The 140347-nt window shown below is 37.6% G+C and overlaps 3 protein-coding genes across 6 annotated transcripts; 1 reads left to right on the top strand and 2 right to left on the bottom strand.

Annotated features, from left to right (window-relative positions):
- Positions 1-5705: 5705 nt before the first annotated feature.
- LOC140794932 (uncharacterized) lies at positions 5706-34696 on the bottom strand. Of its 2 annotated transcripts, none has more exons than XM_073147217.1 (10): positions 33730-34696; positions 32168-32223; positions 32009-32091; positions 30031-30109; positions 28995-29105; positions 28226-28335; positions 18633-18716; positions 16785-16822; positions 6083-6208; positions 5706-5999 (listed from the first exon to the last, which is right to left on the bottom strand). In XM_073147217.1, the coding sequence occupies exons 1-9, from the start codon at positions 34601-34603 to the stop codon at positions 6138-6140; spliced, it is 1506 nt and encodes a 501-aa protein (XP_073003318.1). In that variant the 5' UTR covers positions 34604-34696; the 3' UTR covers positions 5706-5999; positions 6083-6137. The 2 variants fall into 2 exon arrangements, with proteins under 2 accessions (XP_073003318.1, XP_073003319.1); XM_073147218.1 differs by having other exon boundaries at positions 18535-18716; positions 33730-34676.
- A 19690-nt stretch (positions 34697-54386) lies between these two features.
- Positions 54387-55412, bottom strand: LOC140794634 (uncharacterized). The gene has a single exon (XM_073146738.1). The coding sequence runs from the start codon at positions 55266-55268 to the stop codon at positions 54678-54680; it is 591 nt and encodes a 196-aa protein (XP_073002839.1). The 5' UTR covers positions 55269-55412; the 3' UTR covers positions 54387-54677.
- A 26367-nt stretch (positions 55413-81779) lies between these two features.
- Positions 81780-118418, top strand: LOC140795071 (SAGA-associated factor 29 homolog A-like). 3 transcript variants are annotated; one of them, XM_073147436.1, is made up of 9 exons: positions 81780-82113; positions 84975-85068; positions 94875-94951; positions 97543-97658; positions 102503-102588; positions 105797-105847; positions 110929-111082; positions 117016-117029; positions 118123-118418. In XM_073147436.1, the coding sequence occupies exons 1-9, from the start codon at positions 81996-81998 to the stop codon at positions 118223-118225; spliced, it is 813 nt and encodes a 270-aa protein (XP_073003537.1). In that variant the 5' UTR covers positions 81780-81995; the 3' UTR covers positions 118226-118418. The 3 variants fall into 3 exon arrangements, with proteins under 3 accessions (XP_073003537.1, XP_073003540.1, XP_073003538.1); XM_073147437.1 differs by having other exon boundaries at positions 81846-82113; positions 84981-85068; XM_073147439.1 differs by lacking the exon at positions 105797-105847 and having other exon boundaries at positions 81832-82113.
- The last annotated feature ends 21929 nt before the right edge of the window (positions 118419-140347 follow it).

The following is a 140347-nucleotide window of genomic DNA, read 5'->3' as shown; positions in this document are numbered from 1 at the left end:
ACGTAGTCTTATTTTGCAGCCAAATAAATTGTTTTTAGGACAAGCGATTAATTAATAGCTCTATGGGAAATGAATTTATAAATATGGAAAAGTGATTTGTGAGCCATATAGCCTTATTTTGCAACCAAATAAATCACTTTCGAAAAAAAATGATTAAATGCTCTCCGAGAGAGTGATTTAACTTACACAAAATCCCTCGCCTAGCTACCCACGATATTTAGTCATTTTCTCAACCATTTCTTCCTCTCACACCCAAACGAGCGATGCAACACAACTCTCTTCCTTATAGTGCCCATGGGTTGCTGACCAATTGTCGACGAGCAATGCTGCATTTTCTTCCATCAGTGTAAGCTCTCTCTAGCACTCTCTTAATGAAAGTGGTTTTAGTGCAGAGTTTAAGGTTTCGTCTCATCTTGATTTAGTTTTGTGTTACCTAAGATGAGTTGGTATTGCAAAATTTCTCATGTTCCTTCATAGATCTATTGGATTGCAATTGATCTTGTTTTCCTATTAACAACACACTTGCGTAATACTCTAATGTTTATTGTTATTTGGCGTACGACATGTTTAAGTCTCATTTTCAATTCATTAATTGTGTTCTTTTTTTCTAGTTAACATCTAAGGGAAGTAATACTTTTAGAAGTCTTTCATGCATATTAATTATAAGTTTATAAACACTGTTTAACTGATATATTTTTTGCTCACACCTGTGATGGTGGCACTCACCAATTTCTAGGAAAACAATGAATTATGGCTAAAAGTATTTGTTATCTAACCAATGAAATAGTTTCAACTATCAATATGTTATGCTAAGCCAAATTTCATTTATTAAATAAATTTTGATATTTTAGGAAGTCCTTATATTTCTTTAATTAAATATTTGGTATATTTTTATATTATTTTTCATATAGATTATGGCTTTAAAACCAGTGTTTATTGCTTGTTATTGAAGTTGTTCAATTATGAGGGGACTCAATGCTGTTAAATATGATGTTGGAATAAAAAGACTTGTTAAAATTGATAGGAGGTCAACATATGATGAGTTATTGGATAAAATATTGATACTTAATGGACTAAGTAAAAGCAAATGGAACTTAGAATTGCATTGTAGGATATGCAACCTTGGTCGTGAGTTCAATACTATGCCGATTGTTGATGACGAAAGTGTGAATGCAATGCTTAATTTGCTTGAACAAAGTGGTAGTTTGGTAGAATTATTTATAAATTCTACGCCAAATGATAGAATACATGATGGTTTAATGGAATTCACTGTTTTGCTCACATAATCTAATGAACAAATAATATCCTAACCATTAGTAAACTTGAATTTTCATGAACAATATTATGTAAATCTAAGTCAACCAAGTTTTAACAACGTCAATCTAGTGATATCTAAAACACCAGCTGATCTAAATTATCATGAACAATATTATGTAGGTCTAAGTTAGTCAAGTTTTAATAATGTGAGCCCTAGGATATTTTAATCACCAATACATCTCAAAAGTAATGAAAATTAGTATAATGTAGGCCTAAGTTAACAAAGCGGTAGAGTTGATATTGCAGATATAGTAAATATTATGTGTGGTGTAGAAACAAATAATTATTGTGCTTCCACATCTGATAAGGATATTGATCAATAACTAGAAGCTAATCAAGATCATTTTGTGCCACATTTATTTGAACCTCCACCAAACTAGTATAACACAAATTGGGAACCAAGTACAAGATATATTAGTTGCTTCCCAGAATATTAGTGGTAAGCCACGTATTGGTCTATTGTTTAAAAGAAAAGATGAGTTGCATATGTATTTTAAAAAGCATGCAATTGCCTAACACCACCCATATAAGGTTAAATATTCTAGTCCTACTATTTTATATGTGAAATGTCAACAAGATAATATTTGTCAGTGGAGAGTATGAGCATATATTTGTAATAACTATGGGATGTGGGAAATAGCAAAATACATTGGTCTTCATACTTGTCTCAACCTTTCATTAAATGCGGATCGTCATCAATCACAAACTTACAAATTCTGTGAAAAAGAATAATAAGTATAAAAATAATTAGTCTTCGACAAGATATTATCTATACTTATCATTATCGGATTTCATACTGAAAGGCATGGAGAGGAAAACAAAAGGTTATGGCAAATCTATTTTGTGATTGGACAGAATCCTTTATATATGATGTAAGTGAAACACAAAAAATCCTAATACAATGGTTTAATGGGATAAAGTCAGATTTGATTACCTAAATACGGAGATGTTTAGGCGTATTTTTTGGTCCTTTGGTGCTTCAATTCATTGATTCAAACATTGTACGCCTGTAATAAGTATTGATGGCATATATCTATATGGTAAATATAAAAGTATCTTAATTATTGCTACAGGCACTGATAGAAATTATTAGATATTTTCTCATGCATTTGCTATTGTAGAGAGCAGTTATGCATCGAGTTGGGGTTGGTTTGTTTGTGTCATCTTGTTATAAATCAAATACAAGAAATTTGTTTGATTTCAGATCGGTATGCTAGGATATTAACAACTGTAAATGATTCCGACAATGGTTGGAAGGAGCCAATGGCTTATTTTCGTAATTTTTTTACATCATATAGGTAGCAATTTTAATAAACATTTTCATAATACTACTTTAAAGAATTTTGCTTATCAAACTGCTATGGAAAATCAAGTGCAAAAGTTTGACTTTCGGATGTCACAGATTGAGCGGTTGCATCCAGATGCAAGAAATAACTTGATGACATCCCAATTGAAAAGTAGGCTCTAGGTCACGATGGTGATCGCGTTATGGACTCATGACTACTAATTTATCTGAAGTTGTTAATAGTGTATTGCTTAATGCTCGATTGTTGTCAATAATAGCTTTGGTATAAGTAACATTGTATCGCTTAGTCTACTACTTCTATGAGAGGTGCAAATAAGGAGATGATTATTTAAGAACCAACCAACTATTCACGCCTAACATCACTTCTATTATGAGTGCAAATCTTGAGATAGCAAACTTACACACTATGTGTGGATTTTATCACCGTCGAGGTATTATTGGTATACATCAGATAGTCACATGTGGAGGACTAGAGCTCCCCTCATATGCTTTGATGTTTGATGTGGTAGAGTGGCATTTTTTTTATCGTGTTATGTGACAGTTTGGTCGCATACAGCAGATCCTAGTAGCATATAATACAAAGGATGCACTTCATAAAGTCGATCAGCGTGGAAAGAGCAGTTATCACTGAAGAACGCATCATGCAACACATATTTATATGTGGGAGCAATGGATAGATATAGTAATGAATGAGGCCCCATATGTTAGACTGATGGGATTTACTGACCCCTATATGGAGTGGTATAGAATAATCACCTGATGACATATTTCTCCTTTATGTGATTGACCCCCATGCGATTTTAGTCATCTGGTAGCATCATCAAGATTATGGTATGCATAGTTTTTTACAACTAAATTTATTATTTCTAGTATTATATATATTTTGACTTGCAATTTGCTTATAGGTTTATACTTTGATGGATATTTATACTATAGGTATTAATGCACTACAGATGTGGAGTAGTGATAGGGGGCGTCTTACGATGACAGAGATATGAGAGAAATGTGTGACATCATTAAATAAGATTGATAAGTCATGATGTCTTGCACATCTAGCTCATGAGGATTTTGTAGCTCTAGCTCATGATGATTCTACAGTTCCAACTCATGAGAACGTTGCACCTCTTGAGAATGAGGTCCTCACATCCTAGCTGACGCAAGTCATCTGCACGAGAGAGAGAACGTGGCAAACAAGGGCGAAGACGGGAACGTAGAGGAAAAGGACGACGGGAGTCTTATAGTTTAGTACACGAGGGATTGTAAGTCCCTCCCGAGATTGAGGTACCTCAAGAGATAGAGGCTCCTGAGATAGAGGTCCCCACATCCCAGCTGACGCAAGAGCCATTTATATGAGGAGTTATTGTTTACAAGAGAAAGAAATCATTACACCTTCGTTTTTATGTACTAGGAGGATAGTCGATGATACTTGTTTTTATTTTTAATTTTATTCTATTATTGTAAAAATTTGGGTAGTTATGATGTATTCTAATTTTATTGAACTTTTTTGCTAAATATTATTTTGGTTTTATAGCAAGTTCCATATATTGTTAAGTTCCTAATTTTAATTTTTATTGGTAGGAAAACGATTATTAAGTCGCCTTCAAAGAAAGTGATTATTTAGTCACTTTGCTCAAAAGCAATTTATGGCAGTGTGGCTGCATAATAAAATGATTGATAGTTTAAGTCTTCCCCGAAGTGATTTGTGAATAGCTTTCGCATAGAGCAATTCATTAATTACTTTGGCCACTTAGAATGAGACTTAGATGATTAGAGGAACAATAGTCACAGTCTAAAAAGTGATTTTTCTGTAGTATTAGTTTAGAAAATAGTTTAAACAGTGGTTAGTCTAGTAAATATTTTAAACTCTAAAAAATTTTAAGTATTTGACCAACTCGTCCTCATCACAAATCTATTTACCTAAATGATCCACCTCTTAATATTATTACCTAAAGGGGTAATATTGACTTATATTGTCAGATAAACTAGATAAAGATATTGGATTGAGATATAGAATGAATATATATATAAATTTTCTTGTCCTTCTCACGTATTCTTTATACTCTTTCGGCCTTTGGCCTGCATTAGATCAAGCCATGTTTGATACAGTCAAAAGCTTTACTGAAATCAAGTTTGATGATAAGGTCGGATAAAACTTAGACCTAGCCATCCAATTGATAAAGCTTGTGAGTAGTGACGTAGTTGTCGACCTCGGATGAAAGTCCAACTGAGAGTGAAGGATCAGATCGAGAAGAGGCAAAAGGCAGTTCACAAGAACTTTGGTGATGATCTCGAAGGAACTGTTAATGAGACTTCTCCAGTAAGTTGACTCCCCTCAAATTTGGGAACAAAAGTTGCCTTTGTCCCAGCCCGTATAGGATAATTTTGGATCACGGAAGCTATGGGACGCTCGGAATCGAGCACAGCCTTTATATATCTCAATTTCGCTGAAAGGGGCTGGCTGTAAAGACGAAGCTCCACATTCTGAGGCCCCCATAGAGCCCTATCCTGTCCCAGTCAATGAGTAAATTGGGCCGTCGAGATACAATTTCTTGAAATGGGCTTTGAAATGGCTAAGTAATCTCCGCACCATTAACAGAGACCGACGACATACAATTTCTCCTCCTGCTGCCATTAGCAAGCCTGTGAAAAAACTTCGTGTTAATTTTTTTTTTCTTTTTTCCTTTTTACAAGATCTTGCTTAAATTGTGACGCGAAGGGAAGTGTGAAGGGAGAACTTAACTAATAAAAAATAGGGTATGAAGGGGAACTTTACTTCTCATGTTATCCTAATTGAACTAATGTCACTAAAATTAAAATAACTCATGAATGAGCCTTTTGAACTATCTAAGTCGACGTTGAGTCTTATTAGGCATTTGTCAAGTTATCGCACTGTTAACGTATCTTTTTTCTTCACGAGGTTTGTTAAATCAAGAAAATGTTGGGAAATATAGCAGTTGATACAAATAATATATTGTGATTGTGAAAATTTGGCGATGTACACTTCTGTAATGAGACAATAACAAGATATCTTAACAAATGAGATCTCTTAAATAAGAAAAAAGTAGTAACAGATGAAAAGATAGAACAGAAACTCTGAATGATTTGCATTCTCCTATTAAAGATTTGTTTTGACCACATCTTTGTTTCCCTGTACATTCCCTAACGTAAATAAATATCTAAATCTTAATGAATCTGGATACCCTGCCATCTATAACTTGTCCTCTTAATTTATCTGCAAGGTGTCTGATTTAACTTCTCTTCTAGAAGTACGAATGAATATATATGGGAGAATAAAGTTTAGTAATTCCATTAGGTTGCCACCTAAGGTATATAGAACACTTTCAAATGGCTGACAATTCCTCAGCAGCTGCAATACCTAGTGGCAATGGGAAAGGAAAGTTATCCGATATTGGAAGAGAAGTCATAAACATGAATGAGCTGTAACATTAGGAATATTACCAGCCTCAGTCGGTTACTGCCATAAACTTCCAGAAGGATGTAATTTCTACAATTGTCACATGTATCCCTTTGTGATTTCCTCTTGGAGTTCCTCAAAATTCCATGCATCATTAACCAAGAATTCACCTGTCAGAGGGCATGGCACATGAGGCAAATAAAGCTCGATAAAGTCTAACAAACATAGCATATATAAAGCTCAATACCAAGATTTCATTGAGCAGATGCTAGAATCAAGAATGTTATTGGTAAATTACATAGTTTTATCATAATGAAAATCAATAGCTAAGGAGATGATTCAGGACCATGTTTGGTTGTCTCAAAACTCAATGGGATGAATTGTGTGGATGCGACGAGGCAAGTAGGAGCTGATGCATGTAGAAATGATACACTGGTGTTGGGTTAGACTGAATCATTGATGCTGAATGACGAATCCTAATATTTGATACGATGTGTTTGGAGAATTTAATCAGTAGGATCAGCTGTAATATTGCATTAAATACTACAAAAAAAATCTATATTGAACTATTAATGCATGATAATTAAACCATTGAGAGTATGCCCTCCCTCCATTTTCTTGCCTATTAACATCCAAATCTCCACATCCTTTCCACAATCCATTTTCTACAAAATCATAGATTTAGATGTACAAAATAACACTAGTACTACACTCTTAACCAAATGCCCCTAAGAGACATAGATACTTCCCAAGAACTGTTTGGACTCTTAAAAAAGTCATAAAAAAGGAATACTTCTCTATATGAATCAGGTATATGGAATACTAAAATGACAAGCGTTCAGGTATATGGAATACTAAAATGACAAGCGTCAACAATTCTGCTATTGTGAGAATGAGATTTCCTAACCGCCTACGCCATGCAATGTCATCTCCAAGAGTATTAAAATGCTTCAAGAACTCTGAGAAGTAGAATATCTGTGGTGCGAACACTACTTTCAGACATGTATACTCACATAAACGCAAGAGAGCAGCTCACCAAGTGATATTTTGGCTAGGCAGCGGGTCCTGAGGGAGAGACTTTGATATTGAGGGTATTTTAATCTTTTTCTGTTATAAGTATTTTAGTTTATTTGTCTTTAAAGGTAGGCCAATATAAAGCCTTGTTATCTTTTTATTTGAGATTAATGAATATTTTAAGACTTTGAGATCATCTACTTCTTTTTCATTGGTGGATTCCAACATCCTATTAGTAGATTTCATTAGTTTGTTCTTTTCTTCTACTTCACCTATGTCGTTCTGCATCAAATTTTGGTATCAACCAAAGATACTAGTATATGAACTATCCACCTCTTGAGTTCTGTCAAGTACAACAAGTTATGAATCGCACGAGGAGATTGTTGTCGTCAAAGAATAAGAAGAACCCATCAACACTGTGAAACCACAAAAACTCGATGGTCGCCAAAAGTGAAATGTTTGTACATCATCCACTAGTCCAGCACTACAATGACAAAACAATCTTCTTATTTGCCATAGGTAGTTAAAAAAAATGAGAACAGAGGACATTTGTATTAAAATAAGAAAAAAACTTGAGATAACACGAGACATCTATTTGAAAAAAAATTGAAATTTCAAATGTCAAACTTCTTATCTTTTCCCTCTATCTCAAAATTTTGAATTTCCACATTTCCTAAATTCAAAGTTTGGAGTATCTTTTTTCCTAAATATCTCAACAATCTTTTTTTTTTCTTAATATTCTCATTAAAATCCTACCTTACCAAAACTATCCAAGCTCATCCAAATTTTGAAATGCCGTTTTCCCCCAAATCCACCAAAATTTACCTCCTATTCCAATTGCTTCCCTACATGTCTTGTCTAACCCAATCATTTCTCCACCCAACACACTCAACCCAACCCAAACCAGCTAACTCATTAACCTAGTAATCTTTAGTTTCCCTTTTCCCTCATGCTATGTAATAATCGAAAAAAAACTGACTCACATGCACTGCACATGCAGCCCCTTCTCCTCCCGCCCATTGTGCAAGAGGACGTGGCTGCGAGAGTTTGGACGACATGTCGGAATCGCTGCTTCAATCTGAAACTCTTCCTAAAATAATAAAAACCCTAACTTTAAATTACTTTTCTCCCCATGCGGAAACCACCTCTTTTCTCGTTCTCATCTTCTTTCTTCCTTCCCCATTGGAGTTGTGTCGTTGGAGCATCGCCGGAGCAATTGGATATCACTATGCGACTCACCAGTCAATCCTCTCTCACCCCACTAATTTTGGTATTCGTAGCTTCACCGATGAAATATGCCATCCTACAGCTTTGAGTCACCATTGGCCTCATGCCAAGGGTGCCTATAGTGGAAGCTCTCATGGCTCATAACACTGTGAAAGCAACCTCCATAGCCACCAGCCAAGGAGAGAGGAGATTCATCATCGGCGGCCACCCTCGACAACCTTCCTCCACTCCATGAGGTCACAAGGTCATGGCGGTGGCGACAAGCTTTCCGTTGCAGTCGTTGGATCTCTGACGACGGTGATCGCCGGTCCCCTCAAGGAAGAAGGCAAGATCAGGTTCAGGCTTAACCCGAGCCAACCCATTTTATTTTCAAGTTCGAGTTAAGGATTTCAGATCCAAAGGACTCAACCCGAATTAATAATTTATCCACGGGTATCAAATAAATAATTTGAGGGCTGCGGGTCCTAAAATTAATGCATGAGATTAGTGGGTTTGGGCCTTAAGCCCAAACCATTTTTCTTTTGGGTTTTTTGGCTACGGGCTAATCATAGCCCAACCTGCAAGTTAATGGATTTTAAGCCTAAAACCATCCCATTAGTTGGTTTGAGTGGATTGCAAGCCAGCTACAGCCCAAGCCAAGTCCGTGGGCTAAATTTGGCCCTTTCAATAATTAAATTAGATTTTTATTTCAGAAATCATGTTAATTAGTTAAATTAAAATATGTTATTTATTTAATATTAAAGGTGATAAATATCCTTTGCACAAGGACTACGGATTTCAATTAATTCACCTAGACTCAGGTTTTTATTTGGTCACATATTTTTCTGCGTGCAAATTAAATATGATACTTTTACGTGCAAATTAAATATCATGTTTTGTGCACAAAATATGACTTAGTGAATTGTTATACTTCGTGCAAATAGCAAATTTATTAGCCATGAATTGTAGTGAAAAATATAATTGATATCTAGTATGACATAGAAAAAATCCCGACATAGATCGTTTGCAACTCCATGGTGACTCAAGTCTACTTGAAAGTCCAGAAGAGAAAGGCTTTCTTATGTGACTCTAGCAAGGTTAGATCAAAAGACTTCCTATAGGACTCTAATCTCTCCCAATGGTTAGTAAAAGAGACAAGATAAGTTTATCACATAGTAACACCTCTTAGTGACCCTTAAGGAAAGAGACATAGTGCACTTATTACATAGTGACACTTCCTATTGACCCTAACTGAATCACCTATAAGAAAAAAGACTCAAACGTCATCTCAATGTGATTTCTAGTTAATGTAGATCTATAGGGCATTAACCTAATTGAGACATGACATTATTAAAATTGAGAAAATTCAGTATATTGATACTAAGCATGTTATGAGATATAACTTACATTATTGTTACTTATGTTATTCTTATTACTATTGTTATAAGCATGCTTAGTGAAATTGTTATTTTATATCACTACACTTAAATTTATTTAAAGTTATGTCTATGGATTCAAGTATTGGCCGATCTCGATCCGTATAATATGGATCGGCCGATACGACCAATTTAGTTCATCCCCGCTCTAAATTGTTCGAAACAAAAGACCGATATAGTCGATACGTATTGTTCTTTCAAGCACCCGATCCCGTGTAATAACAAAGTAACCCGCACACCATCGGCTACTTGCAATTGATCCCTTGTGCCCTCTCTAACACACCCAAAATAGTGGAACACCTTCTCAAGGGCAATCTAGTTCTAGTGTAGTGTAGGGTTAAAGCTCGTGACATCCTCTATCAGCCTTGATTGTTGGATCTCCTCCAAATAAGGATGAAAATGGGTTAGACTAACTCCGACCCGACCCGCTATCCGACCAGATTTAGATCAAATTCGGATAAAAAATTTCTATTCGATTAGGATACGGATTCGGATATGGATAGAATTTTTGAAAAAAATTCGGATACAGATTCGAATACGGGTTATTAGGATTCGGATAAGAATATCAGATATCTATTTACCCGTATGTTTTTTTTAATGATTTACCAGTTTTAGTTTGTATATTTAAATAGTGAATATTGATATTATTACTAATGATGTGTTAATTTGTAAGATTAATTTTTCTAATTTTATATGTATTTGACATAAAAAGAATTTATTTTTTGTGAAACTCTTAATATTTTTGTGTTAATTATGTCTAAAGAAAAAATTATAATTCGTTTAAAATTCAACCAATATCCATTTAAGATTCAATCTTCTATCCAAAAATTATTCGTATTCGTTTAGCTAGGATATAATTTTAAATTTTGCAATCCGTCTAATATCCGTATCTATAAGAATTGAAAATAAAATGGAAAGAAGAGGGTGCACATGCGCTGCATGTGCAACGCCCTCCCCTCTCCCTCTTCGGCACGCGAAGAGGCAGCCTCAGAGATCTCGCCGAATCCAGATCTAATTTAGATTTGGATTTTTACCCTATAAATTAAACCCTAACTCTCTCTCTCTCTTCTTTACCCAGCCTCCTTTCCTTCTTCATCTTCTTCTTCTCCTTCGTTTTCTTCTTTCTTGCCGCCAGAGTCACGACGTGGGTTCGGACCGCCGGAGCATCGCCGGAGTAATAAGGGACTGTCACACTCCTCCTCGGTAAGGCCTCTCCCATCCCTTAAGTTTAGTTTTAGTTTAATAGATTAAAATAGAGATACCTAATTTGTGAGATTTTGGCTTCGTCGACGAATCACGCCGGCCGGCAGCTTTGGTCACTACCGCTCCACCACTGAAAGCCTTCTGTCATTGGCCTCGTGTCATGGACGTTCACCTTTGGAGCCCTCATGGCTCCGGTCGCTGTCGGCCATTGAATCGGTCATCTTCTGTGGTTTCTCCTCCACCTCATGAGGACGGCGGCGTCGTGAGGGTGTCAGGGAGCTTAGAGCGCAGCTGATAGACGGTCGCCGACAATGGCCGTCAGCGTCTCTCTCCTCTTTTTCTTTCTCGCCCTCATCAATCCCCTTTCAGGTTGAAGAAGGTAGACTCTTCCCTTAAATGTGGATTCGGGTTGGGTTGGATCCGAATCCAAGGGACCTGACCAGGTTCCATTAACTTAATTAGATTGGGCCTTTGACCCAATCCATTTAAGGGTATAGTTAGGTTGACTACGAGCCAACTGCAGCCTAGCCCAACCGATTGGGCTTGTTTTGGCCCAAATTGATTTTTTTGAGTTAAATTATAGAAAATCTTTATATTATTTAATTTAAAATTTTTATTGTTATTTATTATTAAATGTAGTGATTTTTAGCACGTGAGTTAGAGATTAGAGATTTCAGTTGTCTTACCTAGACTCAGGGTGAGTGGGGTTTACTTGTGAGAACCAAAAAAAGAAAAAATTTGAGAGAAGAGGGTGCACGTGCAACCCCCTCTCTTCTTCCTCTCTGGCACGCGACGAGGCGCAGCGGAGATCTTGCCGAATCCGAATCAAATTAGATTTAAATTTTTAATCTATAAATTAAACCCTAATTCTCTTTCTCTCTCCTTAACCCACCGACCTCTTTTTTCCTTTTCTTCTTCTTCTTCTTTGTTCTCCTTTCCCACCGTCGGAGTCACGTCGTGGAATCAGCCTGCCGGAGTGCCGCCGGAGCCATCGAAAACCATCACGTGACTCCTTGGTAAGCCCTCTCCCACCCCTCAATTTTAATTTCAGTTTAATAGGTTAAAATAGAAATACCTAATTCGTGAGATTTCGGCTTCGTCGGCGAGTCACGCCAGCCGGCGGCTTCGGGTCACTACCGCTCCATCACTGGAAGCCTCTTGCCGTTGGCCTCGTGCCGTGGGTGTTCACCTGTGGAGCCCTCATGGCTCCAACCACTGTCAGCCATGGAGTCGATTGCCGTGTGTGGCTTCTCCACCTCGTGTGGACGACGGTGTCATGAGAACGTCGGGGAACTTGAGGTGGTCGCTGAACCATCGCCGGCGGTGACCGCTGATCTCTCTCTCTCTCTCTCTCTCTCTCTCTCTCTCTCTCTCTCTCTCGCCTTTCGGTTCCCCTTCGAATTGGAGAAGGCTAACTCGGGCCCTTTAAGTTTCGGATTCGGGTCGGGTTGGATCTGAATCCAAGGGACCCGACCTAGTTTTATTAACTTAATTGGATTAGGCCTTGGGCCCAATCCATTTAAGTATTTGGTTGGGTGGGCTGCGGGCCAATTGCAACCCAGCCCAACCAATTGGGCTTGTTTTGGCCCAAATTATTAATTTTTAAGTTAAATTATAAAAAAAATTAATATTATTTAACTTAAAAATGTTATTGTTATTTATTATTAAAGGTGGTGATTTTTAGCACATGAGCTAGAGATTTGAGATTTAGTTGTCTTGCCTAGACTCAGGTGAGTGAGTTCACTCACATATTTATTTTTATTATAGTTCATATCTTTGTCAGACCATGTAAATTGCTATGCATTTAATCATTACACTCAGTGCATCGCCATACCTTGTGCAAATTATAAATTTTGGTGAAAAAAAATTAGTATTTGTACGACTTGGAGAACAGTCTTAATATAGATCGCTTGTGGCTTTCCGTGGTGACTCAAGTCTATCTGGAAGTCCAAGGGAAAGCCTTATATCAGATCATTGTGATGACTTTCTTAGGTGACTCTGGTGAGGTTAAGAAACAGTCTAAGGATGAATGAGAAATTTTCTAGGTGACTAACATCTCTCAACGGTTAGTGAAAAAGACAGGGTGTGTTGATCATATAGTGACACCACTTGATGATCATAACTGGATCAGTTATGAGGAAAAGTCCCGAGCGTCATCTCGAGGTGACTTCTAGTTGATATGGATCCACAGGGTATAGACCCATTGAGACAAATGACAGTATAAACATTGAAAAGATGTTAATATGTTGAAACTGTGCAATGCTACAGGTTATGACTCTCTATTATTATCATTGTCATTATTTAAGAGCATGTCTATTGCAAATTATTATGTATATTATTGAACTTATGTTTTATTTAACACTAGAAAATTTTAGAATTCATTTGGTTTTCGAGTAGATTCGACTCACTGAGTTATAGTTGTTGGCTCATGGATGTCTTTTTTTTTTATTATTATCTTAGGTAATAGTCAGTATGGCGACTGAGCGAGATGCATCCGGACCCCACCTCCACTTAGGACCTACCTATTTACCTTTCTGTTATTTTGGATTTATGCTTTAGAATAATTGTTAATTTTATTTCATTTGGAGACTCAAATAATAACATTATTTTATATTCATTGCAATTAGTTTAAATTTAATAAAGTAGTTCTTCGTTTATTTATTCTTACCATTGTACACTTAGAAAGTATTAGTAAGGCTTCGTGTATCTCAAGCATATTGAGGTGCATGGCCGGTCATGATTCTGATTTCAGGTCGTGACATTACTCACATATTTATTTTTATTATACTTCGTACCTTTGTCAGACCATATAAATTGTTGTGTGCAAATTTATTTATTTCATTCTTACGTGCAAATTTAATTGTTACATTTTTCTGTGTGCATTTAATCATTATACTTAGTGCATCACCATACCTTGTGCAAATTATAAATTATAGTGAAAAGAAAAATAAAACTAGTACTGGTATGACTTAGAGAATAGTCCCAACATAGATTGCTTGCGACTTTCCATGGTGACTCTAGTTTATCTGGAAGTCCAAAAGAAAGTCCTATATCAGATCACTACGGTGACTTTCTTAGGTGACTCTAGTGGGGTTAGGAAACAGTCCCAAGATAAATGAAAAATTTTCTAAGACTCTAACCTCTCTCAACGGTTAGAGGACACCATCTGATGACTCTAACCGGATCAGCTATGAAAAAAAATCCCGAGTGTCATCTTAAGGTGACTTCTAGTTGATGTGGATCCACAGGATATAAAATCATTGAGACAAATGATATTATAAATATTAAAAAGATGTTAATATGTTGAAACTGAGCAAGGCTACAAGTTATAACTCTCTATTATTATCATTGTTATTATTTTAAGAGCATGCTTGTTAGAAAATTGTTATTTATATTGTTGAACTTGGGTTTAGTGGATTCCACTCACTGAGCTATAGTTGTTGGCTTATGGATTTCTTTTTCTCTTTCTTTAATTATCTCAGGTAATGGTCAGCGTGGCGACTGAGCGAGATACATTGGGACCCTACCTCCACTTAGGACTTACCCATTTACCTTTTCGCTCTTTTTGTTTTATGTTTTAGATTAATTGTTAATTGTATTTCGCTTAGAGACAAACAATGGCATTGTTTTATGTTCATTGCAATTAGTTTAAATTTAATAAAGCAGATCCTCTTCGTTTATTTATTGTCATTGTACACTTAGGAAGTATTAGTAAGATTTCGTGTATCTCAAGTGTATTGAGATGCATGGCCGATCATGATTCGGATTTCGGGTCGTAACAGTATCCGTATCCGTATCCGTATCCGAAATAAAAAATATAGATCCGAATGTGAGTTGAGCACTATCTGGTCCGTATCCGATCCATTTTCACCCCTACCTCCATAACTTCTCAGCTCATCAACGAGGAAGCTCTACGATATTGCTTTAATGTTGTTATGTAGTACATTTGGAGAAGCCAGAACGAAGGCATCTTCAATGGGTTGCTTGCTGCATTGGTTGAGGTGGTGAACCATGTGAATGGGTTCTCTTAGCTCCCTTAGTCCCAGCCTAATTCTCAGTTACCGCCACCCTTGCATTCTATGCATAGGCTCTTTTTTAGTGATGTCAACATCAGTATTGGTGACTTTGTGGGTTGGGTGGATGGCTCTTGGCTAGGAGGTTATGTGGATAGAGCAGGATTAATAATTGCTAAATATCCTTTTGACATTTGCCTTGGGAGAGGTGCGGTACGGTGTTAAAACAATGCCAGCATGCTTTGGTTGGTGAAGCTCAGGCATTCTTGTTGATGATTTAAGAAGTGAAGAAGTTAGCCAACGACAACCATTGATGGGACTTCATGGTTGTAAATGATTGTTGTGATGAAGTTGACTAGGTTATTTACGCATTGGTCCAAGAATGTAAGCATTAAATTTCTGTGCTACCCTCCTTACGAGTTTCTTTCACGAACAGGTGTAACAACACTATTGCTCACAACCTTTTTTATTTTGCGGCAGTATACCGCATCTGTAAAGATTGAATTAACCCTTGGTTCCAACTTGAATCTAAGTCTTCAGACAATCTTCAAAAGAAAATCACACTAATAATTCTAATGATAGAATATAGCATCTAATTCTATTCATTAAGGACAACAACGAACATCTATTCTAAATTAAGTTGGCTAAGCCAATTGGCTACTTGAAAAAAAATTCTACATAGTATATTCTCATTAATTCCACAAATATTTTGGTTATTCTGAATTGCATGCTTTTTTTAGATAAGCTATACCTCATTCCATTGTAATGATTGCTTTATTTCCTCTTCTTGTATAGCTAATATCCAGTGGCACAACATCAAAGAAAAATACTACTTAACAATAGTCAAAAGACTACAGACCAAGCAAACACTAATAACTATTGATTTTCTAATTCCAAGAATCATAATAGCCAGTATCCATATCTGATGCAGTCTAAAACTCAAAATGAAAACTTAACCTGATGGCTATGGCATTAATCATCTTTTCCCTGTATCAAAGTTATACTAATAACGCAATGAGATGACCTATGTATTCTTCCAAGGCATGGTCAGCTTGCATAGTATGAAAAGCAACACTAGATTTAGTGGTTGCAATTGGGTAGGAAGCTTGTTGAGTGGACTGGAGGAATGGCTCACTCAGAAGGATCACTAGACATGCTTAACACATGCAAGTCAAACGTTACTACTGGGAAGCTGGGAAGAAGGAAATAAGCCTTCTAGCTAAAGTTGTTTTGCTCTGCTTCAAAACTACAGGGCACACGCTACGGCTTTGACCTAGCGGCCTTCTTTTCTGGAATCAAGTTAGTTGAGAAGAAAGTAGTGAACAGGTGCATAACATTTGGGATTCTGATGAATAATTCAGGCAAAAACTTGAAGAAAGCTCAAAAGGCACTATTTGACGAGCCTGTATAGTCGACAAGATAAATATATATAGTAACAAAATCATCATAATGATCACCTACTAAGATTTAATAACAAGTTGATACCCATATAGGGATTTTTTTTCCCGAGGAAGTATATAGGGTTAACAGTAATGCACAAACACTACTAATTTACCACAATGGTTGTGAGTTGGTATCTCTTACACCTTTCAGGTGCATTAGTAGTTATCACTAAGTATTTCAAGGTCAATTTTGTTGCTTGTGAGTATACAGCATATCTATTGTTTGTTCACGTGCATAAGCATACATCATATATCTAATGTTGACTCATATGATATTTTCTACTTTATGTAATTAGTGAAATACAGATGGAATAACTGCAGATATATGCAATATGAATTCCAATGCTTGTTATGCAAAAGTTGCATTAGTTATACAGAAAAAGAAATCATGATTAGTTAATATTATGAAAACTATGTAATATCACAGCTTACCAATTGAGTCTCTCCGCAAGGCAGTCAAATGAGCACAACTGCAAGCATACATAAATAACTAAAATTAGTCTAACATTTTTGGTGGCTTCTTACACTTTACTAGATGTCAGTAGATCAGATCAACATATCACTTACTAAAAGGAAAATATAAAGGACATTGAATTTGTGATAAGAACCAACTAAACTGCATCACACTTGGTTGATACATATATGTGGAGAAGAAATGGTAGATAACTTTGTATATTCAAGAAACTTTACTGTAAGAAGAACAAGCAAAAACTGTACAGAAACACCAGTAAGAAACAGGGGAAAATCTAGATGCTAGAAACAATGTGTACACAAACAAAAAGACATCAGATATATGAAGTAAATGAATGATAAAGGAAACCTCCTTTGTCCTAACAAAAGAGTAACGAGTATTAGCTACATGATTGAAGAAGCTGATAAGCTCTGATACCAAATTGATAAGTTCTAATACTAAATTGGTGGGTTCTCGTACCAAAGATAGTTTACGCAACGATTCAAATCAGTCTGCGTAATCGTGGGAAAATATTCTCCGGTAGTCAGAAAATTACGAAACCAAGTGGATTAAATTCGCAACTTCCTGATCTACAACTTTCGTATTTACACCTTTCGTAGATTCAAAATGCAACTGGGATGAAAATACGAAATAACGTGGGTGATGGTAGTGGTGATGGGTGGAGTGAATGTTAGAGTTATGGATGGCTATAGAGATGAAGGTGGATGGTGAATGTGATTAAAGGAGATAAACGAAGGGAACGAAGTGGTCGAAATCCCAAAGAAAAGGGGTGCCTCAACAGTCGAGGGAGATTAGAAGTTAAGAGAAACCTTGCTAACGGCAGAGATGGAAAAATGGTGAAGAGGGAGAGAGAGAGTCTAGAGAAAAGATAGGAGGCAAAAAATCAATAATCCAATTCCATAATGAATTTGGCTGCCATCCACATATTTATAGAGGCTAGCCAACAAGTCGTAAAACAATAAGTAACCCTAATTCTAGAGAATTCCCGCCGATCGCGTTCGAACGCACAAAAGACGTTCTCTGTATGTGCGAACGCAGTGCAAGCGTTCGAACGCGCTCGACCGCGTTCAAAAGCGCATTATGCGTTCTCTGTATTTGTGAACCTGATGCAGGCGTTCGCAAGGGCGTTCGAGCGTGACCCCACCTGTGTTCGAACGCTGACTTACAGAAATGTTATTTTAATAAAAATAAACAACTAATGCAATAAGAAAAGATCCTAACTAAGTATATTAAAAGCATAACAATCTGTCATCCCAAAGGAGACCTTGTACTGCACTCCACTGTTAACTATATTGGCAACAGCAAACCACCAAATATGGTGATGTAGTCATAAAGAGTGCTAAATCATCCATGGAAAGGCTCGTCAGGCAGATGACAAGTACAGTTATATACTGCAGCAGTTGTCATATTGGCATATGCAACCAAGAATTTATTTTACCTATTTTAATCTAGGTCATGATATCTAATATTTCCAACTCATGTAGATTTTAGCACAGATTTAACAGAAGACATACTACAACCTCCCGTTCTAAGGCATCTGAGTTACTTGTCCATTTTCAGCTAGATACTGCAGCAGTAGCATAGTCTACTGTCATAGTTGTCATACATGCAACCAAAAAATATTTACCTATTTTAATCTGGACCAAAAATATCTAATCTATCCGACTCACAAAGAATTACCATTGATTTAACAGAAGAAACTTTACATACCTTCCCTTCTTCTCAGTTGACACTCGTTGTTTTGTAAAGGGATGTGCCAGTGGAAATTGAAGGATTAACTCAAAGTCTCACAAATTAAGAATGCATACCTTCCAAGAGCTTTTCCAAAATCTGCACACAGAGAACGAATATATGTTCCTTTCGAGCAAGTGACTCGGAAAATTAAATTCTGTCTGCAAGATATTCAAATGACATAACAGTCAAGCAGAGGAAAACATGTTAGCTTGTACACAAATAAAAACTTAAACCATTTCATCAGAATATTGCAATCATACCCCAAGTGAGCATTACCCTTCTATAAATTGCAAACCGTGAAGACTTTTTATGAGATATCATGGCTTCATGTAAGTATTACTTTTCTTTATTAAGTCATGAATTCAGTGGTGCAAGGACATTAGAGAGAGTTGCAATTCTTCTAGGATAAAAATGCAAAGCTAACAGAATGTTCTACCAGCTATTCATCAATGAAGAAGCCAGAAAGACAGTTTTTTGACAAACATGGGAGAGATGTGATAAATAACATAGTGAGATAATAGAAAACAAAGTACCTTTACAATTTATAATAGCATGCAACTGAGCAATTCAAAAGCATATAAGAGCAGATGGTAGGGAAAAGAAAACTGTTACTCATCAAAAGAACTAACATAATTTTCAATATTTAAAAGGTACACATTAACAAAAAAAAAATGCAGTTTCATGAAACTTAATAAAATACAAAACAATAAGATGTTTTATGCTTTTTGCACTTGGCAAAGTGATAGTAAGAATGTTACAGATGTTTCTCATATAACATGTTCTTTTTTACTTCCCATGTAACATGTTCTTTTTAGCCAAACTTAATTAGTTTTAAGCAAGTCACTATCTCATAATAGGTCACGTCTTTTTGCACTGTTGCATTCTCTTTCCCTAATTCTTCTCTCTGCTGACTGCCTTACCATAGGCGACGGAAGTTTTGCTCTCACATTCTCTTGCTTCTGGGCTCTGGCCCACACATATTTACTGATTGCAACATTTGTAAATTCATAATATTTTCAGCTACTTAAACTACATAAACATTTAGATATTCTGGAGCTCAAGATATACAAGTTACTAATTTGAAGTTATGAAGTTGTTCCAAAGGGTCAAACTGGAACTTACTCTAACAGTAAAACTAAAATAAATTTATTGATCTAGCATTTAATGGGGAGGTGGAATCAAAGACAAGAATGTAAGCTTGAAGAAACCAAGATATCAGTTTAAATGTTCCGATAACTAATATTGCTCATAGTCTAGTCTTCACTGATTTCAATAGGTTCATACTTCAGAAAAGCTTAATAAAAGCTTTGGATGAAGTTTAGGTAATAACAAAAACAATCACTAGAAAATTTATAATATCACTACAAGGTTTAGAATGGTATACGACTCAAGTAGCTTCTTTTCAATTACAGTTATCAATCATAATGAGCAACATTCCATATTACACTAACACATTGATCAATCTCAAGGAATTCCTTATTGTATGCCCCCTTACCAATAACCTATAATTATTGCACTTAACAAACTACATGGCAAAAGAGAAGTATCTATATAGTCCTATATGGGTGTATATATTGAGCATTACTACTGTACTAGCATAAAGCATACTTCCCCTGAACAGATCAACATAGTAGGCACCAGTACTATTATTAATTCCAACCATAAGGGCAGATATTTTTTAAAAATCTCAATTATCCAGTATCTTCCATGGCATTTACTGTTTTCAATGTTATTAGGCATGCCACCTGTGAGAACCAGAAAAAAAAAAAGAAGGAAGGGCTCACATGCAATCGCACTGCACGTGCGATCCCTTCTCCTTCTCTCACCCGTTTTGCGACGAGGAAGAGGAGGCCGCGAAATCCTTGGCCGAATCCAAATTGAAATCACGATTTACCCTATAAAAACAAACCTTAACCCTAAATTGAGGAGGATTCATGCCGAACCCCCCCTCCTCTTCCCCTTTCTCTTATCTTCTTCTTCTATTTCTCGATGGAGTCACATCCTCGGATCGGCGCACCGGAGCATCGCCGAAGCAATCGGAGATCGCAACTCCACTCATCTATGAGTGCTCTCACACCCCTCAAAGTTAATTAAAAATTAAATAAGCTAAAAAAGAATTACCTAATTATTTGGGCGTTTGCGAGTCGGCGAAGCTCACCGACCAACGGCTTTGGGCTACTGCCGCTCCTATTCCGAAAGCTTCATGTCGTCAATCTCGTGCTATGGATGCTTCCTTTGGAGCCCTCGTGGCTAGGATTGCCGTCGGCCATGAAGTTGACTCCGACCGTCAACGATCGATCCGACCTCCTCCCTTTTCGAGCATGTGGCTGTGGTGGTGAGGAGCCATCGGGTACCGTCGATGGACTTCTGGCAACGGTGGGTCTTTCTCTCTCTCTCTCTCTTTCTCCCCCTCTTTGTTTTTCTCTGGTTGTTGATCCCCTCGAGGAAGGAAGCAAAGGGTGTATCTCGGATCTAAAAGACCCGACCCGATTCATTTAAATTAGTGGGTTTGGGCCTTAAGCCCAAACTATTTAGTAGTTTTGGTGGGCTGTGCGGGCCAGTCACAGCCCAACCCAACCATTTGGGCTTAAGCAAGCCCATTAAATAATTTAATTAGTTTTAAATTTTAGAAATTATGATATTAGTTAAATTGAAATATGTTATTAAATGTGATGATTTTTCTTAACCCATGGACTAGAGGTTTCAGTCGTTTCACCTAGACACAGGTAAGTGGGTTTACTTACATACTTATTTTATTTATTCGTCTTGGATTTTATGCTTTTTATTAGATCACGTATAAATTCAGTGTAATACATTATTATATTTTTTTTGTACATTATTATGTTCTATGTGCAAAATATAAGACCTACTATATTGTTGTACTTAGTGCATATAGTCATTTATATAATCGATAATATTAGTGAAAAAACATAAGTAATATGTGATAGGACTTTAAGAACAAACACATGCTAGATATTCTTCGTGCATCTCTCTATAGTGACTCAAGATTACCTTAAAGTCTAGGGGACAGACCTATTCCTGATAAGCATATGATCCGTTTAAGTGACCCTGGTACGATTAGAAATCAGTCTAGGGAACAAACCTATACTTGATCAGCATATAATCTGTTTAGGTGACTCTAGCGTGCTTAGATAACAGTCTCAGGCTAGATTAAAAATCTCCCTATGGTGATTATTTTTTTTCTATGATTAGTGGAAAACACCGTGTGAGTTTATTACATAGTGACATCTCTTGGTGATCCTAACTAAATTAACTATAAGGAAAAGACTGAGTACATATCGATGTGACTTGTAGTTGATATGGATCCTCAGACAAAGTCTCAATTGAAACATATGACATTATTATAATACTAAAAGAAATTCAGCATATTAACACAAACCATGTTATAAGATATGATTTACTTTGTTATTACTTGTACTGTTATTATTATTGTTGTACAATTCTCATTTTATATTATTGGACTCGTAATTATTTAAAGTTATGTTATGGATTCGGATTTATTTGGCTTTTGAATAGATTCCACTCGCTGAGCTATAGTTGTTAGCTCATAAATTCTCTCTTCTAATATTTCAGGTGCTAATCCACGTGACGGGACCCCACCTCCACTTAAGATTTACTACTTTGCCCATCAATTGTAATAGACATTTTATTCTAAACGATCTGTTATTTTAGTTTGATTGGTGACACATTATCGATGACATTGGTATTTCTTTATTATTGGATTATATTTATTGGAGTTAGCTGTTCATAATTAAATTCTTATTATTTTGGGATTCAGAAAAATACTTCGTGTATCTCAAGTGCATTGAGGTACATGGCCGGTCATGATTCCAATTTTGGATTGTGACACTTACATTGAGATATTTAAAAAGTATTAAGATGAATTTAGTTGTATAGTGATATATGATAGGTGGATTATACAGAATAGGAGAAATATAATTAATTTCTTAGTGTACTCGAGCATGAAGATAATATTTTTAAAGTTTGGGATGCTACTGCTTATTTCAAAAGTGCAAATTATATTTTTTTTAGTTGATGAATGTGGTAGTACAAAAAATAAGTAAAGAAGTGATAGTCTAAGTGGTTATTGGTAACAAGACAAATTATAAGATTGCTAGACAATTACTTATGATGAAAAGACAATATTTATATTAGACGTTATGTGCTACACATTGTCTTAATCTCGTATCGAAGGATATTGTCAAAAGTCCTAAAATTGATATATGATTATACATAAAAGTCAGATGTTGACAAACTTTATATATTATCACGATTAGGTTCTTAATTTGCGTAGGCAGATGACTGATAGTAAAAAGATCATTAAATCCAACACCACTAAGTTTGCTACTCATTTTCTAACATTAGAGAGCATTACGCATATAAAAATGAGATTATACGGATGTTTACATCAAAAGAGTAATCTATAAGAATTAAGAATATGAATCCTAAATATCAAAGTTTAGATGGAACTTGAAGAGCATAACTTTTAAAAATACATTTTGGAATAGTATTACAATTGTCATCGCAGTATTTGAAATTATGACTTGTAGACAGTGACAACAAGTTTGATATGAGTTGCTTTTATGATGCTGTGTATATTGTAAATGAGTCAATAAAAAAAGTATAGGCAAAAGTTATAGAAAATGATAGATGTTGACTAACTCTCAATAGAACAAACAATTATGTAGATATATGCATGTTGCTTGTAGGCATGCTTTTAATTTCTACATGATACTTTCTTAATCCAAAATTTTAATTCTCTACAAAAATGACTAATGATGATAAAATCTTGCTGAGTAAAGAAGAGAATCAATAGACTAGAACTTGACATTTATAGACAATTTTTTTTACGATAGAGATGTGAGTTATAATTCAATTAAATAAGTTTATTATTATTTGTTCCAAGTTTCAATCTAATCAGCTTTTTATAAAATATATGCAATATTCAGATTGAGATATAGATTAAGAGTTGAGCATTGTCAAGATCTGGATAAGAAAATTAATCTATCTCTCTCTAATCTGTTCTGTAGTGATTTTTAGTGACGAGAAGGGACAGAGTGGAAGAATTGAAGAATCGAAAAGAGAAAAAAAAAGAAAAAAAATTGCTGCTTATGCTGGGAAGAAAAAGAAGATAAAAAGAGATAAAGTAGAAGGAACAAAAAAACGAAACAATCTGCCACAATGAGAAGAAAAAGAAAACGAAGAGAGAAATAGAGAGTGGAATAACTGAAAAGATAAAAAATCTATTGCAGTAAAAAAAAAAGGAGAAAAGAAGAGAAAGAAATAAAATAAAATCACATAACCGAAATCGTCAGATTTCACTAGAACTAGGTCTCTGCATTAGAGAACCAATGGATATAATAAGGAGAGAGAGAGAGAGAGAGAGAGAGAGGGGAGAAAGACAATAGGTTGGATTCGGATCAGATCCATAAACGATGGGGATTAATGTCCCTAGGTTGGATTCAGGTCAGACCCATTATGGATTTCACCCGATTGACCCAAACCGGTTGATCCCGTTCTGACTCAAGATTGGCCAATCCCACATAATCCCCACCTTGGATTGAGATTGGCTGATTTTTCAATCCAAGGTTAGAAGCCATTTCGAAGCAACCTAAATTGGTTTTTGGTGCCGAATTATCCTCGGCATGGCCATCCCTAGATATAAGTACTCAAGGCAAGTAGATTGTCTTAGCTAAATCCACCATCAAGTTTTTTTCAGTAGTTTGTTTCTTCGTTAACCTAAAAAAAAAAAGATCAAATACATTCTACCCCTTTGAACCGTTATTTTAGTATTGCTAGGTTCCCCAAACTTTTGGTCGGGGTGCAACTGTTAGGTTATCCATCCAAAGTCAAATTGCACATGCCTTTTCATCCTTAAAAGCATTACCAATAATCTGAACAACAATCACTTTACCACCCTAACATTTTTTTTATATCACTAATGTAATAACCTAAGTAGGGTTAAAAAAAAATAATTATGGGCACGACGCGACCGGCCACACTGTGTCATGCAGCTTGCATGGTGGGGCGCCATGCGCCTGCGACTGCCGCCACTACTCCTCCTCCACCGCCTTCTCTCTCTCTCTAACTTTAAATCTCTCTCTCTCTCTCTCTCTCTACTCTCTCTCTATACCGACACCTTCCCTGGAGCCGCCGCCGGTAAGACCTCTCACTCCCCCTCTTTCCTTCTCTCTCTCTCTCTCTCTCTCTCTCTCTCTCTCTTTTTCTTGCCCGAGGTTGGGCTCATCGGAGCCGAGCAGCCGACGAGAGGCCGGCCGCTGGCTGGCCAGCAGCGACCGGTGCCCTCCCCGCCGGCCCAGGTCCGCACCTCCCTCCTCTTCCTTCCCTTCTTCTCTTCTCTTCTTCTTCTTCTTCTTCTTCTTCTTCTTCTTCTTCTTCTTCTTCTTCTTCCTTCTTCCTTTCTTCCTTTCTTCTTCTTCTTCCTCAGCTGCTTCTTCTCTTATTGTTTTCTGCAACAGTGCTGGGCTCGGCCCAGCATTGTACGAGCCCAGCACTGTAGCAGGCCAGTCCTAGGCCAAGCCCAACACTAGTACTAGTGATCCCTCATTTTTTTATTAATTTTTATTATTTATTATTTTATTTAGGTATTTTTGTCTTAATTAATACAAATAGATTTAGACATTATTTATTTTAATAATAATACATATTCATCATTATAATTATTGTTAATTATAATTAATTAATGATTAATTAGGTTATAAACTATTAGACATAAATATAGGTAATACTGATATTTACTTATTTATTTATTTACTTATATGTATATTAGATTAATAGATAGATTTGTAAATTATAATTATTAGATTTATATTCTAATATTCTTATGATATACATTTTAAGTAATTCTATTAATTTATTATATATTGTTATTTTTGTAACAAATAAAATACTAGGCTTATGTATTTATTTATTATTATATAAAGTAATTTCTAATTAATCAAGATATACTTATAGTTAGGTTTTCATTTATATTTTTATTTATATTTTTATCTGTAATTAAAAATCTAGCTAGTTATAAAGATAAGTAGAAATTCTAAAACCTTCTAAATGATCATATATTACATGAACAGATTTTAATCAGATAAACGGCTAACATCATACTATTTAAATAATTTTAGATTCCGACCCCCCTGTTCAAGACCCTGTGGACTTAGCTATCGAGGCTTGATTTCGTAGCAACGTGAACGAGTGGTTGTTTGATATTTGCAGTGGTAGTAAGTAATCTTATCTCCTAGACGCCTTTATCAAAACAGGATATATTATATCTTCTGTACATGTATGTTTTGGCCTCCAGTATGATTATATAACTTTATATAGAGATAATTTCAGTCAAGCATATTTTGTCATGCATTTGATTAGACTGATCTGAGATATGAGTACATTGGTGATATATAGAGATGATTATACTGTTATGATTTTTATGTCGGGATGATCTCTATCATGAGTATGCATGTAATAGACTAGCAAAAATATACATGTGTTAGATACATGGTTAGAGTCGGCATTGTATCATTTTTCTCTTGGCTTCTTTACCACCTAAATTCTTGAGTTGCATGATCTGTTGTCATACTAGATATATATGCATATGATTTATCATGTATAGAAAATCATAAAAGTACATGTGTATGTGATGTGATGTGATATGATGTGATAGTTGGAACGGTATCTGGTCCGGATTAGTATTGGACATACTCTTAGCGTATGGCAGAGTGGTGATAGTTGATGGTGTACTCTTAGCGTATGACAGGGTATAACTTACATTGATATACCCTTAGCGTATGGCAGGGTATAATTTATCTACAGAGATACCCTTAGCGTATAGCAGGGTATGATTTATCTACAGAGATACTCTTAGCGTATGACAGGGTATGCTCTGAGCTTGTGATAGTGATAGTGATAGTGATAGTGAGAGATATGTAGATTATATATGCCTCTAACATATACAATTATCTAGTGATTGACATGCACTATGCATCATCATTGATGTGATTAGTATCATTGGATCATAATTGTTATACACAATATGTTGTTATATTCAGGGATGTTATATGGTAATTTCATCATGTGATATACTTTTAGTTGAGGATATAATGTGCTCATTCATGAGAATTGACTTCGTTTATATATATATATATATATATATATATATATATATGTCATTGAGGATACATATATATACATGCTCATACATGGCATCATGCTGCTTTCTGATTCATATTATCCAATACATGATTTACTCTCTATTTGACATCACTGATTCGGGGTAAGATCTATTCACTAAGCCTTTAGCTCATGACTCTTTTTGTTTTCTCCCTTCTAAAAATCAGGTGAACGAGAGGAGCAGAATACTCCCTAGTGAAGAGTAATGTGTGGTTAGTGTTATCAACTAGATGAGTTATCTTATCTGATGTATTAGTAGACATCCTCCAAAATGTGTCTTTATCCTTGTCTTATATTATAGCAAGTGACTTTGTACTTGTATAATTATGTATATATACCGTTATGTATATGTTGTGGTATAAAGCTCTTGATGATGTGTTATGCCTTGTGTAGGGCCCAAGTAGAGTTATCTGTATGTTGTTGACAGTTAGACTTGAGTTATTCTTAGTTTAGATGTTGTAGATGAAATCATAATGTTGCTACAGGCAACGATGGCCGTGCCATAGGCACGGCCTGTGCCGACCGCCAGCCGTGACGTAAGAAAAGGAGAGAAAAATGTGCCACCTTGGCCGTCGCCATCGTCGCTGGCCTTCGCCGTCGCCGCTCCCGGTCGCCATCGCCGCTCCCGGTCGCCATCGCCAATCCCGGTCGTCGTCGCCGCTAGGGCACCCGACGCGAGCTCGGGTGAGCGACAACCGGTAGTGGTGACGGCGTCGGCGAGCGGCGACGGCGACAGCGAGCTCGACGACGAGGTTGTGGCAAAGCTATTAAGAGGGGTGCCGTGCGGCACCCCTCGTGCCACGTGCCGGTACGCCGCTAGCACGTCAAGTGCCGACCGGCACGCCCCGTGCCGGTCGGCACGGCCATCCTTGGCTACAGGTTTATTTGATTGTCAGTAACTAACCAAATGGTCAGGTACTACGCACGTGCCGTAGACTCGTGCCATGCACGTGTTTAGGGTTCGAGTGTTACAACTAAACCACTCTAAACTTTCTTTACAAATATATATCTATTTAAAACAAAGGGTTATTTAAATCATTTTACTATCTCCATTAATGACAATTGCAATTGAAGCTCAGTTAAAACTTTAAAGGGGCATCCGATAATAAAAATAAAATTAGGTTATGTAATTTCCATCCAAACTAGAAGGGGCTAAAATTTAAGCCAAAAATAATATATTTTGCACCACAAAGCGGTAAAAATATACCTCAAACATCACAGAAGTGATTATGAAGCCATCCTTAGTTGAAAATCAAGAGTCAAAAGTGATGATAAATTTTTAATGAATTGTTTGTGATAGTGAGAGTACTAATCAATAAGTTACAAGTTGTAGAATATGATGTCAATTCAAACTAAAGCAATTAACTCACAAAAATTAAATGTGATTCACAAAATATAGGATATCACAAACAGTAAATGAAATGAACCAGAATATTTTCAAGTATCTCACTAAGGAAACGTAAACCTGTCCTCTAGGCTGCGCTCAATATCAAACTGGTATATTGATATACGTCTCGGTGACAACTCAATCATCTCACCCCTCCTTGCTTTCTCATACATCTTTTCACCGCCAACCTTTAAATAGTCACAATATACCATTAGGAATTACACTATTTGTCATATTCTACTCGTAGAATACTGAAAAACATATATATATATATAATTAAGAATAAATAAAGTTCTTAAGATAATCTATTCTGATATTTTAGTGAGCATTCATGGATTAGATTCTAAAGCATTAATGGATTACTTCTTCACAGTTATATGATGATTTATGCAACTTCTACTGAAGAAGTAATAGTGAATCTATGCTTTATAGTGGACAATCAGAATTAATTAGTAATATGTATCATGTCTTTTCAACACAAGCATCTGTTTGGTGCAGCCTCTTAGTTAATCAAATAAATTATCGGTTTCTAGTATTGTCTTTCCTAATATCTGAAAGTATATGATCATTTACACAACTATTGAAAAAGTAATAGAGGATCTACGCACTATATTGGAGAACTGAAACCTGAGAGAATGTAATCGTTGTTAGCAATTAAAGAATTAATTTGTAATGCATTACATGTCAATTCAACACAAGCATTTGTTTAATCTAACAAGTTATCAGTTTCTAGACTTCTAGTATTATATTTCCTATTCAATGTTGTATGTCCATCATCTGTGCTTATTTAGAATCTTAGATTGTCTTACTCACGGAAATTATCATGCAAATTGCAAAGAGGACTTACCTTAATGGCAGAAAACATTGGTGGAACTTGCCATATCTCACCCAAAAAAGATGCAGCTCTCTTCTTAATATCTTCATCTTTGATGTGTTCCCATGGTTCTCTTTGGATGACCTGGTCAATCATGGAAATATCATTCCACAGTAAAGAAAAAGAAAATACTGTTAATCCAAAAAGATCAGACTATCATGACTAACAATTCAAATCACAGTATAAACCAAAAGGTAGCTAATTCATTAGTCAAAAAAAAATTGCAATCATCAGAATCAACAAGGTAGTGAAAATGATTCATATTTAGTCATTTTTTTCCTGTACAAGAACCATTCACTTGTAAAATAGAGGAAGCTAATTCCATATAATCACATGATTTCCTAAAGTGCGCACTTTTTGTCTTAGTAAGCAAGCTACCATAAGATAAAGACTTCACAGCGTCAGATACTAATGTTATTGCTATTTGGATAAAACAATTCAGTTATGAATCTTAATTATCACTAGCTCAAAGTTTGAAATAACTTCGTGTAAATTATATCTGACCCTGTATCACTTAAACCCCGTGAAAGAAAAAAAAAATAGTTGACAATAACAAACCCTAAACTATTTAAATGCTTCAAAATAACCCTTATGTTAGTATATTGTATGTTTGTCTGTTCGAAGTAGGTATGTGATTTCATGTGCCACACTTTTTTCTCATCTGTACCAAAACTTCCATCATGTTCTTCCTCACATTTTCCTCTCCTTTCTACCAAAATTGCTCTTCCACAGACATTTCCCTCTCCCAATAACAACATCTACCGTGTGTGGCCTCTCTCTCCCCCCCTGCAGTCCAAATGTACTTAAGTACAAAGTACAAACAACAATTTTCTAAAATCAATTTTTCTGTCAACAGTGTATACTGATTACAATAGCTCAACAGGGCTTAATGTTTAAGTTTTTTTTTCTTCAGCCCCCTAAGTGATACAGGGTCATAGTTTAGGGAGTCTAGTTGCAATTTAGCCTAATTTTTGTTATAACATATGCTAGTTATAGCTGACATACAGACCGGTGAATCAGCATCCCAAGTTGATGTGGCTTCCCCTAGCCGAAAAACACCACTATAACCTTTTAGCATGCCTTGATATCTGCAAAAGCAAATCCAACACAGTTAAATTTTCTTCTAATTACAAAACCAATTTTAATATCCATGAAAGAATAAACACAACAATGCACTTCTCTTGGCTTCCTTTTGGTTTTGGTACACAATTAAATGTACAAACATGCATGTTGAGTTCCTATGTTGGTAAAAAAAATTGTTTATTCAAGACAATAGAACCCTTCAATCTGCATTTGCTAAATCACTTAATAATTTCATAGTTGGAGTACTGAGAGGGAAAATCACATCTAGTTGAGTTATGTTTGGTCATTGTTGTCTCTACTGTTCTTAAAGAAAAGTCATAGATTTAAGTGTGGAAGTTTTAAACACTCCCCGCTATGCTATATGCTTTGGCTGCCTTGAATGATGTCCAAGCTCAAATAGTATGCCATACTAACCAAAAATCAGGTATGATTGTAGTGTGTTAATTCTCAAAATAGATATGATTGTAGCCACCCAAAGTTAGATATTTCGGTGGGTCAGCCGAGCTCATCACTTGGAATAAGCTCGAAAAAAAAAATTTGCAGCAAGCTTGATCAGTGGTTGGCTCATTCAAGTAGACTAAGTAAGGCTCAAAATAAATGCTAGTAGTAGCAAACAATAGATACCTACCCAGCTGTGATAAATAAATCGACAATTTCTAGGATTTTCCATCTTAACAAGCGCGTGAGATAGATGGAAAAGAGGTACAATATTACAAACAGAGATAGAGGAGAATGGAACTTTGTTAGCAAAAAATAAGAGGACAACCAAGTTTGCTTGAATTAGCAAGAGTAACAAAAACATGGTTAATCATTTACAATATTACCTAGAATAAAAGACTCTAACATAGGCTTTAATACGTATATTTAAACCACAAACATGTATAAAGATCCTAAATAATATATTAGAGTTGTGTCAGTACCCCATGCCGACTGGGTTTTGGCAAGACACGTGGCTTTAGCACGACCATCTTTGATACCAAGTATTGTCATGATAGTGGCATGCCGAGTGTCGATTAGCCATCAACGTGATACGTACCAATTGACACAGTTGGCACAGAGCGAGACCTCCTCATACCAAATAATGTGCCATTTTGCCACAAGTTTGGTCAAGGTTGACACACGTGAACACGAGTTAGCACATGTGGGCACGAGCAAGTCAATATCTATGGGCAATGATTACTCATCAACCAAACAACCAAAGGAAGCAAGTCTCCTAAATTTTGAAAAACATTTTGATGATGTTATGTTAGATTATTAATTGTTTATGATACTCTTTTGATACATATTACTAAATTTCATTTCTCTTTCATGACACTTTGTTCATTAAATTTTTGTGCTTGATTGGGCCCGGTATGATACATTCCTAATTATATAATTATGAGTAAGTTCCATCTAATACAAAAAATTTCAGGAAATTAAATTAGAAAAATTGCTTGAAACCCGTGCTTTCGATCAATGGTGCTTACTCTAGCGCTCACCACTTGTGGAATACCAAAATCCTCACACCATGCCAAATTATTCTTAGAGCATTACACAATACTACAAAATCTTCCTAAGCCTGAAAGCCAAGTTTATTCAGAAGCAATACATTTCTTGTTTAAAGAATCAAGGATTTGCCCACATGCAGGATAAATCTGATTGCAAGTCAGCTTTGCACAAAGATTTGTATGAGCAGGAAAGAAAATTTTACGAGTTCAGTTTGGGAGTACCAAGATTAAAGAAAAATACAAAACTCAAAAGACCATACAGAGTGAATATCCAAATGTTCATTACATTATTATGTAGATTTATTTTTACAAAAACTTAACTACATTTAGTGACAAAAGAGCATGCAAAGTATAAAACTATTTTAAAGAACAAAGGGAGAACTACCTTCTACTGCTAATTAAAAAGCAGTAGTGTACCTATCGACCAATTTGGTTGCTTTCCCAACACAAACAATTAATAAGCCAGTTGCCATAGGATCTAGAGTACCAGCATGCCCAACCTGTAAACTAAAAGATATAGAATGAGCATTGGCATATTAGTCATACATAGACATACCAATGCAAAAATCAAACTACCTTTTGCACTTTGACTAAGCGCCGCAATTTCCCACAGACAGTAAATGAAGTCCATCCTGTCTTACATAAAAAAGTTGTTAAATCCACTCTACTGACAAGCAGGGTAAAGAAAAGAGAATATAGCTTTTAATAATCTAATACCAATGGCACATGAACACTAGAGAAACTAGGAAACCAATGACTGAGTGAATGAATCATCACAAAAGGCAGAATGAAGGCACATACATTCAGATAAGTGCATAACTAGCTCAAAGACAAAATCTAAAAGGAAATGGCACAATCCCTTTAGATCGTGAAACATTAGAAGAAATAAACACTCCAATGGATAAATGCAGGCACATATTGTTATTGGAAAGTGGAAACAACATCCAGTAGCATCTTACTGCATTGAACCTAGCTTTATCCTGAAGGTCAGTTGTACATAACATCTTGTTCTAGATTAGAAAGCTCAACAGGTTCAGGTCATGCACATTACCCTTGACTCTTGTTAGATTTCTTACTCCTAACTCTAGTTAAAGTTCTTATTTTTTGCTTTGAAGCCAAGCAGGTTATATGGTCCAAGGCAGTCTATTCTAATGTTAATCCAGCTCAGAAAAGTTCTGCAGAAAGTTACAGTTATATAGAATGGCAATAAGTTATTCCAAGGAAAGAAAGATTTTTTTAACATAGTTGCCATTGAAAACTTTCCAAATATCATAATAACCACTACATTTTTTTAAATATCATAGTTGCCATCAAAATCATTGGACTCTTCCAGAAATTCCATTATTGTTATTTTGAAGGAATATTCAGAAATATTCCTAATTGGTGACTATTAAAGTTAACTTATACAAATAAATGAAGATACTACCCTTCTTTATCAAACTTTAGAATGTTGAATATGTAGCACTAATTTCATAAAAAATATCAGACAGTTGGATCCTAATCAACATCCTCTTGTACTATAATACCGCATAATATTAGATAGTTTCCAATCATTTCAAAAAATTTATATGATGGATAAATTGTCTTTTCATAATCCAGGTTAAGTTTTTAACCATGATTAGTTAGATTTAAGTATTTAACAATAGAAAATTATTTTTGAAAGTCAATAGCAATTATGTTATTTTGAAGAATATAGTGACAATTTTGGTATTTGAAAAGTTCTCAGTGGAAATCATGTAAAAAGGGCCCATTAAAAAAACAATACATGCCATTTCCAATAAAATCATGTTATAAATGAACAAAACCCAGAGTCATCTCACATTCCCCTTTAGTTGTGGTTAGGGACAAATTCCAGTATCAATGGAAGTTCTGCCATGCTCTTAAAAGAAAATTGGAAGTTCTGCCATGTTACATTACGGGAGACACTATCCAAACCACATATATATACTTGAATCCTCCAATCACAAGGCATTCCCTATCTGCATTAAGATCACAAGAAACTCTCAACAAAAAAGACTCCCACTTGTATACTCATTCCATGATGTTCCCTAACCATTTCCACAGTTGTCCTCCTCAATGAATCAAGAGATTAAAATGCAACAGGCATGTAAGAGAAAAACACCAACAAGGTTACCTACCTTTAGGTTTGTCCACGAGCACGACAGTACCCGATGGGCCATCCCATCTTGGTGGAAGCCCAGACCTCCTGGTCGCCAGGTACGGCTCCACCACCTCCACCGCAGAAGCCACCACTTCCCTTTCCCCGGCACAGGGGACTTTCTTCAAACACTTGAAGAACTCCTCCACCTTCCTCTCTGTCACATCCCCCAAGGGCCTCTCTTTCTTCCTCTCCGTCGCCCCCTCATCAAAAAATACCAAAGCCTTCTCATCCCTCTCGCCACCCCCACCAACACGATCATCCTCCTCCTTCTTCTTCTTAGTAGCCTTCCTCTTCCCTTCTCTCTGCACCACCTCCGGCTCCGCCGCAGCAGGGTCCACGAAGGCCTTATCAAGCGAATGCTCAGGAAAATACTTTTTCTCGAGCTGGTAGACCATCCGGTAGTGCTTCTCCTTCTCCCATGGGAGCGCGAAAGCGTCGTAGAAGTAGAGCTCCTCCTCGCGGGCGTGGAGGCGGGGAAATTCGACCACCTCCGGCTTCAGCTCGACGAACTCGGCATCGGCGGAAGCCGAGGAGGAGTCCGGGTCGTCGGAGCCGAGCATGCGCTGCCGGCGCTTCCGGTAGTAGCGACGCTTGGAGCGGTCTATCGGTTCTTCGTCGGGAGGAGGGCCATCGGAGGAGGAGGGTAGGGCTTGATCGTCTTTGGAGGAAGGAGAGGGAGGAGGGCGTGGAGGACGGACGGGGCGATGGTGGACGAGCTCATAGTAGAGGGGATAAGGGGTGGCGGTGGTGGAGAAGGGGCGGAGAGGGAGGCGGAGGAGAAAAGGTGGGAGCTTGGAGATTGAGGAGGAGGGGAGGAGGAGGGAGGAGAGGGCTCTAGATGTTAGTAGCATTTTGGGAGGAGGGAGAGGGAGGAGAGGACTCTAGCCTCAAGGGGCAAGTAGCATTTTGGGAGGAGGGAAGTAATGCTAGAAGAAAGATGGATTAGATACAGGAAACGGTGGAGAGTAGATTAGACATTATCATTGGGCGGGCCGGGCCGGGTTCGGGCCAGGCTTTTCGGGCCAACCGGGCTTAAGTATTTATTCACGGTCCGACCCACCAATCACTCGGGCCGGGTTCGGGCCGGGCTAGAATAGTCTAGCCCGTTACCGCCCGACGACCCGTGAGAGATCGGGCTAGTCGGTTGGGCCGGGCCGGCCCAACCAACCAATCACTCAGCCCAACCCATATTTTAGCTATTTTTAGAATTTTTTTAACTATTAGCTTATTTAAAAAAAAAATTTATATTCCTTCGTTTAAAAAATAATAAAAATAAATTAAAAAATTTTAAATGTGTGCTTAAAATAATGCAAAACGGTACAATACTAAAAAAATTTTATTGTAGCAATAAATTACTGTAGCAGACGGGCAAAGTACTGTAACAGAACAGGCGGGCCTAGTTGCGGGCCAAACGGGCGGGCTTTCGGGCAGGGTCGGGCAGGCAAAGGGCTGGCCGTACTGCCCATGGATAGTTCGGGCTCGGGCCGGGACGAGCCTAAACCGGGTCCGGGCAAATCAGGCCGGGCACGGGCGGGCTGGGCCCTTTGATTATGTCTAGAGTAGATTTTCTAACATTTTTTTTCTTTTAACACCAAGTTTGGAAATCCCAAATAGTTTAAGGGGGTCGTGAACCGGGCAAAACATATTTTTTTTCTTTTTTTTTTAGTTAAATATATTTTACTTTTTGTACTTATGCCCGGTCTCTATACAAGTATAACTAAAAAAATGAAACAGTTAATTTTTTGGTTAAACTTAACTGACATCAAAATAACTAAAATACATTTATCGTATTTATTAGAGAAGACAAATTTTAATATAATACAGCAAAATTATCCAAATAGTCATATTATTTAGTTAAATTTAATAAAAAATTTAACAGTCTCACTTTAGTTATAAATATAGGGACTAGTTTGAAACCTTTTAAAATATCGAGGGTAAAGTGATTTTAGACATAGGTGGCTAAAATATATTTAACTATTTTTTTTCTAATCAAATTCATCCACAATAAATAAATAATAATATATAATTATTAGCTCTCTCCTCTATTCCAAAAAAAAAATTAATAACTTTTTACTAGCTAAGAGCTCCTCTTTCACCGTGGTTCACAACAAAAAACACTAGAAAAGAAAAAATATTGGTACACGAGTAAATATATTGAAAAATTATTATTTAATATAATTTCTTGATATGTTTAATCGACAAATGAAGTAGTTATGCTTTTTCGTTTTAACATTTTTTTTAAAAATATATCAACTATGTTAGTTCATAAACATGTGCAAAATAACGTATGCTTCTATGTTTAAAAAAAAATATGCTTCTATCTGGTTCTTGGATGATCTTTTATTATATATTTTACACATCTATAAAATACTTATAAATATGTTGCACAAAAAATACACATTTCAACTCTTTCTATGGAGTAACGAGGAGGAGAATTCTCTCCATTACGTTGATGTGCAATATCTCTAAAATACTGTTAAAACTGAATAATTTTATAGATACGCAAGTTAGCCTTAAAGACATAATATTTTACAATATCACCAATTCTTCTTCTTCTTCTTCTTATATAGATGGATGTTTAAATATTAAGAAATCTTTACTATATTACCATAATATTATTACATAGTAATATTTAATATGAAGCTAACATGTGAAATGATTAGTTTTGTAATTTAATTATGAAGCCAAATGTAATAATAACAAATGTAGTACATGAATTGAGACATCTCTTTAATGGTGTCACATCCACTCCCGAGAGATCCCCACATTTCCTCAAAGTATCTCTGACAGGATTGTCATATCTATTTCATACTTATTTTTATGATATTGATGGGTTCTTGTACCAAAAGATAGGTTACAGAACAATCTTTTAAGATCTAAATTTATTCTAGCAAGTAGTCCGCACAATCGTGGAAAAATATTCTTTAAATATTCTCCTATAGTTAGAAAATTACGAAACTAAGTGGATTAGATTTGTAACTTCTTGATCTACGACTTTTATATACGCCCTTCACAGATTTGAACTACAACTAGGACAAAAACGCAGAATAACATGGGTGATGGTGGTGGTGATGGGTGAAGTAGATGTTAAAGTTATGAATGGGTATGAAGATGAAGGTGGATGGTAGATGTGATTAAGGGATATAGACGAAAGGAACGAAGTGGTCAAGATCCCAAAGGAGAGGGGTGGCTTGAGAGTTAAGGAAGTTTAGAAATTAGGAGAAACATTGCCAATGGTAGAGGTGGAAGAATGATGAAGAGAGAGAAGAGAGAGAGTTTAGAGAAGATAGGAGGCAAAAAAAATCAATAATCCAATAGCACTATGAATTTGGCTGCCATCCACATATTTATAGAGGTTAGCTAACAAGTCCTAAAATAATATGTAACCCTAATTCTAAAATATTCATGTCGATCGCGTTCGAACGTGCCAGATTGCGTTCGAACACACAAAAGACGTTCTTTGTATGTGCGAATGCGATGGAGGCATTCGAACGCACAATATGCGTTCTCTATATTTGTGAACCTGATGCAGGCGTTCGCAAGGGCGTTCGAACCCCACTTGCATTCGAACGCGAATTATAGGAATTTTATTTTAATGAAAATAGACAACTAATGCAGTAAGAAAAGATCCTAACTAAATGTATCAGCCCACCATACTTCCCCCACCTTGCCCTCAAAGTGAAAAGTCGGGGAAACGCTCCAAGTTATTAGTCTCCAACTCTCATGTCGCCTCATCTGATGGCTTGCCAAGCCATTCGACTAGAATCTCCATCTCCAATCTAGTACCATGTTGTCGTCGTCGCTTAGCAAGTACACAAACTAACTCTACGATCTCTATCTCCTCCAATGTCTCCAATAGAACTGATACAACAACCTCATGATCTCCAATCCACTCCCTCAGTAATGAAATATGAAAGACAAGATACACTCTCAACCCCTCCGGCAGCTCCAAACGATACGCAACCGGACTGATACGCTCTAACACCCAAAACGGACCAAAATAGCGATGAGCTAACTTTTGGTTACGCATCGGACATAAGGTCACCTGTCGATACGACTGTACCTTCACAAACACCCAACTATCAATGTCGAACTCCTACTCCCTATGGCTACGATCATAAACTTGCTTCATGCGGTTTTCAGCAAGTTTTAGATTAGCACGCAACCTCCTCAATGTGGCGTCTCTATTCATCAATGCTAAGTCCACCTCTGTCCGATCTGTCGATGCCATTGGATCATAAATACGTAATGTCAAAGTCGTGCGTCCATACACCACCTTAAATGAAGTCATGCCAATGCTGCTATGGTAGGCGGTGTTGTAAGACCACTCCGCCCACGGTAAGAACTCCAACCATCGTCTCGGCATCTCTCCAACAAAGCATCTCAAGTACTACTCAATGCCTCGATTGACCACCTCGGTTTGTGGATGGTAGGTTGAACTAAAGTTCAATCGAGTCCCCTACAATCTGAAAAACTCCGTCCAAAAGTCACTAATAAATACACGATCACGATTTGAGACAATCGTGTGTGGCATGTCATGTAACCGAGCAATATCTCTCACAAAAATTTCAGCCACCGACTTGGCTGAAAACGGATGTGACAATGTCGAAAAGTACGCATATTTGCTCAATCTGTCAACCACCACAAAGATAATGGAATAACCACGTACTAGCGGAAAAATATCTATGAAGTCCATAGAAATGTCTTCCCAAAGAAGAGGGGTGACTCGACAGTCGAGAGAGATTAAAAGTTAGGAGAAACCTTATCAACGGTAGAGGTGGAAGGATGACGAAGAGGGAGGAGAGGCGTTTAGGCTAGATAGATGATAGAGAGGCAAGAAATCAATATTCCAATAGCATTATGAAGTTGGCTGCCATCCACATATTTATAGAGGCTAGCCAACAAGTCCTAAAATAATACGTAACCCTAATTCTAGAAGATTCCTGCTGATTGCATTCGAACGCGCCCAATCGCGTTCGAACGCACAAAAGACATTCTATGTATGTGCGAATGCGATGGAGGCGTTCGAACGCGGGCGTTTGAACTTGCCCGACCACGTTCGAGCGCACAATATGTTCTTTGTATTTGCAAACCTAATGCAGGCATTCGCAAGGGCGTTCGAACGCGACCCCACTTGCGTTCGAACGCGAATTACAGAAATTTTATTTTAATAAAAATAAACACTTAATACAGCAAGAAAAGATCCTAACTAAACGTATCAGCCCACCACGCTTTTCCCACCTTGCTCTCAAGATGAAAAGTCGAGGAAACGCTCTAAGATATTAGTCTCTAACTCCTATGTCACCTCATTGGTGGCTTGCCAAGCCACTCAACAAGAATATCCATCTTCAATCCGGTACCATGTCGTCGTCGACATCTTGCAAGTACACGAACTGGCTCTACGATCTCTGTCTCCTCCAATGGCTTTGATAGAATTGATCCAACGATCGCATGATCTCCAATCCACTCCCTCAGCAATGAAACATGGAAGACAGGATGCTCTCTCGACCCCTCCGGCAGCTCTAAACGATATGCAACCGGACTAATACGCTCTAACACCATAAACAGACCAAAGTAGCGATGAGCTAACTTTTGGTTACGCATCGAACCTAAGGTCACCTGTCGATACGACTGTACCCTCACAAACACCCAACTGTCGATGTCGAACTCCTACTCCCTATGGCTACGATCATAAACTTGCTTCATGCGATTTTGAGCAAGTTTAAGATGAGCACGCAACCTCCTCAATGTGGCGTCTCTATCCATCAACGCTAAGTTCACCTCCGTCCGATCTGCTGATGCCACTGGATCATAAGCGCATAACGTCGGAGCCGTGCGTCTATACACCACCTCAAATAGAGTCATGTCAATGCTGCTATGATAGGCGGTGTTATAAGACCACTCCGCCCACGGTAAGAACTCTAACCGTCGTCTCGGCATCTCTTTAACAAAGCACCTTAAGTACTGCTCAATACGTCAATTAACGACCTCGGTTTGGCCGTCCGTCTATGGATGGTAGGCCGAACTGAAGTTCAATCAAGTACCCTACAATCTGAAAAACTTTGTCCAAAAGTCGCTCATAAATACAAGATCATGATCTGAGACAATCATGCGTGGCATGCCATGTAACCGAACAATATCTCTAACAAAAATTTCAACCACCGACTTAACTGAAAACGGATGTGATAATATCGAAAAATGTGCATACTTGCTCAATTTGTCAACCACCACAAAGATAACGGAGTAACCATGTACCAGCAGAAGACCCTCTATAAAATCCATAGAAATATCTTCTCAAACACGGTCCGATATATGTAAAGGCTAAAGTAATCTGACCGGTTTCAATGTGGTGGCCTTAGCCCTTTAACAGACTTCGCAAGTATGGACAAAACTCTTCACATCCCACCTTAATCCTGACCACGTGCAACTCTGTGATATTCTCCTATAAGTCCTCAAGACACCCTTATGACCAGCCTCTAGAGTTTGGTGGAAGTGTTCCAACAATTTCTGCCGCAATCCATCATTTGCGGGCACTCAAATGCATCAGCAATCTAGCCCCAAAAATCCTCTCAATCCGGTGGTACTAGTAGGAATAGGCCAAGCGATCATGCATGCAACCTTTTTCGGATCCATCGCTACACCATCCACTGAAATGATGTGGCCTAAGTACTCCACTTTTAGAGAAATGTCTAAGGAAGATAAAAGCTATTAAGGTACTGGGTGTTGATACATTTAGAATAAAATATCTTATTTGACAACCGCATGCAGCAGAGGTATATCTAGGAGGGATCATAAGCAATGTATAAGTTTATCCATACATGATGAAGTATTTGAGCAAGTGCTGAAAAATACTAATGCATACACACACAAAATAATTCAAATTGACATGCATAAAAAATTTAGTGTTTCAGTATGTTATTATAAGGCATATCGCGCTAAATGAAAGGCAATAGAAAAGATCCTAATAATTATGTGGAATCTTACAAGTGGTTGCAATGCTACCTCTATCAGCTTAAAAAGAGGGATCCTTATACAATAACAAAACTTCAATGGGCTAATTGTGGACATTATATATTTTGGGCTTTTGGTGCATATTTGCATTCAAGTCATATTTGTGGCCATTGCTCGACATCGATGCTACTTTCTTAACTAGCAAGTATAATGATTGCTTACTTGTTGCGACTAATTTAGATATCAATAATCAAATCCTTCAAATAACATTTTATTTGGCAGAAGCTGAAAACACTAAATCATTGACGTAGTTTTATATCATCTTCAGTTATTAATTGAACCATTTAAGCGGATGACGATATTATTAGATAAGCAAAAATGACTGATTCGTGAAGTGAAAGATACATTTCCTAAAACTTATAATGGATATTGTATAGTGCATCCCTCCTGAAACCTTTCAAATACTCCAAAAGGTTCTTCTCAATATAATAAATTTTGGGCAGCAACACAAGCTTAAATGAAGACAGAGTTCAATTACCTAATAGAGCAGATGAAATAAGAGTATCCTCAACATTATGCTTACATAAGTAAAATTCTTACAAGTTCTTGAGCTAATTATTGATTTCTGGATATAAGATACTTTATACTAACAACCAACATATCTAAAAGCCTAAATAATATTATTCGTAACTCGAAGTATATGTTTGTATAGTGTATGATAGAGATGATAAGGCAAAAGATAGCTAAATTTTATTTTAATCGAAAAATATTTGCCAAAAAATACAGTACTTGTATGGTTAAGAAAATTGAAAATGCTCTAGACATTTCTCATGAAAAAGCTCGATTTGTCAATGTCATTTCCGTACTCTGTTTCTAAATTCTGAATTAACAGCTTTGATAGAAGTTATGTTGTGAACATTGAAAAAAGAACTTATAGTTGCCATGAGTGGGATATCCTTGGAATTTCATGCATACACGGTGTTGCTGCTCTAAACTTTATGCATCTTGATCAAAAATATTTCACATAAGAAATATATATATATATATATATATATATATATATTCAAACTCAATTCCACCTACTGCATCAAGGAAATTTTAGCCACTAGGTCCCTTAAATGAGATTGAAATACCTCCCTTGGTGAGAGTTCAACGTAGTCGAAAAGGAAAGAAAAGGAAACCGTCATAGGGTGAAAACCAAACAAGACAAAAGAAAAGCTGCTCCAACTGTAAAGAACTGGGACACAGCTCTAGGCCTTGCATGAATACCCCTGCAATTTGTAATGGAAGCCTATATTCACTAGCTACAACGTATCAAACTATCTAGCCAATCCAACCCTCAATCCAACCATAGGTTTGCTCCTTACGCTTCATCCTTATCATACTCATAGTAACTACAATTTCCTTTTCTCAATATTCACAACATAACTTCTGTCAAAGCTGTTGATATAAATTTCAAAAATAGAAAACAGAATGGCATTGACAAACAAGTTTTTTCATGATAAATGTCTAAAGCATCTTCAATTTTCTTAACCATACGAGTACTATATTTTTCAGCAAATACTTTTCGATAAAAAATAAAATTTAGCTATATTTTGCCTTGTCATCTCCATTAAATACTGCATAGCCTTCGATTCACGAATAATATTATAACAACCCAAACCCCAAAAAAAAAAAATTGTGCACGACACAACCGACCACACTGTGGACGACCTCGTGCCCATGCAAGCTGCATACGCAGCTTGCGTGGTGGGGGCGCCACGCGCCCGCTGTCGCTGCCGCAGCCAACGGGCTGCGGCCAACTGGCTGCGGCGACCCCCGGCGCCGCCGCAACCCCCCTCCACCGCCTCCTCTCTCTCTCTCTCTCTCTAAATCTCTAAATCTCTCTCTCTTTAAATCTCTCTCTCTCTCTATCTATCTATCTCTCTCGGTCTCTCTCTCACTCCACTCTTTCTCGACTTTCTTTCGCACTCCTCGTTGCCAACGTCGGCCCGCCGCCGCCGGTGAGAAACTCTTCCTATCTCTTTATGCCTCTCTCTCTCTTTCTCTCTCTCTCTCTCACTCCACTCTTTCTCGACTTTCTTTCGCACTCCTCGTTGCCAACGTCGGCCCGCCGCCGCCGGTGAGAAACTCTTCCTATCTCTTTATGCCTCTCTCTCTCTCTCGCCCGAGCTCGGGCTTGTCGGAGCCGAGCCGCCGGCAAGAGGCCGGCCGCTGGCTGGCTAGTAGCGGCCGGTGCCATCCCCGCCGGCCCGGGTCCGCAAGCTCCTCCCTCACCTCCTCTCTTTCTTCTCTTCCTCTTCTCTTCTTCTTCTTCTTCTTCTTCTTCTTCTTCTTCTTCTTCTTCTTCTTCTTCTTCTTCTTCTTCTTCTTCTTCTTCTTCTTTCTTCTTATTTCTTATTTCTTCTTCCTTTCTCCTTTCTTTCCCTCAGCTCCCCTCCTCTCTTCTTCTTCTTCTTCTTCTCCTCCCTTCTCTGCTTTCTTTCTTCTTCTTCCTCCTCTGTTTCTACTCCTTTCTTTTCTGCACAGTGCTAGGCTCGGCCCGAAGACTATAGCGGCGATCTTTGGGCCGAGCCCAAAGACTAGTGACATTGTTTTATTATCTACTTTATTTTATATTCATTCATTTATTTAATTAGGTATTACTCCCTTAATTAATGTAGATAAATTATTTAGACATTAATTATTTTAATAATAATATATATTCTTCAACATTATGATTATTAATTATAATTAGTATAATAGATGATTAACTAGGTTATAAAATATTATGCATAAATATAGATAATACTTATTTTGATGTAACTATGTATTTATATTTCTTTTAGATTAATAGATAGTGTTGTAAATTATAATTATTAGATTTATGTACTGATATTCATAATATATGCAATTTCAGTAATCTTAACAATTTATTATATACTATTGTGTGTCGAATAAGATACTAGTCTCATTAATTAATTAATTATTTTACATAATTAAGTAAATACTATATAACTTCTAATTAATCAAAATAGACTAAGAAATATAAATTTATTATAAATAGATCTTATCTATACTTATATCCCATTTATAATTATTTAGCTTTTACTTTATAATTATATATTTAGAATATTAAATAAAAAGAAACGAACCTTTTTCCTATATTATAACTAGCATTTTATAATAATAGTATGTCATAATATTTGAATCGTACCTATAATGTGAATCTAGTTATGTGCAAAGTAAAAGAATTGTTTTTAAATCAAATAAACCTTTATATTCTATTTGAACTAATTTTAATTGGATAAACGACTAATTAATATTACTTGAATATTTTCAGATCCTGAACCCCTTATTTGAGACCCCGTGGACCTTGCTAGTGATGAGTGTCACTCGGTTATCTGACGGACGTGAGAGATGCGTGGTTTGTATCTTCTGATCAAACTATGAGTAGTCTTATCCCCTAGACGCCTTTATCAAATTAGGATATATTATATCTTATGTACATGCATGTTTTGGCCTCCAGCATGATTATATGATTTTATCTAGAGATGATTTCAGTCAAGCATATTTTATCATACATTTGATTAGGCTGATCTGAGATATGAGTACATTCGTGATATATAGAGATGATTATACTGTTATAGTTTTTATGTCGAGATGATCTCTATCATGAGTATGCATGTGATAGACTAGCAAAAGTATACATGATTAGAGTCAGCATTGTATCATTTTTCTCTTGGCTTCTTTACCACCTAAATTTCTGAGTTGCATGATCTGTTATCATACTGGATATATGCATATAATTTATCATGTATAGAAAATCATAAAAGTACATGTGTATATGATATGATGTGATGGCTGGAACGGTATCTGGTCCGGACTAATACTGGACATACTCTTAGCATATGACAGAGTATGGTGACGGCTGATGGTTGTACTCTTAGCGTATGACAGGGTATAATTATCATTGTTATACCCTTAGCGTATGGCAGGGTATGATTACTTTCTTCTGAGATACCTTTAGCGTATGGCAGGGTATGATTCATCTACATAGATACTCTTAGCGTATGACAAGGTATGCTCTGAGCTTGTGTCATGATGTGTATCGAGTTTGGGGCCGGGTACCGTAGTCCAACATAGTGGATGATATTCAGAGTTGAGACGGTTGATTGTGATAGTGAGAGATATGTGGATTATATCTAGCTCTAACATATACGATTATCTAGTGGTTGGCATGCATCATGCATCATCATTGATATGACCAGTTTCATTATTGTTATACATGATATGTCGTTATATTTGGTGATGTTATATGGTAATTTCATCATTTGATATAATTTTAGTTGAGGATGTAATATGCTCATTCATGAGAATTAATTTCATTAATATATATCTCATTGAGGATACATATATACATGTTCATACATGGCATCATGCTACTTTCTGATTCATATTATCCAGTACATGATTTGGATATTATAGGTAATCATAGTGTATTCTTGTATTAGTTATTTTAGTTTGTTGTGGTCTGTGTGGGTCCTGTTCGATTATGTAGTGGTCTAATGTATATTATTGTGGACTGGGATATTCATATGTTAACCGGTTTATTTGGTTAATAGTATGATTTATTTGGTGATGTATTATGTGATCATAGATAGGTTAGCAAATTTTATTTGATGATGTCATGATTATATGTGTACATGATAGTATCTGTGTGGCCCCGCCCGACTTGTCGCGTGCGCCGTGCGTGCCGTGTGAGCGCGTGGGCGTGCACATGCCCGTGCCGGGCGGGGGGGGTTACAAATATTGTTTAAACTTTCAGACATATTAATTGTTAGTGTAGAGTATCTTCTATTCGGAAAACAATAATTAGCCTACATACTTATATAAATTTTACTTATGTAAGCATAATGTTGACACTACTTGTGTTCCATCTACACTATTAGATAATTAAACTCTATCTCGCTATAAACTTATGTTGCTGCTCAAACTTTATTATATTGAGGAAAACCTTTTGGAGCATTTAAATTTTTTTTAACGAAATATAGCATAAAAATGACAAGTTTTTGAAAATGCATCATTCGTTGCACGAATCAATCCCTTTTACCTATCTAATAATATCATCATCCGGTCAAACGACTCAATTGATACCCAAAAATTTATAAAACCCAAGTTAATGATTCAGTGTTTTCAGTTTCGGCCACACAAAATGTTATTAAAAAGATTTGATTATTAGCATCCAAAGTAGTCCTAACAAGTAAGCAACATTTATGTTTGCCAATTAAAAAAGTAGCATTTATGCGAGCCATGGCTACAAATGTGATTTGAATGAACGCAAACATATACCAAAAACTCAAATACGCGCTTAAAATGTTCAAAGTCAACCTATTGAAGTTTTGTTACTGTATCAGGATCTTTCTTTTTAAGTGCACGAAGGTAACATTACAACCACTTGTAAGATTCCTCATAGTTGTCACAAATCGCTTATATTACCTTTCATTTAGCGCGATATGTCTTATAGTAACCTACTAAAATACCAAATTTTTTTCTCCAAATCAATTTTAATCATCTTTGGTGTGTATGCTTCAGTATCTGCTCAAGCACTTCATCGCATATAAATAAACTTATAAATTACTTATGATCCCTCCTAGATATACACCTTCTAGATGTGTATTGTCTAATAAGATATTTTATGTTGAATGTAGCAAAACCTAGCATCTTTATAGCATTTATCTCCCATGGACAATCATTTAAATTGCATTGGACAATAATCATCTAAAGGTTAGTTTTAACAGGCTTTTGCAAACTCTGATGAGTTTTGAAACATCTGCTATATAAATAAATCATTTGCTATGATAAAGATAAGGAATTCTTTTTATAGATTCGGAATTGTTTTGTTATTTAAAAACGAATCGATACAATCAATGATAGGAAATTTTTCACCAAGATTCACATTGCCATCATGAGAGTCAATAACATTTGCTGTGACAATGTTATGAGGATCACGTACATACTGTCCATTTAAGTCAAAGGACTGATCAGTAAGATAATTGAGATGAGACGACCCTTTTGCCCCTAAATTATTCAAGTTAATATTACTAAAATTTGAAACATTTGAAATAATAGACTGCTCATTAATCAAATTTTGCATTTGAATTGTCCTAAAATAAAAATAATAACCTCAAGATGTCAAATATTAAGTATTTCACCTTTCCTTAATCATAAACAGAAATTCAATAATGCCCAACTCACCCACCTGCTGTATGCCGACGACCTCCTCATCACAGTGCAAGCAACCGAGTCGAATGCGCTAAGTATCCAAGAGTGCCTCGCAGACTACACCAAGCTAACCAACCAAAAGGTTAACCTCGAGAAATCTCAGCTTCTCCTACCCCGGTGGATAGATAAGGAGAGGGAGACGATGCTCTACAACTGCATGGGTATACAAATGGCGACTATGTCGTTTACATACCTGGGTGTGCTCATCTCGGACCGCCGAGTGAGAGTTCGGGAACATCAGGCGCTGGTGGACCGAGTGGGCAGAAAACTTGCCGAGTGGAAACGCGGGGTACTCTCCATCACCGGAAAACTCACCTTGATAAATGCCACGATCATGGCTTTCCCGACGTACTGGTTGGGATGCACGTGGCTGCCAGATACTATCCTACAAGCAATAGAGAAGAAAGCTCGGTCCTTCCTATGGGAGAGCAGGGCAGGGCGAGGTCTCCACCTCCAAAACTGGAACACAGTGACAAGCTCGAAGGCCGAAGGGGGCTTACCGATAAGAAAGTTGGAGGAGGCAAGGGTGGCGCTCCTCGGGAAACTAGTATTCAAAGTTCTGAATCGGCAGGAAAGCCCGTGGGTGAAGCTACTGAGAGCCAAGTATGGCGAGCTTAACCCCTGGATCCCCAGCGTTCCAGCTAGAGCTTCGTGGGTCTGGCGAGCGCTAGTTAACACGGCGATCACAATCCGAGGCGGGTGTCGCAAGTAGATAGGCAACGGAAGAACGACAAAAGCAGCTAGCGAACCTTAGCTATATGCGGTACCATGGAACCGTCAGCCACGGCAAATGCACCCGAGGCTGATGAACGAAGAAATGCTATCCACGATCTAATAGCTGAGTCCACGGAGCAGGCGGACCGACTGGTGGAGGAAGCCGGACTTGACCTTGCTTTCCAAATTCGCACCACAGAGCTGACGGACGCGGCCGGGCCGGATAGGTGGATCTGGTGGTCGGAGCGAGCGGGTGAACCCAAGGCCAAATCCATCTACGCCTTCATCCACCCGAGGTGCCAAGACAGTTGGGCAGGATGGACCGATCTTTGGCGACTGCGGGTGGCCCCGAGAGTTCGCCTATTTGCATGGAAGCTTCTGTGGGGGAGCTTGCCAACGCGGGTGCGCCTCTACGTGATGCGAGTCGGCCCGGACGAGAATTGCGCCATGTGTGGGATTCATAGAGAAAGTGTAGCGCACCTTTTCTTCACATGTAGGGCTGCAAATGAGATCTGGGGAGCGCTGGCTACAAGCAAAGAATGGGGTAACGAGTGGCCATCCATGCTGACGGAAGACTGGATCACCACGTCCTAGAATGCAGACCCGGAAGAGACCCTGGACCGCAAGGCAATAATAGCGTCCACGATATGGATGCTTTGGAAGCTGCACAACGCGAAGGTTTTTGGAGGCGCTGAGATGCATGTTGACATGCTAGTCCGAGAGCAGTCCCAACTCGCTAAGGACTATGCAAAGCAAGGTCGCCCAAGTTACACTCCGGCGAGGCCGCAGGTGTCAAGGTGGACACACCCAACGGAGGGGTGGATCAAGGTCAACGTGGACGGTGCTTTCTCTGGGGTGGATCATCTTGGAGGGGCAGGGGCCGTGATAAGGGCCGCGGACGGTACCTTAGTAGCGGCAGCGTGGGAACCATCCGCCGGCGAGGCGTCGCTACGAACCGAGGGGCACGCCCTTCGGTTGGGACTGCGACTTGCTGCGGGCTACACTAAGGTGGAGGTAGAATCCGACTCATTGGAGTTAGTTCGGATCATGCAGAAAAGGGTCAGCTGTCCGTGGGAAGTTAGGGGATTAGTTGCTGAGTGCGCCACGTTACTCAACTCTTTTGTAAATTGTCGCCTGAGTCATGTAAGGCGAGAGGGGAACAAAGTGGCCGAGTAGGCAACCAAATGTGGAAAGCAGAGTCTGGGGTTTGTTAGGCTTGGGCCGACAGACCCACTTCCCCTGGAATTATGTAACCTCGTTTTGGAGGAGGCCGTTATCCCGGCAGGAGGATAGGTCAGCCTAATATAGCTAACTATTCAAAAAAAAAATGTTGAAGTTCACAGTTTTTTTTCCTTCTTGTAAACAAAAAGAGTGAGGGTTGAGTGAAAAATACACTGAAAAAAAAAGAAAGCGAGAAGGGAAATAAAAGAAAGAGAAAAATAATATAGCAAAAAAGAAGGAAGCTAATCATATCAACGTTAAGAGCAACTAGAACCGGGCTCCAAATTTAGAATATGGAGCCCGCTACACCTTCCAACCGAACTCTATTACATCATCTTCAATCGATTCTCCATATTTAGAGTCATATTGAAGCCAAGAGCCCAATGCACTCCAACACAACGAACTCCATATTTATTAAAATAATAATAATATATATATATTAGTTATTTTAAATTAATTAATAGGTCATCTTAGTATTATTATTTTTTAATAAAAAAATATATAGTTAGAAAACTCTCATCGAGATCTTTAAAATAAAACTAATATCCAATAGTTTTAAAAAATAATTTTAAATTACTAATTTTTTAATTAAACACATAGAAATTATATTACACAAAATAAACATCGAAATAAGTATTACATGTCATTAACTAAAAATATCAAAATTACATTTACATAAAATAAGTAGAAATTAACATTTCATAATAAAAATAATAGATATTTAATAGTCTAGTAAGTCATCTCCATAGTCAACAGTTTCGGTTCCGTAGTCACCTCATCTTTCTTGATTTTATCTACCTCTTCTATATTGATGTAATTTTTATTTAATATATTTCATATCTGATGTATTTTAATATTTAATATTTATATTAGGAAATAATTTTGAGTAATTATATTTTAGGACACATTGATTTTAAATAATAATAAACATATTTATTTTATAAATAATAAATATTACACTCATTTTTATAAATAATAAAAAATTTAAAATTTAAATTAATTGAAAAATAATTTATATCTTTTATTAAATAATCTAGTTAGTTAAACTGAGTATTTAATTAGTTTTACTGATCGATTTTTAATAAAAATAATACCATTGGAAAGATCTCATCGAGACCTTTAAAATGAGTCCAATATTAAATTATTTTTTAGTTAATTTAAATTTTAAATTTTTTATTATTTATAAAAATGAGTATAATAAATTGTGTTTCCTAAAATATAATTACTCAAAATTATTTCCTAACGTAAATATTCAATATTAAAATATATCAGATATGAAATACATCAAACATGAAATATATCAAATAAAAATTATATTAAAATTTATATTCCTTCATTTCCCGTGCTTCAATGAGAGACTTACTAGACAATTTCCTACCAAAGCTATGGAGATGACTTACCAAATTATTAAACATCTATTATTTTTATTATCAAATATTAATTTTTGCTTATTTTATTTAATATAATTTTGATATTTTTAGTTAATGATGTGTAATACTTATTTCGATGTTTATTTCGTGTAATATAATTTCAATGCGTTTAATTAAAAAATTAGTAATTTAAAATTACTTTTGAAACTATTAAATATTAGTCTTATTTTAAAGATCTCGATGAGAGTTTTCTAACCATATATTTTTTATTAAAAAATAATAATACTAAAAGGATCTATTAAGTAATTTAAACTAGGTAATATAAATATTTTAATAAATATGGAGCCTACTATTGGAGGAGCATCTCCTACGGTTGGAGCCTTTGGAGCCAAAAAATAGAGCAGGAGCACCCGGCTCCATATTTATTAAAATAATACTAATAATAATAATAATAATAATATATTTATATTAACTATTTAAAATTACTTAATAGGTCCTATTAGTGATATTATTTTTTAATAAAAAATATATGGTTAGAAAACTCTCATCGAGATATTTAAATAAGACTAATATTCAACAGTTTCAGAAGTAATTTTAAATTACTAATTTTTTAATTAAACACATCGAAATTACATTACACAAAATAAATATCGAAATAAGCATTACATATCGTTAACTAAAAATATTAAAATTACATTACATAAAATAAGCATAAATTAACATTTTATAATAAAATAATAGATGTTTAATAGTCTGGTAAAATCATTTTGAGCTTCGAAATACACTGATTGAACATTTATGGCAGAAGCACGAGAACGAAGGAGTATAAATTTTAATACAATTTTTATTTAATATATTTCATATTTGATGTATTTTAATATTTAATATTTATATTGAGAAATAATTTGAGTAATTATATTTTATGACACATAATTTATTAGACTCATTTTTATAAATAATAAAAAATTAAAATTTTAAATTAACTCAAAAATAATTTAATATTAGACTCATTTTAAAGGTCTCGATGAGACCTTTCCAATGGTATTATTTTTGTTAAAAATTGATTAGTAAAACTAATTATATACTCAGTTTAACTAACTAGATTATTTAATAAAGGATATAGATGAAATTAAAAATTTTGAATGCAATAATTATTAGGCAAATTTAATATTTTTAAAAAGCTAAAAAAACAAATGGAGCCGGTCTCCATTTTTTTCGGTGGGGCTCAAAATTTGGAGTCCCAGTGTTGCTAGCTCCAAATTTGGAGCTCCACCTGTCTCTAAATTCGGAATTTGGAGTCCTATTGGAGCTGCTCTTACTAGCTTAAAATTTGGAGCTTTGAACCCCACAAAAAAATCGAACCCTTCTCCATTTTTTTAAAGTTTTTTAGAAATTCTAAATTTGCATAATAAGTATTACATTTAATAATTTTAATTTCATCTGTATCCTTTATTAAAAAATCTAGTTAGTTAAACTGAGTATATAACTAATTTTATTAATCGGTGTTTAACAAAAATAGTATTGTTGAAAAGGTTTCATCGAGAATTTAAAATAAGTCTCATATTAAATTATTTTTAAGTTAATTTAAAATTTAAAAATTTTATTATTTATAAAAATGAGTATAATATTTTATTATTTATAAAATAAATATTTTTATTATTATTTAAAATCAATGTGTCCTAAAATATAATTATTCAAAATTATTTCACAATATAATTATATTAAATATTAAAATATATCAGATATGAAATATATCAAATATAAAATACATCAAATAAAAATTAAATTAAAAATTATATTCCTTTATTCCCATGCCTCTACCATACGTGTTCAATTAGTGTATTTCGAAGCTCAACATGAGCCTCTCTATCTTGAATCTTCTTATGTCGAGCAAGGAATCGTTGAAATTGTAGCGGAGGTGGCTACGAAACTGATGGCTATGGAACCGGTGGCTATAAATGTTAATTTATGCTTATTTTGTGTAATCTAATTTTGATATTTTTAGTTAACGACATATAATGCTTATTTTAATATTTATTTCGTGTAATATAATTTCGATATTTTTAATTAAAAAATTAGTAATTTAAAATTATTATGAAATTATTGGATACTAAACTTATTTTAAAGATCTCGATGCAAGTTTTCTAACCAAATATTTTTTTATTAAAAACTAATAACACTAAGAGGACCTATTAAGTAATTTAAAATAAATAATATAAATATATATTATATTATTATTTTAATAAATATAGAGCCAGGTGCGTAAGGCTATTGGCTCCATATTTAGAGCAGAGAATGGAGATGCTCCCTTACTTAAATGTTGATTTATTTTATTTCAAAATACATATATTCTGATAATTATGTATTTCGAAATAAGCGTTGTCACCTTCAGATCTCAGAATAAGCTAAATAGAATTAGCTACATGCTTAGTAAATATTAAAAAAAATCAATAAAATAGCTTTAGATTTTCTTTCATAATATAATGTTAAATCATCCGATTTTAGGGTTTGGAATGTGAAACTCTTAAATTGTGTTAGAAAGGTTGAATTTAAGAATAGATAAAATCTAAAAAGTCTATGAGAGCTGACTCTTTTCCCAATTTGTATCACTTGCTTATTATTTTTATTTAACTTTTTATAACAATAATAATCACATGTATTTCATTATATTCTCTCATCATATTCTTTGCCACCCTATTCACATGGAATCGACAATTCTACTCTATCTGGACTTGATCAAACGGCCCAGCCCACCTGTGTCCGGCCCCGGTTTAGGCCCGGCCAGGCCTGAGCCCGGACTACCCATGGACTGCATGAGCCAGCCCTTTGCTCGCCCGACTCGGCCTGAAAGCCTGCCTGTTTGGCTCGCAACTAGGCCCGCCCGTTCTGCTACAGTACTTACCTGTTATGCTACAACAACTAAAATTTTAGTACTGTACCGTTTTACATTTTTTTAAAGCACACATTTAAATTTTTTTAATTTATTATTTTATTTTTTAAATGGAAGGATATAAATATTTTTTTAAAAATAAGCTAATAGTAAAAAAAAATTTAAAAATAGCTAAAATGTGGGTTGGGTTGAATAATTGGTGGGTCGGGCCATGTTATGTCTAACTCTATCTACAAAAGATTGTTGCATTTATGGGGTATTGAGCAAGAGTTAATTTTGACGTGATTGCTAAAGAAATAATTTAAAAGTAACGCCCGAAGAGATAAGCGTACGAAATTGCCATATTAAAAAGGTAAGCCTGGTTCCCTTATTTATCTTATCTTTTTATCGTATTATTTTTTAATTTTTATAGTTATCAATTCTTATTATCTTATTATCTTATCTATTCTTCATCTTCAATTCTTTTGTTAAATCGAACTCCACATTTTAAATGTTTAAAAGAATTGCTTTCTTTACTCGTGTGCTTGATAAGGAATTATTTAATGTTTTGAAAAGCGCCCACGCCCACGGAACACCGACGGTAACCCCACCGCATAATGCCTAGGGCTACACAATCCAGCATTTTTAGAACAGTGATTAGGGTTTTATTTCAAGCGCATATTATAAACAGTGATTAGGGTTTTATTTCATTTAACAATATTGTGCAATAAGTCATATTAGGTTGTTGTAGAGAAAGTGCATACCATGTAGGTTTAACGAGTGAATTATTGGTAAGGGCAAGCTTCTTATTTGCTTAAAGAAGATTCGAGAAATATTTCATGCATCAAACACTATTCATTTTGGTCATCAAATTTTACTTTACCATTCATCAATAAAAACTTCTCCTATTTGTCTTTGTTTTATATCCATAAAGACTACTTACCTAGCCAAAGCATGGTCATCTGTCCCCGGTGAGCAGGCCAATAACATCACTGAGATTGACCAGCTAACTGGGTTGGTTTCACAATGCTATATGACATGGTTATGAGTGTCTAACGTGTCCAACTTAGATAATCTCAGAGGATCATCGCACCTAGATCATGTATAGTACAGCACTACCGCAACTCTTACAAATTGAAAGACTACAATACATACTTAAAGTTAAAAACAATGAAAGCCATACATTACCCTTAAATTATGAAAAGCATTTGTAAAATTTTAAAAAAAAAACATCATATTCTCAAGTTTAATATAACAATCATGGATGCAAATAGGATGATATCAAAATCTTAATACAAAGTAAAAGTTTGCTGGAAAGAAAAGAGCATATTGTGCCAACGGCCAAATTGAAGGAGAAAGGAAGCAACAATGACATGAAGCGTTACTTAGGGTTTACTTAATTTCACTATTGTTACAAGAGACGATCCAACAGTAGGAAAGAACAAAGAACTCTAATTCTTACGGAAATATGGTAGGTAGCAAAATAGCCGTCCGATTTGTCACATAAGAAGGCTCAGAGGATTTACCAGATAGCAGCTATTCCTTCTTCTTACTACTGGGTTTGTTATTGAGCAGCTCATCTGGAACAACCTTAAGAAGCTTCCTCTGCTTCGACTTGGCGATCTTCTTCAAGGTCTTAGGGTTCGTAATCTTCTGCAACTTCATACCGGACCTCAAAATGTTCTCCTGCTTCTTCTTCTCCCTCTCCTCCCTCCTCTTCCTCTTGTCCAACTTGTTCTGTCGGATCTCCTCCTTGAGCTCCGTCATCCTCTCCCGGTACGCCCGCTTCATCTCCTTCTCTTTCGATCGGAGCTCGTACGACTTCCCACGCCGGGTGACGGCGGTGGCGGACGCCCGGTGGGCCCGCGCCTGCTTCCACTTCCGGCCGGAAACCTTGCCGGCGATCACGCCATCGTAGGTGGGGCGACCGAAGGCGGGTTTTTCTGGATCGTCAGCTGAGGGGAGGGCCTGCCTCTTCGCCGGCGGCGGGGCGGCGGCGGCGACAGCGGAGGAGGTGGCCTCATCGACGTCCATGGAGTCAGGGGCATCGAACTGGGAACGCTTGCGCTTGTTCTTAGCGCCGCCGAGGCCTTCGTCTAGGTAACGGAAGTCGAGAGTGGAAGCCATTAGGGTTAGAGTTTTGGGGACGGAGGCAGAAGAGAAAGAGATGGGGCGATGAAGCGAGCGTTTATTAGGGTTTCGAACGGGAGTAAGTTCGCCTCTGGGCTTCTGGGCTTCTGGGCTTGTTACCGCTGACGATGACTCCAACAATGCATTAAGTTCGCTAACTTAATTTTGGATAAAGAGTTAATTACAATTACACAATTGACAAGACCCATGAACTTTGGCCCGGTTTCACAAACACCAATATATATGTTTGGTGACACATTGGCGCATTTTAACATATATAAAACCTCCCAAATGCTTCTTTTTCCATTGGTTCACATTTTTTTATTAAAAAATATCATACGATTAATTTTAGGGAGGGAATATTTTACACTTTGAGTTTTATTTGCGTGCATACCCTTCAAAAATCCAATATTTGCTTGAATGCCCTCTCTAAATTTGAAACTTATATATATATTCTTCAAAACACACAATTTTTGCATATATAAGATATATCTTTAAAACTCTTATTTTTTTTACAAGGATATCCTTTGGGGTTAACTAACCGTTAAAATTTGAACAATTTTAGATATATAAAAAATATGAAATTATCCTTATTCTATATTTCATAATCTTTGTTAGTTAAAAGTATTTTTGTCCTTTTTCTACTAAATTATTGATGCTTAACTTAAAAAATAATTATAGTAGTATCTCTTACGAACCGGCTTGATCCGATTCATAACGGTTCCGGAATAGATTGAAGACGTGACTTTCGAAGGAAGCTGCAGATAATATAACCGTTGGATCTTCTTGAATTTTGGATATGATTACGCCCTTGAAAAGTGTGATATGATCTCTGCTCTGATACCAGTTTAATACAATCTTCCCTTAGGCCAAGGTTCGATCTATCCTAATTTTCAGATCTGGACAAGATCTGACACGGAACTTTCAAAATAGATTCTGAAAGATGCCGCTGTCGGATGGATGTGAGATTTTAATCGTAGGCCCCGGAAAAGAGCTTTCCAACAAATCAAGTTTCAGGCAAATCGGATGTAGAGATCTCGAGATATCGTCCAATTAGTGGACGAACATCAGGGGATCTATCTTAGGATCCGTGGATGGAGGCACGAGATCCTAGATGATGGTGGATGGTGGTGGATTGGCGTTAATGGGGTGGCATGAGTGAATAAGTGGTGGTAGAAGTGTTATGGGTGATGGAAGGGTTAGGGCAAGTGTTGAATACATTGGAAAAAGGGGGAGAAGTGGACTAGGGTGATTAGCCGGTCAAGGGAGGCTAGAAGCGGCATCGCTGGGGATCGAGAGAACGGGAGCGAAGAAGACGAAGGAGACAAGGCAAAAACTCAATTCATCAATAATGACTCTATGGTTGCCATCCACACCTTTAGAGGCTAACTAACAATTCAAAAATAACCCTAAACAGTGCATTTTTGTCGACCGCGTTCGAACGCGCCCGATTGAGTTCAAACGCACACATTTCTCACTTCTATGGATTTGCAAATGCGATGCAGGCATTCGCAGCACGTTCGAACGCACATATTTCTCACTTCTTTGGATTTGCGAACGCGATGCAAGCGTTCACAGGCGCGTTCGAATGCGACGTTCGAACGCACATTTCGCACTCTCTAGATGTGCGAACCTGATGCAGGCATTCACAACCGCGTTCGAACGCACTCCACCCGCGTTCAAACGTGACATATAGAAAAGTTATTTTTTTAGAATTAAACACTAAAATAAAAGACAAAGACATCCCTAAAGTGTATCCATGCTCGAAATGAAATCGGTGAAGTCCGAATCGTATCAATCCACCATGCTACCGCAACCTTGTCCTCAAGGTTTGAAATTAGGGAAGCGATCTTTGAACTCTGACTCAAGCTCCTCCAAAATTTGATCCTCAGCATTGGTTCCCCACATATATGAAAATAGACGAAAGGTTGGTGCTGAAAAAGAGGTGAGCTCACTTGTGTCCGGTTGGCATGAAAGGGCATCGGCCGCTCGGTTCTCGATCCCTTTTTTGTAGACTAGTTCGTTGTCATACCCAAGGAGTTTCGTGACCCACCGTTGCTGTGCTGGGGTGTGCACACATTGCTCCATGAAGTAGGGTAAGCTACGTTGGTCCGTGCGGATAGTAAACCGTTGGCCAATCAAGTAAGGTCGCCTTTTGGTGACGACGTGTAGAATTGCTAGCATTTTGCGTTTGTAGGTGGATAGTTGTCGTGACCGATTTGACAATGCCTTGCAGGAGGGGTCGCATTCGAACGCCCTTGGGAACGCCTACATCAGGTTCGCAAATACAGAGAACGCATATTGTGCGTTTGAACGCAGTCGGGCGAGTTTGAACGCCCGCGATCGAATGCCTGCATCGCGTTCGCACTTATAGAGAATGCATATTATGCGATCGAACGCGGTCGAGCGAGTTCGAACACCCGCGGTCGAACGCCTGCATTGCGTTCGCATTTATAGAGAACGTATTTTGGTGCGTTCGAATGCGATCAGGCACATTTGAACGCGATCGACAGGAATCCTCTAGAATTAGGGTTTTATATTATTTTAGGACTTGTTGGCTAGACTCTATATATATGTGGATGGCAGCCAAATTCATTATGCAATTTGATTTTTGGTTTCTTGCCTCTTACATTCTCTCTAGACTTCTCCCTCCTCCCTCTTCACCAACCTTCCACCTCTACCATTGGCAAGGCTTCTCCTAACTTCTAATCTCCCTCGACTATTGAGCCACCCCTCTTCTTTAGGATCTCGACCACTTCGTTCCCTTCGTCTACATCCTTTAACCACTTCCACAATCCACCTTCATCTCCATACTCATCCATAACCCTAACATCCACTCCACCCATCACCACCACCATCACCCACGTTATTCCATATTTTCGTTATGGCTACATTTTGAATCTGCAAAGGGCGTAAATACTAAAGTTTTTATATCAAGAAGTTATGGATCTAACCCAATTGACTTTGTAATTTTTTTACTACCAGAGAATATTCAACGAATATTTTCCCATGGTCACACAGACTAATTCCTATAATACATCCAGATCTTGAAAGAATCGTTGCGTAGCGTATCTTTGGTATCGGAACTTATCAAGTGGTATCAAAGCTTATCAAATTAGTATTAGAGCCTGTCAGACACACGTGCTCCGCACGTGCGCGCCTTAGGATTCAGCGCACGTGTCGATCATGTGCGCCTATTTTTTTTCAAGGATGTTACAACACTACCACACAAAAAAATTTGTCCTCGAAATTAAAAGATAAACCACAACTGGTGCAAGATTAAGTGACAACAATCCAAGATCAAAATCTTAATAACTGACATCCTAAGTTAAAGACTTAACCACTTTTTAATATTAAAATCATTGATTATGAGGAATATTGGCGGCAAAGTTAAATATACTAAATAGTTAACTATTATATGTTGCTTGCTGCGAACTGGATCATATTTGATCACATCATGAGATCATTAGGCTCGATGGATTGTGCCTATTTATATTTTAATTGATTTATGCTTATGTAAGCCGTTAAGGTAAGTCTAGTTAAGTCATGTAAGCCACTAAGACAACTTTAATTAAGTTATGTAAGCTATAAAGCTAAGTTTAATTAAGTCATGTAAGCCTCTAAAGCAAGTCCTTGTTCGAGTGGTATAAGTTTTTAGGGCTAAGTCCGAGTAGGACTCATTGTACCCGATCTCTATATATATAGAGGCTGGGCTTTATAAATCCAAGCATCCAAGTATTGATGATTAATTGAGTTTACTTATTTTCTTATTCTCGTATTTATCATGTTTATCATAATCGTTAGATTGTTTTTATTTTCCTAAGAGTAGATCTAGGTTAAAACCCAAATTCTACCTCCAACCCATAGCTACAATCAACCTCTAATAGCCACCTTACTATTTAGCCATCCACCACCACCCTTGGCCATCCCCTTTACTTCGAGGGCCGCTGCAACGTCGAATATTTACTGTTTTGCTCCGTTTTGACCTTGCTTTATTATTTTAGTTATATCTTTTCATCCAACATCTGATTGACGTGAAACTAGGGCCATTAAAACCATATCTTGTGAAGCTACCAACACTTAAATTTTCATAATTTTTTTTTGTTTGGATCAATCCAGATTTGGTCTGTAATAATTAGTATTAGAGTCGGCATTCCTCGAATGATTGTTAACGCACGGTCCAAGATGAACAAGGAAGGAGCAACCATGGAGGACCAGGAACTCATCTCCATTCCTATAGAGGTTTTTCAAGTACCACCACCTAAATTTTCATAATTTCCTTACGCCTGGATAATTCCAGATCTAGTTTGTATCATTATAGTAGATGCGACTACAAAGATACACGACATACTGAAAACTCCTCGAAATAGGACCAAAATTGAAATTTGTCAACAACTGCTCATTTTAATGCGTCTCTAACTTGGGATACCATACCACCAATCTTTAAACTAAACTTGAGATATAACATCCAACTCGAACTCTACCGACAAGGTAGACTAATTTAATCATTGGGGACAAAATATCTAAGGGTTAAGATTACCCAAACTACTTAGATACGATAAGAAATTGTAGTCATTCGGTATCATCCAAACTAATTGTCCTAATGCTCATCTTGATAAAACCAAAATATGCACTTCTCTCCTAGATCAAAGTGATCTAGTAATTTGCAAACCATTATTTCCACTTTTCTAACCTTCTTCTATCTATATGTCTACCAACAACATTAATTTACTTCCAACATGTCCACAATATTGTAAAAAATTTCAAATATCTTTCTACTAGACTTTTGACCAACGGAATATTCGTACTAACTATCAATGAATTAAGATAGAGGGACACACTAACAATCAAATGATAACCTTACATCATGACAAGCAACGATAATGAACACTTAGCTCAAAGAGCTTCACTTCACCCAAAGTAAGGATTTTCATACATCCCCATTTGTATCCTTCCTAAACTCTCATTTTTCAACAAGATAATACTACAATAAGATTAGCATTCTCAAAATTAGCAATCTAAGCATATCAATTCTCTATTAAAATCTTCATGTCTATCACCATAAGTCATCAGCCTTATAAGGATTTCATAAAGTAACACTATCATCACTAACAACAATGAAAATTCACTAGCAACACAACTCCCAAATGATTAAGTCTCTAAAAGAATGGTCAAACTTGTAATATCATTCCTCATTCACCCCATGACTATATTGCTAATTATATATAATTTTAAGAGCTTAAAAACTCAATCCAATCATGACTAGTCATCAGTCATTCACCAATAGGAATTCGGACATTACTAATCGATATACTTCCTTATTAATGATTAACACAATTGCTGACTTAAAAAAAACATATAACCCATATCACACTGATACGATCTCCCCTCAAAATGTTTGATAATCTCATGACTTGTCAACATAACTTTTGAGAGATATTATGGGGGTGGTAGGTTCTAATGTATGTCCGAGATGGCGACGATTCATGTCAGCGATAGTTGCTTGGACCGCTGCCATCTTCTGCACCATGGAAGTCATGGCTTGTGGTAGATTGGCAAGGAACTCCATTGGATCTCATGAACATAGTGGAGATGGCAACCTTGAGGGTGTCGTGTTCTCCATCTCCATGGTTTGGTTTGCTGCTTGTGATGTTTGCTTCACTTGTTTTGTCGCTCTCGATCTAGTGATAGTCACGACGGTCTGAAGAACGTTGTCTCTGATACCAAATTGATATGATCTCCCCTCAAAAGATTTGATCATCTTGCAACTAGTTTTGGACAGAATTTGTATTTTGGTGAATCTAGCTATTAAATCAACGTGAAATTTTGATATAATGTAGGCCTAGGAAAGAGATTTCCAATGAATCTAGTTTTACACAAATCAGATATTTAGATCGGAAGATATCTTTAGAAAAGTGGACGAAAGTCGGAGGGTCAAATATGTAGGATTCAGGTCTGTGCGAGATTAGGATCTATGGATGGAGGCATGGACCCCTAGGTGAGGTATGGTAGTGGTAGGCCGACAGTGATGGGGTGACGCCAATAGGGATGATGGTTGTGGAAGGTTAGGGATGGTAGAGAGGTTAGAGCAATGGTATAGAGATTAGATGAAGAGAGATGAGTAAAGGATATAGAAGAGGGGGGACTAGAAGCTAAGAGAGACCGAACTAATAGAGAGAAGGCGCGGTTAGCAAGGAGGGAGGAGGAAAGAGAGCTGATGACTAGAGATAGAGATGAGAGATAGGTAGGGGCGACTGTGACACCCACACTCTAAACACGTGCATAGCACGAGCCCACACAGCACATGCATAGTACCCGACCATTCAGTTTGTTACTAACAATCAAATAAACTTGTAGCAACATCATAATTTTCTCCACAATATCTAAACTAAGAATAACTCAAGTCTAACTGTCAACAGCATACAGATAACCTTACTTGGGCCCCACACAAGCCACAACACATCATCAAGAGCTTTTCACAACTACATATACACAACATAGGTATATACATAATTATACAAGTACAAAGTCACCTGCTAAAGTATAAGACAAGGATACAGATACACTTTGGAGGATGTCAACTATTACATCAGATAAGATAACTCAAGTGGCATACAACACTAACCACACCCTACTCCTCACTCACCAACAAGACCTCTAAGGGAGTATTCTGCTCTTTTCGATCACCTGGGTTTTTGGAAAGGAGAAAACAAGAGAGTCATGAGCTAAAGGCTCAGTGAATAGACCTTACCCCGAATTAGTGATGCTAAATAGAGAGTAAATCAAGTACTGGATAATATAAATCAGAAAGAGTATCATGTCATGAATGAGTAAATGAATGTGTCCTCAATACTACATAAATGAAATATAGATAACATGTCATGTCATAAATGATAAAAATACCTAATCCTCGACAATGAATAAACAGATCACCACGTCATATGATCATCATAACTCTCTCTCAAATATGACACATGATGCATGCCAACCATAACAATTCTATGATATCAGATATAATTATATATGATGTATATTGACCACTCAATAATCAGGTATGTCAGATAATAATGAAATCATATGCATTTCTTAACATCACGATCATCATCGACATCTCGGTATAATATCATCATACTAGACCACTGTGCACAGTCCAACACCGGTACCCGGTCTCAACATCATGCCCGAAGGCTCAGAGTCTGCTGTGTGCACATATTAACGACCTCAAACATAAGGCCATAGGATCGCAATTATGTCGAGCGATCAATCATCCACCAAGCGCGTCCTAACCTTTGCACTCACTCGAGTATCCTCACGCAATCTATCAACTATCTTAGCAATCAAATTTTATGATTTCCTTCTAAATGACAGATCATATGAATATATCAAGTACTATAATAAGTCAATACATATTAGGAATTTAGGTGGAAGAGGAGTCAAGAGAAAAATGATTAAATGTAGTCTCCAACCATGTATTCGATGCATGCATACTCATACTAGTCTATCACATGCATAATTATGCTAGAGATCATCTCGACATAAAGTCATAACAGTATAGTCATCTCTAATCATCTTTATATATCACTAGCATACTCATATCCCAGATCAGTCTTATCAAATGCATGATAAAATATGCTCATCTGAAATTATCTCCAGATAAATTTATATAATCATGCTGAAGGCCAAAACATGCATATGCATAATTATATAATAAATCCTAATTTGAGAAAGGCGTCTAGGAGATATGACTACTCATAGCAACTATAATTACCAAGTAACCACTCTTTCACGTTTGTTACAACAATGATCAGTTCTCAATAGAAAGGTACATAGTGTTTTGAACAGGGGGCTCGGAATCTGAAATTATTTATAACATATAATGTCAGTCTTTCCACTAACTAAAATTAACCCGACTAAAAGATAATTCCTCGCTGTAAGCATATCCTATTGATTCCTATATTTGTTTTGTTATTTATTAACCATAATTATATTATATAATAATTTATTTAAAACATAATCATCTTCCTATTCTCTTTGATAGTTAAGAAAATAAAAATAAATTAATGCAAGTAATTACATATGAATATATGTACATAACTCTAATAATTACTATACCTAGCTAGGATTAATATAGGAAATTATATTGCATATATTTTGTTAATCTTAGTATAATTAGATTTATTTACTAATCATGACGTTGCCAAGGGAAGTCTTCCTAAGGAGAGAAAAAGAAGGGGAGGAGGAGAAGAAGCAGAAGAGAAGAAGAAGAAGAAGAAGAAGAAGAAGAAGAAGAAGAAGAAGAAGAAAGGAGAGGGGGTCAGGTCGTAGAGGAGGGGAACGGTTGCTGGTGGCCACTTAGTGGTCGACCTTTTGCCGGCGGCTCGGTCCTCCGGTGGCCCCGAGAGGAAACCATGAGAGAGGAAGAGAACTAGAGAGAGAGAAGAGAGAGAGAGAGAGAGAGAGAGAGAGAGAGAGAGAGAGAGAAAGAGAGAGAGAGAAAGAGAGGGGGTAAGGAATGAGAGAGCGAGAAAAGGAAGGAGAGAGAGGCTCACCAGCAGGTAGAAAGGCCAACAGCGGCTCTTCCCGACAATCGGTAGTCGGGAGAGAGAGAAAGAGGTAGAGTGAGGACAAGGCTAAGAAAATGAGAGGAAAAGTAAAGAGAGAGACCGGGGGTGGTCATGTGGCGGCGGCGGAGTGGCCGGTGGGCTTGGTCCCACCTCCACGCGTCGCCATGACGTTAAATGGGGAGGCCTCGATGGAGGTGCCTGGCACCTCCACCATTGCTGCAACATGCATACCATGCTAGGAATGAGTCGGTCGCGTCGCGCCCAGTTATTTCAATTTTTTTTTAACTTGGGTTATTATAATCATGCAACAAATGTTATTGTATTTGACATCATAGCATGGTCATGGTTGATATGCATCATATGTATTATATTTGAGAGAGTTATGATGATGGTATAATTGGATATATATTTATATATATTATCAAAAATTATATACTTTATTAGTCATGCTCTGATATCTACCATACATTTATATAGTATTGATCATATATTTATATACCCATTTATGACATGATGCTCATTTCAAATTCATATTATCTAGTACATAATTTATTCTCAGTTTAATATCACTAATTTAGGGTAAGACCTATTAAGTAAGTCTTTAGCTCATGACTTTCTTTATTTTTCTTTCTAACTCCTCTTAGATATATGGTACGTGATAGTGACTTGAGATATTTTAAGAAGATATTTTAGAACAAAGATGAGATAAGCTATAGATGTGAGATGATATAAAACATAACTTGTGTAAAAATTGAGTTGTATAGATGTTGTATATAGTTGTTTAACACTATGTTAGACTATGAGTTGTATAATTAGAAATATTATACATATTGTATGATTTTGTATCTTGATGGTTTGTTGTGGTCAGTGTAGACCTGCCAGATTATATAATTGTCTAGTGTATATTATTATGATTTTGGATATTCCTATGTTAACAAGTTTATTTGGTTTATAGTATGATTTATCTCTAAGATGGATTATGTTTAGTACATGTGTATCTGTGTGTAACGACCATACTCATCCTATTGTGTGCGACGTGTATACTCTGTGGACGCGTGGGCAAGCACGTGCTCGTGCGTGCGGGGCCGTTACAACATCTACTTACCCAATGCTAAAAACAATTAGCAAGCAAATTATCTGATTTAAATGAGCAACAACACATACTTATTTACCAACAATAATCTAAATTCGTATTCAATCGATTTATGCATTTTTCATGTAAAAAACCTAGTTGTCGCTAATGTCAAACCCATCTAGTTATTCGCATTCTCTTGGTTTTTCTACATGCAACTCGTATGGATAGTATTTTGGGAAACCTTGCAATATTAGTTGGTGAAACTTAGGCTTTGATACCATATTGTAACACTCGTCTCCAAATACATGTGCCCCTCATATGGGTGGAACCCATGTAATTTCCACGTGACTAGTTGGTCAAGGCTTCAAAAAAATAAACAGGAGAAAAGCCCATATTTTTATAAATAAAAAGAAGCTCATAACACCATATGCCACAACAAGCCCCAAAATATATATTCACAAACAAACGCAATTGCCTACGTAGGGGCTACAAGCCATCTAGGTTAATTTTATAAGAATAAATAAATAAGAAAAATAAACCATAATTTTTTGCCAACTCCTTCGCAAATTCTAGCTCATCTACTAATATGAAAATATTTACACTAAAAGGTTGTGAGCATAAAGCCCACAAGTGACCACTTCTACAGTCTAAAAGTAGTAAAAATAATGATGCAATAATTGAGTAAAAGGAGTATGCACATCATGATGAAAATCAATGCAGTAGTACCATCTACTCATCAGGTTTATCTAATGTGTAACAACATTAGCAATCGATAGCATGGCATGCATCAATCCGAACCATCATGTCCTCAACTCAAGCTCACACCGAGCTCCGCCCATAGGCCATGTCAACACTATTCAATTGGATATACATTACTTCATACTCTTAAATCTTTCACTTAGGCTCATATAAAGGCACACCCGTAGGCCACCTCAACACTCACACCCGACCACACAAATACTCTCAAGGGAGGGTAGACTCTAGCGGTAACTCACGACCCTATCACCCGACAAACTTCATGATCAATTATCCGCCACCATAGACTAAGGATCTTAGTTGTAAGCCCATCATATAGATCAGTATCTCTAACAACCCAACCTTAAAAAAAAACTAATTCTATTGCATGGCACGACAGCATCATGCCACGTAGTGGCAAGAGGGGAGGGCGCCACCCGCCCCAACCGCTTGCCCGACCAACCTGGCCAGACCAGCTAACGCGGTGGCCTCCGCCGCCGGGGCCTCCCTCCCCACCGCCTCTCTCTCTCTATCTTTTTTTCTTCCCCCCACTCTCTCTTTCGGTCTTTCTCTCTCTTCTCCTTCCCACGAACTCTCTCTCTCTCTCTCTCCCACTGTCGACCCGCCGCCGTTGTCGCCGTGCTACCGCAGGTGAGCCTCCTCCTTCTTTCTCTTCCTTCTTCTCTCTCTCTCTCTCTCTCTCTCTCTCTCTCTTGGGTTTGTTGGAACAGAACTACCGACGAGAGGCCGGCCGCTGGCTAGCCAGCAGCGGCCGAGCCCTTCCCCGCCGCCCGGTCCCCTCCTCTCTTTCTTCTCTTCTTCTCTTCTTTGCTTCTTCTTCTTTCTTCTTTCTTCTTCCTTTCTTCTTTCTTCTTCCTTCTTCTTCTTCTTCCTCAACTGCTTCTTCTCTTCTTTTTTTATGCAATAGTGCTGGGCTCAGCCCAGCACTATAGCAAGCCAGTGCTGAACCAAGCCCAGCACTAGTGCTAGTAATCCTTATTTTTATTTTATTATTTATTTATTTAGGTATTTCTTTCTTAATTAATACAAATATATTTAGACATTATTTACTTTAATTAATAATATATATTCATCAATATGATTATTGTTAATTATAATTAATTAATGATTAATTAGGTAATACTTATATTTATTTATTTATTTACTTATATGTCTATTAGATTAATAGATAGATTTGTAAATTATAATTATTAGATTTATATTATAATATTCTTATGATATACATTTTAAGTAATTCTATTAATTTATTATATATTATTATTCTACAAAAAATGGCTTATTTAGTTATTTATTTATTATCTTATCGAGTAAAGACTGCATAGTCCCTAATTAATCAAGATAGAGTAGGAATTATAAAATTAATTATAATTAAACTTTGTCTATACTTATAGTTATTTAGTCTTTTATTTTATTTTATTTTGTAATTATATATTTAGAAATATTCTTATATAAAAGGAAACAGACATGTTCTCCTTATACTATAATTAGTATTTTATGATAATAGTATAATTATAGTATTTGAATCATATCTATAAGATAGATCTAGTTACGTAATCAAAACTAAAAAGAAGTGATTCTGAATCTAATAAACCTTTATATTTTACTTGAATTAATTCTAATTAGATAAACGACTAACTTTATGCTACTTAAATATTTTCAGACCTTGAACCCTCTTATTTGAGACTCCATGGACCTTACTAGCGATGAGTGCCACTCGATTGATTGGCGGATGTCAGGGATACGTGGTTTGCGTCTTCTGATTAGTGTGAGTAGTTTTATCCCATAGACGTTTTTCTTAAATTCGGTTATATTATATATTATGTACATGCATGTTTTAGGCTCCAGTATGATTATGACTTTATCTAGAGATGATTATAGGCGAGCATATTTTAATTATGCATATAATTAGTCTGATCTTGGATATGAGTATGATGATGATAAATAGAGATGATTACAGATGACTATACTATTATAATTTTATGTCCAGTTGATCTATTGCATGAGTATGAATGTGTAAGATTAGTATAGGTATGCATATGTTGACTATATGGTTGGAGACTACATTGCATCATTTTTCTCTTGATTCTTGTTCCGCCTAAATTATTGTTATGCATTGATTTGCTATCGTACTAGATATATGCATATGATCTGGCATTTAGAAAGAAAGTATGAAATATGATTGATAGGATAGTTGATAGAAAGCGTGATGATAACCGAGTGGGCGCGAGGGTTAGGGCGTGCCTAGAGATGATTGATCGCTCGACATAGTCCCAATTCTTTTGGCCTTATGTCTGATGTCGTTAGTCTGTGTGCGCAGCAGATATTCGGACACATGTCGTTCACCAGGGCATATGTGACGAGTTATCCTCGCGAGGTTTCTATCATCTAGGAGGGTGCGTGATCTAGATGAATGTTGATAACTTTGCGGGTGATGGGGTATGGTTATATTTGAGATACTCTTGCGAGTGGCGGATTATGTTCTGTCAGACATGATGTTGAGACCGGGTAGCAGCTGTTGACTGTGCATAGTGGTCTATATGATGATGACATATAAAGATGATATTGATGACTTAGATGTCGAGAAATGCATATGATTTTATTCTCATCTGCTTATCTGATTATTAAGTGGTCAATATACATCATATATGGTTGCATTTAATATCATAGCATGGTTATGGTCGGCAAGCATCATGTGTCATATTTGAGAGAGTGTTATGATGATACTATGGCATAGAGATTTGTTTACTTATTGTCGAGGATTATATGCTTTTATCAGTTATGATATATTATCTACATTTTAATTATATATTATTGAGGTTACATTCATACACTCATTCATGATATGATAATTTTTCTGATTCATATTATCCAGTACATGATTTACTGTTTGGCATCACTGATTCAGGGTAAGGTCTATTCATTGAGCCTTTTGCTCATGACTCTCTCTTTATTTTTCTTTTCTAACCCTCCTTCCCCCTAAGATATTATGATATGTGATATTAACTTAAGCTATCCTAAGGAGATATTTTAGAGCAAAGTTGAGGTGAGCTATAAGCATGAGATGGTATAGAAGATAGTTTAACCAGATATTAAGTTGTACCATTATTTCATATATGTACTTCATTGTATAGACAATGATTTATATAATACATGTCAAATTATAGTGTACTTGAATCTCAGTTGTTTAGTTGTATCTTGAAAGTTTATTATGGTCTGTGTGAGTCCTACCATATTATGTAGTTATCTAGTATATATTTCGTGGACTTGGATATTCATATATTAACAGGTTTATTTAGTTCATAGTATGATTTATTTGGTGTTATATTATATGTGCACAGGAGTGTACCTGTGCGTGACGGGCCCTGCCCGACCTGTCGCGTGTGCCGCGCGTGCCGTGTGGGTATGATACAATTAGTTAAGATCTTTTCTTATTGCATTAAGAGTTTATTTTTATTAAAATAAAATTCCTATAGGTCGCGTTCGAACGCATGAGGGATCGCGTTCAAACGCCCTTGCGAATGTCTGCATTAGGTTTGCAAATACAGAGAATGCATATTGTGCGTTCAAACGCGGTTGGGCAAGTTCAAACGCCCACGTTCGAATGCCTACATCATGTTCGCACATACAGAGAACGTCTTTTGGTGCGTTCGAACGCGATCGACGAGAATCCTCTAGAATTAGGGCTTGAACGCGATCGCCTACTACAGTTCGAATCTGTGAAGGCGTAAATACGAAAGTTGTAGATAAGGAAGTTATAGATCTAATCTAATTGGATTTGTAATTTTCTGACTACTGGAGAATATTTGAAACACAATTGAGCGAACTAATTCCAGTAATACATCTAGATCTTGAAGGAATCGTTGCGTAGCCTATCTTTGGTTCTAGATCTTGTCAACTGGTATCAGAGCTTTCAAATTGGTATCAGAGCCTATCAATTTGGTATCAGAGCCTATCATTTTGGTATCAAAGCCTATCAATTTGGTATCAGAGCACGCGAACCTTAGACCTCCATTAATGGTTGAAATAAGGAAAATGACATCAACAAGGAGACCTATGGAGAGCACACCGACAAGGGAAGACTCAATCCACGATGACCCTAATCTTGAGGTCGATTCTTTTGGAGCGACCACAGTAGGACCGAGTCAACCAACATCCATGAGTGCGAATATGGATGAACTTAGAGGCATATTCCATACATTGATTGATGCATAGAGTTGACTCAATTCAAAAGTATTACAATGATTTTAAGGAATATGTCATGAACTGATTTGATTCGTTATCTCCTCGAAGACGATCGGAGTTTCAAGAAGGACCAGCGGTGGGACCTCATCCAGTTGATACCCCACATGTCCAAGTGCGACATGCGAGTGTCAATGATCCCCTCTTACCTATGTCTACACATCATCTCCCACATCCGTTGCAAAACCCAAGACCAGCGATGGTGGAACCCGAGAGGCGTGTGGCACCGGTGCGCTTCGTCGATAAGGAGGATTGGTACTATGAGGATGAGGTTGATCCCTATGAAGATGGCTTGCCAAGCCACTCAACTAGAATCTCCATCTCTAATCTGGTACCATGTCTTCGTCGACATCTATCAAATACTCGAACTGGCTCTACGATCTCTATCTCCTCCAATGGCTCCGGTAGAACCGATCTAATAACCTCATGATCTCCAATGCGCTCTCTCAACATTGAAATATGAAAAATAGGATGCACTCTTGACCCCTCCGGCAGCTCCAAACGATATGCAACCAGACCAATACGCTCCAACACCCGAAACAGACCAAAGTAGCAATGTGCTAACTTTTAGTTACGCATCGGACGTAAGGTCACCTGTTGATACAGCTGCACCCTCACAAACACCCAATTGCCGATGTCGAACTCCTGCTCCCTATGGCTACGATCATAAATTTGATTCATGCGGTTTTGAGCAAATTTAAGATGAGCACGCAACCTCCTCATTGTGGCATCTCTATCCATCAATAATAAGTCTACCTCCGTACGGTCTACAGATGCCACTAGATCATAAACACATAATGTCGGAGCCGTGCATCCATACACCACCTCAAATGGAGTCATGCCAATATTGCTATGGTAGGCGGTGTTATCGACCCACTCCACCCACGAAAAGAACTTCAACCATCGTATCAACATCTCTCCACCAAAGCACCCCAAGTACTGCTCAATGCCTCAATTGACCACCTCGGTTTGGCCGTCCGTCCGCGGATGGTAGGGCGAACTGAAGTTCAATCGAGTCCCATACAACCTGAAAAACTCAATATAGGGATCAACTCATCCTCATAATGCCAATCTTCCTCATCGATGAAGCGCACTGGTGCCGCACGTCTCTCGAGTTCCACCACCGCTGGTCTTGGGTTTTAGCAATAGGGGTGGAGAATGATGTGTGGGCATAGGTAAGAGGGGATCATTGACACTCGCATGATGCACCTAGACCTTTGGGGTATCAGTTTGATGAGGTCCCACCGCTGGTCCTTCTTAAAACTCCGATCGCCGTCGAGGAGATAACGAATCAAATCGGTTCATGACATATTCCGTGAAATCATTGTGATATTTTTGAATTGAGTCAACTCTATGCATCAATGTATGGAACATGCCCCTAATTTCATCCATATTCGCACTCATGGACGTTGGTTGACTCGGTCCTACCGTGGTCACTCCAAAAGAATCGACTTTACGGTTAGGGTCATCGTGGATTGAGTCATCCCTTGTCGATGTGCTCTCCATAGGTCACCTTGTAGATGTCATCTTTCTTGTTTCAACTATTAATGGAGGCTTGAGGTTCGCCTGCTCTGATACCAATTGATAGGTTCCGATAACACTTGATGAGTTCTTCAAACAAAGATAGGCTACGCAACGATTCCTTTAAGATCTGGATGTATTATAGGAATCAGTCTGCGCGACTGTAGAAAAATATTTGTCAAATATTCTTCGGTAGTCAAAAAATTATGATTGGGTTAGATTCGTAACTTCATGATTTACAACTTTTATATTTATACCCTTCGCAGATTCGAACTGTAGCAGGGACGAAAACACATAATAATGTGGGTGATGCTGGTGGTGACGGGTGGAGTGGATGTTAGGGTAATGGATGGGTATGGAGATGAAAGTGGTTGGTGGATGTGATTAAGGGATATAGACGAAGGGAACGAAGTGGTCGAGATCCCAAAGAAGAGGGGGGCTCGACAGTCGAGGGAGATTAGAAGTTAGGAGAAACTTTGCCAACGGTAGAGGTGGAAGGATAAATCACATAAACAATCTTTAATTAATCCGCTTCGTTATAAGACAACCTGCTTAATATAATTTTCCTATACCGATTTGTATTAATTCTTTGATAAGTGCAATTAATACAGATACACACATTACATTGACTCATTTACTAAAAATTGATTTAACCAAAATTTTAATCGACCATGCAAAACTCTAATTAGAGCTAATTTCCTATTATGTAATTCGTAACATTGGTATTAGAGCCATCGTTCCTTGGTCTTTAGTGAACACGTGATTAAGGCAAATTTGAGGGAGATCATTGCCATGAACGACCAAAACTCATCTCCTTATTGACTAGGTCTTTTCTAACATCATCGTCACTAGCAACCGTCGGCAACAAGCCGCCAGCATAGGCGAAGGCATTTTTTAAAGATGTTTTTAATGAGGTCGCTAGATCCAACATAGTGAGCACCGAGACGATCGAGAAGGCTCTCCAAGCTTTGATGACAGCTATCCAGGCTCGTTACCACCACCTTGCACTGCCAGCATAGCTGGCTATGGCGGATACTAGCCCCTATGGCGTGAATGAAAATACTCTAAGCTACATGAAAATATTTTTGACTCAAGTCCTCTTGGGCGCACCAAGGCGTACGGCGGCAACTGAGTTTCCTATGCAAACCTGAACTGCGCCACCGATGGAACCTCCTTTTCGCCAAGGGACACTACCTCCACCATTCCATGCCAGACCAGAGGAAGATCATGAAGATCTCATTGGTGGTCACACTAGGGGACCCTTGCTGCCTACATCACCTAAAAGGCGCAATGTACCACTGCCAAACGATGATGAGTGGGCGGATTATGAAAAACTAGTGACCCCTCGATATCATCCTAGGGAAATAGCTCGATTGCATGGAATGCCAATATCTATTGTTTCAAACCGTGACCCGATCTTTATAAGTCACTTTTGGCAAGAGTACTTTCAGCAGCAAGGTACTAAACTGAAAATGAGCTCGGTGTATCATTTGCAAACCGACGGGCAATTTGAAGTTGTTAATCACTGTCTTGAGCAATATTTGCGATGCTTCGCCGAGTAGCAACTGAAGAGATGGCTAGCTTACCTACCCTAGGTAGAATACTATTATGATTTAGCTAGATATGGCTTGGGCCTGACTTTTATTTTAGAAAGAACTTTTGTTTTGGAAGTGTTAGGTTTTTATTTGTTGGCAATTGTGTACAAAATATTCTAAGTGTATTTTTTCATTTATATGAGCTTTACACAAGTCTAGAATATCTCTGGTTTGAAGAATTGCAAGATTATTGGAGAAAAGTCATTGAGTTCACACCGCGTTCACAAACGCGTTCGAACGCGGGTACTTGCGTTCACACAGACCGAGAATTGCATTCACAAACGCATTCGAACACGGGTACTACGCTCACACAGACCGAGAGCGGCGTTCACAAACGCGTTCGAACGCAACCTGAAGAATTCAAGTTGTCGCGTTCGAACGCACCTGAGATCAAGTCATGTCGTTCGAACGCACCCGGGCCGCGTTCAAACGCACTAACGAAGTTTGATAAAATTAGACTTTTGTGAGTACGTATAAGACTTGGATTTGGCTCTATCTTGGAGATCATACATAAGGATTGTGATGCCCTATCTCTAGGGTGGTTGAAGAAAGCATTATTGAAGGAGATTTCTTGAGGCTACATCGGTTCTTCAACTAACAAGGTTCCACTCATCATTAAAAAAAGTTAATCTTTCGTCTTAAGGGTTATCTAGACGAAAGATCAATCTCGAGGGTTACTGAGATTGGACTTCAATCACGAGAAGTAGTGAATCGTGGGTTCTAGCGAGTGAGACTGAGAAGAACAAAGTCGTTTGGATTGACGGGTTGTTTTATGTGTCAGTCTTGTAACTGCTACTATTCTAGTGATTGGTTTTGATCCGTGGTTTTTTCCCTTTTGGGTTTTTCCACGTTAAAATCTTGGCATTCATCTCTGCTTTCATTCTTAATATTTCTATGGACTTTTACTTAAGCGAACGAGTGATATCATTGCCTAGTATTTAGATACATACTTGTGTCTAGGGATTTTTCAGGAAGAATAAGATTTCTGGTAGTCGCGTTCGAACGCTAGGAAGTTGAGTTCAAATGCGACTGTCGAACACCTACACATGTTTGCAAAAATAGAGGATGTGTTTAGTGCATTCAAAAATGTTTAACTGCGTTCGAATGCCTGCACATATTCGCAAAGACAGAGAACGCATTTAGTACGTTCGAACACATTTGACCCGCATTCGAACGCAATCGACAAACTGTATGGTCCTAAGGTTATCTTTTGATTATTCTAATTATTTTATGAGCCTCTAAATATGTGGAAAGCAACCTAATTAAACATCATTGATGAATTATTGAAGTTCTCCTTCGCAAACCTCTATCTCCTTCCTCCAACGGCATTCATCATTGGACGTCATCTCCTTCCTCTTTCAATCTAACCATGCCCTCTTGCCTCTCAAAGATCGGTCCACCCCCTTCCCCTTCGTCTAGCTTAATGCTCTACCCCACTATCGCTGCCATCGTCTCCCCTCAATACCTAGCCATTATTTTCCTCTTCCATTAATCACGTCCATCACGCCACCACCTGACCAACGATCAGTATTTTCCCCATAACTTCTGATCTACACATCCGATCGCCGTGATTTCGATTGCATTGGATTCTTCACTTCAAGAGGAACAAACTGCCAAAGTTACAGCTATTGGTGAGGAATCCTCTTTTTGACTCTGACTCTCGGCTAGATCTTCTATAGTACTCCTCGAAATTTCTGCCCTAGGAAGAATTGGGTTGATCGTCATATTGTTGCAATGCCAATACATCGGATCATAACAAATACTCATATAACATGGCTCACCACACCGCTATTGGGATGACCCCCTTCGAGGCTGTCTATGGACGCGTTCCCCTCACATTGCGGTCATATGATCAACGAGTGCACCTAAACTGTTTCAACATAGATGAGGTGCTAGTGGAACGGGATGAAGTACTCAAGCAGCTTAAGCTTCACCTAGCAGCGGCACAGAACCGAATGAAGCAAGTGTATGATCGCAAACACTAGGATATAAGCTATGAAGTTGGCGATTGGGTCTATGTTTGACTCCAACCATATCGACAAATCTTGGGGCGACCCATTTGGAACCAAAAGTCAGCACATCGCTTCTTTGATCCATTTCAGATTCTAGGGAAGGTGGGAGCGTTCGCATATAAGTCCCGAGTCATCCCGAGTTCATCCGGTCTTCCATGTATCTATCTTGAGAGCCTGAGTTGGTCCAGTTGAGCAAGTTGCGATAGAACTACCTAAGCTCGAATCAGAGACAATTGAGCTCACTCTAGAGAAGGTCTTAGTATGAAGAATGGTCAGACACGAAGGGTGAATAGATACAGAGGTGAGCTGGGTCGGTTAGACACAAGAGCAAGCCACATGGGAATTTGAGATAACAATGATGGACCGTTATCCTAGATTTGCACTTTGAGGACAAAGTGAGCGAAAGTATCGTGGAATGATGTGATTCAACCACACTGAGCCATCACGTCATTCCATACAACTATGGACCCTATTTCTTGTCTTGGTTAATTTGTTTTCTTTAGAAAATAAGAACTAGAAGTCGTGTTCGAACATGGGGAGATTGCATTCGAACGTACTCATTCGAACGTCTACATACGTTCGCACATACAGATGACGCGAATTGTGCGTTCAAACGCACTCGACCCGCATTTGAATGCACTTGGCGAAAATATATTATTTCCAAGTTTATTAATTATTAGTTTGACTTGTTAGGTTAGCCTCTTAATATGTGGGTGGGAACCTAAATGGGGTAATTATTGAATATTGAGTTTTCTTTCCTTCTCCCTCTACCCTAGCTCTTTTCCCTCCTCGCTCAAGCCCTAGCCATGTGTCATCTCGACGCTGGTTTGTAACAACCCAACTTAAAATAAAAATTAATTAATTAATTAAAAATTTCATGGGCACGACGTGGCCAACCACACTATGGCCAGCCCCGTGCCCATGTAGCTGCATGAGCAGCTTACACAGAGGGTGCCATGAGCCCCGCTGCTATTGCCGCAGCCAACCGGCTGCGGCCAACTGGTGCGACAAGCCCCATCGCCATCGTCGCAGCCTCCCTCCACACCGCCTCTCTCTTTTTCTTCTCTCCCTTCTCACTTTTTCGGTCTCTCTCTCACTCTCCTCTCTCTTTCAAACACACTCTCTCCCTCTCTCTCTCTACTGCCGTCGTCATCACCATCACCTCCACTAACGCCGTTGAGCCTCTTCTCTCTTCCTCCTACTCCTATCTCTCTCTCCTTATCTCTCTCCCTCTCTCTTTCTCTCCCTTTCTTTCTCTTTCTCTCCCTTTCTTTCTCTTTCTCTCTTAGGTTCGTCAAAACTGAGCAGCGGGCGAGAGGTTGACTGCTAGCTGGTCAGCAGCGGCCGAGCCCCTCCCCATTGGACCGGTTCCCTCCCCTCCCTTCCCATCCTTTCTCTTTCTTCTCCTCTTCTCTTCTTCTTCTTCTTCTTCTTCTTCTTCTTCTTCTTCTTCTTCTTCTTCTTCTTCTTCTTCTTTCTTCTTTCTTCTTTCTTCTTCTTCCTTTCTTCTTCTCCTTTCTTAGCTTCATCTATTTCTACAACAATGTTGGGCTCGGCCCCCCACTAGTGGCAATGTTTTTATTTATTTTATTTTATTTTATTTTTGTTTATCTATTTAGTTAGGTATTGCTTTCTTAATTAATACAGATAAATTATTTAGACATTAATTATTTTAATAATAATATATATATACTTCAACATGATTATTAATAATTATAATTAGTATAATTAATGATTAATTAGGTTATAAATTATTACACATAAATATAGGTATTGCTTTTATTTATTTATTTATTTATTTATATTTATATTAGATTAATAGATAGATTTGTAAATTATAATTATTAGATTTATATACTAATATTCTTATGATATACATTTTAAGTAATTCTAATAATTTATTATATATTATTATTATTTTGTAACAAATGAAATACTAGGCTTATTTATTTATTTATGTATTTATTTATTTATTAGTCCCTAATTAATCATATGAGAACCACAACTTAATTATAATTAGTTTTTTTTATCTATATCTATATTTTAATTTATAATTATAAATCTAACTAGTTATAAAGATAAGTAGAAATTCTAAAACCTAATAAATTATCATATTTTACACGAACGGATTTTAATTAGATAAACAACTAATTTTATGTTACTTAAATATTTTCAGATCCCAAACCCCTTATGTGAGATCTCGTGGATTCGGTTAGCGATGTGTTGACTCTTGGTTGGCAAACATGAGGGATATATATTTTGTATCTTCTGATCAGATGTGAGTAGTCTTATCCCCTAGACGCCTTTATCAAATTAGGATATATTATATAATTATACATATGTATGTTTTAGTCTCCAGTATTATTATATGATCTTATCTAAAGATGATTTTAGTCGAGCATATTTTATCATTCATGTGAGTAGACTGATCTTGGATATGAGTATATTGATGATATATAGAGATGATTATACTGTTATGACTTTATATCGAGATGATATATAGCATGAGTATGCATGTAATCGACTAGCATAAGTATATAAGTGATACATGTACCATTGGAGATTTCATCACATCATACATTTCTTTTGACTCCTCTTCCACCTAAATTTCTAATATGCATGACTTATTATAGTACTAGATAAAATGCATGAGTTCTTATAGATAGAATAGTTGGTAGAAAGTATGAGGATACTCGAGTGGGCGTGAGGGTTAAGGCGTGCCTAGAGTTGATTGATCTTTCGACGTAGTCGCGATCTTGTGGTCTTACGTCTGAGGCCAGTAGTCTATGTGCGCAGTAGACATTTTCGGACACATGCTGTTCGTCAGGGCATATGTGGTGAGTTATCTCATGTAGATTAGCTAGTTGGGTACCCAACTCTAGATGATGATGATACCCTTAACGGTTGGCAAGGTATGCTCTAAGCCTTCAAGTTGAAATTGAGACCGGGTACTAGATATTGACTATGTATCTTGATTTGAGATATCTTGAGAAGATATTTAGAGCAATGATAATGTGAGCTATAGATGCAAGACGGTATATATGATAATTTATATAGAAATTGAGTTGTACCATTATTAGATATTTGTATAATACATGTCAGATTATATTATACTCGTGTGTCAGTGATTATAAGTTATATCTTGATGGTTTATTGTGGCCTACGTGGCCCTGCCAGATTATGATATGCCAGTTTATGTGGCTGTCTAATATGGTTTTTATGGATTTAGATATGGATATGTTAACATATTTATTTGGTTAATAATATGATTTATTTGGTATTGAATTATGTGAGCATATGGTGTATCTATGTGTGGCGAGGCCCGCCCGACCTGTCGTGTGCACGTGCCCGTGCTGGGCGGGGGCATTACACGGTTACCCCTAATTCCCTTCAACTGTTAGGTCCTCCTCCCTCATTGGAATCTCAAGCAACTTCTCCCCCTTATCCTTATCCCCTCAGCACTTTGTTATACCAAATCCATCACCATTACTACCACCTTCATCATCATCATCACCATCACCGGCCATCTCCACCTCCACCGCAATATTGTTTATTTTAGCCCAAGGAGTAGTTAGAATTTGCCAAGAGCTGAGTATAAAAAACGTAGATTGGGAAGATACAAAATGATCCACTCTAGTTTCGTAATTTTCGAACCATGGAATAATATTTTAAGAATATTTTCGTACGACTACGCGTCTGCTTTCCTAGCCGCACGATTCATAACATAAATAATTTCAAGCCTAAATCAATTCAAACCTAAATCATGCAGGATCAAACATAAAAGTTTGTTTCAGGAATAAGGCCCAATTCAATAGCGAACTTGTAAGAACTAATATGGTACTATGAGCCTTTAGATCTTAATCTAAATATTCTCGATACTATACTTATTATATATTTATAATATTATGTATTATATTTGATATGATCTCCCCTTTTTGACCAAGGTTCAATCTATTCTGATTTTTAGATCATGACATGATCTGATACAGAACTTTGAAAATAGATCCCGAAAGATACCGCAGTCGGATCGATGTGAGATTTTGGTACATTATAGCCCCAAAAAAGATCTTTCAAACAAATTAACTTTTAGGTAAATCGTATGTTGGGATCTTGAGATATCGTCCGATTAGTGGATAAACATCGGGTAGTTCGTTTTAGGATCCGTGGATGGAGGCACGAGATCTTAGATGATGGTGGATGGTGGGGGACCGGCGTTAATGGGGTGGCACCGGTAAGTAAGTGGTGGTGGAAGGGTTATGGGTGATGGAAGGATTAGGGCAAGTGATGGATAGATTGGAAGAAGGGGGAGGAAAATGCTACCCCTAAGAGACTAGGGTGATTGGCCGGTTGAGGGAGGTTAGAAGCGACGTCGCTGGGGAACGAGAGAATGAGAGAGAAGAAGACGAAGGAGGCAGGGCAAAAACTCAATTCATCAATAATGACTCCATGATTGCCATCCACACCTTTAGAGGCTAACCAAACAATTCAAAAATAACCCTAAATAGTACATTTTCGCCGATTACGTTCGAACGCGCCCGATCGCGTTCGAACACACATTTTTCGTACTTCTCTGGATTTACGAACGCGATGCAGGCATTCGTAGGCGCGTTTGAACGCACAATTCACACTCTTTGGATGTGCGAACCTGATGGAGGCATTCACAATCGCGTTCGAACACGAAATACATAAAACTTATTTTTTAAGAATTAAACACTAAAATAAGAAATAAAGACACCCCTAAAGTGTACCCATGCTCGAGACGGTATTGGTGAAGTTCGAATTGAATCAATATTATTATTTTTAGTCTTATCGACCCGAGTTTGATGGATCCAACTCATGATCAAGCTATGCTGAAAATTAATTTCAAGCTTGGCTCACTTTTGAACCGAGCTTGATCGAGCCTTAGTGAGCTGAACTCGAGTTGAGCTTGAGTTGACTTGATTATCTTGACAATGCTAATCATAAACTAGGCATAGAGCTCTCTGATAATCTCTGATACCACTTTGTTAAAACATGAAACCAAAGATAGGCTACACAACTATTCCTTCAAGATCTGGACGTATTATAAGAATCAGTCCGCGCAATTGTAGAAAAATATTCATCAAATATTTTTCGGTAGTCAGACAATTATGAAACCAATTGGTTAGATCCGTAACTTCCTGATCTACAACTTTTGTATTTATATCCTTTATAGATTCGAACTATAGAAGGGACGAAAATATGGAATAACGTGAGTGTGGGTAGTGGTGTCAGGTGGAGTGGATATTAGGGTTATGGATGGATATGGAGATGAATGTGGATTGTGGATGTGATTTAGGGATATAGACGAAGGGAATGAAGTGGTCGAGATCCTAAAAAAGAGAGCTGGCTCGATAGTCGAGGGAGATTAGAAGTTAGGAGAAGCCTTACTAACGGTAGAGGTGGAAGGTTGGTGAAGAGGGACGATGGAGAAGTCTTAAAGAGAAGATAGGAGGTAAGAAATCAATAATCCAATAACATAGTGAAGTTGACTGACATCCACATTTTTATAGAGGCTAGCCAACAAGTTTTAAAATAATATGAAATCCTAATTCTAGAACTTTCCGGTCGATTGCGTTCGAACACACCAAAACACATTCTTTGTAAGTGCGAACGCAATGCAGGCGTTCGAACGCGGGTGTTCGAACTCGCCCAACCGTGTTTGAACGCACAATATGCATTCTCTGTATTTGCGAACCTGATGTAAGCATTCGCAAGGGCGTTCGAATGCGACCCTTTCTACATTCGAACGCAACCTATAGAAATTTTATTTTAATAAAAATAAGCACCTAATGAAATAAGAACAGATCCTAAGTGTATCACTCTCTTCTATATATAAGTTAGAGATATGAGCCAACAATTCTAAGAAACATGCCACAAATGGGTTAAACCATGAGATATAACGGTCTACAATAATTACTCATAGGTGTAATCCATTTTAATTTCTTTCACGAAAAAATTTGCACTGCTCAAATCCGTAACTACAGATGGGTACTCTTCTAAAATTGTGTTACCGGTGATGGTTAGTATTATTATTATTATTATTATTATTTACATCTTGCCTGGTTTGCCTCTCTTTAGCGAGTATAGATTATTTCATTATTAGGCCTCCGAGTATGTTACATAATCAACTAACATGGCAATTATTATTTACTCATTTTCTTAATAATTGACTTAATATATATTGTATATATAAATTGTATATACTTATAATAAAATATGCATCGATTATTATAGAAAACTCATGTACCTAGTTTTATAGAGTTTTTAACCAAACTAACCTCTTTTTTATTTTTTTACCGAAATAAAATATGTATTAAACTTTTAAACTTGTACCAAATAGGGTCTAATTCATTGTAGCCCTAACAAAAATGCTAAACTAATTAGTGTTTTTAAAAATACTAGTCCGTTCAACATTTTTATCGTTAGAAATTTTTTTTCCTTAATTGTTGAAAAATTAAGTTAAAGGAATTTATATATATAAAACACTGATCAATTCAGTATTTTAAGACCAGTCAAAAATACTAAACTAATTAGTATTTTTATTTAGAGATAAAATATTAATTAGTTTAATATTTTTATTAGAGCTATATTAAATTAGACTTCTAATAAGTTTGAGGAGTAGTTTATTTTAGTAAAAATAAATTAAAATAAGGCTATTTTGGTCAGAAACTCAGTTTTATATGCTAAATAGAAAAACTAAATCCAACTAAATTGCAATCCCCACCAGACGCCCCCTCAAGGCTAAAGTATAAACTTTACCCTTTCTACTTACTTTGTATAGAATTCCAAATAGGATATTGGCACGTTTCCCAAAGCACCACAGGCCTCGTCCGTCGTCGTCTTTCGATCCTTCAATCCTCCCTCCCCCCGCCCCCTCACCCCCTCACGTTTAGCCAAATTATACCGAAGTCCGAGAAGAGAGGTGAGGAAGAAGAGGAGAGATGGCGGCGAGCGAGATCAGCCAGTTGCTGGAGAAGTCGAAGGAGTTGGACCAACTCCGGAAGGAGCAGGAGGAGGTCATCCAGGACATCAACAAGCTACACAAGAAGATCCAGTCCTGTGAGTTCTCCGTTTCATATGGAAAAAGAATCGAATTCTTTGCTGCTTTGATCCTAATTTAAGCATCGTTGTTGTTAGATATGTAGCTCTGCTCGTATTTAGTTATTCGCTGCAGGTTGTTATTTGTTGTTTTGCGATTAATCGACTAAACCCGGTATTAGGCAATTCTCTGAAAGGGGCTCCTAGGAGTCCACACACATTGTCTGTTAATAAATGTGCTTGCTTTTACAACCAAGTAGAGTTTTTTATGAGATGACTAGTTATTGTAGGGATACTTGCTTCTCTGCCAGGTTTTGGTTGTTGCCATGTGATTAAAGTCTGACAAGTGACTAGTTGATTAACTAACAGCATTATGGTTGTGTGGCTGAGCAGTTTGTTGGAAAGTTATGATTTTTACATCGATTTGTTGATAAGGATGGTATGTGCAAAGTTAGGAGTTCTTGGATGATAAAAAGGACCATGGCTTATTGTAGTCTTCATGTTAGAGCGTCTAGATTAGGTTGTTTGTGAAGACATTTATTTTCCATTGCATTGATGGGTTTTGAAAGTTTGCCTCTGGGTGATTGTTATTAATTAAGCAAGCACTTTAAGATGCAAGTACGAAGATAGGAGTTGTCGGATTATCTACAAATAAATGATGGTATATTACAGTCTTCGTGTTAGAGCACGTGGAATGGGCTGTTTTTAAGATTGTCATTAATTAAGCAAGCACTTTAAGATGGCAAGTACGAAGATAGGAATTGTCGGATTATCTACAAGTAGATGATGGGATACTTCAGTCTTCATGCTATAGCATGTGGACTAGGCTGTTTTAAAAATCGTCATTAATTAAGCAAGCACTTTAGGATGGCTGGTATGAAGATAGGAGTTGTCGGATTATCTACAAATAGATGTTGGCATATTGCAGTCTTCATGTTAGAGCGTGTGAATTAGGCTGTTTTTACGACATCAATTTTCTATTGCACGTGACAGGTTTTGAGAGTTCGCCTATGGGCAGTCGTCATTAAGTAGGCATGCAATTTATGAAACCAATTATAATTTTATATTTCTTTGAGAGTGGCAGCCAGAATGTGAGGTTTCAACTTTTAAGGAGAATTCCTATCAGTTTAAGACTGCTAATTTGAGCTTCTAATGGTAGAAAAATAGATTTTAGATGAGATCTTGAATGAGGATGGAATTTGACCCACTTGAATAAAAACATGGACCTAGTTTCATAACTTCTAGATTTAGGTTGTCTTTAGGAATATGATGTTACTTTAGCAGCTTAAATCAGCTCAAATGTTCATCGTATTTTGACACTTCTATCTAGGCTGTGCTTAAGACATATCAAGTACTATTTTAGAGGATTACATACACTATCTTTACCTGGGGCATGTTGACTAGGTGCTTATAAGACATTTTTTGCTTTCCACGTGATGGGGTTTGCAAAAGATTGCAGAGTTCTCCGATACCTAATATCACCATATCAGTGGGAACCTAGTAGACATTGGAAAGCATTTGTGGTAGAGGGTGGAACTTGACCCACTTGAATCAAAACATGAACCTAGTTATAGTAGCTTCAAGTCTCAGGTTCTCTTATTGTGATTTTAGCAACTTAAAATGAAATAATTATGAGTCATCTTTAGGATGTGATTTTCTTATTTCTACAGTTAGAGAATTAGATATATGGTATTCACTTAAAAGTGTGCTTACTTATCTGGTTTTAAGATGGTTTGCATGTCTTATGTTTCGGGGATCTTCTTGGTAGTTGTTTACATTTAAGAAATTGAAATTGTAAGTTGTGCCACTAATGACACTCTTCAATGTTGCATTGCAGAATGACAAGTTCTCAGGAAAAAAATATAATATCAGTTAAAAACCATAGGTGAACTACTGATGCTAGAAAGAAAAATAAAATTTGAGCAAGGATGAATTCAGTCACTTCTTGAATTAAGATGCTTTGAGGAGTGTGTATAAAATTAAGATGTTTGTTTTTGCACCCGATGGGCTTTCGGGAGTGTGCCAACATGGAATTTGTCATTAAATTAAGATTCTTTCTTTGACAAAAAAGTTGTGTATTGCATATTTACTATCTTCTTTTGTTTTGTAGAGGAATTTGGAAATTTCAGTCAAATTGATTTAGTTAAAATCCGATTTGTGGTATATGGGACTTCACTCCCTTGGATCATATAGTAACTTTTAATTACAGATTACCTATTGGAATAGCAGGGGACTTAGACATCTTCAATCTATTAAGGATAATTTCTCTCTCTCACCACTATATGGATTTGTGGCTGGAGATGCCAAACCTGAACCCAACCTGATGTTTTATTTGTCAAATGCGCTCTGGCTTCTCAGCAAAGCATTTACAAAGACTTACACTGCTTATTGGTGGCTTTTGCATTTTAATTGCATTTGATTTTCGATTTGCAGTAATGAACTTTAACAAAATATGCATCGACTATATAAAATATATACACTCAGTTTTATATGCTAAATAGAAAAATCAAAGGCGATTAAATTGCAAAAACCCCTTGGTTATGTCCAACCCTGCATAATAATAGTAGAATGAATTTGTTAGGAATAATTATTCTGTGACAATTTTGACTGAAATATACCGGATTTTTTCAAGAAAATGTGTGCTAAGAGGACAATAAATTATAGTGAGATCAAATAAGATATTTGATGAGAGCTATCTAAGCAGTAGGAAAAGAGTAACTAATGTGGCAAATTCTGTTAGTTCTGTTTTCAGATGTGCCATCATTTCATTTGCAAACAGTACGTTTCTTTTCTGTAGATCTGTTATATTCATTATACCATTGATATTTATTTTACATTTTTACCTCTATCATGTTATACAAATTTTCTGCTTACGAATATAGCTCCAGATGTTATTGAGAAGTCAGCAGAGAGCACTTTACACAAGCTCCGAGGATTATATGTAAATGCAAAAGAACTTTCAGAAAGTGAAGTGAGGTATGTCTCCAGAATGATGAAAAATATCGCAGTAAGTTTTCTGATGTGAATATCGATGCTGTTGTGGTAGAACCTATGCTTTGGCAGCTTAACTGCCTTTGTGATTTTGTAAGTTTTGTTTTGTTCTAGAACATGGAAAGAAATAAAATCAGTCTACTTGAGGAAGCTCGCACATTTGCAAATTTACATGCTTTTAGATTGGTTCTTTTTATGTGCCCATCGCTCTTGTAAGTCTTCTTCTTTCATAACACGTGTCACGACCCAAAATTGGAATTATGTCGATCATGTATCCTAATAGAACTTGAGATACATGAAACCTTAACATTAGTTTTCCAAAGCCCACAATATTGATACGATTCAGACTTCACCGATGTCGTCTCGAGCATGGATTCACGTTAGGAGTGTCCTTGTTTCTTATTTTAATGTTTAATTTCTAAGAAAATAAGTTTTCTGTAAGTCGCATTCGAACGCGGGTGGAGTGAGTTCGAACGCGGTTGTGAACGCGGTTGTGAATAGGTTGTGAGAGTGTGCATTGTGCGTTCGAACGCCCCGTTCGAACGCACTGTGAACGCCTGCATCGCGTTCGCAAATCCAGGGAAGTGAGAAACATGCGCGTTCGATCGCGTGTTCGAACGCCTGCATCGTGTTCGCAAATTCAGAGAAGAGCGAACTTGGTGCGTTCGAACGCGGTCGGTGAAATTGTATTGTTTAGGATTCATTTTGAGTTGTTTGGGTTAGCCTCTAAAAAGGATGTGGATGACAACCAAAAGATTATTATTGAAGAATTGAGTTTTGCCTTGCCTCCTTTGTCTTTTTCGCTCTCATTCTCTCAATCCCCGGTGACGCCGCTTCTAATCTCCCTCGACCGGCCAATCACCTCCCTTAGGGGCGACCCTCTCCTTTTCCTTCTTCCAATCTATCCAACACTTACCCTAACCCTTCCATCAATCATAACCTTTCCATCACTACTTTTCACCGGTGCCACCCCATAAACGCTGGTCGACTTCCAACCACCAGCATCCTAGGATCTTGTGCCTCCATCCACGGATCCTAAACAGACCACCCTAATATTCGTCCACTAATCGGACAATATCTTGAGATCTCCATATTCGATTCGCCTGAAAACTTGATTTGTTGGAAAGCTTTTTTCTGGGGCTACAACATATCCAAATTTCACATCGATCCGACGGCAGCATATTTCGGGATCTTATTTCAAAGTTCCATGCTAGATCCAGTCCAGATCAGAGAATTGGAAGAGATCGAACCTTAGCCTAAGGGGAGATCGTATCAAGCTAGTATCAGAGCCACCGTTCCTCGGACAAACGCTTCCTATGACGACCACCAGAGCCATGGCTGCACGGCGAGAAGATGAAGAAGAGATTCTCCCAATAGAGGAGGGGGAAACGGTTACGGGGACTTCCACCCGCGGAACTACTCGATCTAATCAAAATACGGAAGAATCTAGTGTTCAAGCCGTGTTGGGGTCTCTATCCGAACAAATGGCCATCAATAACTAGATGATGATGGAGATGATGCGGGAATTACGGGCGACAAGGGAAACCATGGCGAACCCACCGCCACTGGTTCAGCCTTTGCAACCACAAGAGCTGCTGCTGCCACCACCCTATAGGCAGAGATAAGCAAAGATGGTTACACCAGGCCCAGTTGCTGGTGAACCCATCCGACGAGCGAACCACTATGGAGACCATCTTGGAGATCAAGATCCGTGGGCGGGCCAATACGATCCGGAACCACGTCGAGTTAATCAAAATCGAAGGAGGGATCATCAACCCTTCATGGTGCATTCTCCTCTGGTTAGACAAGGACTTGGGCATGATTCGGAATGAGGCAATGGCACCCGTGGACAAATCGTGCGTCTCGAATTTCCCAAGTTCAAAGGTGGCGATCTGATCGATTGATTGTATAGGGCGGAGCAATTCTTCGCATACCAAGGTACAGCGGAAGAATACAAGGTGATGCTTGCGAGCTTCCACTTTGAGGATGCGGCGCTTCATTGGTTTCGAGCGGCCAATGCCAATGAGGCTATCGATACTTGAGCTGAATTTTGTGCTGATATCACACGGCAATTTGAAGCGTCGGGGTATGAAGACTTTGATGCTCTCCTCTCAAAGACGGTGCAAAAGACCACGGTTGGAGCATATCAAGAAAATTCGAGAGGATAAATAGCCGATGTCATCCACCATGGACGGATCAACAACTTCGCAGCAACCTTCATCTCCGGCTACGGGGAGACATACAAGCCGATGTGAAGGCTTTAAGGCCTAGAACTTTAAAGAAGGCCTTCGAAGATGCGGTGCTTATGGAAGACAAACACAAGGCCATGAAGTTACACCTGAAATAGAGTTGGACGAGCCAAAGAAGCCGCAGTCAAGCTTAACCAACCATAGCGGTAGGAAATATCACCGGAGTACCAAGAATTGTTGCTGCAGTGGTACCTCCTCGAGCGCCCTTGAAGCCATCCCAAGATGGGAAGTACGCACCTAGAGGTCCGGGACGAGCACTCACACCTGCTCAAGTGGAGGAACGAAGGGCCAAAGGTCTATGCTTTCATTATGATGAGAAGTTTGTACCCGGGCATCGCTGCGCTAAACCAATGGGATCGGTAATGCTAATCGACGGATTAGAGGAGGCTGAGGACGAGATTGTAGATGAAGGTGAGGGCATGGCTGGGCGGCAAGGAGGAGTCGCTGAGGAGCGACCTATGGAGGACATGATGGCCGAGATCTCCCTCCACGCCTATTCCGGGACAGCTGCACTATAGACTTTGAGGGTGAACGGTGTAATCAAGACATCTATAGTGAGAATCTTGATCGACACCGGATCCACCCACAACTTCATTGATAAGAGGCTCCTTAAGAATATTGGGCTTGAATCGAAACCCACGGAAGGGTTCGACGTGACAATTGGAGACGGCACCATATTGCGGGCAAATTTTATTTGTGGAGGTGTAGAGTTGAAGGTGCAAGGCCAATTCTTCACATTGGACCTTTATTTGTTGGCCTTGCGAGGTGCCGACATTATTTTGGGGACTCAATGGCTTCGAAGCTTGGGGCCCATGACATTTGATTTTACAAGCCTCACATTGACATTTTGGAGGAATGACCAGAGAGTGCTGTTGGATGGAAGTCAACCGCTGCTTGAACTTCCAAATGAAGGGGACGCAAGGGAGCTCGCTTCTTTCTCGACCAAAGGATTGGGTCAAATACCTTCCATGGGCCGAGTGGTCATACAATACCGCTCATCACTCTAGCATCGCATGACCCCCTTTGAGGCGGTTTATGGGCGCACTCATTCTGTCTTGCGTGCCTACGATAGACTCGCGACAGAGGATAGGACCGAGCTTGACTTGGAACTTGCTGATCGAGATGAAACCTTGAGACGGCTCAAGATGCATCTAGCAACAGCCCAAAATCGCATGAAGCAGACTTATGACAAAGGCCGGCGTGAGTGAGAGTTTGAGGTGGATCAATTGGTGTTTGTTCGAGCTCAACCGGACCGACAATCCACATTGAGGCCAAGAAGTTGGGTCTCAAGTACTTTGGTCCGTACCGAGTGCTACAACGAATTGGTCCATTAGCTTACCGGTTGGACCTACCTGAAGGAACTAGGATACATCCGGTCTTCTATGTATCAGCATTGAAGGCCCAGATCGAGCCTAACCATGTGGTGGGTTCGGCCTTACTCGAACCAATGGAGGAAGATGGCCTTACTGAACCGGTTCGAGTCATAGGCCGTAGGAGAAGACGCCATGGATCTAGATTGGAGACTGAAGTGCTGATTGAGTGGCTGGACAAACCTACTGACGAGTCTACATGGGAGCTAGAGTTAGATATCCTGGATTGCTTCCCAAATTTCAAACCTTGAGGACAAGGTTGCGGAAGCGTGGTCGATTGATACGATTCAGACTTCACCGATGTCGTCTCGAGCATGGATTCACGTTATAAGTGTTTTTGTTTCTTGTTTTAATGTTTAATTTCCAAGAAAATAAGTTTTTTATAAGTCGCGTTCGAACGCGGGTGGAGTAAGTTCGAATACGGTTGTGAACGGGTTGTGAGAGTGTGCATTGTGCGTTCGAACGCCCCGTTCGAACGCACTGTGAACGCTTACATCGCGTTTGCAAATCTAGAGAAGTGGGAAACACGCGCGTTCGATCGCATGTTCGAACGCCTACATCGCGTTCGCAAATCCAGAGAAGAGCGAACTCGGTGCGTTCGAACGTGGTCGGGCGCGTTCGAACGCGATCGACGAAATTATATTGTTTAGGGTTCATTTTGAGTTGTTTGGGTTAGCCTCTAAAAGGGATGTGGATGGCAACCAAAAGATTACTATTGAAGAATTGAGTTTTGCCTTGCCTTCTTCGTCTTCTTCGCTCTCGTTCTCTCAATCCCCGGCGACGCCACTTCTTACCTCCCTCGACCGGCCAATCACCCTAGACCCTTAGGAGCGGCCCTCTCCTTCCCCTTCTTCCAATTTATCCAACACTTGTCCTAACCCTTCCATCAATCATAACCTTTCCATCACCACTTTTCACTGCTGCCACCCCACAAACGCTGGTCCACCTCCAACTACCATCATCCTAGGATCTCGTGCCTCCATCCACGGATCCTAAACATACCACCCTGACGTTCGTCCACTAATCGAACGACATCTCGAGATTCCTATTTCCGATTCGCCTGAAACTTGATTTGTTGGAAAGCTTTTTTCTGGGGCTACAACATATCCTAATTTCACGTCAATCCGACGACGGCATATTTCAGGATCTTATTTTAAAGTTCCATGCCAGATTTAGTCCAGATCAGAGAATTGGAAGAAATCGAACCTTAGCCTAAGGGGAGATCGTATCAAATATAAAAGAATTGAATGTAAATAACTACAACTCAATAAATAAAAACTCACAAGGAAATAAAGAGGTTCAAGTTAGACAACCAATGTCTTTAAAACAAATAATGAGACTAAAGGGGAAAATTGAATCCTAAGTGGGGGTAAATGAGTTTCGTTATGCATGCTGAGCAACATTTGAAATAGTAAGAGAGTTTTATGAGCTAACAACTTTAGCTCAGTTGGTGAATCTATGCAAAAGCCAGCAAAACCAGATTTTGTAAAACATGGTTTAGGAAAACCAAAGCTCAATAATTGATAATAAATAGATAATATTAAGCATCTTCATAACAAGAATAATAAAACACGAGTAATAATAATACGAGTAATAAACTAATGATATGCTCAAGTCTTATTATGTGAAGCTTCTCAATTTCAAATAATTGGTACATATCTCATTTTGGGTCTATGCCCGTGGATCCACATCAACTAAAGTCACCCTCTAGATGACGCTCGAGTTTTTTCTTTGTAGCTGATCCGATTAAGGTTATAAGGTATTATTATGTGATAAATCATAAATGTACTTTATTTTTTTCATTAACTATTGAGAGATATTAGAACTAAATTAGAGAGATTTTTGGTCTAGCTTGAGATTGGTCCCTGACTCTGTCAGAGTCACCAAAATGGATTACTAGATAATCAGGAATATATCTGTCCCCTAGACTTCAATGTAGAATTGAGAAGCAAGTTTGAGACTGTTTTCGAAGTCCAACATACTCATAATCAATGTTTTGCTAGATGCACGAAGAATAACATTGCACGAAGTATAATATTGCATGAATGACAAAATGGTACGAGAATAGTATAGCATTAAGAATAACATGATCGTATGACAACATATACATATTTTCACGAGATATGCAATGAATTAAAATGTGAGTGAATCCACTCACCGGAAAACCACATGGAACAACTCAATTCAATAATCCAGGTACTAGTAAAAATCTTCATCTTTATCCATAACAATCCTAATCAAGATTGGTTTCGGCTTGGTATTGGACGAATCGGCCGATACCCGATCCGTTTCGGGCCGGGATTGGCTAAAACCGACCAAAATCGAGAGAGAGAGAGAGAGAGAGAGAGAGAGATGAGGGAATTGTAGAGGAAGAGACAGAGAGAAGGGAGTCGGTGAGGGAGAGTGAGAGTTAGTGGGGAAGAGAGAGAGAGGAGAGAACAGAGAGGGAGAGGTTGAGAGAAGGGAGTCGGTGAGGGAGAATGAGAGGTAGTGGGAGAGAGAGTTAGTGGGAGGGTTAATAAGAGAGAGTTAGTGGGAGAGAGGGAGAGTTAGTGGGAGAAAAAAACTTATAAGAGAGTTAGTGGGAGAAAAAATTAACAAGAGAGTGGGAGAGAGTGTTTGATAAGAGAGTGAGGGAGAAAGTAAGAATTTTTTTATTTATATGAAAGGGAGAGAAAGTGAGTGATAGAAAGAGAGAGATTGAGATTGAGAAAATAGTATTTATTTTTAGTTTTTAGATTTTATATATATATAGTTTATATTTATATATTATTATTATTATTATTTTTAAAATTTAGAATTTTTCTATATTTTAAAATTATTTTAAAGTACAAACCGATACGGACGGCCGATACTGTCGATATTACTGATACGTATCGTTTTGTTGGATGACCGATTCTGATATCGATTCCGATACTTGGAACCTTGATTATAATTTAACAATTAACCAAAATTTCTAAAATTAAAAACTAAATGAGTTTGGCCAAAATGAAGTCCAAAAGGTTGGGCTAGGTAGTGGGCTACACATACAAATGGGTTATAAAAGAACCAAAACCAACATGGATTATTGGGCCAAAAGAGGACTACACCCTTCCATTCCCAAATTGAAAAGGAAAGGTTTGCTGTGGGAGAAAGAAGAAAAGAAAGAAAGAAAGAAAAAGAATAGAGAAGAAGGTATGTCAAGTAAGGGAGGAGGTTCCGACCAAGAAAATGATCTAAGAGATGGAGGGAGAAGATATGAGAATCATGGCTACAATGGTTTGTCGGCCACAGAATGATGAGGAAGATAAACTCCAAGGTCGGCGATCATGAAGTTGCCAACTCGGCCAAAAGTGCTACATGAGCAAGAGTTATAAACATTAATGGCTTTTGCAAATGGAGGAGGTCCTGATTGGTTGAAGAGACAAGTAACGGCGATGACAAAGATTGGAAATATGGCCGAAATTGACAAAGGGTGGCTACATGGTGTAGCCACCACGAAGAGTTTTGGATGTAGATCGAGAGTACCCGCACAATAAGAATAATGAGATGGAGCTGTTCAGACTGTTCGACAACTACCCAAAGTTGTCGGCTGGCAAAAAATTTGTTGACGAAACTAGAAATACAAAAAAATGAGGCTATACACCTAGATACTCAATTAAACTAAAATTAATTATGGGAGGTGGAAGAGTACTCACTAGCGAGGTGTTGGGTGGTCTTCGTTTGCTTCGACGGTTCGAATCCAATCTCAGTAAGGGAGGAAGAACTAGTAGGAGAAGAAAGAGAGAAGTGACAATATGGGGAGAAGAGGAGTATTGTTAGGGTCAAGGATGGCCGTGCCAGAGGCATACCGGCACGTGGCACGAGGGTGCCGCACGGCACCCCTCTTAATGCATCGCCACTCACCATCGACCTTGTCGCCGCTTGCCGCCCGCCGCCCGCCCGCCCGCCGAGCGCCACCTGTCGCCGCTTTGTGCCCTAGCCCCCGAGAGAGAAGATGGATCGAGACAGAGGGTGGGAGAGAGAGAGAGAGAGAGAGAGAGAGAGAGAGAGAGAGAGAGAGAGAGAGAGAGAGAGAGAGAGAGAGAGAGAGAGGGTTTAAAGTTTAAGTTGCGGGTTCGGATCCGGATTCATTTTCTCTCTCGGGGGCTAGGGCACGAAGCGGCAACGGGCGGCGGGCGATGATCTACGACGACGACGACGACTATAATGACAAAGGTGAGTATTCCTTACCTCTTTCTCTCATTTTCTTGTAGCACGACCGGCAAGTGCTGCGGCACGTGCCGTGCCATGCCGGCCGTTAGTCTGCACAGTCCGTGCCTGTGGCACGACTATCGTTGGTTAGGGTTTTACATAATAGAATATGTAGGGTCGGGCCAACATGCGATGATCTTGGCGGGATCATCATGATGGTAGATCTAGGGTGGTTAAGAAAAGAAAAGAGGAAAAAAAGGAGAAGGGCACATGCAATGCACGTGAGCCTCCCTCTCTCTATATTTTTTGTTATTACAACATGCTAAAGTAGTGAAAGTGATTGTCTCAACTCTATTACTTATTATAAAAGAGTTATATCTATCCGAGTTACTTGATAGAACTTATGCTACATTGGTATCTCCAAAATCCATAACGGCTTACAATAGCTATTCCATATTCTACATCATCTTAATGGATTTTATATTATGGTTGAACCATTAAAGGATAAATTTGTAGAATCTCTAACTCCAATTTTGTTTATTTATGCATGCCATTTCTTCTTGTAATTTTTCTTTCCTAGATAATTGACTTGGGGAATTATATTATTACAATTATTAAGGGATTGATCTACAAGATCTACCAATTACTAATCACTGATTTTATTTTCTAAGGCTATCTGTTCAGAATTCAAGTTTTGAAACACAACTAGGGGACTTTGAAAAATTGGTTTCCCACCAAATTGTCCCTAACTTCAACCTTATATGGATGACCCATTGAAGGGTAAATCTATAAGATATATACTTTAGTAATCAACAAGTGTACTTATTAAACCAGTCTCTTGCATTTCATATTTCTAGTAAGAATTAGGGGATACAGGATTTATTGTTTTCTTCGATTTTCCACACTTGATTCGAGTGTCTTATGATTTTGGAAGTGATCCTAAGCATGGTTCACCACCGATCCAGGCCCGATCTGAATTTTCTCTCGCGCTTTTTCTCTCTCTCTCTCTCTTTCACTCTTTCTTCTCACTCTCTCTTTCACTCTTTCATTCTTTTTTCTCTCCTTACCATATAACCATTGTTTTTCTTATGGAGAGATCTAGCTCCAGAGAATTCCAACAAACTCCGGCGAACCCCGGCGGTATATAATTTTTTAATTTATTTCTTTATTTCTCTCTCAACTTTTTTAATTTCTTCCACTCTCTCCTTTTTGCTTTTCTTTTCTTCTTTTTCTTCATTGCACCATAGTTTTTTTCTTTATTTTCTTATTTTTGGTAAACTTTTTTCAAAATTTTTAGAAGTTTTTCTGTATTTTTAAATAATATTTAGAATTTTACGTAATTAAAAAGTCCGATCCGATCCAAACGACTGATACGGTCGATATGTATCGTTTTTCTTGGAAAGCCGATCTTGATTTATACTGATTTTTCGAACCTTGATCCTAAGTTTATAAGCTGCCCGTGTCTTAAAAAACCCCATATTCGGCGAGGGTATCATGGGCACCCCCATTTTGTTGTGGATTTGGGGTTGCATAGTTTGTGCCATAACATGCCGACCTGATTGCATAGGTCAGCACAACCAATCTTTGCTTGAAATAGTTGCTTGTGCCATCCTTTTACTAGCTTAATGAAAGTCAATCTTGATTCTTCTCTTGTTTTTTAGTGGATTAGTTCTGATACTAAATGTGAAATATGTCAGTCTTTTATTCGTGACTGCACATTGTCTGTTCCAGTGAAATAAATGGAAATTTAAACTTGTGGATTGTTCAAGTTTAGCAAAGATTCTTAATAAATCTATTTTCTTATCCATGATTCTGTAGTTTCTATATTGATTTGATGATAATTTCAAGTTTCTTCTCATGATTCTTGATGGTTTTGCTTTAAAGATTGGGTATCCACTGTTTCGGTGTTGCCTCTGCATATTCCCAATGTTTATGATGATCCATAATCTTCCTGTATACTGTTAATTTGATATTCGTGTAATTTTCTTCTCTCCTTTAGTGCTTCAACTGCATTGGTAGCTATGTTGGACGCTTTACTACAACCTGGACATTCTGTTGCACATAGAAAAAAGATAGGTGAGCATGAAATGTTGAAGGATAATGCATCTTCTTTCGGTCCAAATTTTGATTGTGTTATATTCTTTTGCTAGGAATAATAATGGTATTCATCATATATGATTTATAATTTTTGACCTATTAAATTTCTTGAAATTTAACCTTATACATGCGCTCGTGCAGTTATAATTTCTAAAGAATAAAATGAGATGATGTTTGGTCATTAGTTGAGTTTCATGTTGTTTGTGTCTGAAATTAAACTTCAGAATATTTTAAACATCAATGGCCTCAATTTTCCATACATGTTCGATGAATTTGCAATCAATTCATTTGTGGATCTATAACTTTGCGTCTTTATGGTTTTATATGTCATGTAATTATATAATAGTAGTACCTCCAGAAATAAGAACCATAAAATACTAGATATAAGGTAGGTGCCCTCTTATAGCTTTTACCATTTTAACATGATGCACATGTTGATTTATATCATGAATTTTTATCTTAACCAGGATCATTAAACTCTTTTTTAGGTTTGAGAAACCCTTTTCATCAATCTTCATATTAAGGGCAACATTTAATGTTCTGACATTTAAGAATTTTGATGAGGGAACTTTTGATTTGGAACATTTCCTTTGTGTCTGCTGTCAACCAAATGTTTATATCAGATCTTTCTTACTGAACTTGGGATGGCTGTCAACCTTCTTACTGAAATTGGGAATTTGCAGTGCTTTGCGATAAACATCATATGTTGCTTCTAAGAATGAAGTAATTTTGCAGTTCTGTGCAAAAAGAAAAGAAAGTAATATATACATGGATTAATTCTGGGATGAATTTCTATGATCCCAGTTCCAGCATATTCTTAACAATGTTACTTCTTGGAGACCTTATGCTGAAGCTTGGCAGTATTATCTATCTTTACCCATGGAAGAGAAACATCTATAGTTGATCATAATATCAGATTGCTTAGGAGTTTCTGCTATCAATAATGTAGGAATTTCTGCTATCAATGAGAGCTTTAAAAGTAGATTGATATGAGAAAAATAGCAAATCTGATCTATGCAGAGTGGTGGTCTTATGTGGCAGTTGCACTCAATGTGATGTGCAGACAAAAATGCTTATTTCATTATAGCCTTGAATTAGAAGATATCCATAGATTCTTTCTTCTATCTTCTATTTTTACCAAAAGAGCCATTTACTGTGCAGCACTTATTGAGGATATATTTGTAGGTTATACCATTGACTATGGTAGTATCTGCTGATGAAAATGGTCTCAGGAAGCTTAAAGCATTTATATGTTAGCAGATCCAGCATCGTCTTATTTGGAAATTTATTTAGACTATATCAATTCATTTGGTGAATAACTCCAGAATTTCTATTTTAGTATATGAACATGTAACATAAAAATTCCATATGAATAGCTCTGATTTTGATTTCTTAGATGGCCAGGCCTAGGATTCTAAGATCATCAACAAAATTGACAAATAGACTATCTGTTAACATTTGATGAGTAATCTGGCTATTGACTTATTTCAACTAAGACAGTAGCATTCAGTCATGTAAAGTACTTACTATGAGACCAATAGAATGTCAGCGCCCATAGCAACACTAATCAGCAAGTACTGTTTGCTAGTAGTGCTGGTAGGGACACTTGCCATGAAGTATCTTGTGGTGGGTTCCAATCCTCCCCAAGGTTGTGTCACAGGAAGCTAATGTTTGTAATACTTTCAAGTATGCACAACGTGCCGGTGCATATGGCATGTTATGTGATGACCCAAATTTTGGACTTTAGTTAGAAGAGAAACGGAACTGTGGTGTCGAAAGCACCTGTATCCTGTGTGCTCCCTAGCATGCTAGCTAGGAGAAGATATGAACCCACATTTAGCTCTTTCATACTGAGCGTTGTTACACAGCTGTTAGCTACTTAGCTAATGGCTACTTCTTGATGGGTGTTGCTTGCAGGAGTTGATATTTGATATTTCTATTGTTCTCGTAGTAAATACTTTACACACTCAAAAACCTAGCATATATACATAATTCTAGTAGTCTAAATCTGAGTTCTTGTTTCTCCATATACCTGGAGCATTGTACATCAGCAAGAATCAAAGGCGTTGCATTGCGAGATGTGTTGCTTTTCAATAAATCACTCCTCAAAGTCTTCTCTAGACATCACTATGCTAGTGCAATGCTTTGTTAGTGTGGATTTAGAAGCTTTTGCTTAACCAACTTCTGTTTTGGTTTAATTTTTTCAGTTATAAGCTGCATTTAATAATTATTTTAAAATTTTAACCGCCTTTTCCTGTTATCATCTATTGAAAAGGAGACTGTCCTAACTCCTAAGCTTGATTTTCAATGGTGGACCTGTCTCATGGGCGATCAGTTTTTCTCTGATTTCACCTCCGGCATATATTTAATAAGCTTTTGTAGTTATTGATCTAGTAAAATATTTCAGTCAAAATAGTTAGGTCTGGATGAATGAAAAATGATATTATGACTATAGCTGTGAATCCTTCAGACAAACTTCACATGCATATTGACAGTCTAACTAGTCAGAATTGTGGAACTCTTTTTTTCTTGTATTCATACTTATTAGCATATATGGTGATTTGTTGCAGAAGTTATTGAGCCAAAGAAGAAGCGGATGAAACCAGATTCAGACCTTGCACGTTTTCCATCTACTGCATCAATGAGAAGCCAACTTGACCATGCAGCTAGTCTGAAGGGAGAGCAGGTCATTGAATTAATGAACTTTAAAAGAAAGTAGAAAGATTTTTTTATTTTTTATTTTTATGAAGATACTAAACTTAATCTCAGATAAGTTTCATAATATCTATGATTAGTTGTAAACTTGTAAACATAAATGTCTATGAAACAATGTCTATTCGTGGTTATTTTAGTTGGTCGCCGCTCCTGCTATGCATATTGGTTTTGGTATGTCAGAATATTTTGGTCTTTTGGCCAATTTGTCATCAAAATTTTATATATGATGGCCCTGTATAAATAATAGTTCTGAATCGAATCTCTTTAGGATCCATCAACCTGAGATGAAGAGAGATAGAGAAAAGTCTATATACAAATATTGAACCCATCGAAAGGCAGTTCAAAACTTCCAATTAGAGACATGGGAAAGTGAGGACCTTTGTACCTTACACAGAAGGAGGTTTCACTAAAACTGAATTAGGACGGCTAACTTATAAGAGAGGTTATGGTTTGGGCTTTTCAATGATTGTTCTTACATAATTTTGTAATATATTTCATACTAATAGAAAAATAAATTACCCTGATCTATCTTTTATGCGCTATGAAGGACTAAACACTTTAGGACACTAGATATAGACATATCAGAGGCAAATCTCATATGGTACATTATACTTATTGAATAGTTGTTTTGTACTTCATTCAAGTATCAATTTTCCTGATAGGGAAGTGAAAGTATCTATGTTTTTGCATACTTTGGCACACTTAAGAAATTTAGTGCACTAAATGCATCTATATCCAAAGGATAAGGTATGGTGCTTCTCAGATATTTATCTTGGTACTTCATTCCAGTGTTCCATTTTTCGATATAAAATGAAATATGAATTTACTTGGCTACACCTAGGTTCTTTTTTAGTACTTTTCTGATGGGAACTATACCATTCATTAATTCTCACGAGCTCTTTGGATACAAGAGAAAATGAAGATACTTCTATTTTTAGTTTTACTCAGCTTAGAAGGATATTTTTCTAATAAATATTAGTGCTGTGAGTGTCTGTGACAATTCTATGAGGTGGTCTCTCGTTCCCTATTATTTAGGAGCTTGAAACAACTTATCTTCTCCCTAGCGCATCCCGTAGTTAAGTCCAGTCCACTCCTAACCTGCCTTAACTCACCCAGTTGTCTGAACTACAGTGACTTCAATTTGAGTTCAGGTCCTGAGCTGGCTGCCTCGAGAGGGGGTAGAAGCAACGAATCGAGTATATTGACCAGTGATGGCCGTGCCGTGCCACCATCGGCACGGCACGTGCCGGTCAGCACGGCACGTGCCGGTCAGCACGGGGTGTGCCTCGGCATGCCCCTACTGTGCCAGTGGCAGAACCCCTGTGCCATTGGCACGCCCCTTATAATATTTTTAATAATGATGATAATGATGATTGATATGATAATGGGTGTGATTGATATGATGATAATGATGATGAACTCATATCATCCTATGGGCGTACCTCTCCTGATGTCCTGCTATCTATAGACTCAAGTCCTTTCCTCATCTAACTATAATTATATTGAGCTTGAGATGGTCCCTTTCCTTTCTTCTGTCTCTGATAAATTCAGCTTTGTGGTTGTCTAGGTCTAGCAAATGAATTGTCATTCCAATTTTAAAAAAATGACAAATAAGTTATCATTTCAAAAATAACAAATGACAAAAGTTAATTGATGAAAATAAGAAAAAGTTAAAAAAAATGGGTTCTACATATCATATCATGTTTGTTAAGAAAATAAGTAAAGTTGATTTGATAAAGATTGATGGAAATAAATTTTTTTTTAAAAAAAAAGTCTACATTGGCACATGAGCGGCACAAGGCTGTGCCGGAAGGCACGTGGCCATGCCAGACCAGCACGGATCCATGTGCCGTCCGGCACGGATTGGCACGGCTCGGCACGGTGGTGTGCCACTGGCACACCCCGTGCCAAGTGCCGTGCCTCTACTGGCACGGCAAGTGCCGGTCGGCACGGGGCATGCGGACCGGCACGACCATCCTTGATATTGACTCCATTTCTTGGCATGAGGGCCATTAAGGTAAATCCTTATTGGACTAAACAGGCAAGAGAATGGAACGATTTCATCCTTTTCATGGAGCAGTCGGCCACAGGGGGGATGGCTATTGTCTCTAAATTTATTTCCATTTCCAAAGATCTAACATGCTACTATTTGTCCATCTACCTTTTCCTTTCTTTATGTTTCCAATTTCTAAAGATACTGATACTTCTTCGGAGGCACTAATGTCACCTGTGATACAATGTACTAGATAGGCCTGTAACTCCTACATAGGACTTTTACATGTGATCCTATATTATTGGACTATCAGAAAAAGCCCTCATGTCTTCTACATATTCATAAATTGACTCTTCCTTTCAAATATTTTGCAAAAAGCCACTCGTTATTTTTCTACCGTTAGTTAGAAGAAAAATTCATCTTTTGACTAAAAACAGTACTTCTTAAGGTATTGGGACCCATTGCGATATATGATGCAGTTGGAGTGGCTCTTAACTAGAGCCACTTGAAAGCAGCCACTTATCAGCTTGTGATAGCTGCCTGTAACTCTCCACCATTAGCTAGAGTTCGGCATATTAACTATAACATAGGAATATTCCTTCTAAATTGATGGCGATAAATTATTATAGGTAGGTGTTTAGATGCTGATATGCAAATCTTTTCTTGTAAATTAATCTATGCTGGTCGTTGTGATGCAATACACACTGGTCTGGAATATAGTTGTTTACCAATTCCAATTTAGCATTATATTGTGCTTTTGTATTTTAACCCTCGTCTCTTTTTTTTTTCAATGATATTTGATAGTCCACAAACATGATGGAAGGGGTCTATTGAATTGCATTCATTAACCAGTAACCTTAGCCAGCGGTGATCCTACAGGAACCAAGATTCAGTGATTTGGGAATGGACCTTGTTTTATGACTTTTGTGAATCTAGGCATGAACCACTTTTTCTGAATGTAGTATAGTACTGAAGGCTTTCATATTGCTCTCCAAAGTTGTCCTAAAATTTGGGCCTATGAAGATCAAATGATTTCTTGGATAGGCTATGAGCGAAATGTTTTCATTTCGCATGTGGAAAGTGGAAACTGTTGTCAAGGCTATTCTATTTTATGTTTGTTTTTCCTCCAGTATTGTGGAAGCAGCTTTGAATTTGTTCTTTTACTTTCTGCCTTCCAGGTCTTCCTAGCTAATTATGTTTCTTGTTCTATCATGGGAAACACTTAATGGACATCAAATTGATGTGTTATTAGGATACATTAGGAGTTTAGGACATCTGAATAATGCATGCCACCCCGGCTTAGTAACCTCGACATTTTAAAGTGAGATATCCTTAAGACTTTTCCATATGACATATCTAGATTATGAAGCTTAATGAATATTATAACATATGGCATCTAAAGTTGCTTTGGCGAACATGGGAATATGGATTGCCGTGCCGATTGGCGCGGGTCAGTACGTATCATATCAGTGAATTATTGGCACCAATATAGATACTCCTTCATGACCACTTATTGATGTGTGCCACTAGAATTGAGCATATCTTTCTTTAAATACACATAATTTGGAGTCTTTTTTTTATCCCTTTGCATTCTGGTGCTTGATTTATATAGATTATATCTCAAATTTTAGAAATCAAAGGAAAATTTCAGTTTCTCTCAAGTTATTTGCCTAACAAATAGGAATTGGAGAAAATCATAAGATTAGAATTTAATTGCAACAGCTAAAGTTGTCTCGCCCTGCTTCAAAACTACAGGGCGCGCGCTACAGGGCAAATGATCTGATTCGCGATTTCATAAGAATTGACTTAGTCATAACCGGCTTGGCATCGGACCGTACAACCAAGCGGTGCTACTCCACCAAGGAGTAATCGGGACCTACACTAATATATATGTTGGAGGACTTTAATTTAACCCCCAAAATATATTTTTAGGCCCTAAAAAGGTTTAGAGATTGTTTTTCTCCATGTTAAGACTACTCAATGTGCTAATGGCACACCGGCTTGGTATGGCATGTGCTATATGTACTGTGTCGAGCCAAAATCGACATGCTATGTGCCCCACTGGAACGTTAATCCTTGCTTGAGCAGGTTGGTTGGGAACTTGTGGGATCCAAATGCTGATAAACCAGAGGTTGTTACAGGTCATAATCAAATGAATGCATCAAAATTTTCCTCTAATTTATAGTTAGTTCAATGAGATAGCTTTAGTTGATGATTATGTTGAAGTTTGCATAATTTAGTGCACCAAGAGTTTGAAACTCTAGAATGAGGATCTTTATATTATTAACCATTTATACGGGAGGAACTTTTTATGAATCATATGTCAGAATATAGAAGTTTCCTTGAGCTAGTAGTGTGGGTATAGTGATCTAACAAGCTTGTCAAAAAGCCCAAAGGGACTGACATGCAGAGCTCTAATTCAAGTTAAGGGATGATGGAAAAATAATTTTGGGGGGCAAATCTGTGAAGAAAAGTAGATTAAATTTTTAGTTCTTAGACTGCTCTTAAGAGTACTGTACAAGCACTTCAATTACAACCTCTTTTCCTAATGAACATAACTACCTTTTAGAGGGCAACAATATTCCTGTTCTGCTGCTACCTGTACCACCTTTTCAGTTTTGCCGTAGTAATGATCTGAGAATCCCACTGTAGCTGGTGTCTTCCCCAATTCTCCTCGAGGAAAAGAATATGATGTTTGAAAATTTTCCATCTAAATTATTTCTTTATACCTTTAATGCATTTACTCAAATTTTATTTGATTATTGCGTATGTCATAGGATTTATTTTTAGAGTTACTTTAACCAATATATATTGCTTTTCAGGTGGCAGCTAGAGTAACACCTGATGATGCTGAAAAAGATGAATGGTTTGTTGTGAAAGTAATACATTTTGACAAGGATGCTAAAGAGTATGTTCTTCATTTATTTTTAGAATCCTTTTTTTAATATATAAAATTATGTCCTTTCATCTTTAAAACGACGATGGAACAATTACTTGATATCACTATGCATAAAGCCAATAGCTCCACAATTCTTCTTCCATTATCAAGATGTTGTTACATACTTAACCTAATTTTTATCCTGCTTATAGATCCATACATAGATATGTGCCAAATGGCTCTTCATGTTGTATATTATGACCATGGGGGTTATTCAATTCCATCTTGACTTAATAGAGTAATTAAATGATTCTTGAGCATTAGATTTTCTTGCTGCACTGATGCATATTACTCATGCTATATTTTGGTCTCTCTCTTCACTTTCTTCAAGTGTAACATAAATTAAGCACCTCGTCTTACAGTGGCCTCCTTATGTTATCAGCATATGGGCCTATTTGGACAAAGAAGGATTATCACCTTTCTTACTGATTGAAATGCTCATATCATCTTCAGCATTATCCACTAATTTGACTACAATCTATTACCTCATATTCTCACTTTCTGAACTGCTGTTTTTTCTTTCTTCCTTAGTTCTCTTATGTTATAATTTGTTGAGGTTGTTTCATAGCCCAACATTTATAAAAGCATGCCATCTTAAAACACCCTACAATTGACTCTTTATTAGGCACTAAAGTGTAAATGGACAAGCTGTTTCTGAACAGCTTGTTGTAGGCTTATAGCTTCCTTGTTAGGCAAATTAGCTGACTTCGGTTTTTGAGGAAGTATGAGCAGAACATGCTATGACTAGCTGGCTTGATCTAGTTTTATTACCTTCAAGTGCAAATTTAATTTGATGTACTTTAATGAAAATATATTTCTGCCGTTATTTAAGATTGACTCTTCAATTAACTCTAATGTGCTTCAAGCACTTGAAAATTAACTCTTCAAACAGACAACCTGATTCTGAGTAGCTTGTACTCAGCTTGATATAGCTTTGTTGCTAGGTGAATAAGCTGAACCTCACTTTTTGAGTAAGTATGGACAGAAAAATGGTACAAATAGCTGCCTATAATCTAGGTTGATTAGCTCCATAAGTAAATTTAACTTGATCCACTTAAATGCAAATGTATTTTCCGTCAATATTTTTATTGTAATTGTTGATGTATGTACTCTCTATGTTGTGCTTGCACGGAATGTATTTTGTATACATTTCATGAGGAGAAAGAGAGATTTTTCTCTCATAACATGGTATCAGAGCCAAACTATGGCTTCCTGTCGTTCTTTTTTATTCCTTTCGTAGCCATCAGTCTATTCCTCATGTGATGCCATCTTCAATCTTTATCAGTTTGCTGCTATGTGTGAGTAGTGTGTACTCCCTACCATGAATTGTTGTCATTTCGAATGATCATGATTGCTGTTCTTGGACAAACTCTACTGTATATTTTCACTGACCTTTTTGCGCTCCTCTCTCCTACATGTGAGTCATCTCGTCATGTGATCTTCCTGATAAGTCATTCTTCCTTCTCAATCCTGGTCACAAGTCTCTGTCGCACTTCTAACTGCCCCTTTTTCCATCTAAGCTTTGTCTCCCGCAATTGGCCAACACACGACCACAAACGTCCTTTTCTCTTCTTTATCATAGCTTTCTTCTGGGAAGTTCATCTTTGCCATATAACTGCAACTGGTCTAGTCATCGACTATTTTCCTTTCTTGGTCAACTCCATGCTTGTATTCTAGTCACCTCGATAAATCCTCTCATATGCCTTCTGACATGCTGATAAAAAGGGGTTTGTCTTCAAGGAATATGCTGCCTAGAGGACATTGAACGCCTTTGTGCAGGCACCTCATTGAATCCATTAACAAGGATTTTTGTCCTGATCTTGTCCGTTTTACCACTGCAACCAAATGGTGGCTATCTTCAATCCTGCTTTGCAGAATCCACTAATGCTCGAGAATATCACCTTTTGTTTAGTGCTCTAAGCCTCTAACCACCCAACAATGTGATTGATCTATATGGAAATTTTATAGTCATATGCTACCCCTATTGGCATGAGTGTAGGCCTTATAATCTCTTATTCCTCTGCATTTTTCTAGCATATTTTGTCCTGCAGATTAGGAGGCTTTCTGGGATCACCATTAGCCATATTATTTTATGCACGTTTTTCTCTAGAGTTTGCTTCTCCAGGTAACACTTATATTGTAGCTCTCTTCCCCTCTATAGTTTGTCACGATTGAACTTGTTGCAAAGGAAACATGTCTACAAACTGTTTCACCTAGTTAGTTTTCTTCTGTCATCTGTCTTATCAATTGAGGTAGACACAATTCTCACTGTTGCTGCGTGTCCCTGTCGTAGTATTGATTCATCTCGTCTGTCTTGTCAACTGAGCTGTGTCTTCTAATTAAGAGTTGGAAGAGCCACAAATAAAATGTCATCCTCATTAGGCTGCGCCACTGGCCATTGGGGTTTCCAACACAATATCCATACTGTTCCTATCACTGTTGCTTCACTGGTTGCATTTACTCGTACTATTTCTCTGTTATATTTCTCAACCATGTTTGTCCTCTATGGCATTACTTTTGAGTGACATTTGGATTGTGGAGTCTGGTGCCACACAACATATGGCTCCAAACTTGTTTGCTTCTACTCTGTCTTCGCTCATATCTCAGTTCCCACATATCTAGATTGCTAATAGGTTTCTCATTCCCATTTGCTAATTTGGCACTAGTATTACTATTTCTGATCCTTATTGTCACCTTACAGTACCACATGTTTTGCATGTTCCTGGTCTGAGCATGAACTTCTTTTCTTCTAAGCTGTTAGCAGTATTTGTGATTCCTGCTATCACATTGTATATGCTACTACTTGTGTTGTACAGGAACCACATACTAGACAAGAGATTGTAGTTGGTTATTTCCATCAAATTTCATATGATTTTCTTTGGCCTTTTTTTTTTTTACCTATTTATAAAGATAAGGTTTAGATAATCAAAAACTAGAATTTCTTTTCTTTCTAGATAGCAAAGTACCATATACATGCCTATTTATCATATGTTTTCATGGAAAATGTATATATGGATATTTTCCCGTTTTCTACTATTTTCCAATATCTCAGTTGTTAATAAACAAGATAATTACTGAGTATAGTATTTCAGGGCTTGAAATTATCATATTTCATAAGGAATATACAAAAATATAGTAGTATTTATAACATGTTTTATTCATCTTCTTAAAAATACAGATTTGAAGTACTTGATGAGGAACCAGGTGATGATGAAGAAAGTGGGCAAAGGTAGGTTTTTAGGAAAAACCTGTCCTTCAATTTCTCTTTTTATGCTTACTTGTCGATGTACTTAGTATAAGTGGAGAAAACAGTATGTAGTTGTCTACTAGTTACATGCTTGATGTATATTAGGTTCATAATAGTTCTAAAAAGAATATGCAAGATGGAATGGACAAATAGGTACATGTTAGTTCTTCTGCTGCAAATTCTCAAACTTCATCGTTTGGTAATACTTTACGGAAAGGTTGTATAGCATTGTGTCGGATCATTCCAAGGTTCGAAAAGTCGGGATCGGGATCGGTCTTCCGTGAAACGATACGTATTGGTTGGATCGGCCGGATCAGCCATATTGGCTGCCCGAATCGGATCAAAATTTTTTTAATTACAAAAAATTCTAAATATTTTTTAAAAATGCAGGAAAATTAAAAAAAATTTAGAAAACATGACAAAAAAATAAGAAAACAATAATTATTCACATATGAGCCCTAAAAATTAAACAAAAGTACTTACTCAAAAGTCAAAACTTCGATGAATACTGAGCTGGCTCTTGTAAATCCCTATGGTCGTCTTCATCATAATCACCATAAGTTTGTAAATAATGGTGCCTAGGGTCTGGTGCTCCAAAGAGTGATTGCATCATATCATTCATATCAAATAGATCTTATCTCTAAGGTGGATAATAATCAATATGTTGATCTCTTATCTGAGGATACTGAGGAGGATAATAATCAGCATATAGATCATGTGATGGTTCGAAATAATGAATACTTGATGAACCATAGTCATAGGAAGCAACATCTTGATAATGACGTTGCTGATATATATATACATCCTCAGTTTCTCTGTCTTCAATCTCTATACCTTCTTGACTTTCCTCAGCAAATGTGGAAGGGACGATCTCACCACCAGGTGTATCATCAGGATCATCAGGATTATCGCTGGCACTAGTAGTTATACTATCTCTCGTTGCCAAACGACTTGTACCAGTCTCTGCTCTAGTCATGGTCTTTCCTAATGTCTCATCTAACCATAGGTTATCTTTATCATCTAATAATATATCTTCCACTTCTATGATCCATGGAGTTAGGGGGTCTTCTTTATCAAAAACATGATTTAAATCAATCAACTAATCATTTTCTGTCTATTTTTTAAATTTCTCTCCAATTTTATATTATAATGGCAAAACACTAATTTCTCTAATCTCTCCATTGTCAATCGATTACGTGTTTTAGTGTGGATCAAGAAAAATATAGTCCAATTTTTTTCACACTATGATGAAGATATAATTTGACTTAAGATCTTCTTTGCTATTGGTTTCAAATTTGGCGCCTCCTATTCATAAATGGACCACCATTTAGTTGGACTATTATGAGATATAGTTGCAGCAACTTTGACAGTACTAAATTGGCTAGCTCTCAATCTATATTTCTTCATCTGAAATATATAATTGAATACATTTTATGAGAAATTGAATATATTGAAACTTGAAATAAATAATAATAAAATTATTTAATTGAATAATAACTCACTTCTTTATTACAAAGGATTTGCTTATGAATATCATGTTCTAGTATATCGATTAGTTTTCCAACTCCCAACAAGACTTTAGTATAATTATTGACATTTATAGAGAATTGAAATCTGGGATTAAGAAAATATTCTGTAGAAATTTAAAATTTAAAATTTGTAAGCATTCAAATTTCAAAATATTTAAAAAATAAATATATTAATAAACCAATGCTTACCAGCAGCATGTGTATCTCTATGTAGTTGTTTATTCCATATGGAGTCAATCACCTTTCACAATTTCTTATAACTTTTGCCCACATTTTTTTTATTGACTCTTTTGCTAAGTCCATAGCCTCATATAAGAAACCCATTTCAGACTTGTCTATAAGTCGTAATACCTTAACAAGAGGCTCAAATATTGCGGTGGCAATTGCAATATTATGCTAAAATGCATTTCCAAGAGCAATGTTCTTCAAAGCTTCACCTAAACTTTGATCTTTAGGTTTCATATTCTTAATTTTCGTAGATCACTCTGCTGATGTAAATACCCGTATAATCTCATTTTTATATCGCATTATGCTCTCCAATGTTAGAAAATGAGTGACAAATTTAGTGAGGCTGGGTCTGATAATCTCTCTACTACTAGTCATTTGCCTAAGCAAATTAAGAATCTAACCATGATTATGTATGAAGTTTGTCAACCTCTGACCTTCATGTATTATTATATTAATTTCAGGATCTTTGGCAATATCTTTCAATATGAGATCAAGACAATGTGCAGCACATGGCGTCCAATATAAATGTTGTCTTTTCATCATAAGTAATTGTCTAGTAGCCTTATAATTTGCTCCATTATCAGTAACTACTTGGATTACTCTTTTTGCACCAATTTTTTTTACTACCTCATCCATCAACTGAAAAATATAGTTTGCACTTCTAAAATGAGCAATAACATCCACAGACTTCAAAAATATTATCTCCATGCCTAAGTACGCCAGGAAATTAATTATATTTCTTTTATTTTGTGTAGTCCACCCATCACACATCAATGTACAACCAAATTCATTCCAATATTTTTTAAAAGTCTCAATATAAGTGTGAAGCTCATTTACTTCTAAGTCAAAATATTTAGTAGCAATATCTTTTAAACTAGGAGGCGGAACACCGAGCCCTACTGACTGTATAGCATCCACCATAGTGTGATAATAAGGGCTATCAGCTACATTGAAAGGAATATGATTGTAGAAAAAAAATTTAGAAATAGCCTTACTAATTTGTTTCTTTGCATTTTTTATTCCCTTGAGAGCTGTCTTGATAGTAGTCGGTGTACGACCCCTTTTTTTTTTGAAAATATGTATCGATCGATCCAATATTTTTAGACTCTGTTGTAAAATCTGTAACACCAGGAGTTTCAGAACTACTGCCTCCATATTCTTTCTTTCTGCATATGAACTGATCTAGATCTTTGAAAACTACCACCAGGTCCACCACTGTTTCTTCTCATCTTCTCCTCTCTTTGTGTATTTTTGTTTTCTTTAATTGCCCTTCTCATCTGTCTCTCCTCATCATCCTCCCCACTTTGCTCATTACTATCATCATCAATATTTTTATAATCATACATCAATTCTTGATGAATCATTGACTCTTTTCTTTGTGCAATTTGTTTATCCTTTTTTTTGCCTGTTAGATGAGCCAACATTTCTCTTTTGAATCATTTACTTTATATTTTCTTGTCTTCCAGCCAAATGTTCTTTCAGACAGCTGACACCGCCACTCATTTCCTTTCCACACCAGTTAGTTGTATTTGACATGCCTTTTGTTTTGGCTAAGAGCAATGCAATGTTGTCTGCCAATGTTTGTATCTTGTGACTTTTCTTTTGGAGCCATTTTAATTTTAATGTAAACACCTAAACAGAGATCAAATTAAAAATATAATTCAGCAAATATTTAATCTCAATTTCAGCAAATTAAATAATTTAGCAAATATTTAATCTTAATCTTAGCAAATGCAAATATTTAATCACAATTTCAGCAAATTAAATAATTAAGCAGATATTTAGTTTCAATTTCAGCAAATATTAATCTCAATTTCAGCAAATTAAATAATTCAGCAAATATTTAATCTCAATTTCAGTAAAATAAATAATTCAGCAGATATTTAATTTTAATTTCAGCAAATTAAATAATTCAGCAAATATTTAATTATAATTTTAGTAAATTCAGCAAAGAATAATTTGGATTTTAGAGAGTTATTATGTGGAAAAAAATCAGTAAAGAGAAGAAAAAGAAGAGATTAGAGAGAGAGAAATTATGAAAAAGAAGAGATTAGAGAGAGAGAGAGAGAGAGAGAGAGAAAGAAAACAAAAAAAAATGAAAAATTATGATGCATTGAAGGAGAAGAAGAAAGATAGAAAAGAGAGAGAGAGAGTAAAAGAAATTAAAAAAACTGAGAGAAAAAAATTTAATAAATTATAAAATTATATACCGGAGTTCGTCGGAGTTTGCCAGAGCTAGATCTGCATTGCCGGAGTTCGTCAGAGTTTTTGTCGAAGCTAGATCTCTCTGTTAGAATTTAGATAGAGTGGGAGTTTGAAGAAAATAAGAAAGAAAGGATGAGAGAGAGAGAGAGAGTGAGAAAAAAATAAGGTAAAGTCAAAAAAGGTAAAGTTGCCTGGTTGGCTTGGGGATATCAATAATTGATGTCCCCGGGTCGGATCCGGGTCAGATCCATTATGGATTTGACCCGGTTTAACTAAGCCATGGATTGGTATCGAGTTTTGCCGATCTCGATCCGGATCGGGATCGGCCGATCCGACGAACCTTGGATCATTCTACTATTCTTCAAGTATTAGGTGAAATGACCTTTACATGGAATGTAGTGTAAATATTCATCCGTATGTGTACGCATGAGGGAGCTAACCCATAGTTTGCAAACGTAGTAGATACAGTAGATTATTATCTGTTATCTCTTTTTACAGATTGACTAAACCTAAATTACCAAGAGTTTTCTAATAAGATACTGAAAGTGCATAGACCATAGGTCTTTTGTGAAGAAGTCAACAAGTTGGCAGTAAAAACAAGGTTAGAAATTGAAAATGCATGTGACATGGGTATTTGCAAGGAATATTGTGAAATATTCTATAGATCAAGAAAAGAGAAGGATAAGTAAGACAATGCCCACAATAAGTTTCTGTCTCCTTTTCTTCATCAATGTTCAAACAGTTTTTCGTTTTGCTGGTACTATTAACTTTCAGCTATATAAATCAGGTTATCTTCATTCTGCATTGTTTCCCGTGTTTTGGATTTCATACCTTGTTTAGCTTCTGTATTACACCTGATTTAGCTCCTATATATGACAAAATTGGATGGGAATGTATGCTTTACATTAGCCATCAAATTTTTAATACAATTTCTATGGTTACTTTGTTCTCCCTGTATATTTGTGAGATAATTGATGGAAGTGCCTAGTTATAAGTTTTGATTTAAGCAAACACAATTTTTTGATTCTTTATAATTTAGTTTATGGATTATCATTCAGTCAAGCTTTATTCTCTATCTAATATTTATCTTCCCATTTCTAGGAAGTACAGGCTTCAAATGTCACACATTATTCCTTTTCCAAAGAAAGGGGATCCTTCTAGTGCACCAGATTTCCCCCAGGGCAAACATGTCTTAGCTGTTTATCCTGGAACCACAGCATTGTATAAGGCAACTGTTGTCAATTCTCATCGTAAGGTATAGTAAGTTTGTGCATGATCTGGTTGATATGTTCTATTATGTGACCATTTCTCATATATGCTTGTCATGTCGGTATAAGTTACTATTTGTACTGTAGCTGTCTGCCTAATTAGCATCATTGTTGATATTCTTTCTGGCCATTGATGCTGTGCTAATATTACAAACTTTGCTAGATCTTTTCTTTTCCAACCTACCTTTTGGACTCAACTTTTTGAGTTGTTTTTTCACTTATAAATTCAGTCTATTGGAAATCTCCTGCACAATCTGTTTGTATGTCTATCTGGTAACTAAATTATATTGATTTATCTTGCATATCTTCCTCAGGGTTTTGAAAAGCGTTTTTGGCGGCCGCCTTAGTGGGGCGGCACATCGGCCGCCCCGCTAACCTAGTATGAATCCATACTAGGGGTTGACTATTCCTTAGTGAGCCGATTTGTCACTTGACGGGCCGATTTCACCTGGTAGGCCAACTTGGCGGGCTTTGCGAGTTCGGTGGAAAGAATGGGTTGGGTAGAGAGAACGGATCGGGGCAGAACTAGTTAAGTTAACCAGAAAGAAAAAACCTTTCTTCTCCATTTAATCTCCGACGAGCCCTAAATCTCTAATCTCTCTCCATCCCTTCTCTCTTAAATCTTCCTTTCCCAATAGTGGACGGCAAATGGTGGGCGATGAGTGGTGTATGTCACGACCCGAAATAGGAATCATGACCGGCTATGCATTTCAATATGCTTGAGATACACGAAGCCTTATTAATGCTTCCTAAGTGAACAATAGCAAGAATAAATAAATGAAGATATGTTTTATTAAATTTAAAACTAATTGCGATAAAGCATAAAACAATATTATTGTTTTTGAGTCTCTAAATGAAATAAAATTTAACATTTAATCTAAAGCATAAAATCTAAAAGAGCGGAAAAATAAATAGGTGGATCCTAAGTAGAGGTGGAGTCCGGGTACATCTCGCTCAGTCGCCCCGCTAACTATTACCTGAGATAGATAAAAAAATAAAAAAAAGAAATCCATGAGCTAACAACTATAGCTCAGTGAGTGGAATCCACTCGAAAACCAAATAAATTCTAAATTTTATTAATATTGAATAAAATAAAATTTAGAATTAAAAATCAATAATATACGTAACAATTTGTAATAGGCATGCTCTTTAAATAATAAAAATGATAACAATAGAGAGTCACAACTTGTAACCTTGCACGGTTTCAACATATTAATATCTTTCTAATATTTATACTATCATATGTTTTAATGGGTCTAAACCCTATGGATCCACATTAACTAGAAGTCACATCGAGATGACGCTCGGGATTTTTTCTTAATAGCTGATCCGGTTAGGGTCATCAAATGGTATCACTATGTGATTAACACACTCTGTCTTTTCCACTAACTGTTGAGAGAAGTTAGAGTCACCTAGGAATTTCTTATTCATCCTAGGACTGTTTCCTAACTCTGCCAGAGTCACCTAAGAAAGTCACCGCAGTGATCTGATTTATGACTTTCCCCTGGACTTTCAGATAGACTTGAGTCACCACGGAAAATTACAAGCGATATATATCGGGACTATTTTCTAGGTCGTACCAATACTAGTCTCATTTTTCTTTTCACTAAAATTTAATATTTGCACAAAGTATGGTGATGCACTGAGTACAATGATTAAATGCACATAGAAAACGTAACAATTAAATGTTTGCACGTAAGGATAAAATAAAAAAATTTCACACAGAAAATTTACATGATCTGACAAGGTACGAAATGTAATAAAAATAAATGTGAGTGAACCCACTCACCTGAGTCTAGACAAGACAACTGAATCTCAAATCCCTAGCTCACGTGCTAAAAATCACCACCCTTAATAATAAATAACAATAACATTTTTAAATAATAATAAAAAAAATATTAATTTTTTTTCTACAATTTAGCTCAAAAATTAATAATTTAGGCCAAAATAAGCCCAAATCAGTTGGGTTGGGCTGCAGTTGGCTCGCAACCCACCCAACTAACACTTAAATGGATTGGGCCCAAGGCCCAATCCAATTAACTAATGGAATCGGGTCGGGTTCCTTGGATTTGGATCCAACCCGACTCGAATCCAAACACTTAAAAGGGAGAAAACCAGACTCGGGTTGCCCGAGTCTGTCTTCTCCAAGTCGGAGAGAGAGAGAGAGAGAGAGAGAGGTGTCGGCGGTCACTACCGACGATGAACCACTGGCCGCACCCTAACCTCCCCGACACTCTCGCGACCCAGCAGACTCGAGGCTTTGGCACACGAGCAACAATGACCCGAAGCCGCCGGCCGGCGTGAGTCGTCGACGAAGCCGAAATCCAACAAAGCAGGTATTTTTGTTCTAACCTATTAAACTAAAATTAAACTAGAGGGATGAGAGAGGGCTTACTAGGGAGGAGTGTGATGGTCCCAAATTCTTTCGGCGATGCTCCGACGAGTCGAACCCACGTCGCGATTCCGACGGTAAGGAAAAGGAAACGAAGGAGAAGAAGGAAAGAGAAAACGAGGCTGGGGTTGAGGAGAGAGAAAATTAGGGTTTTTATTTATTGGGCAAAGATCCAAATCTGAAATAGATTTGGATTCAGCTGATTTGTTGCGCCTCGTCGCGTGCCGGAGAGGGAGAGGGGAGGGAGCTGCATGTGCAGAGCACGTGCACCCTCCCCTCTCAACCCCCATTTTTTTTTTCTGGTTCTTACAGTGTATGTCGGCGAGCATCGCATGATGATGATTGGTGCATGATGGCTTGTGTCGCATGATGGTGAGCAGTGCATGAGGGCTGGGCTAAGGAGAGCGATGCACGGGGATTGGTTGGCCGACGAGTGTCTTTCTCTATTCTCTCTCTCTCTCTCTCAAGCTCGAGCTCTTGGTCTGATCAATATCTTCGGCTAGGTTGAGAAGAGAGATGATGTTGAGTGAAATAAGTGATTAATGGCCCTTTCTATCTTGCTGTTGGAGAAAATGCCCTCACATTCTTCTCTAATTACTTAGTTTGCTATCTTAATAGGATGCTGCCTAAACTTATTTGCTGTATAAGTGCTGAATAGTGTGAATCTTATAGTATAATTTAATTTGATAAATGTGAATTAGACTAATAAAATATATATAATATATATTATATCATATATAATTATTTTAAATTTTTATATATTAAAAATGCTAGACCGCCTTGTCGTCCGCCTTTTGCCTAGGCGCGAGGCAGTGGGGTCACCGCCCGCTACCCGCGAGGCCGCCTTTCAAAACATTGATCTTCCTAGAGTTTATTTTTTGGTATTGACACAATGACCTAGCTAAATCACTTAATGGAATGCTATCGCTTGATATATATATGATCTCCTGTAACTCCTGTCTAGTTTAATCTCTTCTCACAACTTCGTAGCAAGAAAAAGCATAAGGTGTCTACAAGAAAAGGATCTCCTTAATTTGTGAAGTGGCAGGGGACATGTCGATACTGGCTCAGCACGGCACAGCCACAGCACGTGTCATGTCGAGTAGGCATGCCCTAGTGTGTCGCTGCTCATTGGCATGTCCTTAGGATGCCCTAAATTTAATATTAAAGGTTTAGTAGAGCTTTAAATAGGTTTCAAAGTCTAGACAAAAAATATTTTAATACCTAGATATTGATGTAACATCCATATTTTCTTAGAAATAGTAATATGAGTCATTGTCAGGCATTAAAATTGTCATGAAGCTAAAAGTTGCATATCCGGTTAAATCAAATTAGAGGATAAGATAAATGTTGAAATTTCAGGTAGATCAATCCTATAAGAAGATCAATTTAAATCATATAACAATTATAATACAATTTGATGATTTTCTCCATTTTCTTTTTTTTTTAGATTTGTTCTCAAATTAACAAAGAAAAAAGTTAGATAAACCTTATTATGTATTTGCGACTTCAATTTCAACCAAATGTTAAATTTACAGAAGAAAACAGCCCATATGGAGTAGATCTACTTGGATTGTACACCAATTAGACTCCAATTTCATGGTTTCAATATTTTTCGTGCTTCCAAAATTAGGGTAGAAAATTTGGGGATAATCGTCATTTGATAAATATTGGTGAAATTTCGGTAAATAATTGCAATTGTGTCGAGTTTAATCCATATGTAGATCTACTTAAACCTATAACCGTTGAGCTCCAAATTTATGACTTTTTAATTTTTTTAAATATTTCTTAACTAAGCTCGATAACTAGTGGTATCAGGAATATCTTCAGCACGCCCTTGTGATTCTTGCTAATACTCCAGCATGACAACCCTTGGTGTAAAGAAATTAGTCAAAAAGAATATTTTCCTATAACCATGTATCTTATGCATATTATTATAAAATTAATGTTCATTATTTTACTCTGATAAGTAAAAGCTCATAGATAGTAATGAAGTTCTGCAAATATGTTTGAGCATATATGGGTTTGCATCTTCTTTATACATTTTCCCTAGTCTCTCTGGAGAAAGCTCTTCATGTACATTTTCCCTTTACAATATTTTTTTTTGCAAAAATGAATAAAAAGTAATTTTTCATCTCTTTTTTTTCTATTTGCCATTTGTCAATTATCGAGTATTCTCCAAAATTGGCTGAAATTGGCCGTTTGAGCAAAGTTGCTCTGCATGCCATGCATCAAGTCTAATATTGAGAGTAAGATAAGAAAATCAATCTTGTGTTGCAGTAAATATATATATATATATATATATATATATATATAAAGAGAGTATGGCCGAGGTTGCATACCTGTACAACTTTTTTGTGATGCAAGGATTCATTGAATTTGAGTTGTTGCTTTTAACCTTTTTTAGTCCTAATACCATGGAATAATGTTTTCCTTTTAATTGTTTTTATCTTATTGTTAGTCACACATGACATGCTGGGGTGTTGAGTAAGTTTAGTCCAAATAATAATATAAAGAGATCATATGGTGATTGAATGGATTGTTGAAATTTAAAAATCTTGGAAGAATTAAGATGTGCCAAAGAGTGATTCTTCATAAATTTGAAAAGGACAAAATATGTTTTAAGTTCATGACAGCAGGTTGAATGAAACAATGAGATGATGTTGATTGCTTTTATTTCTCTTATGTGTTGTACCAATATATGGTATGAGGCCTTCCTCAGGTTCTAGGACTTGATAGAGTTTGAACTTTCTGTTGGTTTCAGTTTTGACCCCTAGAGAAAATGAGAATTTTGGGCAGACATAGATTGGCTTTAGCCAACTGTGGTCCATAACAAAGGTGAAAACCAGAAATCTTGAGTGTCAGGTTTTTTATAAGTTTCAGCATCTAAACTTAAAACCTTTACTTTCTTATATTGTATTTTGTTATTTTCTTTATGAAATCCAGTAACCCTGACTTTTTTCTATTTCATCATTTTTATTGTTACAGCAATTGCTGGACCTCTAAAAATCATGGTCCTTGCAGTTGATGCAAATGACCTGTTTTCATTTCCTTTGAAGTTTCTCAACTTCTGTTTTACATTTTTAGTGAAAACTCTGCTCTTAATGAGATTGTAGCAATACCATGAGTTTGCTTCAGCTTCCTAGTACATCCTTTCCTTCATTACATCAGAAGCCTTTTCTTGCCGTAGTGGTTATGCATGATTATGTTTTTGGAAATTTAGCAGCTGCAGTTTATGCATAAAAGAATTAATGTGAATTGTGAAGTACTCAATCATGTAATATTTTTTCGAGTTTGTTTTTGAAGCCCAACCATATGCGTATGATCTTATTGCATACATTAGTAAATACTTGTTTTTGGAATCGTGTCTGACATTTATATATTATTCTGCCTGCATGCACCTCATGAAACAGAATTTCTCTTATCTTCTTTCCTTAATTTCTTCTTTTGGTGTGCTCTGATATACTGACTGACTTGTATGTGTTTTTTCATCTCATGTGGTGCTCCAAACTTGTCTGCTAACTTCAGAGGAAATCCGATGAGTAAGTATTTTATCCTTATTTTGCTATAGTTCACCTTTAGTAATCAATATATGTGCAAACTAGTTGGCTTTGTTACTTTGCTGTTGAACTTGTAACTTGTAAGCTTCTGATGTTCCTGACTTATGAATAGACACATAATGTTCTCTGAGGATAGCACCAAGTGACCATCAGTTAGCTTCTGAGGTTCTGTACAGTGTAGATCACAACTTCCATTTTTTAATCCCTTAAATGTTGTTTCGGGACTGTACTTTTGAAATCATGAATCATCCATTATTTCAGCCTTATTAGGGTAAGATCTGCTAAGTGTTATATCCTTATCCGTTCTGTGAAGTTTTATCCATTTGTATTACCTCCATCTTCCGTTTGATAACTCTGGGAAATATTTCTATCTCAGTCCAGCTGAAAGCTTTGCAATAATATCTGAACAGTATTTTATTGGTTGTTAATGTACTTATTTTGCACTAGACTTTCTTGTTCTACCAAAGTTTGCCCAGCTTCCTACATCTCTTGTTGCTTTCTTTTCTTTCTCTTTTCTGTCCTTTATGCCCTTCTACTGCCCTTTAGCTTGAGATTATGTATTTAATACCATCTTGCAGACCCTTTATTTGCTGTATTCAGGATAACATAGTTGAAGCTAATTCAACAGTGACAAAAAGTACTAATATAGGTTTTCTTGTATACATTCTCTGGATAACATTCTGTCTTGTATAAACTAATTCAACAGTGGCAAAAAGTACTGATATAGGTTTTCTTGTATACATTCTCCGGATAGCATTCTCGGTCTTGTATAAACTACAGAATATGCACAGCGGAAACACCTCTTGAAGTTATTAGATTATAATAACAAGAGCTATGATCATATATAGTAACTCATTTAACAGTTCAATCATGATTAGCTGCTACTTGGTTTTTCTGTTACCGTTTCTGTTTCTGTTTCTTTTTATTTCTTCTTGTTTCATATATTTTTGTATACTTTGTGGCTACGACTTGTTGACATACTCATTTATCTTCGTCGACTGCACCTTAAGCTATTGTTTCCATCTATTGTGAAGGTAACTTAAGTATGACCATCTGATATTCTTGTTCTGATCAGCTATGTGCTCGAGTTTGATGATGATGAAGAAGATGGATCTTTACCGCAAAGGAGTGTACCATTCTACAAGGTTGTTCCCCTTCCGGAGGGTCACCGCCAATAAGTGAACACCACTGCTTTGGGCTACCATATGAACCAATGGATCCTGACAAGTTATTAATAAAATTATTTTATGCACCTTCACGGTTCACAACATCTTGTAACTTAGATCTCTAGGTAATACTCTTTTATGTACATATGTTGTAGAATATCTTATTTAATTTGATATTTGCCACAAGGCAACATATCTTGCGAAATTGATTATGACCATCTTGATCTATAATGAGTTTGATCGTGTTGTTTATGAAAAATTTATTTGCGCTAGCATATTAATGTCTAAATCTATGTCTATTGTGAAATTTGGGCAGAAATCATTAGTGAAGAAATGTGAGAAAAAGATTGAGAAAAAGAGATTGAGGAAAAGTTTAGCATTAACAACAAGATGAAATCATTATGAAGCACTAGATGAAATCATTATGAAGCTCTGAACTTGAAGGTTTAGCATTAACAACAAGATTGAGAAAAAGAGGAAAAAAGGAGATCTTTTCATCTAGTGAATTATTAGGATAAGTTGATGCTTGTCCTGGAATTCTTAGGTTACTCTGTATTCTTTATAATTTTGAGAATGTTGTCGTCAATGTAGTTACTTATTGTGCTTAAACGCTTAGTTTTATCCAAAAGCAATAGGGGAACCATAATAGAACTATATGCACTGTGATCTAATAAATGTTTTGCTAGATCATTTTCTTTCAGAATAAAAATATTTGTTTTTGTGATCCCCATTATCCTCAAAATTCCTTCAAAAGTCTTGCGGTTTTGATTTCAAATCTTAGTGCTACAAGACTGATACCCCTTGGATCTTTTTTGATAATTAATAAAACAGCAACCGATAAAGATCCAATGATTGAAGATTTTATTACCCCCTCATAGTAGTTAAGATGGTTGAAATCAAAATTGCAAAGTTTTTGGATGACCTTCGGGGGGGGCTATAATCCTTTGGCAACGGAATTTTCTTACCCTAGCTTACATACCAGACAATTTTGTGCCCAACTCTACTTACCCAATTCACTGCTTTATTACCCTCTGTCAATGCGTAATTGAGCTCTACACTGTTCCTTAGCTATGGCTTCAACAATTGCCTTGATTAACTGGCCCTTTGCATCTTTGATGACTATGCCCCCTTGATATTCATTATAAGCAAAGCCCCCATCGGTATTGATCTTGACCCAGCCCACAGGTGGAGCCACCCACCTCACATCTGTAGTCGGCCTTCTTGGTCTACTTTGTTGCAATTTCTTCACGCCATATTCCGTAGTCATGTAGACTACCCTCACTGTAGCAATCTCTCGGCTGGCCCTACTTCCTTCGAAGATCCGCTCGTTCCTCACCTTCCAGATTATCCAACTGGTCATTGCAATAGCTACTTTAAGGCAGGTGTCTTTATTTGCTAACCTTATGGTATTAATCCAATCTTTATCAATCCGCTCACACATATCACAACTGACATTAAGGAGGCCCACCACATTCACCCAAATAGCCTTTGCGAATCTGCACCCATAGAATAGATGCTCTACCATCTCATGGAAGAGCCACAGTTATCGTCTATCTCACAATTAATCCCTTTCAAAAAAGATCATGTTGGAACTCTTCCCTAGAAGGCATTTCACAGGAATATTCTCAATCTAAGAGCCACAGGTAGGGCCCAAAATTTGGCCCATCTAGGCCACACTTGGGCATCAGCCTGTTTAATGAATCGATACACCGCTTTGTCCTTGACTTTTTCGCTATTGTTTGTTGCAGCCCGCACCCACTTGTCATTTAAGTCCGTTAGCCCTTTAGATAAGGTGGAAAATTCAAAATGCTGTGTCTGTACGTAAGCATTTAAGCAGAAGCTCCACGTCCCCCTCCTCATTATGTATGAGCTCCTCCACTTTGGTCACAACCAAAAACCTTTTACATCCATAATGCAAGGGAGACGGGATAGCGGCACTTCGGATAACCAAGGGTCAAATAATATCGATCTATTTGACCAATTACCCAGACTGCACCGAAAGCATTCTCTAGGTTCCTTAGCTTCTGCACCATCAACCTCCATATCAAAAAAACCCCTTGCATACTTACTCTCTTCCTACATATTCAGTCTACCATATTTGGCCAGCACGATGTCAACACCCGAAGTCCTATAGTGCCTCAAGATGACCTTCTATTTAATGGGAACAAAATAATTTTGTGCACGTTTAGTGATGAGGTAAAGGAAGAGATACAAGAGAGATTCAAGATTGAAAAAGCAAACAAACAATTGTCATAATCAATTTCTTTTTATTATTAGACATGCACAATGTCACACACTGATATCAGAGCAGGATGACCATGAATCTCTAGAATAAAACCTGGAGAAATATGAAAATCTTAAAGATAATCAGATCCTAGGTAGAAGTTGACATAACATAAATATATTTAGTCCTCGGATTCCTTTCTAATTGGCCTTTTGATATCATATAACTAAATAAATTGTAATGGGCTAGACGCCTAGCAAACAAACTCACTCTACTATGCATATATCTAATGATACAAATCAATCTATGATACTTAGCATAACATAAATTTTAATGGTACACATAAGCTGGCTATAAAAATAAATAATTTCCTTATCTCTTCATTTCAAAATCCAATACATGCTAAATTGAATTCATAATATCACATATTATGTGATGGGTAGACCAACTCTATATAGATATATAATGGCAAGTGAAAACTATAATATATAAAATATGACTTGAGTCACCGTATAGAGATTTGAGTGATCATATGGAGACTTTCATCTAGCTTACGACTATTCTCAAATAATACCTATTCAAAACTTAGGATCCCCTAAATACCCATAATCAATCAATTTTAAGTTTTTCATGAAAAATAACAATGCACAAAGAATAAATACATGAAGTATAACATTGGACGATAAAATAGCATGGAGAGCATGAAGAATGAAGAATACCATTACATAAAGAATATGATAATTTATATAAAAGTACTATGCAGAGTAAAATTAAGTGAATCTTCTCACCATAGTGACCTATATGTCTTCTCAATTTATTTCATGCATAGATTATCCATAATTAAATGACATCACGATGCTAATATTTTTTCACTTTATCTCCATGGTTTGGATCGATTTCTAGAACCCATTTTTAACTCCCTCGTGATCTTGTCTAAAGTATAATTAATATTATTATTTTTATCATATTTAGGTAAACTACATATCAAATTTAAAGATCTTTAATAGAGACAAAGTTGTGAAAGATTTGATGGGCTTTCTAGCGCATTTAAAATAATATCAATTGGATTTCAAATGACAAATATATAATAAATATATTGAATAGCTACATATTTTTATCATATCTTTGTCATCTAAAATCCATCGAAATTATTTTAAATGCACTAGAAAACCTATCCAATCCTCTATAACTATGCTTATAATAAATATCTTCAAATTCGATATTTGTTACATATAGGGGGTTATGTTACGATCTGACCACATGGGTTAAGTCAAGTCAAGTTAAGTCGAGTGAAGTCAAGTTGAGTCAAATTAGTTACTTAGCTTTATCTTATTATTTTAAATTTTAAATAAATCAGATAATCCACATGTGGATCTGATCCACTAGGGATTTTACACCTGTAAATAGAGGTGGACATGTGCTGATAAGAATCTTTGAAGAAATCCGAGTTTAGCTAAGTTATTATTTTCCTCCTTATCTTTTATTGTAGTCGTTAGATCGCTTTATTTTTCTAGGAGTAGATCATAGCCGTAGAAGTATCCCGATCTTCCAAATCCTAGCCACCTCCTACCTCCAGCAGCCACCTTCTACCTTCAGCAGCCACCCTACTATACGGCCATCCACCACCACCTTTGGTCATCTGCCACCCTCCGATGATCGCCGTAACGTCGAATATTTATTGTTCTGCCTTATTCTGACCTATATCTACTATTTTATTTTTAGCTTTTCATTTTGACTTCCAATTCAGATAAAATTAAAGACATTAGAACCTTAACTCACACGGCTACCACCACTTAAATTTTTATAATTTTCTTACTTCCGGATCAGTCCATATCTGATTCATAATATTACTATCAGAGCCAACGTGCCTCGGAAGATGGTTAACACGCGATCCAACACCAACAAGGAGGGATCGACCATGGAGGACCAGGATCTCATCTTCGTTCTTGTGGGAGTTGATCTGGAGCCCCTACCACCACCACCAACAGTAGACGACGAGCCGTCGACGTGGGCAAAGGCAATTTTTAACGATTTTTCTAACAAGGTCACTAGATCGATCACGGAGGCTATTCAAGCCTTGGCGACAACCCTCCTAACTAAGCATGGCCAACTTGCACCGCTAGCACTGTCGATCACAGCGAAAGCAAGCCAGCTGCGGCCACCAATACCAAACCTTGAGGGAGAGGATGAGCCGGCCCAAACCGCAGCCTCAACCCCTCCTCCGACAGCGGCGGAGGTTCCTCCAACCCTACAGACCCTCCCATACGCCGGCCACACCAGAACCACCCGCAGCAGTGGCCGTGGGGTCATCTTCCCCACCCACGGTTAGACCTAGGGCCAAAAACCCTAGCTTCCCATCGGCGATGATCCAGCCCCCACCAACACCAATCGCCACATCCACTCGCTTCCTCGGACCAACAACACTCGAGAAACGACTGCCGATCGCATCGACACTGGCCGGAAGACCGCTAGCGATAGTGGTTTATGTTGCAGCAAACCCGCGGCTGGTGGCCACTAGTCCGGTGCTTCCACGACCATTGGCGGCTGCGGGTTCGACGCTTCCACGATCACCAGCGGCCACAGCTAGCTTCCTCGGGCCGACTGCCAGCCAATGGCGGCCGCCGCAGCTGTCAGCAAACCCGACAGCCATGATAAGATTTGGAATAATGATGTTGCAACAATTTGAAGATCAACCCAATTCTTCTAAGAGTGGAACTTTCGAGGAGATTTGCGGGAGATCTAACCATCCAATAGATCTATAACTTTGGCAAGTTGTTCCTTTTGAAGTGAGGAATCCAATGTAGTTCAGATCACATTGATTAGACTTGTAGATCAAAAGTTATGGAAAAAATACTGACTATTAGTTAGGTGGTAGCATGGAGGACGTGAGTAATGGAATAAGAAAATAATGGTTAGGTTTTGGGGAAGATGATGGTAGCGGTGGTAGGGTAGAGCATTAAGCTAGACGAATGGGGAGAGAGTGGATCGATCCTTGAGAGGCAAGGGGGCACGGTTAGATTGAGGGAGGAAGGAGACGACGTTCAAGGTTGGATGTCGTTGGAGGAAAGAGAGAGGGTTGGGAAGGAAAACTCTAATATTTCATCGATAATTCTTAATTAGGTTGCCTTCCACATATTTAGAGGCTAACCTATCAAAAAATAAATTAAAAGATAACCTTAGGACCATGCACGATTGTGTTCGAACGCGTTCGAACGTAGTTATTGTGTTCTCTATCGTTGCGAACGTGTGCAACCGTTCGAACGGCGCATTCAAATGCACTAAACACGTTCTCTGTTTTTGCGAACGTGTGCAGGCATTCAACAGTCACGTTCGAACACAACTACTAGAATATTATTCTTCCAAAACAAAAGTTATTTCTAAAACAAAAGTAAATAAAAGTCCTAACTAGCTGAATCGTAACTGCCCACCATGCTTTCCCTACCTTGCCCTTAAGGTGTGAAGTCGGGGAATTGATCGACGATCTTAGACTCAAGCTCCCATGACTCCTTGTTGGATGGTTTGCCCAACCATTCAACCAAGATCTCCGTCTCTAGCCTCGGGCCATGTCGCCTTTGTCGTTGTGCTAGCACCCATATCGGCTCCACCTGATGCAAATCCTCCTTAGGTTCGGGTAGAATCGAGCCCGCAACTTGATCTGGCCCAATCCTCACCTTCAGCAACAAAACATGGAACATTGGGTGTACTATGCATCTGCAATGTCCTAAGAGTAGCATCACTATCCATCAATGTCGTATCAACCTCAGTCCGTTCTAATAAAGCCGCCAAATCATATCCACGTAATGCCGATATCGTCCATCCATATACTACCTCGAATGGGGTCATGCTAGTGCTGCTGTGATGAAAAGTGTTATACGACCACTCAGCATGGAAGATACTCCAACCAGCATTTAGGACGATCATCGACGAAACACCGAAGGTATTGCTCAATTCCTTGATTAACAACCTTTGTTTGCCCGTCGATTTGCGGGGTGGTATGTCGAGCTCAAGTTCAGTTTTGTGCTCTGCAACTTAGAATTTTAGTCCAAAACTCACTGATAAATATACGATCACGATCCGAAATAATTGAGCGAGATATTCCATGAAGTTTGGCGACATTTTGGATGAAACATTCGGTTACCGATTCGGCGGAAAAAAGGGTGCGCCAAGGCTGAGAAATGAGCGTATTTACTCAACCTGTCCACCACCTCAAAAATAACTGAATATCCATGTACCAGTGGTAACCCCTCTATGAAATCCATAGAGATGTCCTCCCAAACACAATCTGATACCGGCAAGGGTTGTAGAAGTCCAGCCAGCTTCAAGGTCTCCGTCTTTGCTCATTGACATGTCTCGCATGCCCTCACGTGTGCCTTGACGTCCTTCCTCATTCCGGCTCATGTACAATTATAAGATAGCCTCTTGTAAGTCCTTAGAGTACCTTTATGACCTGCTTCAGGAGTGTTGTGGAAGTGTTCTAACAGTTTGAACCGCAATGATGCATTTGCGGGCACTCGAATGCACCCGTGGTCAAGCAATAAACCGTCTCTGTCCTCCATTTCGGGATGGTGCTCTGGACTAGCTCAAATCTCCTGCAATAACCCCCTTATGCACGGGTCAACAACACCTGCACTCCTCAACTCCTCGAGGAAGGGAAAAGAAGGCATGGAAAAAGTCGCCAATCCTGCTCCAATTAGCTGGCATGAAAGAGCATTCACCGCTCGATTCTCCGTTCCTTTTAAATATTGTATTTCATAGTCATACTCCAAAAGCTTTATCACCCACCGCTGCTGTGCTAGTGTGTGTATCTGATAACTCATAAAATATGGCAAACTCCTCTGGTCAGTGCGGATGATGAAGTGACGTCCCACCAAATACGGCCTCCACTTTTTGCTAAAATGATATGCCCCAAATATTCCACCTTTCTCTCACACCACAAACATTTAGACATCTTGACTTTCAAAGAGTTTTCTTCAAGCATCTTTAGCGCTTTATGTAAATATTTCTAATGATCTTCAAAACTTCTACTATACACCAAGATACCATCGAAGAACACCAACACATATCGGTGCAAGAATGGCCTGAATATGTCATTCATTAAGCTTTGAAATGTTGCCAAAGCGTTGGCCAATCTGACAGGCGTGACTCGAAAATCATAATGGCCATCATGAGTTCGAAAAGTTGTCTTGTGCACGCATGTCTTCGGGACGAACTCGGATTTGGTGATATCCAGCTCTAAAGTCTAGTTTGCTGAAATAAGAAGCCTTTGCCAATTCATCCAATAATTCTTCTATCATCGGTATAGGGTACCGGTCCTTGACAGTTATGGCATTGAGTGCTTGGTAGTCGACACAATATGCCATGAGCCATCCTTCTTGCGCACAAGAAAAACCAGTGAGGTAAGCACTATTGCTTGGTTAAATGATTCCTTGTCCAAGCATCTCGGCAACCAGCTTTGCTATCTCTCTTTTTTGCATATGAGGATACCCATAGGGACGCACATTAGCTGAATTTCTGCACGGCGGTAGTCCTTGTGGCTCTTCAAACAACATAGAGAATTCAGATAATAATTGTAACAATTCATGGGGTTTACTCGAGATTCAGGGAGGCTCCGTTTATGTTGGAGATATTTGAAAAAGATAGGCCAACTCCCTTGGCTGTGGTAGCCCTACCATAGGTTGCAATGTGGGGTTAGATTGTGTTTTCACCCCTATTTAGCTGCACCACCTTGCCATTTCGCTGAAATGTCATCCACATGTTGCGAAAGTCAAATGTCATCGGTCCTAGGCTTTGTAACCACTGAGTACCTAGGATAAAATTAGCACCTCGCAAGGCAAGTGGATACAAATCAACAATCAATTCGTGTCCTTGGACCCAAATTTTCACTTGACGACACAAACTGTTAGTTTTCAATTTTGTTCCATCGCCAATTGCTACATCGAATGCATTGGTTGGTTCAGCTTCCAACCCAATCCTCCTCAGCAAGCGCTCATCTAAGAAGTTATGCGTGCTCCTCAAATCAATGAGGATGTGCATGCAATGCTTCTTGACCAACCTATCTACTCGAAGCGTCTTTGGTGCAACAGTTTCGAAGTAGGCGTGTATTGAAATTTCGGCTTGCATATCCTTCTCTTCATAAGCCTTCGGGGCCTCCTTAAGAAGCTCTTCCACAACCTCATCATCAGCCAATTCCTCCTCTAGATCATCTTGCCCATCAATCAACATGATGCTCCTTGTTGCTTTGGCACACTGATGACCGGGTGTGAAACGTTCATCGTATTTGAAGCATAGACCTTTTGCCCTCTGCTCTTCCACCTGGGCAGGTATGAGAGTTTGGACAGGGGCCCTATGGTTCCCCTTCACATCAACGGAGGGCCATAGTAGAGCTCTTAGTCCTAGATTTCCAGTAGCCAACCTCGGGGTTGCTGTTTGATAGTGGGGGTGACGAATTTATTGTAGGAAGCAATCCGCGCAATCGAGGGAAAATATTCACCAAATATTTTCCCACAGTTAGATAATTACGAAATTAAGTGGAATCGATTCATAACTCTCTGATATACATTTGTTATATATATGTCCTTCACAGATTCGAACTAAAACTGGGACGAAAACATGATATATTGCGGATGATGGTGGTGGTGACGGGTGGAGTGGAAGTTAGGGTTATAGATGATAATGGAGATGAGGGTGGATGGTGGATGTTGTTTAAGGGATAAAGACGAAGGAGAAGAAGTGGTCGAGATCCCAAAGAAGAGGGAGAACTCGATAGACGAGGGAGATTAGAAGTTAGGAGAGACCTTGCCAACGGTAGAGGTGGTAGGTTGGTGAAGAGGGAGGAGGGAGATTAGGGTAGAGAGAAGATAAAGAGGCAAGAAAAACCAATATTCCAATAGCATAATATTTTTGGCTGCCATCCACACCTTTATAGAGGCTAGCCAACAAGTTAAAATAATAATATTAACCCTAATTCTAGTGGACTCCCGCCGATCGCGTTCGAACGCACAAAAGACATTCTCTATCGATGCGAACCTAATGCCGACGTTTGAACGCGGGCATTCGAACGCACTCGACCACGTTCGAACACGCATTTCACATTCTCTAGTTTTGCTAACCTAATCCAGGCATTCGCAAAGGCATTCGAACGCGACCCATTCCGCGTTCGAACGCAACCTACAGAAAATTTATTTTAATAAAAATAATTAACTAATGCAATAAGAAAATACTCTAACAAGGTGTATCAACCCACCACGCTTCCTCCACCTTGCCCTTAAGGTGTAAAGTCGGGAAAACATTCCAAGATATCTATCCCCAACTCCCATGTCACCTCATCGGATGGCTTGCCAAGCCACTCAACTATAGTCTCCATCTCTAATCTAGTACCATGACATCGTCGGTGCCTAGCAAGTACGCGAATTGGCTCTACGATCTCTATCTCCTTCAATGGCTCCGGTAGAACTAATCCAACGACCACATGATCTCCAATTTGCTCCCTCAGCAATGAAACATGGAAGACAGGATGTGCAACCTGTCCAATATGCTCTAACACCCAAAATGGACCAAAGTAGCGATGTGCTAACTTCTGGTTTCGCATCAGACACAAGGTCACCTGACGATATGGTTGCACCATAATGAACACCCTACTGCCGATGTCGAACTCTTGCTCCCTATGGCAAGTTTAAGATGGGCACGCAACCTCCTCAATGTGGCATCTCTATCTATCAATGCTAAGTTCACTTCCGTCCGATATGCAAATGCCACTAGATCATAAGTGTGTATTGTCGAAGCCATGCATCCATACACCACCTCGAATAGAGTCATGCCAATGCTGCTGTGGTAGGCGGTGTTGTAAGACCACTCCACCCACGATGAGAACTCCAACCATCTTCTCGACATCTCTCTAACAAAGCACCTCAAGTACTGCTTAATACCTCGATTAACCACCTCGGTTTGGCTGTCCGTCTGTGGATGGTAGGCCGAACTGAAATTTAATCGAGTTCCCTATAATATGAAAAACTCTGTCCAAAAGTTGCTCATAAATACACAATCACAATCCAAGACAATCGTGTGTGGCATGCCATGTAACCGAGCAACATCTCTAACAAAAATTTCAGCCATTGACTTGGCTGAATATAGATGTGACAATATAGAAAAGTGTGTATATTTACTCAATCTGTCAACCACCACAAAAATAACAGAATATCCACATACCAGCGGAAGACCTTCTATGAAATTCATAGAAATATCTTCCCAATCACGGTTCGGTATTGATAGAGGCTGAAGTAATCCGACCGGTTTTAATGTGGTTGCCTTAGCCCTTTAACAGACTTCGCAAGCACGAACAAAACTCCTCACATCATGCTTCAATCCTAGCCACGTGCAACTCTAAGATATCCTCCTATAAGTCCTCAAGACACCCTCATGACTAGCTGCTGGAGTTTGGTGGAAGTGCTCCAACAATTTCTGCCACAATCCATCATTTGCGGACACCCGAATGCATCCGTGGTCAAGCAGCAAACTACCTCAATTCTCCAACTCTATATGGCACTCCGAATCATCCAACACCTCCTATAACAATATCAAAACATCTCGGTCAAATGTACATGCATACCTCAGCTTGTCAAGGAAGGGAAAGGTAAGAGAAGAATAGGTTGTGAGCTCGGCGGTATCGGGTTGGCGCGATAGTGCATCCGCCGCTCTATTTTTCATTCCCTTCTTGTATTGAATTTTATAATCATATTCCAGCATTTTGTGACCCATCTCTACTGTGCCAGAGTGTGAATATGCTATCCCATAAAATATGGAAGGCTTCTTTGATCGGTTCGGATAATGAATCACCTATTGATCAAATAAGGCCTCCACTTTATCACCGCATGTAGAATTGCCAACATCTCTCTCTCATAGGTCGATAATTGATGAGATTTTAATGATAAAACATTGCTAAGAAAGGCTATGGGACATCCTCCTTGCATTAATACAGCTCCTATGCCAACTCTCGATGCATCACATTCCACAAGAACTCTTTGGTGAAGTCCGGTAGAGCTAGAACAAGTGTCGTTGCCATTGCTATTTTTAGTCTTTCAAAAACTGTAGTAGCTTCATCCGTCCATCTAAAAGAGTCATTCAATAAAGAAGTGAGAGGAGCAGCGATCTTACCATACCCGGCAATGAAGTAGTGATAATATCTGGTCAGCCCCAAGAATCAACTTCGAGATACCAATATTGCCTCACATTTGTCGGTGCAGCCCAGGGCACAATCTCTATGCGATGGTCTACCATTCGCCTTGGTGACAACTCTTTTGGTTCCTCAAACAGTCCAGCAAATTTATTTAATAAATTATACAACTCGATGGTAGTATCCGGACTCATTTGAGGCCTATCTCCTACTGATCTTAACTGAAGAAGATAAGCCAAATCACTTCCATAAGGCAGCCCCACCATCAGCCGCATCGCAGGAATCGGTGGAGAATGAATGCCATCAAGCCGCACATATTTATTTCCTTATTTAAATTTCATCCATATTCTTCGGAAATTAAATGTGACGGGTCCCAAACTCTGTAACCACTGAGTTCCAAGGACAATGTCCGCTCCGGAATATTTTCAAAAGTCCAAGCATGCGGTTCTCTCCCGAATAGCATTGTTGGGTTCGCAAAAGATCCTTGGTTCATGTCTGAACCTTTGTGCTTGTTGATCTCCTTCTCTAAATCCTCAAGCTTGACCATCATCATCTCCAAAGGGATTAACATCATCCTCAAAGTGTCAATCCTCCTCATCGACGAAGCGCACCGGTGCCGCACGCCTCTCGGGTTCCATTACCACCAGTCTTGGGTTTTGTATCGAAGGTGGGGGATGGTGTGTAGGCATAGGTAAAAGAGGATCATTGACACTAACATGTCGCACCTGGACCTGTGGGGTATTAGTTCGGTGAGGTCCCACCACTGGTCCTTCTTGAGGCACTGATCTTTGTCGAGGAGATGACGAAGCTGATCGATTCATGACATATTCCTTTAAAGCATTATTATCATTTTGCATTGCATCAACTCTATGCAGCAATATTTGGAACATGCCCCCTAAGTTCATTCGCCAAGCCTATGTTCACACCCATGGATGTTGGTTGACTCGGTCCTACCATGGTCGCTCCAAAGGAACCGGCCTCACGATTATGGTTATCGTGGATTGAATCTTCCCTTGTCGGTGTGTTCTCCATTGATCATCTTGTTGATGCCATGTTCCTTATTTCCACCATTAATGGAGATATGAGATTCGCCTAGCTCTGATACCAATGATAGGTTACAAAACGATCCCTTCAAGATCTGAATTTAATGTAGAAAGCAGTTCGCGCAATCTAGGGTAAATATTCACCAAATATTCTCCCTTAGTCAGCAAATTACAAAACTAAGTGGAATCGATCTATAACTCTCTGATCGACATTTTTTGTATTTACGCCCTTAGTAGATTCGAATTAAAAGTAGGACAAAAATATGATATATTGCGGATGAAGGTGGTGGTGACGGGTGGAGTGGAAGTTAGGGTTATGGATGATAATGGAGATGAGTGTGGATAGTGGATGCTGTTTAAGGGATAAAGACGAAGGGGAATAAGTGGTCAAGATCCCAAAAAAGAGAGATGACTCGATAGACGAGGGAGATTAGAAGTTAGGAAAGACCTTGCCAACAGTAGAGGTGGTAGGTTGGTGAAGAGGGAGGAGGGAAATTAGGGTAGATAGAAGATAGAGAGGCAAGAAACCAATATTCCAATAGTATAATAATTTTGGCCACACCTTTATAAAGGCTAGCTAACAAGCCAAACTAATAATAATTAATCCTAATTCTATTGGACTCCCGCCGATCGCGTTCGAACGCACAAAAGGTGTTCTCTATCGATGCGAACATGATGCAGATATTCGAACGCGTCCGACCACGTTCGAACGCGCATTTCGTGTTTTCTATTTTTGCAAACCTAATGCAAGCATTCGAACGCGACCCCTTCCACGTTCAAATGCGACCTACAAAAAATTTATTTTAATAAAATAATTAACTAATACAATAAGAAAAGACTCTAACAAAATGTATCAGTGCGTTCGAATGCGCTTGTGAACACCTGCATCAGGTTCACAAAAATAGAGAACGCGAAATGTGTGTTCGAATACGATCGGGCGTATTCGAATGCCTCATTCGAATGCCTACATCAGGTTCACATCGATAGAGAACGTCTTTTGTGTGTTCAAACGCGTTCGACCTCGTTCGAACGAGGTCGGTGGAAATCCACTGTTTCTAAGGTTAATAATTATCATTTTAAAATTATTTGGTTAGCCTCTTAAGGTATAGATGGCAACCAAAGAGGCATTATGGAATAAATTGAGTTTTACCCTAATCTTCTTCTTCTCCTTCTCTCTCGTTCCCTCATCCCCCGGTTCCGCCGCTTCTAGCCTCCCTCGATTGGCCATTTACCCTTGTCCCTTAGGGCGGCCCACTCCTCCCCCCTCTTCAAATCTCTCTACCCTTTTCTTAACCCTTTTCATCATCCATAATCCTTCCACCACCACCTTACTCACCAGTGCCACCCCATTACTGCCGGCCTACCACCTCCAGAATCCACCTAGGATCTCATGCCTTCATCCATGGATCCACAAAACGGACTCCCTGACGTCCATCTACTTATCTGACAATATCTCTAAATCCCGTCATCCGATAGATTTGTTGGAAAGCTCTTTTCCAGGGCTAGAACATATCACTATTTCACATTGATCTGATAGTAGTAACTTTCGGAATCCTCTTCTAAAGTTCCATGTAAGATCTTGTCCAATCTAAAAATGGGATAGATCAAACCTTAACCCAAAGGGAGCTTGTATCAGGAGATGGCTGCCGATGGCGAGGAGGAGCAGCCTGATAGAGAGCCGAGGGAAACAGTAAGGAAAGTTGAATTCAACATAACAAGGAAGTCGACAAGAACCAATGGTCGGCCAGCCAAGGTGGCTTGGCGGCGACGGAGGCCTCCTCCATGGTCGGTGGCCATGGAGTTTGCTAAAACAACCCAACGAGCCATAAGAGCCCCATTAGACGGTTACTCAAGCTCCCACAAAGGGAGAGGAATGCGATCAATCTAAGAGAGGGGGACACATCGCCCCCGGCGGCCGAAAAAGCCTCGAGAAACCGGCGATGGGAGGCTATAGAGTGTAGCCTCAACCGGCGGCCTAGAGTACTCATGACAAATACTTAGTGAGGGAGGATGATGAGGGGAATCTCCCCGGTTCATCGCGGCGTCAACACAAGGTCGCTAGCCAGCCTATTGCCCGACGAGGTGAATAACGAAAGGGGGAAAAGAAGTATACGAATGGGCTAATTAAATAAAAATTAAATTCACAAGTAGAAAGAGGGCTTACCAATGAGTCAGACCATGGAATCGATGGGCTCCGATGGCGCTCCAGCGCAATAGGAGGAAGAAGGGGAAAAATGGTGGCTGCGGGGGGAGAAAAGAAGATAAAGAAGAAGAAGTAGAAGAAGAAGAAGAAGAAGAAGAAGAAGAAGAAGAAGAAGAAGAAAGAAAAGAAGAGAGCAAGGGAAAAAGGGTTAAGGCATGCGCTCACTATTTTTTCAAAAAAAATTGGAACGGGATATTACAATACTCCTCACTAAAAAGAATTTCGTCCTCGAAATTAAAAGTTAACTGCAATTGCGGCACAAGATTGACTAACAAAATCCTAAATCAGAAACTTAATAACTAACATCTTGAGTTAACGAGTTAATCAACTTATCAATATTAAATCATCACTTAGAAGAATTATTTATAGCAAAAGAATTAAATGTACCATTAAAACTCTTACATATCATTACCTAGTACTTCAAAGGTCATAGAGTCCTGGCTCTAGATCCTCAAAAATCGAATTTGCACATGAATACTCACCCTACTACGCGCCCAGATTAGGATACCATACGACAAGGTATTATGACGATAAGAGCTTTAGTTATACGGTTTTACTCAGATTCTATCGACAAAACAGTCTATTCCTTTACCATGGACGAGAATCTAAGGATTAAGATTATCAGACCAACTAGATAAGGCAAAGAATCACAATCGTCAGGTATCACCCAAAATTAATGGTCGTAAAGCTTATCTTAATAAAACCAAGAGATATACTTCTCTCTGAATTCAAAGTAATCCAAACAATTTGCAACATTGAGTCTACTTTTACAACTTAATTATACCTCCCTGTCTACCAACAACATTAATTTATCATTAGCTTGTCCTTAACAGTTTAAATCTTTCAAATAATAGTCAACTATACTTTCTACCAATAGAAGATTTATACTTGCTACCCACAAATTATGGGAAGCGCCCACACCTTAACCATAAATTGAGGAACTCACTTTATGACCACACAACCACCAATCACCGCTTAAAAGAATTTTTTTCCCTATAACGACTTTCAAATAATTGCATTATCTACAATTCAAAGTTTTAGATAATGTTTAGTAAGATAAATTTGAATTACATATTCTTTCACTACCATACTCATCTTGGGTGATTAATATTTATATACATAAATTCCAATTATTACATCATGGCAACTCTATTTAGTCATTAGATGGCATCTTCTAACTAAACCAAATAGATAAATACTGGTTAGCTCTTCTCAAGAAGACATTAAATTCAAATTCCTATGTCTAAAAGTAGAACTAGGTTAACTTCATATTTAATAATTATATACTCATGACCTTGCTATTGTATCATCAAGACAATGATTCTGTCACAACACTCCAAATCTAGCATGATAGGGAGATCGTTATCTATTAATTGGAAGAATTTGAATATCATTGATTTCAACATGATTCTGCATGCACCAAATAATTCTCATGGATGTGATGCACAGAGTGATTACTGCTTCGTTTCACTTGAAACAATGCAGAATTATCATTAGGCATTCTCCCAGTGGAGTTTTGTCTTTTCTTGAGAGAAGTGAGAACTCATTGGTTTCCACTAACACCGCCATCCCGGTAGAGTTCTTCGTAAGCATGAGGGTGTATCAACAAATCCGAGTTAAAATTTATTGCATTAACGAATGACTGATGAAGAATATCCTTCTTATCTTGTCAGTTGCTTGCTATGCTGAACAAGTGTTATGGTGATTAACATGATTTGCAGGAGCAAGTTGTGTCAATAAGCTTCAGAAATCCAGATACAATAGAGAAAAAGAAAAGAAATTTTGTTAACACCTCTACATTGTTGCAATATAATGATTTGAACTATGCATTCACTATTTCCAAATCAAACCCCACATTTTCTCAAAAAAAAAAAATGGTCACAAAGTTGTATGACATTAATGGTTAATTTAATCACAGGCAGCAAGTTACCAAATTGCGATTGACAAATTATTTACCCATTAAGGAAGCAAGCCTTTGCCTGCATCACCTAGAGTTTGTTTGGTAGTGTGGGTGAAAGTGCATAAATTCCATGTTTCAATGGAATGCCCTTATTAATTGTTTATTGTCTGCTTCTTTGCACTCTGGTTGCCATGGTGCGGTTTCTAAGGAATTCTACCAAATCCACTCAACTATAAATAGATTGGCATAGAGATTGCTGCATTTTTTTCCCTGGTAACTGCTGAATGCGAAAAGGATAAATACTGAATCAGCTCCAGTGGATAGGAATTTTAGAAAGAGATCCTATGGTTTGTATCTTTTGTAAAGATTACTCCATGTACTTAAAAAATATCAGAGAAATGATTCATGTGGTTTAACTAAACCAAGAGATTCAATTATAAAAATGAAATCCAGAACACTGAGTTTATTAAAGTTGCAACCTAACGAATGGGATCTCTTTTCAGCCTTATTAGACTCACATGATTGCTAACTGTGTTTTTGTTATTCAAGAATTTACTCAATCCTCATAATGCCTCCTCTTCTATCATTTTTTTTTTATAAATTTCAAAACTAATGAAATCTTCATTAACAGCAATTCCACACATTAAGTTCATCTTCGCTAGTTATTTATCTCTAGATGTATCAGATCTATATAGCACGTAGGTAACAAACAATCGGGTAGTCTCAAACTATCTACAAAATTTCCAACAGTCTTGCATAAATTTTATTTCTTTCTTCTACTCCATTCTCTTTTTCTCTCTTTTAGTCATAACACATGCATTGCTCATCATCCTCATGCTACTATTGGTTAATGCCCTATACTAGAAAAGTGAACACCTATAGCTAGTATTACTCTTCACTGAGCTATCAGAGTCCCATACAGTATCAAATATTACGCCATGATTACCTAATAATTATATCGAAGAATAAATAAGAAATAACACATTTTAATAATCTCAACACTTCTTCAAATAAACAATAGTTCATCATCGCTTACCCTCATTATCGCAACTTTTGTAACGCCCCCACCCGGCACGGCACGTGCACGCCCACGCGCCCACACGGCACGCGCGGCGCACGCGACAGGTCGGGCAAGGCCCGTCACACACAGATACTCTCCTGTGCACATATAATCATGACATAATCAAATAAAACCTGTTAACCTATCCATGATCACATAATCCATCACCAAATACATCATACTATCAACCAAATAAACTTGTTAACATATGAATATCCAAGTCCACAATAATATACACTAGACCGTTACATAATCTGGCAGGACCCACACAGGCCACAACAAACCATCAAGATACAACTAAAATAACTAATACAAGAGTACACTATGATTCGACCTGTATTATACAAATCATCGTTTAATACAAATATCAAATATTAATACAACTCAATTTTTATATAAACTATCATCTATACCATCTCGCATCTATAGCTCACCTCATCATCGCTCTAAAATATCTTCTCAAGTCGATATCACGTACTACATATCTGAGGGGGTTAGAAAAGAAATAAAGAGAGTCATGAGCAAAAAGCTCAGTGAATAGACCTTACCCCGAATTAGTGATGCCAAATAGAGAGTAAATCATGTACTGGATAATATGAATCAGAAAGCATCATCATGTCATGAATGAGTATATGAATGTATCGTCAATAATACATAAATAAAAAGTAGATAATATGTCATACTGATAAAAGTATACAATCCTCGACAATGAATAAACAAATCTCCATGTCATATGATCATCATAACTCTCTATCAAATATGACACATGATGCATGCCGACCATAGCCATGCTATGATATCAAATGCAACCATATATGATGTATATTGACCACTCAATAATCAGGTATGTCAGATAAAAATAAAATCATATGCATTTCTCAACATCACGATCATCACAGACATCTCGGTATAATATCATCATACTAAACCACTGTGCACAGTCAACACCCGGTACTCGGTCTCAACATTATGCCCGAAGGCTCAGAGCATACTCTGTCATCCGCAAGGAGTATCTCAAATATAATCATACCCTGTCATCCACTAAGGGTATCAATATCCATCTAGACCGGGCACCCTTCTAGCTGATAGAAATCTCATGAGGATAACTCGCCACATATGCCCTAGCGAACGATATATGTTTGATTGTCTGTTACGCACGACTCAACTGACCTCGGACATGGGCCACGAGATATCGCATATCAGCGACCATAATCATCACTCCAAGCACCCCTAACCCTGGCGCCTACTCGGGTATCCTCATGCTTTCTATCAGCTATCCTATCAATCACATTTCATGCTTTCCTACTAAATGTCAGATCAAATGCATATATCCAGTACGGTAACAAGTCAATGCATAACAGAAATTTAGGTGGAATAGGAATTAAGAGAAAATGATGCAATGTAATCTCTAACTGTCTCGTCAACACATGCATACTCATGCTACATATCAACTCGGTAAACAATCATAACAGTAGAATCATCTCTAATCATCTTTATACATATCACCAATGTACTCATATCCCAAATCAGCATAATCGAATGCATGATAAAATATGCTCGATTGTAATCATCTCTAGATAAAATTATATAATCATGCTGGAGGTCAAAACATGCTTGTAAATAAGATATAATATATCCTAATTTGAGAAAGACGTCTAGGGGATAAGACTAATCACATTGATCAGAAGATACAAACAATGTATCCCTTACATCCGCCCATCAACCGTGTGACACTTCTCGCTAGCAAGGTCCACGGGGTCTCAAATAAGGAGTTCGGGATCTGAAAATGTTTAAGTAACATAAAGTTAGTTGTTTATCTCATTATAATCCGTTCGAGTAAAATATGATGATTTATTAGATTTTAGAATTTCCACTTAATTTTATAATTGGCTAGATTTTTATTATAAATAAAATATAAATATAGATAAAAACCTAATTATAATTAAATTATATCTTGATTAATTAGGGACTATGTAGTCATTATCTTATTTGTTACAAAATAATAATGTATAATAAATTATTAGAATTATTTAAAATGTATCTCATAAAAATATTGGTATATAAATTTGATAATTATAATTTACAAATCTATATATTAATCTAATAGAGATATAAATAAATAAAAATGAGTATTACTTATATTTATACCTAATTAATCATTGATTATACAAATTACAATTAATACTAATCATATTAAAGAATATATTATTATTAAAATAATTAATGTCTAAATAATCTATTTGCATTAATTAAGAAGGAAAAACCTAAATAAATAACATCAAATAAATAAATAAATAATTAAAACACTACTACAGTGCTGGGCTCGGCCCAACACTGCTTGCTACAGTGCTGGGCCGAGCCCATCACTGTGCAGAAAAGAAGAAGTGGGAGCTGAGGAGGGAAGAGAAAAAGAGAGAAAGAAAGAAAGAAGAAGAAGAAGAAGAAGAAGAAGAAGAAGAAGAAGAAGAAGAAGGGAGGAGGGGAGGGAGGTGCGGACCCGGCCTGCGGGGAGGGCACCAGCAGCTGGCCACCAGCTGCCGGCCTCTCGCCGGCGGTTCGGCTCCGACGGGCCCGAGCCCAAGGTAAGAAAAAGAGAAAGAGAGAGAGAGAGAGAGAGAGAGAGAGAGAGAGAGAGAGAGAGAGAGAGAGAGAGAGAGAGAGAAGAAGAGAGAAGAAGAGAGAAGAAGAGAGAGGAGGAGAAAGAGCTCACCGGCGCTCGTGGAGGTGGCGACGGCGGCGATAGTCCGGCCTCGGTGAGAGAGAGAGAGAGAGAGAGAGAGAGAAGAGATATTTAGAGGGGGAAGAGAGAGAGAGAGAGGCGGTTGGGGGGGTTTTTGGCGGTAGCTGCGGCGGCGCTGGGGCCCGCCGCGGCCACGCTAGGGGGTGCGTGGCACCCCCACGCCATGCGCAGCTGCATGGGCACAAGGCCGGCCACATCGTGCCCATGTAGAACAATTTTTTTTTTTAGATTGGGTTATTACATTTTCCTTCCCCCCTTACAAAAATTTTGACCCTGAAATTTAAATCACACATGTATTGTAACAAAAACCACATATCTAGTTCCACTGCCTTTTAATCAAATCGACAACCGCCTAATCTCACTTTTCAAATCAATAACTCATACTTCATTTACTAACTTACTCACTAACTCTTAACATTACACAACCCCAAGTAACTCCCATACAAAATTAAAATTTTTAGATCTAGGTGAGTCAGGTAATTTTGCCATGTCTATAAACATCAATAATACCACTAGTCTACAAAGAAGCGTACATTCATTCTACAATATAAAAAGGTGTTGTCATCTATTAAGTAAATCATATTCTACTCCAAAATACCTCAAGCTATCCCAATTTTATCACTTTTCCTGCTAACTACCACAATACACATCGTAATGCCATAATCACTTATGATAATACTATACAACCTATTTAAGTAAATTATCTCCAATCTGCTGAATATATACTCCAATCCCAAACATACTCAATGGATTATTCTTCAATACTATCACTAATACTAAGTGGAACGATAAATACAAGTTATTTCAAAAACATTTGAAATACTTTAACTCATGCTCCTCTTCCTAAACAAATAATCTCACTAATCTAAACATACTCAGCATCATCCGATATCCTCATAAAATTTAGGCGATAGCACAAACTCTCTTATTTAAAGTGCACTGCTCATATGCTTAAACTATTATACAAATTACTAGATAAATCAATATAAGAGATTATACCTATCCATATAAGACTACAATATCAACGTGTATTCATAATACATTCTCCAGAATAACATACAGTGCATCAAATCCAACCTATCAATGTAAATCCTAATGCACCCTCAACTGAAATTTATATCCTCTTCTGATTCTCCACATTATCTTCCTTCTTAATCTGCAATATCTAAAAGGTTAAATCTAAACTCTCTCAAGGAACATACATGATAAACTTTATAATGATCTTTCTATCAATCACTTCTATATCCAAACCATTCATTCTTAATTCATATAATTCCAGTTTGATCATTATCTCTTTAATTACTATCACTACTAGTATATCCACCAATAATCTCTTCAATATCTTGACAGATATAATATTCAGTTTATAATATTAATCCATTGCCGCACAAAATATTTACTAATCCATCATACTTGATTTTTAAGAATACATAACACATCTTAGACAAATCCACAAAATTATTGTACATGAACTAAAGCTACTAAGATTAATCTCCCGAATTGGTAATGATATTATGATTTGCTAATAAAATAACTGGCACTAACTAATTCATATAGATCAGAAGACATCCAAAAATATAAATTATAACATTCTCGCAACCTGAACTTTGCAATTTACTAAAAGATCAAACTTTCACAAACTATAATGGAACCAATCATGAAGTCATTATCTTCCAATTATGAAATCATTATCTCCCAATCAAATATCTTTATCTTAAGACTTAAATGTAAACCTGTAAGTCTTTACAATCATTAAGATCAATCTCATCATTCTAAAAAGGCTCGCTCAATAACC

Source organism: Typha latifolia, chromosome 9, assembly GCF_019914945.1.
Source record: "Typha latifolia isolate L0001 chromosome 9, TyphaL0001v2, whole genome shotgun sequence".
Taxonomy (NCBI): Eukaryota; Viridiplantae; Streptophyta; class Magnoliopsida; order Poales; family Typhaceae; genus Typha; species Typha latifolia.
Note: the sequence above shows the minus strand (reverse complement) of the source record. Positions and strands in the feature narration are given on the sequence as shown.

Bases quoted from the DNA above. Each gene is read 5' to 3' on its own strand.
- LOC140794932 (XM_073147217.1), bottom strand. From the start codon at position 34,603: ATGCTACTAACATCTAGAGCCCTCTCCTCCCTCCTCCTCCCCTCCTCC. The intron at 28,336-28,994 runs GTAAGTCCTCTT...GACTATTTAAAG, and splicing joins CAATGTTTTCTGCCATTAAG to GTTGGCGGTGAAAAGATGTA. The intron at 6,209-16,784 runs GTAAGCTGTGAT...GCCCTCTGACAG, and splicing joins CTTGCGGAGAGACTCAATTG to GTGAATTCTTGGTTAATGAT.
- LOC140794634 (XM_073146738.1), bottom strand. From the start codon at position 55,268: ATGGCTTCCACTCTCGACTTCCGTTACCTAGACGAAGGCCTCGGCGGC.
- LOC140795071 (XM_073147436.1), top strand. From the start codon at position 81,996: ATGGCGGCGAGCGAGATCAGCCAGTTGCTGGAGAAGTCGAAGGAGTTG. The intron at 94,952-97,542 runs GTGAGCATGAAA...GATTTGTTGCAG, and splicing joins TGCACATAGAAAAAAGATAG to AAGTTATTGAGCCAAAGAAG. The intron at 105,848-110,928 runs GTAGGTTTTTAG...TCCCATTTCTAG, and splicing joins GATGAAGAAAGTGGGCAAAG to GAAGTACAGGCTTCAAATGT.